The sequence below is a fragment of the Phacochoerus africanus genome, chromosome 2 (genome assembly GCF_016906955.1).
Source record: "Phacochoerus africanus isolate WHEZ1 chromosome 2, ROS_Pafr_v1, whole genome shotgun sequence".
In the NCBI taxonomy this organism is placed as follows: Eukaryota; Metazoa; Chordata; class Mammalia; order Artiodactyla; family Suidae; genus Phacochoerus; species Phacochoerus africanus.
The window spans coordinates 123,097,732-123,224,034 of NC_062545.1; the positions used below are offsets into that span (position 1 = coordinate 123,097,732).

The 126,303-nt window shown below is 36.7% G+C and overlaps 1 protein-coding gene and 2 pseudogenes across 4 annotated transcripts; 2 read left to right on the plus strand and 1 right to left on the minus strand.

Annotated features, from left to right (window-relative positions):
* Positions 1–637: 637 nt before the first annotated feature.
* On the plus strand, positions 638–104,491 carry TRPM7 (transient receptor potential cation channel subfamily M member 7). 4 transcript variants are annotated; one of them, XM_047766365.1, is made up of 40 exons: positions 638–913; positions 15,089–15,168; positions 18,745–18,783; positions 20,129–20,327; positions 22,348–22,561; positions 26,350–26,474; positions 27,331–27,502; positions 28,866–29,040; positions 30,095–30,218; positions 32,502–32,574; positions 33,697–33,797; positions 43,490–43,624; positions 46,853–46,906; positions 49,697–49,837; positions 50,118–50,252; positions 50,779–51,059; positions 52,347–52,575; positions 53,668–53,823; positions 53,899–54,042; positions 55,472–55,600; positions 57,365–57,643; positions 65,308–65,482; positions 67,816–67,942; positions 68,997–69,181; positions 70,309–70,441; positions 71,275–71,990; positions 74,340–74,407; positions 75,544–75,603; positions 81,808–81,904; positions 84,708–84,778; positions 86,895–86,929; positions 89,617–89,642; positions 92,042–92,092; positions 92,172–92,237; positions 93,310–93,593; positions 93,711–93,793; positions 93,959–94,164; positions 97,457–97,508; positions 97,604–97,710; positions 103,014–104,491. In XM_047766365.1, the coding sequence occupies exons 1-40, from the start codon at positions 911–913 to the stop codon at positions 103,142–103,144; spliced, it is 5,661 nt and encodes a 1,886-aa protein (XP_047622321.1). In that variant the 5' UTR covers positions 638–910; the 3' UTR covers positions 103,145–104,491. The 4 variants fall into 4 exon arrangements, 3 of the variants coding, with proteins under 3 accessions (XP_047622321.1, XP_047622319.1, XP_047622320.1); XM_047766363.1 differs by lacking the exon at positions 638–913 and adding an exon at positions 921–1,092; XM_047766364.1 differs by lacking the exons at positions 638–913; positions 103,014–104,491 and adding exons at positions 921–1,092; positions 99,970–100,211.
* LOC125119425 (60S ribosomal protein L7a-like) lies at positions 44,011–44,842 on the minus strand (annotated as a pseudogene).
* A 7,931-nt stretch (positions 104,492–112,422) lies between the features above and the next one.
* Positions 112,423–112,521, plus strand: LOC125121692 (uncharacterized; annotated as a pseudogene).
* The last annotated feature ends 13,782 nt before the right edge of the window (positions 112,522–126,303 follow it).

The following is a 126,303-nucleotide window of genomic DNA, read 5'->3' on the forward strand; positions in this document are numbered from 1 at the left end:
CTCGAAGTTTTTCTGGAGTGAAAAAGCAACATTTAGTAAACTACCACTAACAGTCAATTCTGTGCTGGTGTGATAGCAAAGGAAAAGGAAAGAAAAAAACCACCGTCTTTGGTTAAGGTACGTGAGGTGTGTGTGCCTGGGGGCGACATCTCCGGAGGAAGAGGATAGGTCCTATAGTTAAAGTCAGAAGAATTTTAGCTGGCACAGAGTGTAAACTAGAGGAAGAACAAGAATTGGGGTGAGAAAATTTTGCATTTCGGACTAGGAGAGAGTAATATTTAAGGCCTCTACCCCCGTGCACAGCCAACAGACTGGGGAACGCTGCGCCCGATCACAGGCAGAGGCCAAACCCGGTTAGCGGAAACCACTCGCGGCTCGCAACTAGATCCCAGAGGGCCTGGAACCTCAACCCTAAACTACTACTTCCCTAAGTTCCGCTCCCGGGAGGTGACACAGAGTTTTCCGTAAGTCCCGCCTAGGTAGCCAACGGAGATCAGGGGAAGACCCGGAGCGATGGCGGAGAGAGGCTCATGCCCGGCGCATGCGCGCGGCGCGCACGGAGGGGGTCTGGAAGCGCGGGAGCGCGCGCCCTTCACGTGACCAGGCCGCGGGGGGCGACGCACACGACGCGCCTCTCACGTGGTCTGTCTTCAGCCCCGTCGCCGGCGGAGGCGGGCGCGGGCGCGTCCCTGTGGCCAGTCACCCGGAGGAGTTGGTCGCACAATTATGAAAGACTCGGTTTCTGCTGCTAGCGCCGGAGCTGAGTTAGTACTGAGAAGGTTTCCCTGGGCTGTCCTTGTCCGGCGGCCTCTGCTGCCGCCTCCGGAAACGCTTCCCGATAGATGGCTACAGGCCGCGGAGGAGGAGGAGGTGGAGTTGCTGCCCTTCCGGAGTCCGCCCCGTGAGGAGAATGGTACTAGACCCACGAAGGCCCCGGCGGGGGAATGGTCCTGGGGGCTGCAGGCAGGGAAGGGGGAGGACTCGGCTGGCAAGTGTGTGCGCGGAGCCACTCTTCCTGGGGCGAAGAACCCTCCAATTTCCATGAAGCTTCCGGACTGGCCCTGGCGGGACGGGAGCGCAGGTCTTTCGCGGGTGAGGGGCAGGAAGCAAGTAGCAAATCTAGCCCGACTACTTGTCGCGGGATTCCCCTGAGCGGAGCCTGGGCTCCGGCCCCTCGGGGCGGCAGAGGCGCGAGCCCGGGAGGACCTGGCTGAGCCGAGCGGCCGCAGCGCGCCAGACGCAGCGCTCAGCTTCCAAGCTCCGCATCTCTCGGGAGCGCGTTCCTCCTGGCGCTTGTTACTGGCAGATAAGGGAACCAAACGCTCTGCTCAAGTTCTGCGTGGAAGGGGAGGGCTGGCAGGGAACAAAAAAAAGAGATAGAGAACACGAGGTTGGAACTGTGCCTTGTTTGCTGCGCAGTGTATACTCCACAGGTACATTTTCCTCTGGAGTCCGAGAGAAGGGATTTGACGATATTAACGCTAGATCTGGTTTGGAATTTTCTTTAGCAAGAGTTAAGGATTTTCTCGTGGCGCTACTGTGGGTACCGAGGCATTTTGTGGTCTGGATTTATGTCGAACCACCTCATTCGTTGCCCTAGAGAAGGGTTGGTCGTGTTTTAAACCGAAGATGCAGAGAGGGATGCGGCGCATTGCAGTTTTTGATAGGGATTTTTATTAAGGCTAGAAATAGAATTAGAAGATTTCTTCCAAAAAAGTCACTTAGATCAGAGACCTGAAGAGCGGATAGGTAGGTGTTCCTGGTCAGTACTTGAACTAGATCGGCTTCATGCAAACAATTCTCCCTCTGCTGGAGTCTGGCAGGTTTACTTTTCTCTGGAAACTAATTCAAGTGCCATACAAAACTGAAACCACGAATATACTTTAAATAAATAGTACACCTTCCATTGTTTTCCACCTTTTTTGTAATGTAAAGGCAGTAAAAACGTCTTTTTACTTTATTTCATAATTTTTAAAGGAATTTAAGTTTTTCTACCGATGCTAAATTTTAACTTTTGTTTCTTAAGTGAATTTCAAGGGAATCTTTTGCGGGGGGGGGAGGGGAGTTGAATCAGAGTGCCTTCTATTTAAAAAAAAAATCAATACTGACTCTTCAGTGATGTGTCTAGTTTTCCTTTTTTTAGGTGGTGTTTAGTGTATATTTGAACATATCATGTAAGTATTCTGAAAAAATTTAGACACGTTAGAAAATGGAAATGAAGATGATTCATCATCTTCAAAGCCATTGCTAGCAAACAAATGACTTTGTTCCTGGTGACTTTGAAGTAAAAGTCAATTTCTTAGTCTTACCTCAGGTGCTTTTCTTAAGTCTAACCTCTTAATGTCTTGCTATCTACGTACTTTGAAATCTAGCCTTCAGAAATTAAGATTTTGAGTTTCTCTAGTGTTTGCTGTCTTCCCAGTTATGTCCACTCTTTTATAGCAAATGCACTGTCTCAATATATTTGTAGACAACGTTGTTGTTTGTACAGGGGGAAATTCTCACTTTAAAACTTGAAGTTAAAAATCTGATTTCATTTTTTACATTGCTTTGGTCCTGACTGCTGTTGAGTTGTGTGATTTTTCCTTACAATTTCCAATTAAATTATAGTGAAACCTTTGGATACCCTAAGACTGAGGTTCTCCAATAATGATAATTTGCTGAGCCTCTTCAGCTTTTAGCTCAACACTGAGACCTGAAAGTTCCCCTAAGTATGTTGTAGCTACACTGCATAAATTTTAGTACAAAGTCCTGCTTAAGGCCTTTTCTTCTGGTAATCTTTTTTTCTTCTTTGACACTAGGAGAAAGTATACAAAAATGTTCTACAATGCTTTAAAACTATTCGGCCAACTGACCCCCCCCCCCAAAAAAAAGAACTATTCATTTGGCAAATACTTACTTAGTGTTTAATATATTCCAAGCACTGTGATAGGCACTGGGGAGACAAAGATGTGTTAGACAAGTTTTCCACTCTCAAACTACTTGTGTTCTAATTATTTATAAAAGATCTACCTGTCTTGTTAATGGAAGGTGCATATATTACTTCATAAAACAAACATTTAATGTCTACTATGTTGCAGCTCTATTATACTTTGTCTTGAAAGGCAGTATAGATATGCAAGAAGCAAAAGGCTAGTGTGATTTATTGCATAGATTACTGTGAAAGTACAGGGTAATCAGGGAGAAAATCAGGGAGAAAGGAAGGAAAGTCTGGGTAGGCTTGCAAAGGAGCTGATAGGTAGGGACCAGATATTTGAGGGCAGTGTATGTTATGCAAAGAAATTTGCCTTTTATTCTGTAGATGAAGGGATTCACTGAAGGAAACAATATGGAGGGTGAATTGGGGTGTTTTTAAACTCAGTAGAGAGACCCATAAGGAGGAGGCTGACCAAAATGTTGAGGGCTTTTTTGTTTTGTTTTGTGTTGTTTTTAAAATGAAGGTCTGTGGAAGCAAGCACTTGTAAAATGTAAGTTTGAGAGTTCTGCCAATTGGAGGTTTTTTGTTTGTTTTTTGTTTTTTCTTTTATGGCTGCCCCATGGCATGTTCAGTTCCCAGGCTAGGGATCAGATCTGAGCTGCAGTTGTGACCTACGCTACAGCTGTGACAACACCGGATCTTTTCAGCCCACTGTGCCAGGGATCATACCTGTGTCCTGACACTGCAGAGACACTGTCGAACCCATTGTGCTGCAGCAGGAACTCCCAATCATAGATATTTTTGATATAGTGCTCTGATATTCTCTCTTTCTCTTAACATTTTAATGTGGGAGATTTCAGACATAAAAAGATATAATAGTAAAAGGAGTCACCATATACCATGACCTGTTTCAGTAGTTTGAAACATGCAAATGTTGTTTCTTTGATTATCCCTCTCATTACTCCTCAGCTGGTTAATTTAAAAGCAAATCCAGACATGTTCCATCCATACTTTGTTTTACATATCTACAATTTTAACATATTAACATACTGTTTGTGTACCTAAAATTAATAATTCTTTAATATCACTAAATATTCAGCATATTTCCCTGATTGTCTCATATTTTTTCTCAGTTGGTTTGTTTGAATCAAGATCCAAAGAAGTCCATACAGTATTTGGTTGATAAATAAGTATTTTAGTCTCTAGTACCCCCTCCTTTTTTTTGTCTTGTCATTTACCACTTGTTTAAAAAAAAAAAAAATCCAGATCATTTGCCCTGTAGAATTTCCCGTGGTTTGAGTTTTGTTTAATGTGTCTATATAGCATTATGTAACATGTTCCTTTTTCCCTCTGTATTTCCTGTGAAGTAGTGATTAATCTGAAGACTATCAAATTGTTTGATACTTTGGCAAGACAATTTCACAGGTAGTGCTGTGTACTTTGTATTGCATTACGTTAAGAGGCACATACTGTCTGGTTGTTTTTTGTTTTTTAATGTTAAGATTGACCAGTGGGTTGCTGTTGTTGACTTCCTGATGTTTCAGTTGTGAAGTTCCCCATCAGACTTTCACATAAGGTAGCCATTGATGATTATTGCCATTGCTCAATTATTTCATTCTGGGTTTCTCTTTCCCCTTTCTTTTAGGAGGAACCTTTCAGCATACGATTAAATTTTATGGTTTTTATTTTATTTTAAAGTGCTCCTTAGATGCCTTTTTTGTTGTTGTTTTTAATGGCCACACATGTGGCATACAAATTTCCTGAGCCAGGGATTGAATCTGAGCCATAGCTGTAGCAATGCCAGATCCTTTAACCCACTGAGGAGGCCAGAAATCAAACCCTGACCTCTGCAGCCACCTGAGCCACTGCAATCGGATTCTTAACCCACTGCACCACAGCAGGAACTCCTTAAACGCCTGTTATAAATTTGGTGCCTGGAGGCAAAGTTCTGAGTGTTTAGATTAATTTATATTATGAGCAGCATTTGGCTATCTATGAGAATTGGAGCTGAGTCACTATGTGAATTGCTGTAAAAGAACTTAGATGTGTGTCACTTTTAGAAGGGGCTTTGCAATTACTAGATTAGTTTCAATATGAATGAAATGTGACTTGGAGAATTGGACCTCTTCTAGTTTATCTTTATAAAAAATGATTGATTTTGGTGGTTTAGGGTTAAAAATCTGGCATTGTCACTACTGCGGCTCTGCGAAACACTATTTATCCCTCCTTGCATCATGAAAACATGTTAATAACAACACCTTAACTATCCTAGCTGCCAGGCTTCTGGAAACTTAAACCTTTGGAAACCTAACTCCTCGTAGAAAGGAAGAAAGCTTTTGAGTCAAGCCATTATCAGACACATAGCAACTTTGAGTCCAGGGTTCACTGATTGAAAAATATCCAGGAGTTCCCCTTGTGGCTCAGTGGTTAACAGACCTGACTTGTATCCATGAGGATGCAGGTTAGATCCCTGACCTTGCTCAGTGGGTTAGGGATCCAGAGTTTCTGTGAGCTGTGGTGTAGGTTGCACATGTGGTTCTGACCTGGCGAGGCTGTGGCTGTGCTCTAGGCTGGCAGCTCCAGCTCCAGTTCAACCCCTAGCTTGGGAACCTCCATATGCCATGGGTGAGGCCCTAAAAAGACAAAGAAAAATATGTGCAAAGTGAAGTTTAATAGGCTTAGTTACCTACTTTCCTCTGACAATTTGGTAGTATATGTGGAATGATGGAAAGTAGACTCACTATAAAGAGAAAACTAGAGAAACATTAACTAGGATAGAAAGATAGGACTGTAAATTACCCTAAGTATGTGAACTAGTGGTCTTCCTTGTCTTACTATAAATTACCATACCCAATACCTGGAAGGTACTCTACCCAGAAGGTACTTCTGACCAAAAAAAGTGTGTATTAGGCTTTAAACAAATTTTGATAATATTAGATAATATGTATTAGCATTTAGCTGTTGCCCTTGTTCTAAATGCTTTACGTATATTACTGTCAAGACTCCATCATGAAGTTAAACACTTTTTTCCCCCTTCCATTATTTATGTAAAAAACAGAAGCTGAATCGCTCACCAAAGGGTCATAGGGCTAATAAGTGGGAGAGTAGGTGTTGACTTGCCAAATTATAGAAACCTGGAGAAATATCTTGACATTCAGAGGCATGTAAATTATCGAGATCTCAGATGACAAGTGTTAAGTAAAAAGGTTAAGGAATTCTCGTCGTAGTTCAGCAGAAGCAACTCAACTGGCATCCATGAGGATCGAATCCCTCACCTCTCTCAATGGGTTAAGGATCTGGCATTGCTATGAGCTGTGGTGTAGACTGCAGACGCGGGTTGGATCTGGTGATGCTGTGGCTGTGACGTGGGCCAGCAACTACAGCTCCAACTCAGCCCCTGTCCTGGGAACCTCCATATGTGGCAGGTGTGGCCCTAAAAAGACAACAACAAAAAAAAAGTTGAGGTCATTAAAAAAAAAATTGTTACCTTTTTAAAAATCTTGTTATACCATATTTTCTTCAAATGTTTTAAAAGTTAGACATTTCCTTTAGTACCAAATTTCTATGTAATAACTTTAGGATAGGTTATTTATAATACTATTATACCATTATAAACATTGTGTTTTGACAAAGTGCAGAAATTCTCTATTCTGAGGGTATTCTTAGTAGAGTGGAAAAGTCATTAAGCTAGCTAAATGGATTTCTGTTACGGGTAGAACTCATTAATAAAAACCGTAGAAGCCTATCATGAATGTATCAACAAAAGTATTATCAGGCTACTCAGGAATAGAGAATAGGTTATTACTGTTTACTCACATATGAAGGCTTGAGTTTTGTAATAAAGAATATCTTAATATTTTCTTTATATTTCTCTTTTTCAGATTAATTTTGGTGGCATCATTGGAAAATATATTGGTAGTTGTTAAATAAGATCTATGATTCATTTAATTAAGTAGATTCTGTTCCTTTTTGGAATATTTGATTAGATAACAAGGAGCCAGGAATAAAGAATTTAAATTGTACTGTTTGACTACAAGTACATAATATTTTTAAATAAATTATATACTTTGAGTTCTTTGGTAATTTTTTATGATGGAATTCAGATGTATGAAAGTGTGGATATCATAATACAGCAGGTATTCCTATGTTTATCACTCAGCTTGAAAAATACTGCAAGTAAAATTTGATGTACCCCATTAAAATCCCATTTCACTTTCACTTTTGCAGATGTAACTTTTATCCTAAATATACAAGTATCCAGTTGTTCCTTTGGATACTTTGGTAGTGTTTTTATATAAAGTATATATACTATATAGTGGTCTTTTGGTATTTCTAAGTGTTATATATATGGAATTTTGTACATTTTTATATATCTTTTTTTCTTTTATTGAAGTATAGTTGATTTACAATACTATATTAGTTTCAGGTGTACAACATAGTGATTCAATATATTTACAGACTAAACTCCATTTAAAGTTCTTAGGAAATATTCGCTATATTCCTTGTGATGTACAGTATATCTTTATAGCTTTTTTCTTTTCTTTTTGTCTTTTTAGGGCCACATGTGTGGCATATGGAAATTCCCAGGCTATGGGTCGAGTTGGAGCTGTAGCCACCCACCTATGCCACAGCCACAGCAAAACCAAATCCAAGTCGAGTTTGTGACCTACACCACAGCTCACAGCAATACCAGATCCTTAATCCACTGAGCGAGGCCCGGGGTCAAACCCATGTCCTCATGGATACTAGTTGGGTTCCTTACCACTGAGCCATGATGGGAACTCCCTTTTTTTCTTTTTAATGACCTTTATGTTTTGGAGATTAATTCATGTTGATAATATACAAGGTTTAGTGTGTCCTTTTCAGCTGCTAAATGTATTATTCCATTATAGGAATATGCTGTATGTTGTCTGTTTTACTGTTGTTGGGCATTTAGGTTGTTTCCAGCTTTTTTAAAATAATTATGTAATGTTCTTGTATGTATCACCTTATAAACATGTTTGTGAATTTTTCTAGGAAGTATAATATCTAGAAGTAGAAATGCTGGGTCATAGGGTAGGTACATCTTCAACACTATAGATATTGCCGAAGTGTTGACCAAAGTGATTGTGTTAATTTCCAATCCCTTTAGAACTATATGAGAGTTCCCCTTTTTTTCCTCCCAGCATCTTTACCAACACATAATTGATGAGATTCTTTTATTTCTCCAGACTTGTGAATGTAGTTCCTCATTGTTTTAATTTGCCTGTCACTGGCCACTATTAATTTTGAGTGTCATTTCTGGTTACAAATTTTTGGCTATGGTTATCTCCTCTTTGGTGAATTATTTTGCTCATTTTTCTAGTGGATTATCTTTTTTTAAATGTAGAAATTTTTTATGTATTCTGGATACTAATTTTTTGTGGGGGGGTTTTATGAGCTGCAAATATCTTTTCCAATCTCTAGCTTTTAAAAGTTTTACTTTGTTAATGGTGGGCTATTTACTTATTTTTTGGGTTGTTGATATACATTGGTTTTTAATTTTAGTATAATTATCAGTGTTTTCTTATAGCATGGTTTTTTCTTATATTGAGGTCATAAGGTATTTATTTTTGATAGAAGTTTAAAAATTTTGCTTTTCTCCTTTGGACTTTAACTCATCAAGTATTCATTTTTGGATTCTAGTGTGATAGTTCACGTACATATAGTATAGTTATTAATATTTTTTTATAATTTATATTGCACTTTCCATCACACACCAAGTTTCCTTAAGTGCAAGTTTCTGTTTCTAAGTGATTTATTTCATTGTTCTGTTTGTGTTCTGAGTATATTTGTTTTGATTTTTTAGCAATCTTAGGTATCTAGGTAAAATTTTTTAGTATATGAAATTAAAAAATTTTTTTTGCCAACATACTTATCTTTTTTCCTCCTAAAATGTTAAGTTTTTCTCCCTTTTCATTTTAATAATTCTTTTGGTAAAATGAATTATTCCGGGTAAGACTTCACCTAGAATACCAGAGGGAAAAATTACTGCTGTTTGAGCTATATTGAGGTTGGCCACTTTTTAGACTCAATGTTTAGTCTTCAGTTATTTAATATCTTACACTCCATGATATAGCACGATGGCAGCTGTTTGTATTTCTCTTTATCAAACATTTTCTTTCCCTTAATTTCAAGGCAGTATTGGGCTGTTAAGCAGTCCGGGTAGCCATCTTCGTAAGATCAGCAGGAAAGCAAAACCAACAGAAATAAGATTGGATGTAGTAGTTGGACTCTTGTTACTGTTTAGTTTTTTAATGTATAAGACTTTACTCGCTGTTCATCATTCCACAGAAGCTTTTCAGGTATCTTTAAAACTTGTTGAGAAGATTCACATCTGAATTATCAATAATATCTCATTATTAATTCGTTAGGTAGTTGACAGCCAATTAAGAGTGAGAGCAAAACTTCTAGAGTAAGGGCCTGTAAGAATGCCAGGAAGCAAATGAATTGGAATGAATTAGACTCTTGATAGAGAAAGTCAGAGATGTTTTCAGCATTTTGCTTTGTACTAGCCTTAATTTTTCTCCTCTTCTTCTTCTTTTTTTTTTTAACTTTTGTCTTTTTAGGGCCACACCTGCAGCATATGGAAGATCCCAGGCTAGGGGTCAAATCGGAGCTGCAGCCTGCACTACAGCCACAGCAACGGCAGATCTGAGATGCGTCTGTGACCTGCACCACAGCTCATTGCAACACTGGATCCTTAACCCACTGAGCGGGACCAGGGATCAAACCTATATCTTCATGGATACTAGTCAGGTTCGTTACTGCTGATCCACAATAGGAACTTCTAGCCTTAATTTTTCTTTGTCATTGTGCCATTTGCTGGCAGGCACTATGACAAAATTATTATGTATCTTGAAATTTCTGGATCTGTAGTGTCATTTAACTTTTTAAAGCAATTGCATTTTATTAGTAAGCAAACCCCTTTTTAATTTAATTGTCTTTTGAGTATGGCTCACATTTTCCTCTTACATCTAGCTAGTAGTTTTGGATTGTGTAGTAGACGTAATGTAATCTTGTAGAGGCTCTAAGTTCTGTTATAGTCCTTTTAGGACTATTAATTTTTTTGAAAAGTGGTTGTTATGGACTGAATGTATGTGTATTCTCAGAATTCATTGTTGATGATATTTAGAGATGGGCTTTGGGGAGGTAGAGTTAGATGAGGTCATGAAGGTCCTTACATAAAGGGTCCTTATATGAAGAGATACTAGAGAGCTTGCCACTCTCCCCACTGTGTGAGGACACAGTGAGAAGACAGCTGTCTGCAACCCAAGGAGAGGGCTCTAACCAGACACAAACGTTACTGGCAACTTGATCTTCAATACCAGTCTCTAGAACTGTGAGAAAATGAATTTTTTATTCTGTTTTATAGGTAAGGAAGCAGAAGTTCAAAAACTTGGCTTAAGGTTACATCAATAGTATAAACAACAAAGATAGAATTCTAACAGGTTAATCTGATTCCAGAATGTGTGCTCTTTAACCACTGAAGATCATTCGGTGATCTTTAAGTTTCCTTTTGCTTTCTGTGGCTATAGTTAGTTTTTACTTTACTTGAAACATTTGAGAATCTTCAGATTTGTGTTTTTAGTGTGCCACCTCTTGGTAAAATTAAGTAATGCAGTCTAGCTAAAGAAGTACAAAGTAAGGAATTTATATATTATTTATAATCCAGGGCAAATATAATTGGATAACTGATGGCAGAGCAGAAATTCAAAATTTGAAAAACAGCAGAAACCTATCATTGGGAAGGATTTGCAATTATCAGCCAAGATATATGACTATCAAGTGTAGGAAGCCAATCCCTAATATAACAAATGAAGGCGCTAAACAACAAAAATGCTGTATATGGGGAGAATAAGTTACATTTGGTGTTTATACAACAGAATGAGAGGCATTAAGCCATTTAAATAAATAAACTTGGTGAATAATTAAGATAGGGGAAGCTGTAGGAAACAGTCTTAAAACATACTGTATGTTGTTTTAAAATATACTGTATGTATATTGCCATTATTTCAGGAGGTTATTTGCATATGTAAGTGTCTAGTTCTAGAATCTGATTTTGGTAGACTTCATTACCATAGCATGGGTTGTTTTCTTTCTTTTTGTTTTAGAGCCACACCCACCGTATATATAAGTTCCCAGGCTAAGGGTTGAATTGGAGCTGTACTGCTGGCCTGTTCCACCTCTATGGCAGTGCTGAATCTGAGCTGCATCTGCAACCTGCAGCTACAGCTTGTGGCAATGCCAGATCCTTAACCCATTGAGCAAGGCCAGGGATCAAACCTGCATCCTCATGGATACTAGTCAGGTTCTTAACCCACTGAGCCATAACGGGAACTCCTGCCTGCCATTCGTTTTCAAATAAACTCACAAGGAGAAATTCCAAACAAATCTTTGTCTCCCTTTAACAAGCAGTAATTAAAAATAGAGCAGTAAGTATAATCACTAATCTTTTTTTTTAATAAACCAGTTCTAATTTTTCTAGAAGAGAGAAGCAACCCTTTAAATGATAAATCATAGTATTAATTTTACTTCCACCTCTAAATCCTGCGTTTTTATTTATTTTTAGTTTAATTTAGTCTAGTCTAGTCTTTTTAGGGCCACACCCATGGCACATGGAGGTTCCCAAGCTAGGGGGTCGAATCGGAGCTGTAGCCGCTGGCCTGTGCCACATCCACAGCCATAACCATGTAAGAGCCAAGCCACGTCTGTGACCTGCAACACAGCCCATGGCAATGCTGGATCCTTAACCGACTGAACAAGGCCAGGCATCGAACCTGTGACCTCATGGATGCTAGTCAGATTGATTTCTGCTGAGCCATGACAAGAACTCCAAAATCCTGCATTTTTAAATAGTAGCATAATGAAAATTTCATGAGTTTAAAGCAGTTTAAGTTAGTTTTGGTACAAATTCAACCTCACATCATTATGTGTCAGTGCCTGCCAAATGATTTTTTTTTTTCTGCCAAGTTGTAAGCAGCAGTCATGTGAATAAATGTCTTTGGTTCAGATGCTTTGCCTACCTTTAGTGTACTATGGTGGTGGCATGGGAGAAGAGTCCAGGAAAGCAATAATATACCAGCAGTCTAACTGACATGGCCAGATCTTTTGGTTCTTAGGACAGTGCTCTCAATGTGATCCTGGGGATGGTTCCATTGCTCTATAATTGTGTAAGGGGTGTGTGTGGAGATTGCATTATTAAATAGCGTAAGCCTCATTCAGGAGGTAACTTTGGCTCAAAGACCTGAAGGAGGTGATAGAATGAAAGTAGTGAAGCAGATGCAGAGATGCAGAGCACTAGAACCTTAAAAGTTACTGTAAGGACTTTGGCTTTTATAAAACTCTTTTGAGTAAATATAATGACACATTTTAAAAGAATTACTTTGTCTCTTGAGGAATAAACTGCAAGTTTGCAAGGGTGGCATGACCGATTTCTGGAGTAAACCAGGCAAGAGGTGATGATGGCTTGAATCAGGGTAGTAGCAGTGGAAGTGTGAGAAGCGAGTGGATTCTAGATGTGTTTTGGAAGCAAGCCGACAGGTTTTGTCATGGGATTATATATGAAGTATATTAAAAGAGGAAATCAAAGATAACACTAAGATTTTTTGCCTTAAAAAAATACAACTAGAAAATAGACTTAATATTTACTGAGCTGGGGAAGACTGAGAAAGATGAGCTCAGTTTTGGCCAGGTTAAGTTTGAGATGCCTATTAGACATCAAAATGAAGCTCTTGAGTAGGCAGTTGGATATATGTGAGCTTGGAGTTCAGGGAAAGGTTTGACATGGAAATATATAGAGTCATCCAGTGTATTGATGGTAAACTGGGTGTGAGCACTAAAAGAGTGAATTTAATTGGAGAAAAGAAGTCCAAAGATTAGGGAGAGGAGGAAAAACTAAAAGAGATCAAAGGAGTAGCCAGTGAAGTCCAAAGATTAGGGAGAGGAGGAAAAACTAAAAGAGATAAAAGGAGTAGCCAGTGAAGGGAAAAACTAAAAGAGATAAAAGGAGTAGCCAGAAAAGCTGATGAAAAAGTTTTAAGATGAGAATGATTGATTTTGTTAAATGCTGCTGATATATCAGTGAAGATGGTCCTCTGCTGTATATAGCACAGGGAACTATGTCTAGTCACTAATGATGGAACATGATGGAGGACAATGTGAGAAAAAGAATGTATAATATGTATGTATGTATGACTGGATCACTTGCTGTACAGCAGAAATTGACTGAACAATGTAAATCAACTATAATAGAAAAAAAATAAAAGCCTAAAAAAGAAGATGAGTCCTGAAAGTTTGACCTTTGGATTTAGAGAAAGTCATTGGTGATCTCTTCAGAGCTTATTTCAGGAGAGTGGTTTCCTTGAAAGCCAAACTGGAATGAATTTTAGAAAGTGTAGAAGAGGGAAACACTTTCCAGTGATCTTTACTGTAGATGGAGGCAGAAACATGGTGTGTTAGCTTGAGGGACAAGTTGAGTCAAGCAAAGATTTGTTGTGTTTAAAATGGGGAGTATAATATATAGCATGTTGCATGCAGATGGAAATGAGTTAATAAGGAAAAAAAGGGAGACTTGATAGAGAGTTAGTAAGGATATGAAGTCTAGGACACAGGAGGTATGGCTAGACTTAAATAGGAACACAGTCATAGGAAGGAAGGCAGAATGGGTGGGTATAGGTACTCATTGATGGGACAGATAAGGTAGAAGTTTATAGAAGTTTTCTTCTTGTTGCTTCAATTTTCTCATTGAAATGGAAAATAGGTGGGAGTTCCTGTTGTGACTCAACAGATTAAGAACCCAACGAATATTCACTAGGATGTGGGTTTGACTACTGGCCTCACTCAGTGGGTTAAGGATTTGGTGTCCTCATGGATAGTAGTCGGGTTCATTACTGCTGGGCCACAGTGGGAACTTCTGCCTTTTTTTTTTTTTAATTTTTACCAAAAACACTATATGAAACAAGGAACAGACTAGTGAAAACTTGGAGTAAATATTTTTTGTGACAATTATGACTTAGGTTAACATGCTCTGCCCACTTACTGTATAGAAAAAATTATGTAAAACATATTAAAAGTTATACAATCCAAATGGAAAAGCAATGAGATCCTGCTGTATAGCACTGGGAACTATATCTAGTCACTTATGATGGAGCATGATAATATGAGAAGAAAGAATGTATGCATTTGTGTGTAACTGGGTCATCTTGCTGTATGGTAGATAATTGACAACACTGTAAACCAGCTATAATGGAAAAAATAAAAATTATTATTAAAAAAAATTATGCATCCCAATATTTTCTTATTAATATAAGACAGTGAATTTAAATGGACTCTAACAGCTTGGAAAAGACAAGGCCAATGTCTCATGGAACTGTTTTAACATCTTTGCAAATGTCTCAGTGGAGGCTAATGCTTTTATCTCTTCCCCCAAATTGTAAGAATACTATGGATCTTGTTGAAAGGCTAATGAACACAAGGGTCTTGATGTTATTTTTAATCGTTTTCTTTAACTTGACCTTTGTTACAATTGTCTCTGCTTCATTTCCATGTATAAAGCCCTACTTATCCTAGAAATGTACCATGTTGTTCAGTAACTGGTCAAAAAAGATTCTGACAGCAAAAAGAAATTCTATGCATAGAAATGTTTTCTAAATTATAAAATCTTACAAAAATATAAGGTATTGTCATTATCTTGAGTAATAGGGATCAGTAAGAGCTTTTAAGATTTCCTAAAGGTAACACTTGTAATGAAAGATTATGCTGATACTCCTTCTCCCCTTTAATTGTTTGAAAATCATAGCTAACACACACCACTTTGACAATCACTTTTAATTGGCTTTTAAATGATCCACTTACCAGGATCATATCAGCCCCTCTTGAAGTTTTTGGCTCACAGTAGGAATCTCAAACTTGATTTCCCTTCTGTCTGGTTATGTGAAGCAAAAGTATCTGCATAGCACTGCTGATTTAGTAGTGTTAATCTCAACTACATTTAAATGGAATGAATTTAATATTTTAGGTATGCTGTCATCAGTAAAAATGTATATAGTAAATATTTAGTGAATTAAAATATTATTTTGATGTACTTATCATTAAATTATCTCCTTGTAATATTAGTTAATTTGTAAACTGTCTTTTTAAACTTTGTTTTAGTCCCAGAAATCCTGGATAGAAAGCACTTTGACCAAGAGGGAATGTGTGTATATTATACCGAGTTCCAAAGACCCTCACAGGTAAGGATACTTCTCTTTCATCTAGGTTCTTCTAGAAATTTAGATGAAAATTATATCGGTGTTTATTAAAAACTAAATTATTTTTGCAATTACTCTTTTTATACTTACTGTTATTCTTTTAGGATTAGAAGAAGGGGCTATCATTAGCAAGATATCAGCATTATGGAGTTTTTAATGACATTTCACAACATAAAATCTCTTCTTCAGTGTTGTACCATCCCTAATCTCTCCCACATTGTACTAGTGTATTATAAAGGTAGAACAGTTAAGGCTCTTTTTAAAAAATTGATGGACTGGAGTTTCCGTCATGGTGCAGAGGAAACACATCTGACTAGGAACCATGAGGTTGCGGGTTCGATCCCTGGCCTCTCTCACTGGGTTAAGGATCTGGCGTTGCTGTGAGCTGTGGTGTAGGTTGCAGACGCAGCTTGGATCTGGTGTTGCTGTGGCTCTGGCGTAGGCTGGCAGCACCAGCTCCAGTTAGACCCCTAGCCTGGAAACCTCCATATGCTGCGGGTGCGGCCCTTAAAAAAAAAAAAAAGATGGACTGATATTGAGACCTTAAGAAAGTTTACCTGTTTAATGGGTATCTATTGAGTACTTAACACTGTAGTTTATGCTGAGGAAACCAATAGGAACCTAATAGTTGCTATTTTTTGTTTACCAGAAATATAGGTCAGCATCTACTGGAAAACCTATCACCAGAGATACCGTAGGCACGAGCTGCCATTGTGGTTCAGCAGGTTAAGAACCTGACCAGTATCTGTGAGGATTTGGGTTCAGTCCCTGGCCTCGTTCAGTGGGTTAAGGATCCCATGAGCTCTGGTGTAGGTTGCAGATGCAACTCGAATCCCGAGTTGTGGCTATGGCATAGGCTGTCAGCCGCAGCTCCCATTCAACCTCTAGCCTGGGAACTTTCATATGCCACAGGTGCAGCCCTAAAAAGCAAAAGTGAAAAAATAAAAAAAGATTCTGTAGGCATCAGATAGTCTCTTGGTCTTTATGGCTTTGATAAGGAGTTCCCTTGTGGCACAGTGAGTTAAGGATCTGGTATTGTCACTGCAGCAGCTTGGGTCGCTGCTGTGTCATGGGTTTGATCCCTGGCCCAGGAACTTGTACCAAAAAAAAGTACATAAAATGGCTTTTATAATAGAAAAAATTTCAAATAAAGGACATTAGTTAAAATTCAAGAAAAAGACCTCTTAAGGTCTTGGTTGAAGAAACATTTTTCCTAAACTTTTTCTTTTTTCTGAGACTGCAGAATAGAAAAAAACTTAAAAGGGTTAATCACAGGTATTGCTAATTCTTTACCTACAGAGCACCTTTCTTCATAAGCACTTAGGAAAAATTAATTGAAAAAGGCGCTTACAAGATTTTTAGTCTCCTTATCTTTCCTGTCTCCTGTCAAACCTTGTTTTCTATCCAGTTACCTTCTCTATAGCTTTTACTTCCATTTGATACATGACCCTTATGAAAATACCTAGTGGGTAATCTTTTATTAATTGATGTATTTTATTTATTTGTTTGTTTTCTTTTTTATGTTTTTGACTGTCCCATAACATATGGAGTTCCCGGGGCAGGGAATCACATCTGAGATGCAGTTGCTACCTGTGCCACAGGTGCTGCAATGCTGGATCCTTAACCCACTGAGCAAGGCCAGGGATCAAACCCGCATCCTCACAGACACTATGTCAGGTCCTTAACTTACTGAGTCACAACAGGAACTCCCAACTGATGTATTTTAAATTATAGCACCTATCAGTGTTATGTTCATAGTGATTACTTGGTAAATATTTGTTGAATAGAATTTCTAAGCCTTTATTTTGTTCATTATATAAACCTGCTGTTTGAATTCAACATTTCTCTTTTTTATCAGTAAAAATAAAATCTCTATTGTGGATATATCTCTCACCAGTAGGAATGAGAATACCTGAATATTGACTAGAGTAATGTTACCCATTATTTAAGAAAAAGTGATGTGTGGAAAATGGTATATATATATAATTTGCATTGGGATTTCCCTGGTAGCCTAGTGGTTAAGGACTGGGTGTTTCACCTGCTATGGCTTAGGTTCTGTCCCTGGCCCAGGCACTTCTCTATGCTCTAGATATGGCCCAAAAAAATTTGGTTTTATTGATTATTGTTGAGAAAACATTTTTTATATTCTGTAATATTCCTCTAATTTTCGGTAATTTCTGTAAATGTCTTTTGAAATCATAACATTGATGTCTCTTCTGTGATTTATTTGAATAACTTACTAATTATTTAAGATACGTTTTGTTACAAGAATGCATCACATTTCTTAACTAGAGAGTCTAAGTGACATTTCCCAGGTTACATAGCTAATAATTCATAAAGACGGGATTAAAATTTAGATCTCCTTAGTTCAATTTAGATCAACTTGGTGCCAGTTCTAAAGTAAGACTCTATTATTCTTTTACTGAAAGAAAATTATGGTTTTACTTTATTGAAAAATAGACTGTTTTGGATTTTCCTTCATTCACATGACATGGGTGCAGCCAAAAAAAAAAAAAGTAGGATATTATCATTAAGGAACTTATTTCCTATAATTTTGTTGATTTTAATTTGCAATGTAAATAATACAAATTCTCGTTAGATGTTAAAGAAATCACAAGCTGTTTTTATATCCTTGGCTTAAGCCATTCATATGAGACCTAAAGTCTAAATATAGAACTACTGTATGACCCAGCAATCCCACTCTTGGGCATATATCCAGAAAAAACTTTCCTTAAAAAAGACGCATGCACCTGCATATTCATTGCAGCACTATTCACAATAGCCAAGACATGGAATCAACCCAAATGTCCACTGATAGATGATTGGATCAGGAAGATGTAGTATATATACACAATGGAATACTACTCAGCCATAAAAAAGAACAAAATAATGTTCTCCTCTTGATAGAGAGTTTACAAGATTACTTTCCTCTTTATTTTCACTAAGACAATGTCTTAAAAAATTAAATTTTCTTCTAATGAAATACCTTTTCATTTGTACATTTTTACAGTGAATTATCTGTTTATATATTTCCTATTATTATTATTTTGGCCACAGCATGTAGTGACTTGAAGCAGGATCACAGTTCCCTCATCAGGGATTAAACCCAAGCAACAGCTATGAAAGTGCCAAATCCTAACCACCAGACCACCAGGGAACTCCCTATATTGTCCTGTTTTATATTGATTTGATGAAGCTCCTTATATATTAGAGAAACTACCTTTTGTCTGCAAATGTTTTTTTCTCAGTTTATCTTTAAATTTTATAAGTGACATATTTTTACCACATAGAAATGTGTTTTTAGGTAGTTAAATCTATCAGTCTTTTCTCTTACAGTTTTTGGGTTTTATGTCATAACTAACAGTATTTAAAATAAGAAAACTGAGTTTAAAAGGTTTTTGAATATATAAATTAAAGTATAAATGACTTGTAATATCTACTGAAAATTAAATATATAATTTCCCTTTGTTTTATACTTTTATATGGTTTATATAGTTTATAGTTTTAAACGAAAGAATTTTTTTTCCATTTAAGTAATAGATTTACTTTGTTTTATAGATGCCTTCCAGGATGTCAAATTTGTCAGCAACTCGTCAGGTAAAGTTTCATAACATAACACAAGTTTTCAAAAATAGAACTAGTGTTTTAAAAAAACGTAAGACTACACTGGGATGAAATTCACAGGTTTTTTATATTTAAGGGTTACTTTACTCAGATTTGGTAGATGAAGATCAGGCAGAGCTGCTTGAAACTCAAGTGAAGTCACCTGAGCATGGTTCATAGTTGAATGTGACTTAGTTGGGTAAAGATTGAGAGAAAGGGATTTTAGGCAGAGAACAGGGTGTGGGAAGACCTGTCAGTGAAAGAAATTACGGTTCCATCAGGAAACTGTTCTGTAGAATATAAGATGGATGTGAGAGAGATTTGAGTCTGGAGAAGTAAGGAGGGCCAGATCATTTAAGCTCTTTGTGTACTATGCCACACAGTTTTGAGTTCATATTAAAAGGTTATTATATGGAGAAGTAACATGCTCAGATTTTCTTTCTCCCCCCCTTAAAAGCAGTTGACATATTGAGGAGAATGGATTGAGAGAAAAAAATAATTTGGAAGGTTTTTGAGTAATGAGAGTCCAAATTTAAGGTACTGGCTATGGTGATGAAGAGAAGTAGGCATATTTGAAGGGATTAATCAGATTAACTCAATAGAACTTGGTGGGTATATGGAAAAAGGGAAAGATTTGAGGGTTATATTTGAATTTGTTAGGCAACTAATTAAAGAGTAATATTCTTTTTGTGATGAAGAAATGAAAGAGGAAGATAAGAAGGTCTGTGGTTGGTAGACTAGGAGCAAAAATGCATAGAATGAGTTCATTTAGATATATTGGGGTGTTTTACAATCTCCAGTCATATTCATTCCTTCCTCTAGATGGGTAGTTCTATCTGGTGTCTTTCCACTCAGGCTGAAGAGCTTCCTTTAGCATTTGGTGTAATGCAGTTATACTAAAGATGAATTTTCTTAGCTTGGTTTATCTGAACATATGTTTATTTTATTCTCATTTTTGAAGGATATTTTCATTGGATATGGTTCTCTTTGTACTTCTTTGTACTTTTATTTTTATTTAATTAAAATAATTTTTCCTATTTATCAAATTAGATATTTGTATTGATCTGTCTTTAGGTTCACTAATGCTTATTTCTGCAATCTCCAATGCTGTTTTGCGCATCTAGTAGGAATATATGCCCCAAACTAAATTTAGAAGACTACATCATCAAATACTAATGTATTAATACTCTTTTAATGCTATGGTGAAAGTATTAGTTTACTGATATCCTAAAATCAAAAAGTCAGATTATTTTCATACTCTTCATGAGTTAGTTTAATACAATTTTTCATTGAGTAATCTTTTAAAAGGTCTTTTTAAATTTTTATTTTTTTCCTTTAGGTGTTTTTGTGGTCGCTTGGTCAAGCAACATGCTTGTTTTACCGCAAGTCTTGCCATGAAATACTCAGATGTGAAATTGGGTGACCATTTTAATCAGACATTAGAAGAGTGGTCTGTGGAAAAGCATACAGAACAGAGCCCAACAGATGCTTATGGAGTCATAAATTTTCAAGGGGGTTCTCATTCCTACAGAGCAAAGGTATCTCACATATATGAGTTTTTTACTTCATTTACCTTGTTATCTAAATAATATACATTTATTATCTGACAATTTATATAATACGTGTGTCAGAAAATTAGTTTCAGTAATTTATGTATTTTGAAGCTCTTTATATAGGTGCTTACAAATATAGAATTTTTATATCTTGGTGAATTGAACCTTTTTTTAAGTTTAGTCTTCTATTTCACTTTTTGTTCCTTTTTTTTCATGTGTCTTTTTGGATTATTTTTTTTTCTTTCCTTATTAGCATCTTAACTTATTTTTCTATTCTTTAGAGTAATCTTATGAAAATACTATAAAATGCATTGTTAACTTGTTACTATTATAAATTAGAACTTGTATTACTTCCTGGACAGTGTAAGAAACTTTAGAATACTTGTCACTGCATTTATTTCCCTCATGACTTAGGTACTTTTATTGGCATGAATTTTATTTATTTCCTTGTGTATTTTAAAGCCCCCAAATATAATTATTATTCATTAGACTTACCAACATTTTACCTTTTATGTTGTTCTTCCTGCTTCCCTTCCTGCCTTGATTTGGTAAGAAGTGCCAAATGGTGGGTCTGTCTCTCCAGGTTTTTCTGTTCTCTTGGATCCTGATGCCATAAGTTGTCACTGCTTTGGTAGCTCACCAGTGCCTTTACACAGGTGTTGTTTATCTGTTTTCTGGTTTCTCTAGTTCCCAGGCGTAGAGTTACTCCGCAACAACCTAGTCCATTATTGTTGGAGATAGAATTCCTCATTTATTATTCACAGTCTTTTAAACTTTTTTTTAAATTAATTTTAGACTATTTTCCAAACATTATTTAATGTACCCATGTATAATAATAAGTTAAACAAAACTAATGCAGAAAACTTAGTATGGAACAAATCTCATTGCAAATCTTTCTTGAGGGGTTCTGGAGTTGTCTGTTTTGTATAATTCTGATATTTTGGGGTATTTTCTCCTGGTGTTTGAACTCTATTTGTAAAAGAATAGGCACTATGTTACTGTGCAAAGAACCTTTATTAGAAAGAATTAAAAGTGTTTTTCTTCCAACATTTGAATATTTTAGATTTTTTCTGAGCTAAATTATAGGTGCTTCAGATAAAGAAAATGAATTAGAATAGTCAGAGCAAGTAAGTATCATGATGTCACTTAACAGATAATTTTTTTAAATCTTTCATACTAAAGGAAGTTGTTCCACAGATGTGATAGCTTATTTTCTATGGAATGATTTTTCAAAAAATTAAACTGGTGATTCCATCTGAATACCTTGAAATACTGAGCAAAATTTATTATTTTCAGTAATTTGTGAGTCAAATCCATAGTTACTTCCAGTAAAGGAAACAGTCATCTATATTAAAAATATCTTCGCTGTTTTACTGCATAGTCACAATTCTATTATAAATGATGTAGATTATTGATAAAAACTTTCAAGCAGATAATTCAGTATTTACCTCTCTTAGGAGCAAGAGTTATAAAAGCCTCCATGTCTTGACTATTCTTCTCTCATTTTCCCTTTTCTCATCATCGTATCTATTGTAAACACTTCTCATTCACTGCATATTCATAGTTAAGGCAGTAAATAGTATGGATAAATTTATGTATCATATGAATGGTAATTGAGTTTATATAAACAGAAAGTAACAATTTTATGTCTTAAAATTGAGGTTTAAAAGTTAGGAGTTCTCTGGTGGTGTAATGGTTAAGGATTCTGTGTTGTCACTGCTGTGGCTTAGGTTTGACTCCCTGGCCCTGGAACTTCTGCATACAGCAGGTGTGGACAAAACAAAGAAAAAATTGGAGTGCACTACTTCTGTAGCTCTTGGCAATATGATTTTCCATCCTTAAAATCATTTGCTATTGTTTATTCCTAGGAGTGTAAATATGTTAAAAGTAGCCTGTGAAATCTATAGTAATCTGATTCAAATAAAATTTTTCATGTTATATAATGTTACATTATGAACTCTATAAATATTCAATTATTGTAATTATTAAAAATCTTTTTTATTAGTATGTGCGGCTATCATATGACACCAAACCTGAAGTCATTCTACAACTTCTATTGAAAGAATGGCAAATGGAATTACCCAAACTTGTTATCTCTGTACACGGTGGCATGCAGAAATTTGAGCTTCACCCACGAATTAAACAGTTGCTTGGAAAGGGTCTTATCAAAGCTGCAGTTACAACTGGAGCTTGGATTTTAACTGGAGGAGTAAACACAGGTAATGTAATTATATCAATTTTATTTGGTGTATTTGTATATTTTTCGTGCTAGCAGTTAGATATTTGAAATAATAGTCAACACTGAATATAAATATATTCAGTTCTTCTGTTAGATAATCTACAGTTTCTAAATATAAATGCTAACTGAAAAAAGTGTTTGGTTTTCATTTATTCTTGTTAAATAATAATATGCTCTAGAATAAGGGTCTGAAAGCTATGGCTTCATGTGCCAAATCTAGCCTGCTCCTTGTTTTTGTAAATAAAAGTTTTATTGGAACATACCCACGGTCACTTCTTGTTGTATTATTGTTTTGTACCATAACTTTTGTGCTACAAAAGTAGAGGTGAGTAGTTCTGACAAAGATTGTATGCCTTGCAAAGCCTTAAGTTATTTACAATTTGGCCCTTTACACAAAAGGTTGCTTACCCCTTACTGTAGAGCAAAGTGTTGTCACTTTGTACTGGTAAATTGAGAGAAGAAAGGCAGTCCATTGCCTAGACAGTGGTAAGAAATAGCTCTTAAAATTAATTTTTAATATACTATAGTCTTTTATTCTAAGTCTTCTCTATCACATACACAGGTTGGATATAAGGAAGGCAAATTAATTTTAATATAAAGTAAAATATAGTTATTACTTAGCTTGCAAAACCCTAATTTATTGTCAGCAACTTTTTTTTTTTTTTTGATGGTTGCACCTGGGCATATGAAAGTTCCAGTGCTGGGGTCGAATCATAGCTGCAGCTGCCAGCCTATACCACAGCCATAGCAATGCCATATCTGAGCCACATCTGCTACCTAACGTCACAACTGGCAGCAATGCCAGATCCTTAACCCACTGAGTGAGGCCAGGGAGTGAACTTGCATCCTCACAGAGACTAGTTGGGTTCTTAACCCACTGAGCCACAACAGGAATTCCAGCGACTGTTTCTTTCTCTTTTTTTTTTCTTCTTTCTCTGCCTGATTTATTTCACTAAGCCTAAAACCCTCCAGGTCCATCCATGTTGTTGCAAATGGCAAAAGTTACATTCTTTTTACGACTGAGTAGTATTCCATTGTGTATATATACACCACCTCTTCTTTATCCATTCATCTGTCAATGGACACTTAGGTTGCTTTCATATTTTGACTCTTGTAAATAGCGCTGCTACAAACATTGGGCTGCATACATGTTTTTGAATTAATGTTTTCATTTTCTTCGGAGGTATACCCAGTAGTGGGGTTGCTGGATCATATGGTAGTTCTATTTTTAGTTTTTTGAGGAACCTCCATACTGTTTTCCACAATGGCTGTACCAACTTACATCCCCGACAGTGTACAAGGCCAGTGACTGTTTCTTGAACCTCTTTGTGTTGGGCATTCTTCTGGCTGCTGAAAATATATCATCCCACAAAATAAAATATTTTTCTTCATGGAGCGTATATACTGGTGGAGAAGTGTAGAAAACGAACAGATAACTAAATGATGTATAATAAATTAGATGATGAGTATTTTGGAGACACATGAAGTACAGAGGAGGGATAATGAGGGATGGTTAAGAGGGCTTCATTGATGAAGTGATATTTGCATGGAGATGGAAGGAAATGAAAGGAGCAAGATAAGAATGATACGGTGTAGGAGTTCCCGTCGTGGCGCAGTGGTTAACGAATCCGACTAGGAACCATGAGGTTTCGGGTTCGGTCCCTGCCCTTGCTCAGTGGGTTAACGATCCGACGTTGCCGTGAGCTGTGGTGTAGGTTGCAGACGCGGCTCAGATCCCACATTGCTGTGGCTCTGGCGTAGGCTGGTGGCTACAGCTCCATTTCAACCCCTAGCCTGGGAACCTCCATATGCCAGGGGAGCGGCCCAAGAAATAGCAACAACAACAACAACAACAACAACAAAAATGATACGGTGTAGAGCATGTGGGGAGAAGAAATAGCAGGTGTTGGAAGAATAGTAAGAAGGGTCCAGTGCAGCTTGAGTGGAACAGACAAAGCGTACTAGGTGATGAGGTCAGGAAGTTATGGGTGTGTGTTGGTGGCAGGGCTGTCATCAGGTGGGGTGGTGAATAGCAGGGGCAATAGGTCATCGTATAAGTGAATGAGAAGGGGAGGTTTTTTGTGTTTTTTTTTTTGTCTTTTGTCTTTTTGCCATTTCTTGGACCGCTCCCACGGCATATGGAGGTTCCCAGGCTAGGGGTTGAAATGGAGCTGTAGCCACCAGCCTACGCCAGAGCCACAGCAACGTGGGATCCGAGCCGCATCTGCAACCTACACCACAGCTCACGGCAACGTCGGATCGTTAACCCACTGAGCAAGGGCAGGGACTAGAACCCGGAACCTCATGGTTCCTAATCAGATTCGTTAACCACTGCGCCACGACGGGAACTCCCGAGAAGGGGAGGTTTAAAGTAGAGAGTTGACAAGAGCAAAGATCACTTGAGTGATGGTTTGAAAATAGACTGAATAGGCAAGGCAACAATTAGAAGGCTAGTGAAGATGCTATTTCCATGATCCATGTGAGGAATGAGATCTAATATAAAAACCAAAGTTGGGCGTTCCCTTCTGGTGCAGCAGGTTAAGGATCTGGCATTGTCACCAGCAGCTTGGGTTGCTACTGTGGCACAGGTTTGATCCCTGGCGTAGGAACTTCCACATGCCATGAGTGCAGAAAAAAAAAAGTAAGTTGAATCAAATTGAGTGATGCCTTGATTTGCTAGGGCTGCTGTAACAAAATAGCACAGACTAGGTAACCTATCTGAAACAAAAGAAATTTATTTTCTCACAAGTTCTAGAAACCCAAAGATGTTAGCAGGTTTGGTTCTTCCTGAAGCATCTGTCCTTGACTTCCATAGAGATGGCCATCTTCTCACGGTGTCCTCTCGTGGCCTTTCCTCTGTGCATATTTTGTGTCCAAATTCCCCTTTTTATGAGGACACTAGTCAGATGGATGAACAGCTTCATTTTCACATGATAACCTAAAGGACCTTTTCCTAAATAGAGTCACATTCTAAGGTACTGGGGTTAGGATTTCAACGTATGAATGGGGAGGATACAGTTCAGCACATAAAAAGTGATAATGAGATGTTAATGGGAAGTGTTCTTTTGATTTGTATTTTCTATTTTCCTTCCAGTTTTTGACTCGGAAAACTTTTGTATTTTTTTTCTTCCGTGTGAGTGTTTGTGTGTGTGTTTTGCTTATAGTCCTGAGCCATGCTCTTTTGTTTTTAGATGATGTATAGAGCAGTAACAAAAACTACACTTACATGAGGAATCTAAGAGAGGACTAGGCCTAATAACGTGGTAAAAGTTAGTTTTAAATGTGTTTCAGGAAGTTATAGTGATTTGACATTGTGGGGTTTTGTTTTTCTTTTTTGTCCTTGTGTTATCTTTTTTTTTTTGTCTTTTTGCTTTTTCTACCCTCCCCCACCCCCGCAAATGGAGTTCCCAGGCTAGGGGTCAAATCGGAGCTGTAGCTGCCAGCCTACGCCAGAGCCACAGCAACGCGGGATCCTAGCCACATCTGCAACCTACACCACAGCTCACAGCGACACCGGATCCTTAACCCACTGAGTGAGGGCAAGGATCCAACCCACAACCTTATGGTTCCTAGTCGGATTTGTTAACTACTGCACCATGATGGGAACTCCTGTTGTCTTTTATAAGGTTGTCTTTTGGACTTTGTTGCCTTTTATCTTATATGTGTAAAGAAAACTATCACAAATTTTAATGTTATAGATTGAGCATAGGATTGTTTCAGACATAAAAAAGACTTCCAAATAAAGTTAAATAAATTTTGTATGAACAGGCGTGGCAAAACATGTTGGTGATGCCCTTAAAGAACATGCTTCCAGATCATCTCGAAAGATTTGCACTATCGGAATAGCTCCGTGGGGAGTGATTGAAAACAGAAATGATCTTGTTGGGAGAGATGTAAGCATGCTTTTTAAAATTTCTTACATTGAAACTTATGTATAAGCAAAAATAGGGTAAGAGTAGCATGAAGTCGGCCTAAAATATTCATGCCATGATCCTTTGAAAAATGTGTTCAAAGATATAAACAATTGTCATTTACAGTATTAGTACATTTTGGTTTCTACCTTTTTTTATATAACTATTTCACATCTTTTCCATAGTATGCCAGTCTTTAATTACATTTTTAATGACATTAAGGATTAATTATATTGTCAGTAAGAGTAGTAATCAGATGCTGGTGTTTTGGTCAAGTAGGTTAAAGAAATGTGAATTGGTTATAGGTATTTTTCAAGAGGTTATTAAATAGAAATTACTGAATTATGATCACTTTCAAGTGCAGTTACATTTCTAGCATCACTTTTAAAGATTCTACTTATGGCTGGAAAAAATAGCAATATGACATTTGATTGCTTTTATTCAGTGTTCTTTATATATTACACTGTATTCACTAATAACCTAATAGTTTCTTTACATTATTTTATTTATTTGCTTATTTGCTGCTGCTTCCTTTGAATGGGATGATGAAATGTGGTATTTTCTTCAGTAAGAGCCAAAATATGATTGTATGATTCACCCTATTCTCGAATAATATTCAGCAGCTTAAAAATGTATGCTTTTTTTTTACACTACAATGGCAGAGTTGAATTTTTTTTTTTTTGACTTTTGCTTTTCAATATATTCTTTTACATTTTCTATTTGTTGCTGGGCATAAATAGAATTTATTTGCCTTTACAGATTATTCAAAATTTGTTTTTACTTTACATTTTATTATATTTAATCCTTCCCACTAACTCTCCTGTTTGGTGGTGTTTAGGTGGTTGCTCCTTACCAAACGTTATTGAACCCTCTGAGCAAATTGAATGTTCTGAATAATCTACATTCCCATTTCATACTGGTGGATGATGGCACTGTTGGAAAGTATGGGGCAGAAGTCAGACTAAGAAGAGAACTTGAAAAAACTATTAATCAGCAAAGAATTCATGCTAGTAAGGGAATTTATACATTTGTTATTATTGAAATGATTCTTGGCTGTGTTAATTTTGAAAAAGAGTGTTCTAAAAAAAGAGTGTTTTCAAAGTGCTCATTTCCTTATATAACGGAGTAACATACCAAACAACCAGGAATGACTGACTTTACACAAAATAAGAAGACCCAGGAAAGGAAGTCTGATATTAATTACTCAGATGTTAAGGCCAAAGCCACAAAAGTTGTAAGCTTTGTTTCTTTTTAACCCCATTGCACCTCAAGGAATACAGATATTTTTAATTCATGATGTATTCCAATACTTGTCTTTGAAATTCAAGGTTGAGGAGGAAAAACATACTTTATGGTAAAGTAAGACTTACCTTGCTGAAAGTTAATAGCATTAGTAGTTATCACTCTTTGGTACACATGTCTTAAAAAGTTGGTATTCTTGACTCTGGTCTTCCTTTCCACCCATGGTCAGATTTGCTGTTTCAACATCTAGTTTTTTTTTTTTTTTAATGGCCACAGGTATGGTATATGGAAGTGCCCAGCTAGGTGTCAGATCAGGGCTATGGCTGCTGGCCTATGCCACAGCCACAAGCGTGCCAGATCCGAACCAAGTCTGTGACCCACACCACAGCTCATAGCACCTCCAGATCCGTAATACACTGACCAAGGACAGGGATCAAACCTGCATTCTGATGGATACCAGTTGGGTTTGTTTCCATTGAGCCACAATGGGAACTCCAACATCTAGATTTTTATTTCAAAAAGAAGAAATTTTGTAATTTTAGAACACGAAGAAGGTGAGCTCTATGACAAAATGAAGTAGAAATACAAAGTTATAGAACACTATTTTCAGATTATGATGAAATCATACATCCATCTCCTAAAAATTAGTAATGTTCTGGAATCTTCTAGTTACCTATATTTTCGATTCTTTCACTGCATTGCAAATTATCACAATAACAAAAATTGGTATTCATTAAATTTTTCTTTTATTCCTATAGATGTTTTGGACTTTATTGCTATGTTTATGCAGTCCTGACATTACTCAGTGCATTTGGAATCAGAAACACATTAAAAGTGATTGAAACAGATATATATGAGTAGTTTAACTCATGCAATATTAAAAAGCAAATTAAAAACCAAATTGGTGTTTTAATCTCTTGTCAAGAATTCAGTTAGTGAAATGTATAAAATAATTATTGCTTTTCAGTGACCATATCAACTATCATGTTGAGTACTTAAAATTAAGTCAATATGGTCTTAATAAGAAATTTTACTTTTTATTTTTATTTTTAATTTTGTTTTTGAGTAAATATAAGATTAAATTACAGCATTTTTCCCTAATATGATAATTAATCTTTTACCTTTTTTAAGGAATTGGTCAAGGTGTCCCTGTGGTGGCACTTATATTTGAAGGCGGGCCAAATGTTATCCTCACAGTTTTAGAATACCTTCAGGAAAGTCCTCCTGTTCCAGTTGTCGTATGTGAAGGAACAGGGAGAGCTGCAGATCTACTAGCATATCTTCATAAACAAACAGAAGAAGGGGGGTAAGTATATGATTACAACATTTTTAATAATTTTTTGTGAAGCGGCCTTGATTTTTAGACTGTTAGATTCATTTCATGTTAGATGAACATGAAAGTACCTTAAGTCTTGAAGAAATAGCCTGACACATTATTGAAATGAATTAAAATATCACAGTCTTTGTAGCAGACAATTTAGCAAGATTTATTAAACATATAGAGGCACATATCTTTTGACCTAATAGTTCCATTTCTGGTAATTGTTCATACAGGTATACTTGTATACATGTGAAGTAACATATATCAATTTCCTTTTTCGCAGTTGGTTTGTAAAAGATTTAGAACAATATAGAGCATCTCTTAAGGGGATTAGATGAATAATTTATGGTACATCTATACAGTGAGGTAGTTTGTAGTCAAGTAAGATTTTAATCTGTATACTAGATTTGGGAAGAATACCAAAATATATGTGTGAAAAAAGGCAAATGAATAATAGCATGTATATTGTGGTTCCTTTTGTGTAGAAAAAAAGAAGGGATAACTGTAATTATAGAAAGGGATCTTGGAAAGTTACACGCAGTAATAGTGTTTCTTGAAAGCAGTTGAGATGGAACGGACCAATGAAAGACCGTGGGAAGACTGATTCAGTTTTCACTATGAATTTTCATATTTTTATATTTTATATTATATCATTATATTTTTGAGCTATATTAAATATATTCTCTATTGAGAAAAAATGCAAATGTGTTGGTATTTAACACATTTTGGTGAATTGCTTTATATACCATAAAATCTTAAAATTATCTTTTTACAATATTTTATAAAATGTGAGCACTGATGAGGTTAACAGCACTGCTGGAAAGAATTCAGATTAATTCAAAGAGGAAAATAACTCCATTCCATTTTCCACCCTATCACTTATAGTGGAAGTCTCTTGAAGGAGAAAATTTCACTCAGGGTCAAGTATGTAATACTAATACAGTATCTTTAAGTGTTTTGCCTGGATCCACTGGTACTTGATATTAGATCTTGCAACTAATGAAATTTGAAATCAGTGGTTGTTTCCTTTTTACTCCAGGAATCTTCCTGATGCAGCAGAGCCTGATATTATTTCAACCATCAAAAAAACTTTTAACTTTGGCCAAAGTGAAGCAGTTCATTTATTTCAGACACTGATGGAGTGTATGAAAAGAAAGGAGCTTGTAAGTAGATTTCATTTCAGCAGAATAAGCCTTTTATTTCATTCAAAGCAAATTCTAAATTGAAGAAATACTTTTTTAAAAATTTGGATTTAAAATCTCTTTTTAACCATGTAAAGATGTCATATATTACTTTTGTTCAGGCTAAGAGATAGCACAGAAGGATTACAGTTTTTATACATTCTTGAGACATGTTTTGCATATCTGTTTTAGGAAAAGCATTGTAAGTAAGCCTGAGTAGATTATATCCTGGATCAAGGAAGACATTTTTTAATTTTACTTAATTTTTAATTTTTAGAACCACAGCTACGAGATAAGGAAGTTCCCAAACAAGGGGTTGAGTTGTAGCTGCAGCTGCCAGTGTATGCTACAGTCATAGCAACACCAGATCTGAGCCGCCTCTGTGACCTATGCCACAGCTTGTGGCAATGCTAGATCCTTAACCTGCTGAGTGAAGCCAGGGATCAAACCCGAATCCTCATGGACACTTAGGCTCTTAACCTGCTTAACCAAAACAGGAACTTCAAGAAAGAATTCTTTTTTTATTGTTTTTGTTTGTTTGTTTTTTGTTTTTTGCCTTTTCTTGGTCTGCTTCCACAGCATATGGAGGTTCCCAGGCTAGGGGTCGAATCCAAGCCATGTCTGCAACCTACATCACAGCTCACGGCAACACCAGATCCTTAACCCACTGAGCAAGGCCAGGGATCAGACCTGCAACCTCATGGTTCCTAGTCGGATTCGTTAACCACTGAGCTATGACGGGATCTCCAAAAATTCTTTTTTTTTTTTTGTCTTTTAGGGCCGCATCTGCGGCATATGGAGGTTCCCAGGCTAGGGGTTGAATCGGAGCTGTAGCCGCCGGCCTAGGCCAGAGCCACAACAATGCTGGATTTGAGCCACGTCTGTGACCTACACCACAGCTCATGGCAACGCCAGATCCCTAACCCACCGAGCAAGGCCAGGAATCAAACCTACATCCTCATGGATGCCAGGCAGGTTTGTCAACCACTGAGTCACGATGGGAACTCCAAGAATTCTTATTTATTTATTTATTTATTTATTTTGTCTTTTTTGCCTTTTCCAGGGCCGCTCCCTGCGGCGTATGGAGGTTCCCAGGCTAGGGGTCTAATCGGAGCTGTAGCTGCCAGCCCATACCACAGCCACAGCAACGCGGGATCTGAGCCATGTCTGCAGCCTACACCACAGCTCATGGCAACACCAGATCCTTAACCCACTGAGCAAGGCCAGGGATTGAATCAGCAACCTCATGGTTCCTAGTCAGATTCGTTAACCACTGAGCCATGACGGGAATTCCTCCAAGAACTCTTAAGTAAGAGTTGGTAATGGCTTCCCTAAAATATATTTGGGAAAAACTATTAAATTAAACATCAGTTCTTAATTTCAGTCATCTAGACATGGGTTTAGGTTTATAAAAAAAATTTTTAACAACTCTGTAAGTTGGTAGATGAAAACATAGTATGGTTTGCTGTTTTCTTTCATGCATTTAATTTTTATACACTGCAAAATGAAGTTAGTTGAAAAATTTGTATTTGGATTATAACTACTTTTTTTCTTTATGAAATGTTATTAAATAAAAACCTTTCACCTGGTATTATATTTCAATTAATTTTAAATAACTTTCCAGTAAGAGAACTCAACAAAACACTTCTCATTCAAGAACACATGTATTGGGGAGTTACCGTCGTGGCGCAGTGGTTAACGAATCTGACTAGGAACCATGAGGTTGCGGGTTCGGTCCCTGCCCTTGCTCAGTGGGTTAACAATCTGGCGTTGCCGTGAGCTGTGGTGTAGGGTGCAGATGCGGCTTGGATCCTGCGTTGCTGTGGCTCTGGCGTAGACTGGTAGCTAGCTCCGATTTGACCCCTAGCCTGGGAACCTCCATATGCCGCAGGAGCGGCCCAAAGAAATAGCAAAAAGACAAAAAAAAAAGAAAAAAAGAACACATGTATTATTTGAATTAAATTCACCCTGTAGCAGGAACAATGGAATTTAGTCAGATTAGTAATCTCTAGCCTCAGATCATAAATTGCTTATTCTAGTAATGGAAATAAATAGGTCAAAAAAAGAATGTAATAAACATTTTGAATATATTTGAATTTTATTTGGTAAATAATACAAATTCTTTAATTTTGGGGGTTTTGGTTGTAGTGAAATTATTTCTGACCCAAAAAAACTATGTATTGGCTGTGTAGTTTGAAATTACTTTGTGATCTATGTGACTTAAAAAATGTAAAGGCATAATATTATGAATTAATCTTTAAATAGATTACTGTTTTCCACATTGGATCAGATGAACATCAAGATATAGATGTAGCAATACTAACTGCACTGCTTAAAGGTAAGGCTTAGCATATTTTATTTGTAAAAGCTTTCATTTACAGCCTTTTTATATGTTAGGATTTTTTAAATTTGGCTAAATGGGAATTGATTTTTTTCAATAATTTTTCTTTGTAAAATATACAAGTGTTCATTTTCTTCAACAATAAATTTGCTTTCATTTTTATCTTATATAATTTTAAGGTTCATAGCAGGATTTATGCAGTCTAACTTAATTATTCTGCTAAGTATGTGTTGAATGTATCGTATTTTTAATTGGCTGAAAAACAGCTGTTTAATAGTAATAAAGTATTAGTTGATAGAAATTAAGGGTAGGATTCTTGGAGTTCCCGTCGTGGCTCAGTGGTTGACAAATCTGACTAGGAGCCATGAAGTTGCGGGTTCGGTCCCTGCCCTTGCTCAGTGGGTTAACCATCCGGCATTGCTGTGAGCTGTGGTGTAGGTTGCAGACGTGGCTCAGATCCCATGTTGCTGTGTCTCTGGCGTAGGCTGGTGGCTACAGCTCCGATTTGACCCCTAGCCTGGGAATCTCCATATGCCACAGGAGTGGCCCTAGAAAAAGGCAAAAAGACAAAAAAAAAAGATTGGTAATAAAAAGATGAGTATTTCATGGAAAAATGAGTTACAATTGTAAATTTTTTTTTTTGGTCTTTTTGTCTTTACTACTACTTTTTACTTTTTGTATCTACTACTACTGAAAACTAAGTACACTGCATAAAGCAGGCTTTTGAATACTTTGTATACTATGACTCACTTTTGCATAAAGTATTAAAAATATAAGTATGAACTAATATATGTATAGAAAAGTGCCTGTAAGGAAATTTTTCAAAATATTAACATTCAGTACTATTTGCTATGATAGCAACAGGTCATGTTTCTTTTCTATTCATTGTTTTGCATTCTGAATTGTTTGCAATGAATGAGGCTGTGTCTTTTCTATAGTTGGAAAATAAAAGTCCTCAACCCCAGGGTTACTTTATCTTTCTGAGGCAGGTTACCTCTGAACAGTGACTGATACCAGCTGTGTAAGTTAATTGAAGGGGAAGGGGAGATTTTATAAGTGTTCACATTTTAATGGAGATAAGTTAATTGAACTTTTCAATTGTTTTCTGTATTTATTTAGGCACTAATGCATCTGCATTTGACCAGCTCATCCTTACATTGGCATGGGATAGAGTTGACATTGCCAAAAATCATGTATTTGTTTATGGACAGCAGTGGCTGGTATGTAAATAGTCTATAAAAGCAATGTAGTTAAATTAAACTAAGTTAATAACAAAGTATCTGTTGGAACTGTGACCTAACTTGACATTTTACCTGTCAGTCAAAAGTGCAAAATGAAGGTAGCCTAACATTTCTGCAACATCTAGATCCATTTAGAATTGAATAAGTTCTCTTTGCCTGTTGATAAACACCATGTTTTTTATAGGGCATAGGTCTCTAAAAATCCTATAACCGAAAGAAGTTTTAGAAGTTGTGCTCTTTGCATCTATATTTGTGAGGAATTTTGGCCTATAATTTCCTTTTCTTGTGGTGTCTTTGTCAGATTTTGGTGTCAGAGTAATGCTGGATTTATAAAATGAGTGTGGAAGAGATTGAGAAAGATTGGTTCTTTCTTCTTTTAATGTTTTATAAAATGAGTTTGGAAGAGATTGAGAAAGATTAGTTCTTTCTTCTTTTAATGTTTGGTAGAATTCACCAGCAAAGCTGTCGGATCCTTAATCAGTCTGTTCAGAATTTCTTTTTCATCATAATTCGGTCTTGATAGGTTGTATGTTCCTACGAATTTGTCTGTTTTTTTTCTAGGCTGTCCAATTCGTTGGCATATAATTGTTCGTATTAGCCTCTTAAGATCCTTTGTATTTCTGTGGAATCACTTGTAACATCTCTGTCATTTTTTATTTTGAGTCCTTTTTTTCTTCCTGAATCCAGCTAAGAACTTGTCAATTTTTTTTTTTTTTTGTCCTTTTGCTATTTCTTGGGCCGCTCCGTGGCATATGGAGGTTCCCAGGCTGGGGGTCCAATCAGAGCTGTAGCCACCGGCCTACGCCAGAGCCACAGCAACTCGGGATCCGAGCCGTATCTGCAACCTACACCACAGCTCACGGCAACACCGGATCGTCAACCCACTGAGCAAGGGCAGGGACCGAACCCACAATCTCATGGGTCCTAGTTGGATTCGTTAACCACTGCGCCACGACGGGAACCCCAGAGTTTGTCAATTTTATCTGTTCAGAGAGCTAGCTCTAGTTTTCATTCTAGCTGTCTTTTCTGTTTCTGTTTCCTTTATATTTTTTCTGATCTTTGTTCCTTCCTTCTACTCTCTTTGAGCATTGTTTGATCTTCTTTTTGTGGTTTCTTGAGGTGTAAAGTTGGATTATTTGAGACTTTTCTTGTTTTATGAGGTAAGTATTTATTGCTATGAACTTCCCTCTTAGAACTGGTTTTTTGGTTTTGTTTTTTGTTTTTAAAGGGCTGAACTCCTGGCATACGGAGGTTCCCAGGCTAGGGGTATAATTAGAGCTGTAGCTGCCAGGCTATGCCACAGCCAGAGCAATGCAGGATCCAATCATGTCTGTGACCTACACCACCGCCCATGGCAAATGCCAGATCCCTGACCCACTGAGCAAGGCCAGGAATCAAATCCAAGTGTATACTGTTGGATTTGTTTCCACTGCACCATGATGGGAACTCTTCTTAGAACTACTTTTGCTGCATCCCACAAATTTTGGTGTATTTCCATTTTGTTTGTCCTAAGGTATTATTTTAAATTTCTCTTTTGATTGCTTCTTTGATTTATTGATTGATCAGTAGTATGGTGTTCAGTGTCTACATAGTTATGAATTTCTAGTTTCATATCATTGTGTTTGGAAAGATACCTGATGTAATTTCAATCTTCTTAAATTTTTTTTTGCTTTTTTAGGGCTGTGCCTGTGGCATTGTGGAAATTCCCAGTCTAAGGGTCAAATCGGAGCTGCAGCTGCTGGCCTGCACCACAGCCACAGCAGTGTAGGATCTGAGTCACGTCTTGTGACCTACATCACAGCTCATGACAGTGCTGGATCTTTAACCCACTGAGGCGAGGCCAGGGATCAGACCCGCACCCTCATGGATACTAGTTGGGTTCATTACCACTGAGCCACAGTGGGAACTCTCCAGTCTTCTTAAATTTATTAAGACTTGTTTTGTGGCCTCATATGGTCTATCCTGGAAAATATTCCCTGTACACTTGAGAAGAATGTGTATTCTGTTGCTTTTGAATGAAATGTTCTCTATATATCTGTTAAATTCAAATGGTTTAATATGTTATTTAAGGTCGATGTTTTCTCACTGATTTTCTTACTGGATGATCTATCAATCTATCCATTGATGTACTTTATATTTTAGGATATGCCATTACCTATCATTTTCCCTACACCCTACTGTGGCACAGAAATATTTCACCACCTAGATTCAGACTGAAGCCAGACCTCAGGCAGCAGCTTTGGAAAATCTTCAGCAAAATATTAGCAAACTGAATCCAACAATACTTTAAAAAGGGTGATGTATTATAATCAAGTGGGATTTATTCTGGGGATCTGCAAATCAGTCATTGTGATTTATCATATTAAGAAAATGAATGATAAAAATTGTATAATCAGGAGTTCCCGTCGTGGCGCAGTGGTTAACGAATCTGACTAGGAACCATGAGGTTTCGGGTTCAGTCCCTGCCCTTGCTCAGTGGGTTAAGGATCGGCGTTGCCATGAGCTGTGGTGTAAGTTGCAGACGCGGCTCGGATCTCGTGTTGCTGTGTTGCTGTGGCTCTGGCGTAGGCCGGTGGCTACAGCTCTGATTCTACCCCTAGCCTGGGAACCTCCATATGCTGCGGGAGCGGCTCAAGAAAACACAAAAAGACAAAAAAAATTGTATAATCAACTCAATAGATGCAGGAAAAACATTTCGCATAATTCTGTATCCATTTTTTGAGAAAGACTCAACAAAGTAGGTAGAAGGAATGCACCTCAGTATAACACAGCCATATATGACATGCCTACAGCTAACACCATTATTTAGTGGTGAAAGTTGAAGGCTTTTCTTCTAAGATCAGGAACAAGACAAGGATGCCCACTTTGCCATTTTTATTCACATTGTATTGGAAGCCCTAGCCACAGCAGTTGGGCGAGACAAAGTAATAAAAGGCATCTAAGGAGTTCCTGTTGTGGCTCAGTGGTAACGAACTCAGCTAATACCCATGAAGACGCAGGTTTAATCCCTGGCCTCACTCTGGATTAAGGATCCAGTGTTGCGTGAGCTCTGGTGTAGGTTGTAGACACATCTTGGATCTGGCATTGCTGTGGCTCTGGCATAGGCCAGCAGCTGCAGCTCCAATTTAACCCTTAGCCTGGGAAATTAAAAAAAAGAAAAAAATAAAATAAAAAAGGCATCTAAATTGGAAAGGAAGAAGTAAAACTATTACTCTTTGCTGATGACATGATGCTGTATATAGAAAGCCCTAAAGACTTGGCCAAAAATCTGTCAGTTCTAACAGTAAATGAGTTCAGCAAAGTTGCAAGATACAAAATCAGTATGTAGGAGTTACCTGGTGGCCTAGCTGTTAATGATTTGGTGGTGTTACTGCTGTGGCTCAGGTTTGATCCCTGTTCTGGGATCTTCTGCATGCTATGGGCATGACCAAAAAAAAAAAAAAAACAAAATCAATATGAAAAATCTGTTCTCTTTCTATACACTAGTAACAAAATACCTGAAAGAGAAATTAAGACAACAACCCCATTTGCAGTTGCATCAAAAAGAATAAATTACCTTGGAATAAATCCCACGAAGGAGTGAAAGATCTATGTACTGAAAACCATAATATGTTGATGAAAGAAATTGAAGAAGATACAGAGAAGTGGAAAGTTATTTCATGCTCTTTGATTGAAAGAAACAGTATTGCTGAAATATTGCTACTACTCAAAGCAGTCTATAGATTCAGTGTAGTCCCTGTCAAAATGTCAATGTCAGTTTTCACAGAAATAGAATAAGCAATTCTAAAATTTGTATGAAGCTGCAAAAGATCCTGAATAGTTAAAACAATCTTGAGAAAGAAAAACAAACCAGAGGCATTATGCTCCCTGATTCAAACTGTGTCACAAAGTTGTAGTAATTTAAGCAATGTAATATTGGCATAAAAATAGATAAAATAGATCCGAGGAACAGAATAGAGAGCCCAGAAATAAACTCATGCACATACAGTCAATTAATTTACAACGAAGTAGCCAAGAATATACAATGGGGAAAGGACAGTCTTTTCAATTATCTGTGTTAGGAAAATTGCAGAGCCATATGTGAAAGAATAAAACTTGACCACTGTCTTACACTTCTCACAAATTAATTCCAAATGAGTTAAAGACTTGAACATAAAACCTGAAACCATAAAACTTTTAGAAGAGAACATATGTGGTAATAAGCTCCTTGATATAGGTCTTGGTGATTTTTTGAATGGGACAGCAAAAGCAAAAACTAGAAAAGAAAAAAAAAGTGAAACTGCTTTAAACTAAAAAGCTTCTGCACATCAAAGGGAACCATCAACAAAATGAAAAGGCAAGGTACTCAATGGAAGAAAATATTTACAAATCATATATATCTGATAAATGGTTAATATTCAAGATATATAAAGGAAGCATGCAACTCAAAAGCAAAAAAACAAACAACTTAAAAATGGTCAGAGGGAGTTCCTATTGTGGTGCTGCGGAAACGAATCCAGCTAGTATCCATGAGGATGCGGGTTCAATCCCTGCCCTCACTCAGTGGGTCGGGGATCTGGCATTGCTGTGAGCTGTGGTGTGGGTTGCAGATGCAGCTCGATTCCTGCATTGCTGTGGCTGTGGTGCGGGCCCACAGCTGTAGCTCCACTTTGACCCCTAGCCTGGGAACCTCCACATGCCATGGGTGCAGCCCTAAAAAGCAAAAAATAAAAGACAGGAAATCTAAACAGACATTTCTCCAAAGAAGACATACAGATGGTCAACAGGTATGTGAAAAGATGCTCAATATCACTAATAATTGAAGAAATTCGGATCCAAACCCCAATGAGATATCACTTCACACCTATTAGAATGGCTGTTATAGAAAAGGTATGAAATAGGTGTTGGTACAGATGTGGAAATATGAATCCTTGTGCACTATTGGTGGGAATGTAAAATGCTGCAGCTGCTATGAGGAACTTTATGGAGGTTCCTCCGAAAATTAAAAAATAGACTAACATGTGTTCCAACAATTCCGCTTCTGGGTGTTCATCTGAGGAAAATGAATGAGAAGATACAGGCACCCATTATTGCTACATTATTTAAACAGTCAAGATAAGAAAACAACCTAAATGTCCATTGATGAATGAACAGATAAAGAAATTGTGTGTGTGTGTGTGTGTAATGGTATATTACTCAGACATAGAAAAGGATGAAGTCTTGTCATTTGAGATATGGGATGGATCTTGAGCACATTATGCCAAGTGAAACAAGTCTGATAGAAATAGATGTACTGTTTCATCTCTCATATGAATTATATGTGGAAATTTTTTAAAAATCAAGCTTATAGATACAGAGAACAGATTGGTGGTTGCCAGAAGCCGGTGTGGGTCGTGAGCAAAATGGGTAAATAAAGTTGGTTAAAAGTTTAAAAATAAAATGCAAAAAGGAAAAAGAAACAATATTCTGTGTACAGGAATACTTACTATAGTGTTCTCTTGGATGTTTAGACCACTTTTGACTGTAGTCTTCCCCATCTTACTTAGTAAATGCCCACAACAGCTTCCCACTTTGAGACCCAAAAAAGTGTCATTTTAAACTTTTCTGTTTCAATCCAATCAATTCCTTTGTGAATCTTTCATGACTACTTTCAAAATATCCAGTTTATCATTCTGGTCCAGTCTACTGTCACCCTTCTTCTTTGTTGTTTAATAGCATTCTTTTTGCTTTCCTTGTTCTCATTCTTCCTTTCCTTTTGTAAATATAAGCTGTATCATACTCTATTTTCCTAGAGCACAGTCCAGAGTCCTTATGATGTCTGTCCCACAGGCTTAACATCATCTGCACCATTATCTTAGATCATCTATCCTCTTACATGTTACCACTATTCCCTTTGCTCTTATATAGCCATGTTGGCCTTAACTGTTCTTAGGACATGTCAAGAATGTTCCTGTCTTTAGGCTTTGTACTTACTGTTTTTTTCTGTCTAGAACATTATTCCCCTCGATGCCTACCTGGGCTGGCATCTTCTTATCTTTCTGGCTTCAAACCAAATATCTTCTCAGTTAGGCTTTTACTGCTCACCTTATTTTAATAGCAATTCCCGTTACATCATTTTCTCTGTTCTTCTCTGCCATTTTTTTCTATAGCTTTTATTATCTGATTACATGGTACATTTTAACCATTTATTTGTTTATTACTCTAAGGAGATTTTATGAAAGCAAGAATATTTTTCACTTTTGTTCACTTATATTCACAGCCTCTTGTAAGTTCTTGACAAATTTTTGCTATGTGTATGAATCAGTAGGATGCTGGGGAAATTAAATATTAATCCATTCCTTGGAGTATTATCTACCCTTTACAGAGGATGAACTAGATCCTTTTTATCTATGTAATGTAAACAGCAAAGTGCAGAAAAGTATACATAGCACTATCTTAATTGTGGCAAATTCTTTTTATCAATGTGCACACATTCATGCATATCTACATGTCCTGTGTAGTCATGGAGTCTTCCTGGAAACTGTTAATATGGGAATACCTGCAAAGATGAGGAACAGAGGAGAGAAAGTTTTATTTTATACCATTTTGTAGTATTTGATTTTTCTAAACCATGGAAATACATTTCCTATATAATACTTGAGAATTATCAGTTCCTGTTGTGGCTTAGTAGCAAGGAACCCGATTAGTATCCATGAGAATGCAGATTCAATTCCTGGCCTTGCTAAGCGGGTTAAGTACCTTTCATCTCCGTGAGCTGTGGTATAGGTTGCAGTCACAGCTTGGATCCTGTGTTGTGGCTGTGGGATAGGCCGGCAGCTGCATTTGTGATTCAGCCTCTAGCCTGGGAACTTCCATGTGCCATATGTGTGGCCCTAAAAAAAGCCAACAAAAAAATTTAGTTGTTTCCCTCTTACAAAATTATAGGAGAAAGGATGTTAATCACCTGTAGTAGTAAAATGCCCAGTAGTAAACCAGTCTTTTATTGCCTTGAATAATCTCATTGGATTTTTGGTCTCCTTAAATAAAGCCTTCATCTCTTTTTGTATTTGTTTTATCTCATGCATATGTTCTATTTGATTTTGTACTTCTTTCACTCTAAATGTAGAGTATACAGGACAATTGTTCTACTTTTTTTCTTTTGATGTTAGTTCAGTATGCATTGAGGGTATAAAGAAATGCTTTTTATTTTAAACTAGATCTTCTCAGGTATGAACATTTTGTCAAGCTCTGTTGTTTCTAGAGCAATGATTATAAACTCAGAACATTTCTTTTTTAAGGTGAAAATTATGTTACATCTTTTTTATTGTATGAAAAAGAAGTTCTGTAAATACATACTGCACAATTTTTTTTTGGAAAAATGGTATAAGGCCCTAATTGTATTGAAAATAGAGAAGTAAGAGTGACTTATAGTACAAATAGATACTTCAGTATGTAAGTGCTGAACAACATATAAAAGACAAAGGTAATCAGATGCATTCATTTGTACATAGAATCGGTTTAAATGCTACAGCTTTAACCTAACTAATACAGGAATGTTGTTGTTGGTAACTTAAAATCCATGGGGAACAGAAGAGCACCTCTTATAAGTACAGAATAAGAAAAATGGAGAGAGGACCAAGGACCAATAGAGCAAGAGTTGTTAATGTTAGAATAAGTTAATAACAGATCAGGTTTGTGTATGATAAGAGAAAGTAGTGAATAATCTTTAAAATAGTAATAACATGCTGTGATAAATTACAGACTGTAAATATATGAGAACATGAGTAAGTATTACATTCTTATGTTGTGCTACATTTTTAAGTGCAGTGTTGGTTATGAAGTAGAACTGAGTGAAGAAAAAAATCACAGAAAATATGTCTTTCATCTGGTCATCCATTATCTATAAGGCATGCATTTGGTTTGCATACTCAAAAAAGATTTTGGAAGTCATATCCTTTGCAAAATAATAGAGATTGAGAGTAGATTGGATAAAGAGATGGTAGTGAAAGCAGCTGTTAAGTATTTGTGTAATTATATTGTAAACTTCCGGAGACAGATTCAGAGTAAGATTAAAAAACAGGAGTTCCCGTCATGGCTCAGTGGTTAACAACTCCGATTAGGAACCATGAGGTTGCGGGTTCGATCCCTGGCCTTGCTCAGTGGGTTAAGGATCCGGCGTTGCTGTGAGCGGTGGTGTAGGTCGCAGACACGGCTCGGATCCTGAGTTGCTATGGCTCTGGCTTAGGCTAGAAGCAACAGCTTCGATTTGACCCCTAACCTGGGAACCTCCATATGTCGCAGGAGAGGCCCAAGAAATGGCAAAAAGACAAAAAAAAAAAGTTGCTGTTTCATAGCACAGGGAACTATATCTAGTCGCTTGTGATGGCACATAATGGAGGATAATGTGAGAAAAAATATACATGTGTGTGTATATATATATATGTGTGACTCAATCACTTTGTTGTACAGTAGAAATTGATAGAACATTGTTAAGTCAGCTATAATAGAAAAAATAAAAATCTTTTTTTAAAAAGGTGAAAAAAACCTAGTGATTTTGGTATGATTTTCACCACAGTTTTTTATTATATGATACCAAAATAATATTAAAATATCAATGTTAAATATCAATGTCAAAATATTAATAAGATGATTTTATAATGATTCTCAGTGAAATTTTTGTATTTGTGTCTCCTCTAATTTAAGAATATATGATTCAAGGTCTGTTGAAGTCTGTAAAAGAGTGTCTAAACACTTGCAAGGGACCACAATAAATGTTGACTGATTCACGTTACATTAAACTCCAATGGCACGTGTTATATTGCTGTTAAGAGATGTGATTTTTCTCTAATGGTGAATGGTTTCTGTTAAATAAGTACAATCTTGTTTGACTTTATATAGTAGTTGTATTTTTGCAAAGTTTATGACAATACTTTGTGTTTGTATATAAAGCAAAATTACTGGATTTTCATTTTTGAGAATCTAACGGAATCATAGCAAGTTGTCTGAGATACAAGGCAGTTTCTTTTTGAGTGAGACTGTCTGACATATTGCATTATTTCTGGTATCCTTTGATCTCACCCATTATGTTAGTAATGGCCCCAGTTATTGAAATGATCCTTCTAAAAAGCCTTTCCTAAATATTTGAGAACCTAGAGTTCCCATTGTGGCTCAGCAGGTAATGTATGAATCCTACAAGTATCTATGAGGATGCGGGTTTGATCTCTAACCCTGTTCAGTGGGTGAAGGGTCTGGCATTGCCATGAGCTGTGATATAGGTCACACATGTTGCTCAGATCCCACGTGGCTGTGACTGTGACTTAGGCTGGCAGCTGTAGCTCTAATTCGACCCCTAGCCTGGGCACTTCCATATATGTATATGCCACATGTGAGGCCAGAAAAAAAAATTGAGAGCCATTGTTCTGAGGTATTTTTCTTCACATTTACTTGGTAATGGATTCTTTCTTATTTTGTTTTCCCCCATGTTACCCTTGCTGTCCTACAGAATGTTCTCTAGGGGATGCTGCTCTACAGAGGACTTTCTATCTATTCTCTGTATACCTCAAGTCCTAAGTCTTTTACTGTTTTGCATTTTAAAAATTTTGTTCTAAAACTGTTCAGTAATAAATGTATATAAATCCTAAGGACTTGCATTTAGAATTGTTTGTATAATTTGAATGTGTGAAACATGTTTATTTATTTTGATACTCTTTTAGGTTGGATCCTTGGAACAAGCTATGCTCGATGCTCTTGTAATGGATAGAGTTGCATTTGTAAAACTTCTTATTGAAAATGGAGTAAGCATGCATAAATTCCTTACCATTCCTAGACTGGAAGAACTTTACAACACTGTAAGTGTATACTAGAATTCTTTGTTGACTAAGTTTTATCATCTTTGGAAAGTGTCATGTTACCTGAACATATTCATTCCTATTGGTAACACCTTTATGTCTTGCTAGATTGGATGAAAAAATTACAGCCAGGCTTAGTATAGATTGTTTATGACAGTCTGAAACCCTTCTCCTGTTTCTGGAGACCTCATCTGTCACCATGGCCACATACGAAAGAGATGTGGTGTTAACAGTGCTTTCCTTCCCCTCACCCCTTTTTAAGGCTGTAAGATTAACTGCTTAATTATAGAGCCATTATGTTTCTTATTTTCCTTGGTGGTCGTTTTGGTTTTTTTTTTTTTGTAATTGGCTGAAGAGTTTTATTAATAACTTTTATGTACAGAAACCTCCACAGTGTACACTTAGCCCAGTTTGGTGGCCAGTTCTTTGGCCTTTGCCTTTCTAGCTTGGCAATGCGAGCCACTGACTTCGGGCCCAGGACGTTGCCTCCCTAGTGATGCCAGATCTCGTCGTATCTGTCATTGTAATTGGTCCTGATGGCTTCCACCAGCTTAGCCAGAGCGCCCTTGGCTTCCGAGTTGACTTGGGTGAAGGCCACGGTGGTACAGGTCTTCCTGTGGACCAGCCACCCCAGCCTGGCCTTGCCCTTGATGATGCAGTAGGAGACCCCCATCTTCCCACACAGGGCCGGCAGGAAGACCACCAGCTCAATGGGATCCACATTGTGTGTGATCACCACCAACTGAGCCTTCTTGTTCTCCACCAAGGTGGTGACAGTATTTACCCCTGCTTGAAGAAAGGTGGCCTCTTGTTGGGTTCATCGCCTTTGCCCTCAGCCTTCTTCTCAGCTCGGGCCAGCAACCTCTGCTTCTTCTCTTGCTTTGTCTCCGGTCTGTACTTGTGGGCCAGCTCTGTACTTGTGGGCCAGCGTAAGCAGCTGAGTAGCTGTTTGGCAGTCCAAGGCCTGGGTAAACTGGTTAATTGCAGGAGGTACCTTCAGTCGCTTATAGAGAATGGACGTTTGCTGCTGCATCTTGATATAGCAGGGCCATTTGACAAAACGGGTGAGGTCCCTCTTGGGCTGGATGTCCTGTCCAATTCCAGAATTCTTGGGCCTTTTCTTAAACAGGGGTTTACCACCTTCTTGGCCTCCTGCTGCTTCACGACGGCAGGGGCTGGGGTCACCTTCTTGCCCTTGGCCTTCTTTCCCTTGGGCATCTTGGATGACAGGCAGAGAGAGAAAAAAAAAAGGTCCTTGGTGGTCATTTATTCAACCAAATTTATTTGACCAGTGGAGAAATTACACATTGATTTTTTTTTTCTCTTTTCTGTTTTTTACAGTCATGATTTTGACCTTGTGGTATCCCACTTTCAGCTTACATACTGTTTTTCATTTTTTCTTTTTAAAGAGCTCCTGAAAACTAATTATTCCCTTTTATAAAGCCTTTCTCATTTGGCTTTGAAGTTCATGTTACTAACATTGGAGAGGGTAGATAATACCCTTCTTAATGATTTTCTATAAGTGGAACTATCTCTTGAGGAATAGCTTTCTAACTTTGACTTCTCTGCACATCTGTTTCCTTCCATTCATCAGTTTCTATTTATCTCTTCCTATTCATTCCTAATGTCTATGTACTACTCAGTCATTTCCAGCCTATACTACTTCAGTAATCTAATTCCCTTGTCTAGTCTTTCTTCAGATCTTTAGCCTAAGTCTGTCTGTCTGTCTTTCTTTCTCTTTCTCACCACAGCTCATGGTCTGTCTTTCTTTCTCTTTCTCACCACAGCTCATGGCAACGCCAGATCCTTAGCCCACTGAGCGAGGCCAGGGATCAAACCCACAACCTCATAGTTCCGAGTTGGATTTGTTTCTGCTGCGCCACAACAGGAACTCTAAGGAAGACACATTAAAAAAAAAAAAAATTAACATATAAAAGAGAATGAGCTGAGAGAACTCAGGTCCTAAGTCTATAGTCTAAATATTATAAAAAAAAAACAGGGAAAAGTAAGGTTAAAGTAACTTATATATGTAATAACAGCTATAGTCATCTCTAGATTGTATATAGAATTTGAAAGCCAGTAATATCAAGGAAAATAATATTGTTTCTGAAGAAGTAATAGGCTTACCCACTTAGCTTTTTGTTATTTTGCCTGTGCCCATGGCATGTAGAAGTTCCCAGACCAGGAATCAAACCCCTGCCCCAGCAGTGATCCAGGCCATGGCATTGACTACACTGGGTCCTTAAACCTCTGAGCCACCAGAGATTTATTATTTATGATAATAAATCTCTTTTGATTTGTGCTGCAGAACATTAATTGCAGTAAAGTTCATATGTAAGTCAAAGCACTGTCTAAAATAGGTTTAGAAGAATACACTTTGAGCTCATTTATCTCAGTCTTGATGGGGGGACATATATTCCTGGGTATTTTTTCAAAATATAGAATACTATCAAAATAAGATTACTTTACAAATGAAACTTGTGTTTAGTCTACTCTAATACTATACTTAAATGGAAATAATAAGGAAAAGATAGCATATATAAATGTTAAAAGTTTGTTATTCAAAATGTTTAAAATGGCAGAAACCAAAGTATAGACATTTTAACAAGAGGAAAGAGAATTTAAACCTCCATTATTAGTGAAAGAAATAGAAATTAAATCTAACATATAATTGTGAAGATTGCAATATTTGCATGACTTTTAGAAAAGCTTTTGTTTTTTTGTTTTTGTCTTTTTTTTTTTTGCTATTTCTTGGGCAGCTCCCGTGGCACATGGAGGTTCCCAGGCTAGGGGTCTAATCAGAGCTGTAGCCGCTGGCCTACGCCAGAACCACAGCAACGCAGGATCCAAGCCGCGTCTGTGACCTACACCACAGCTCAAGGCAACGCCAGATCCTTAACCCACTGAGCAAGGCCAGGGATCGAACCCGCAACCTCATGGGTCCCAGTCGGATTCGTGAGCCACTGCGACATGATGGGAACTCCCAGAAAAGCTTTTGTGTTTCTGCATAAGTAAAAATATGAGAATATAAGAAACTATAGCTTCTTAAAGGTAAACATAATAATATGAAATGGTTATATCTATTTCTTTGTTCCATTTTATGAATAGAACTTATCTAACTCAAAAACAATATAATTTGTGCAAGAACAAAAGTTCTGTAAGTAACAAAATGTAAGTTTATTTTAGAAGAAAAATAATAGTTTGCTCGAATTTTTTTCTTCCTTAAAGAAACAAGGCCCAACTAATCCAATGCTGTTTCATCTTGTTCGAGATGTCAAACAGGTAAGAGATTATTTTTGTTTTTGAAAATGTTATTAAAAAAAAATTTAGGTCAAGATAAAATGAGGGATAAATTTGTGGTAATATAGGAGTAAAGAGCATAATATATCAAATAAAGAAAAAGGAAAGTTTATGAAATTAAGATCTGAGCTTCTTGTCATTCAGAATAGAGTATAGTGAATTTCATAATACTCATTGGTCAATAAAGGTTAATCATTAGTGGAATGTATATTCTTTTCCTGTGTTTCCAGGGTGTGAAAAGAACATTAAATAAGAACATTGAGAGAAATAGGAAATGGTGATCTTCAGTGGCAGATTTTGCCAGTAAAAAGGCTGAAATGCTTTCTCTGTATGTTCCCCCCTTTCTTTCCCTCTTCCCCCTTCTTTATAGCCAGTTTCTAATTTATAATAATTTAATATATATAACACTGTCGTATGGTCTGAAACCATGCTGTGGGGACTAAATTTGATACAATAATATTCTTCTATTGGGATTCTCTGAATTAATAGTTTTAAATTTTTTAAAAAAATTAGTAGAGATAATCTAGTGGTATCCATTAGTTTTATTTTCCTTGATGAAAAGTTGCTCATATTTAGTTATTTCTGAACTAAAATGCTTTCTTTCCAGAACTCTTCATTCAGACTTTTTATTTGTCATTAAGTGTGAGCTTACTATTAAAAAATTGAAGTATATATAGAAGTGTCGTTTTCTGTGTTTTGTAACATGTTTAATACTAAAGTAACATTTCATAGAAAAAAATTAGACTTAAAATTTTTTTCTTTGATTCATTTTTTCCATGTGCTTTTCCTCACAGCCCTGTTGAAATGTACTTCACATACTATAAAAGTTATCCATTTAAAATGTATAGTTCAGTGACTTCTATATTCAGGGTAGTACCACCATCACCATGATTTCAGAGTATTTTTGAGGCCATTAGCAGACTCCTCCGATTCCTGCTGCTCTTCCGTTCCTTGCCTCTGACCTTGCCCTAGGCAACTGTTAAACTCCTTTCTGTTTTTATAGGTTTTCCTATTCTGGACATTTGAATTTTTTTTAATTTGTTTTTTTAAAATAATTAAACCTTTTTTTTTTCTTTCCAGAAAGCTTGAGTAATAAAGCTTTACTTCGGGGATTTCTTAAACACGTTTACATTATGGTTTACTTACATGGTTTAGCAGAACTATAGGTGTTAATTCTGGAAATCTCACATATATATGATATTATATAGTGACTATTTTTACATTGACGGCTATTATAATGAACCTAAATTTTCTACTTCCATAAGTGGAAAAACCTAAAATAAAAGCAATAATTGACTATTTTCTGATTCAAATTAATAAGTTCTTTTGTAAGAGTTATTTGTATAGTTGGAGAAATTGCTTATTCTGTTTTTTTAGATTACTCACTTTATCTTAATTTAAATATTTCCCATTCACTTGAATTCATAACAAAGGATATATTTGTCAGATTATAAAATTAAATAGGAGTTCCCATTGTGACTCACTAGGTTCAGAACCCAACCAGTATCCTTGAGGATGGGGTTTCAATCCCTGGCCTTGCTCGGTGGGTTAAGGATCCAGTGCTGCCGGATCTGGGAGCTATGATGTAGGTCACACACGTGACTTGGATCCTGCTGTTGCTGTAGCTGTGGTGTAGGCCAGCAGCTGCAGCTCTGATTCATCGCCTAGCTTGGGAACTTCCGTGTGCCATATGTATGGCCCTAAAAAGAAGAGGAAAAAAATAAAATATTAAACTAGATTTCCCTGGTGGTTCAGTGGGTTAAGGATTGGCTTTGTCACTGCTGCAGTACGGGTTTGTTTGATCCCTGGCCTGGGATCTTCATGCCTGTAGGCATGGACAAAAGAATAAAATAAAATACCATACATGACATCTTCAGTCATAAAGTATATTTTTAGGTTGCTTAAGATAAAATAGAAACAGAAGTCTTGTATTTAAGATGAAAATATATTTTTGATTAGTTTTTAAATTGGAGGTCTAAAGAAAACATCTAAAAAGTAAAAGTTTCACAGATGAGGCCAAAATGTAAAAAGTATAAGCATTTTTAAAAGTACTAAGTTTGTGAAATTTTAATTAGGAAAATGAAAAGAATGGTGGTAGTAGGAGGGCAAAATTGGTTAATATATATAACCATCTGATGATTAAACTCTTTTTAAGATTATACAATGAAATTAACAAAATATTTCATTCTGAAACAGGCAGTCTTTCCAAACTCACAAATGGCTTATGTTCTAAAAGTTCATTTGTAAATTGATGCCCTGGGAAAATGAAATCCCAGCTCTGAATAGTACTATAAGTGGTAGTTGAATTCTAGTCAAAGCTCTTAACACTTGTGTAACCTATTAAATAGCCAACATAATTGTTTTAAAAATATTTATAAATATTTAATGGGCACATCTAGAAACACAGTTAACATTTATAGCATTATTTTTGTTGGAAAATGCAACTTAAGTGCCACAGTGAAATACTTGGCAAACTTTACAGGTTTCTTTGCCTCTATGTGTGAAGTATTAGTACAGTGGAGAGATCAAATTCCTTCTCTAAGCCATACTCCTATCCTTTACCACACCTTTAGGACTTCAGAATCCTTCGTCTTAGGAAAGGAAATAGAAACAAGTCACTCCCTTCTTCTGTAAAGATAGCTGCCAGCAACTTCACCTTCTTATAACAAGTAAACTTTTGCTTATTTTGGAGAGTAGGCACATTTCTAGGTATGACATGGAAATATTAAGAAATACTATTTTGTCTTTTTAAAACTAATGTTTTGTTTCTAGGGAAATCTTCCTCCAGGATATAAGATCACTCTAATCGATATAGGACTTGTTATTGAATATCTCATGGGAGGAACCTATAGATGCACCTATACTCGGAAACGTTTTCGATTAATATATAACAGCCTTGGTGGAAATAGTCGGGTATGTAATGATTTAAGGGGGAAGTCTATAGATCTGCTCTAAAATGAATTTACATACTTTAAAAGTTAAAAATTACTTATATTAGAATGGTGAAAGTAGCATTGTCTTAAAAAAGTGAGATTTTCAACTAAGTACTTGGAAGTATTTTGTAATTGAAGTCCTAAATAAATCATGTTTTTTTGATGTGTGTTCATATTAATAATACATAAATTGATTTTTAACTTTTTGTGGCATATCAACATATTTAGATCAATAAAAACTAACAAGCTTTTATTTCCAGAGGTCTGGCCGAAATACCTCCAGCAGCACTCCTCAGTTGAGAAAGAGTCAAGAATCTTTTGGCAATAGAGCAGATAAAAAGGAAAAAATGAGACATAATCATTTCATTAAAACAGCACAGCCCTACCGACCAAAGGTATATTTATTTAAATATTACCCTTTCTGGATTTTGGATTTTCTTCTTTCTAAATTGAGTCTTCATTTTCCTGTATACCAAAAGATATTCATTGTGAGTCAGTGATTCCTTTATTTAGTATTCAGCTGTAATAATATCCAGAATTTTTAGATGTTTTGGTCAATGCCTAGCTACCTCCTTTTATTCTATATTTACTTGATTAACAATACACAAGACAAAAGCTTTATCCAGACTTTTCTTTCGTTAAAGAAAGAAAAACTATGTTTTATCAGATACTAGTTTAAATATTTAGGTACTTTCTTTAGTCTTGGAAAACTTTGCTACAGAGACTTTTTTTGGAAGTGCCATATCTATAAAAAGTGATTTTGAGCTATAGTAAATATCAATTATATAAAATTAATATTATTTTGATTTGTGTGGCTATATGAAATTGAAGGATAAAGGGTATTTTCTTAAAATTCTCACATGAATGTCATAGTGGACTTATTTTAATGAGCCTTATTATAACATTTATCTTCTCTTGAAGATTGATACAACAGTGGAAGAAGGAAAGAAGAAAAGAACCAAAGATGAAATTGTAGATATTGATGATCCAGAAACCAAGCGCTTTCCTTATCCACTTAATGAACTGTTAATTTGGGCTTGCCTTATGAAGAGGCAGGTCATGGCCCGTTTTCTATGGCAGCATGGTGAAGAATCAATGGCTAAAGCGTTAGTTGCCTGTAAGATCTATCGTTCAATGGCATATGAAGCAAAGCAGAGTGACCTTGTAGATGATACTTCAGAGGAATTGAAACAATATTCCAAGTAAGTAATGTTTTATCATTTGAAGCAATTTAAACATATGCATAGATGAGGGTTAAGTGGAGGTTATAGTGTCATGCACTAGTTGGGGGTATGTATTTATAATTGTATTGGTAAAATTAAGAGAAACCCACTTTTGAAATGTTTAGGTTTTTTGTTTTTATGGGTTTTTTTTTAACTCAGAAAGTTTGCTGCCTAAGCAAAAATGAGATTATTATATTGTTTGCAATTCAAGAGTTAAATATTTCGGCAAAAAAGAAGTGCCATGGGAGTTCCTGTTTTGGTTCAGTGGTTATCGAATCCGACTAGGAACCATGAGGGTGCAGATTTGATCCCTAGCCTTGCTCTCAGGTTAAGGATCTGGCGTTGTTGTGAGCTGTGGTGTGGGTTGCAGACGCGGCTTGGATCCCGTGTTGCTGGGGCTATGGTGTAGGCCGGCAGCTACAGCTCCGATTCGACCCCTAGCCTGGGAACCTCCATGTGCCACTGGAGCGGCCCAAGAAAATGGCAAAAAGACCCCCCCCCCCAAAAAAAAGTGCCAGAAGTCATTTCAATAAATAATTTTGCGTAATGATTAGATTAGGAAAAAGTCCATTTGAAGTGGTAGGGAAGGAAAGAAAGTGAGGTTTGAGCTGTGTTCTAAGGAAATTTAATTCAACTGGAAAGGCATTTCAGATGGTGGAACTACAAGTATAGAAGAATAAAACAGTTTACAGAAATTTTACAATTAACTTAGTGGAATAATGAAATATTAAGCTAAAAAGGTAGTTTGTAGGAAGCTGTATCATGGAGAATAAGACCTCTTTCCCCACAAATGGGCTATTTTGGAAGAGATGTTACTGAAAATAACTCAAGCAGAGATCCTATGATTACTTACTAGGGATTTAAGATTAAAATATTTTTCATATTAGGTTAGTCCTATTCATATTATTCTTCTTCTCTACTTGGAACCATCTCTTTTCTGTGTTTGCAATATTGTATAGACACTTTTTGAACAGAGAATTTGCACATTGTCAGTTTTGGTATCTTGTGAGTCTATAAGTTTACTTCTAGGACCAGGGGAAAGTACTCTTGATCACATATTCAGTCTTGTTCCTAATATTTCGTAATTTCCATGTAGTAGTGTGTATTGAAAATATAGAGCTACTATGATTCTGATGCCTCACAATTCCCTTAGTGTGAGTGTGAAAATATTGAAAACTGAAACATGTTATGAATGACTTTAAGAATTAATGGTTTAAAACCGAAGTTTGGTAATCTGCATATGTTTTGGCTTTTATCTTTTGATAGTGATTTTGGTCAACTGGCAGTCGAATTATTAGAACAGTCCTTCAGACAAGATGAAACTATGGCTATGAAACTGCTTACATATGAACTGAAAAACTGGAGTAATTCCACCTGTCTTAAGTTAGCAGTTTCTTCAAGACTTAGACCTTTTGTAGCCCACACCTGTACACAAATGTTGTTATCTGATATGTGGATGGGAAGGCTGAATATGAGGAAGAATTCCTGGTATAAGGTATACCTTGAAAACAATTTAATATAAAGTATGTTACTAGATAAAAAGAGGAATTAGCCTACCTGTATAGTAAAATGCCTTGATTTGTGAGGTGCTACGGGTGGTGGTGTTGGCAATTTATCCCACATGGCATGAAATGGCCTCTCTTTCCCTTTCACACTGAATCCTTGATAGGTGTGATGTGTAATGATTGTTGTCCCAGTCTGACCCAGAAGCGTTAGAGCAACAAAAGGGAGTGCTGGCGTTTATAGCCCAGAGCAGCCATGAAAAAAGTTGCTGCTTTATGTAAAGATGATTCCTAAATTCTAAAATTCTGGACCTATCTACTAACTTAATAATCTGTTTTAATTTATTTGACGTATGTTGGATCTGCTTGGTTTTTACGGTTAAGAATTTGGGTAAAATGTTGGCTGGTACTTTTGGTTTCATCACAGTGAGAGATTTTACTTTAAACTTTCCTTTTTGTTATCTTATGTCTTAAATAAGGTACAGAAATATAGAAGGCAGAAATCAGGCAAGTAGTTTAACCACTGACCGTTTTAAGTGGATAACAAATACTAATCATCTACTAAAAATAGTGGTGAAAGATTAACCAGTAGAAACCCTGATGGACGATTATAATTTCTTTGTGCTTTAGGATTTTGGCAGGTAATACATAAAGTGAAATAAACCTTTTTGTTTATAGAGGCACAAGCTGAGTAATCATGTTATGACATGGAACACTTGCAAAGAGATTTGGGATAAAATTAAGCACATAGCAATTTCATAAGGCTTGAATTTTATTTGAAGAAAAATTATTTTCTGAAAATTGTAATCTGATTTTTAAAAGGACAAGTCTATAATAATTATTAAATATTTTTTATACCCTTATATCATAATACTCAAATGTTTTGCTACCCCTTAAAACCATTCAACCTGGGCCTCTTTATATATAATATGTAAGTAAAAAATAGTTTTTGTTTTTTCCCTGTACTACCAGGGGCAAAGTAGCTAACTAATAATCAGGATATTTATACCTTTTTATTGCTTTTATTATTTTCTTGAATTTCATTAATCTTAAAATGTGAACTTGCTTGTTTCTAAAATTTCTAGGTCATACTAAGCATTTTAGTTCCACCTGCCATATTAATGTTAGAATATAAAACAAAGGCTGAAATGTCTCATATTCCACAATCTCAAGATGCTCATCAAATGACAATGGAAGATAGTGAAAACAACTTTCAGAACATAACAGAAGAGATTCCCATGGTAAGGAGGGAAAAAATTAAAGTAAATAGAAATTTGTTGTGAATAAATAGACAATAAATGTTATTTTTATTTTAGGAAGTATTTAAAGAAGTAAGAATATTGGACAGGAATGAAGGAAAAAATGAAATGGAGATACAAATAAAATCAAAAAAGCTTCCCATCACACGAAAGTTTTATGCCTTTTATCATGCGCCAATTGTAAAGTTCTGGTTTAACACGGTATTTTTTTTTTTTTTAATTGAATTCTAGTTGAAGTACAGTAATATTATATGTTATAGGTGTACAGTATAGTGATTCACAATTTGTAAAGGTTATACTCCATTTATAGTTGTTATAAAATATTAGCTACATCCCCTGTGTTGTACAGTGTATCCTTGTAGCTTATTTTATACCTAATAGTTTATACCTCTTTACCCCCTACTCTTATTTGTCAGTCAGCTATTGCTTTCTCACCCACACACATGCCCCTTAGCCTGAAACTAATTCATTACATTTCCTTCTCAATATGAACTTTCTTGCTCCATCTCGTTCAGATACTAAAATTGCAAATCTGAATTACTTAATATAATCCCCAAATTCTCTATCCACTAATGGAAACAACGTAAGTTTCATATGTTTGCATTCATGTGAATGACTATTTTAAAATGTACAGTAATTCAGATGGCTATAGGAATTTCTTTTTTTCTTTCTCATTGAAATTTACTTTCTTACCCCGCCATAACTTAAATCAAGGATATGGCTTATTTTAAGACTGGTAGAGGCAAGGAAAGCAATGAGCAGATTTTTAGCGACAATTTTTCAAGGGTCAAAGAGTCTGAATTTTCCTATGAAATGAAATGACTCTTCAGATGTTATTATACATAATACCTTATTATCTCCTTATATTCTTGTTAAGAGTCTCAGAGGTGGGATGTGCTCTTGCCTAAGGAGAATGCTTTTCATATTTGTTTTCATTTCTTGGGATGCAACCTCACTGACTGGGAGCCTGGAAAATACTGGTTGTCTTTCTTAGGAATACTACTTGGTTGAGGGAAGGAGCCAGGTGGTATGTTTTTCTTGATGATGGTAATGAAATTCTATAGTAAATTTAAAATGTTATGATTACTTTAGGAGTTCCCACCGTGGCTTAATGGGATCAGCGACATTTTGGAAACACTGGGACACAGCTTCAGTCCCTAGCCCAGCACAGTAGTTAAGGGTCCAGTGTTGCCGCAGATGTGGCTTAGGTTGTGATTGTGGCTCAGATCTGATCCCTGGCCGGGGAACTCTATATGCCATGGGGTGGCCAAAACAGAAAAAAAAAAAGTTATGGTACTTTAGGTATAATGCAAGTTAAGTGGAATTATTTGGACTATACTGAGAACATAAACTTGGTATTATAAAATTCTTCATATGGGAAGTACTGAAAAGTCAACAAAAGTCTAGAACAACAGATTTATACCTTGGGGATCATTTATATTCTAATTGATAAATGCAGTGTCTATATGGAAAAAGATTTACTTCTGAAACTGTTCTAATGATTAAAGCTGGGAGATTATTTACAGGGACATACTTATTAGTCTCTTGTGTGTGCTTGGAAATTTTCTTAGTAGAAAATTGTATTTTGTAATCAATTTCATTTATATCTTGTGTTTTCTTTTTTTATTAGTTGGCATACTTAGGATTTCTGATGCTTTATACATTTGTGGTTCTTGTACGAATGGAACAGTTTCCTTCAGTTCAAGAATGGATTGTTATTGCTTATATTTTTACCTATGCTATTGAGAAAATCCGTGAGGTATGTCTTTAATTTTTACCAGTTACTTAGTGTAAATATGGAGTAAGTTTTGGTTATGTGTTTGTATGTGTGTAAATGTTACTCCTAATTTCAGTATGTGATGATATTATTGAAGTGTAGAATATATTTGGTTTTGCTGTTCTAAAAGTAGTGGCCAAAGAATGGAGATTCATGTCTTAACATTGTCATGATTACAAAAGATACTGATTTGTTTCAAAAACTAGATCTGTTTTGTTTTATTTCAACATTCATATTTATTTTCTTTGATACTCTGAAAAAGTATTAAATTGATATATACCTGATCAGGTAGGTAAATTGTAAGTAGGTTCTTAATTTACTCTTACATTATACTGCCTCTAAAGTATCTGTATTGCCAGTTGAATTGTCATTTAGAATTAGATCCTTTTGTCTATCTTGAGTTTTCGGTTCAAATTATAAATTTTCTAATGTCCTGATTTGGGGAAAATGTTTTTTAAAAAATTTTTATACTTTCTGTTTAAACTAGTACCTACATAAATATTGTTTTATGTACACACTAATTTAAATATATCTGAGTTATTTCATGTCTCTACATTTAGAGAATATACGAAATTGCAAAAATCCATAGAAGGTGGTGTACTTCCCTCCCACTTAGGTATCATAGGAATTTGTCTTATTAAATAACATATCATGCATTTTAAAGTCCTTTGAGTGCCATGGCCCCTGTTATAAGGCAATCTCTTGTCTTACTAACATGTTTAAAGAAGTTAAGTTGTTAAATGGTGAAAGCAAGTTGCAAAATTTTTTTTTTTCTTTTTACAGTCGCAGCTGTGACACATGGAAATTCCCAGGCTAGGGGCTGAATCAGAGCTGCAGCTGCCAACCTGTGCCACAGCCACAGCAACACTGGATCCAAGCCACATCTGTGACCTACACCACAGCTTGCAGCAGTACTGGATCCTTACACTCACTGAGCAAGGCCAGGGATTAAACCTGTATCCTCACGGACACTGTGTCAGGCTTTTAATCTGCTGAGCCACAGCAGGAACTCTGCAAATAATTCTTTTAGTGTGTATTCATAAAATAGTTCTGGAGTTCCTGTTGTGGCTCAGTGGTTTAAGTACTTAATGTTACCTCTGTGAGGATGTGGGTTTGATCCCTGGCCTTACTCAGTGGGTTAAGGATCCAGCTCCCATTTGACTCTTAGCCCATGAACTGCCATATGCCACAGGTGTGGCCATGAAAAGAAAACAAAAAACAGTGCTGCAAGGATTCATTAGGTGGTAATAAAAGTGGTTGCCTCTAGTGGGAAGAGGAATAAATTGACTGGCAAGAAGAATGGAACACACTTGTACTTTATGATACACTGTGATTTTTGAAGCTGTAAATATATTACCATTCCCCACAGAAGAAATTTTTTGAAGTTTTATCAAAGAGTTAAGTATAGCTACTTAAACCATTGAGTTATTTACTTTCTGCAAGTACAGCAGCTTTCGAAGATCCTACATGGATATCCTAGTGTTGTTTCCATGAAAAATAACTTTTCAAAAGCATCTCACATTCCAAGTCTAGAGAACTTTTTCTGTTCTGTATAGACAGAAAGAGGCTAAGAAGTATCTGTCTTGGATATCTTATTGAATTATTCTCGGGGTCAAATGCCAAGATAATAAAAAATATTTTGAAATATTAAAAGATATATAAAGTGCTACTGTGATATTATAATTGAATTCTGGATTATGTTTTAATAGGAAGAATTTGATTAAATCTTTTTTTTAAAACCCTTAGATCTTTATGTCTGAAGCTGGAAAAATAAGCCAGAAGATTAAAGTGTGGTTTAGTGATTACTTCAATATCAGTGATACAATTGCCATAATTTCTTTCTTCATTGGATTTGGACTAAGATTTGGAGCAAAATGGAACTTTGAGAATGCATATGATAATCATGTTTTTGTGGCTGGAAGATTAATTTACTGTCTTAACATAATATTTTGGTATGTGCGTTTGCTAGATTTTCTAGCTGTAAATCAACAGGCAGGACCTTATGTAATGATGATTGGAAAAATGGTAAGTTGAGAGGCGTCTGATAAATACTTATGAGTTTATTGATATTGTTTCTTAAAATCATAAAAATGTTATTAATATAGTTTTACTTGAACTAGAAAATGATCATGTTTATTTGGCTCATACTCCAAATAGACCATTCTTAAGACTATTGACTTTTGAAGGAAATATTTGATGGGATAGGGTTAGGAAACCATATCTTTTTTGTTTTATTGTGAAATACTTTAGTTTTAAAATACCACTTGCTAGGACAATCAGAGATCAGAATGAAAAATATGAACTTACCAGCTCCAATCTGTGAATTTCTTTTCATCTTTATGCAACTACCCTAAACCAGTGTGTCATCATCTAGCATCTGCCGTAGTATGTTAATCTGTTTACTCACAAGCACTCTAGCCTTATCTCCAGTCTGTGCTATAGCTAGAGTAATATTTCAAAATGCAAATCTGAATATGTCACTCCTCTTTAAAAAAAATCTTTTAGTGGTTTTGCTTTACTCCTGAGGTCAGTATACTTACTGAAACCCGTAAGCCTGTCCAGTTTGGCTGTTGCTTTCCTTTCCTTCCCTCCCTCCCTTTTCCTCCCTCTTTCCCTCCTCTTTAAATTTTGAGATACTTACAGATTCACATGCAGTTGTAGAAAATAATACAGAGAGATTCTGTGTGTTCTTTACCTAGTTTCCTCCGGTAATAACATCTTCCTTGCTTTTTTGGTCTCTTCTCTTACCATTTTTGACTTCCACTCTGTGCTCTAAGTCACACAAGCCTTTGTCTTTTTTCTTTAACACAGCCCCTAAAGAAAACTTTTTTAACACAGCCCCTACCATAACTCATGTCTTCTTTCTGTGTAAAATGATCACCCTCATCCACACTCATATCCTTAGCTTTTTTGCCTAATTAACTTAGTTTTATCCTTCAGATTTGGGTTCAGTGTGTTTTTGTTTGTTTCAGGGAAGCTTTTTTGATCTTTTCCAGTTAGATCAAGTTTGCTATATAATTTTATAGTACTCATGTTCTTCCCTTCAGAATATTTACCTCTGTGTCTAACTGTATTTTAAGCTATATTCTTACTGGATTATTTATATTCTTCTCTGGATTATAAACTTCTGGGAGTAGGAACTTTGGTTTTGGTTGCTTTTATATCTCCATTACTTATCACAGTCCTTGTCACATAGTAGAATCTCCTTAGTATATATTTGTTGGATGGATAAAGCCATTTCAAGTAGGAAAAAAAAAATACTGAAAATTAATTGTATTTTAATAGGTTGATTCTTAAGACTTTTTTCCCCTTATTTTTATATCCTTAGCTGATTATAAATTATTTATTTATTTATTTATTTATTTATTTGTCTTCTTGCCTTTTCTAGGGCCGCTCCTGCGGCATATGGAGGTTCCCAGGCTCCTGGTCGAATCGGAGCTGCACCTGCTGGCCTACACCAGAGCAGAGTAACGCAGGATCTGAGCCGCGTCTGCCACCTACACCACAAATCACGGCAATGCTGGATCCTTAACCTGCTGAGCAAGGCCGGGGTCGAACCTGCAACCTCATGGTTCCCAGTCAGATTCGTTAGCCACTGCACCACGACGGGAACTCCAGCTGATTATAAATTTTAAAAAGTGTTTAAAAAAAAAAAAAAGAGTTCCCACCATGACTCAGCGGAAACAAATCTGACTAGCATCCATGAGGATGCACGTTTGATCCCCAGCCTCGCTCAATGGATTAAGGATCCCGTGTTGCTGTGAGCTGTGGTGTACATCAAAGACCAGCTTGGATCTGGCGTGGCTATGGCATAGGCTGGCAGCTACAGCTCTGATTCAACCCCTAGCCTGGGAACCTCCATATGCCATGGACCTCCATGTGCAGCCCTAAAAAGACCAAAAAAAAAAAAAAATTTTTTTTGAAAAACTGCAATTGTTCACCAAGTAAGTTTTTTCATTTTAAATTCTATTTAAGTATAGTTGTTTTACAGTGTTGTGTTAATTTCTGTTCTGCAGTGGAGTGATTCAGCTAGTCTTTTTTATATTCTTTTCTGTTATTGTCTGTCACAGGATATTGATTATAGTTCCCTGTGCTATACAGTGGAACCTTACTGTTTATCCATCCTGTATATAATAGTTCACATCTGCTAATTCCAACCTCCCAGTCTTTCTCTTCTCTGCTCCACCCTCCCCTTGACAACCATAAGTTTGTTCAGTGTATCTGTGAGTCTGTTTCTGTTTAGTAGTTATGTTCATTTGTGTCACATTTTAGATTCCACAAGTAAGTGATATATAATGTTTTATCTTTCTCTTTCTGACTTTGCTCAGTGTGATAATCTCTAGGTCTGTCCATATTGTTGCAAATGGCATTATTTTGTTCTTTTTATGGCTGAGTAGTATTCCATTCTTTACATGTACCACATCTTTATCCATTCAACTATTGATGGGCATTTAGGTTGTTTCCATGTCTTGACTATTGTGAATAGTGGTGCTGTGAACATAGGGATACCTGTATCTTCTTGATATACAATTTTGTCTTGATGTATGCCTAGGAGCAGGATTGTGAAATCATAGGGCAACTGTATTTTTAGTTTTTTGAGGGACCTCCATTCTGTTTTCCGTAATGGCTACACCAATTTACATTCCCACCAATGGTATAGATAAGTTGGATTTTCTCTGTGCTCTCTCAAGTATGTGTTACTTGTAGACTTTTTAGTGCTGGGTTTTTTTTTTTTTTTTTTGCCTTTTCTAGGGCTGCACCACGGCATATGGAGGTTCTCAGGCCAGGGGACTAATGGTAACTGTTGCTGCCAGCCTATGCCAGAGCTACAGCAACACGGGATTAGAGCCGTGTCTGCAACCTACACCACAGCTCATGACAACACTGGATCCTTGACCCACTGAGCGAGGCCTGGGATCAAACCCGCAACCTCATCGTTCCTAGTCAGATTCTTTAACCACTGGGCCACGACAGGAACTCCAATGATAGCCATTTTGACCAGTGTGAGGTGGTACCTTATTTGTAGTTTTGATTTACATTTCTCTGATAATTAGTGCTGATAAGCATCTTTTCATGTGCCTTTTGGCCATCTATATGTCTTTGGAGAAATGTCTCTGTAGGTCTTTTGCCCATTTTTTGTTTGGTTTTTTTCTTGTATTGAGTTGTATGAGCTGTTGATAAATTTTGGTAATGAAGCCCTTATTTGCAAAACATCATTTGCAGAATTTTCACCAAGTTGTTTTTAATGTTTATTATATTATCACTGCTATACAAGACAACGCAATAGGTATTAGGACTGCCCCTGAACTTTGTGAAAGCACGTTTCTCTTTTTTAACTTAATGAGTACTATATATATTTTTAACAGTTGTATAATCCAGCTTGAGGAGCCTCTCCTACAGAAAGTATTTTAAGAAATTACATGAGATATTAGTAAACTATCAAAGTGGTGTATTGATTAACTTAATAAGTAGGGGATATAGGGATTCATGGGAAAAGAGAAATCTGGAGGTTTTTGTTAAAGCAGTGGGATGTGAGCTGTTCTTTGATAGCTTGAGATAGATGGAAGTAAAAGGCTGACTGGAACTTCTTTTCTGATAAGGTATAGTTGTAAGCAAATTGGATTGACAGGGCATTCCTTGGAGTATATAGAATATTGAAAACACACTTTAGAGAAGAAAAATGTAAAGGAAACCATGCAAGAGTTTTTGCCTCAAAGTTTGATTTTTCTTCAATAAAAAAGGAATAAGTTGACATTTCTCTCTTTTCTTATCATTTTGGAGTGACTTCACAGTGTGTGGATGTTGAAAGCAGTCACATTGTTCATTATGATGATTTTCAATCAATGGAGTTGGCTGAAAAAGTCTTACAGGAGGTTCTCATGCTTAACCCCAACCCTCTACACTAATCGTGTCCCATATAATGTGCTTTGCAAGATAATGCTAAACAAATACTGTCAATGGTTTATGTCTGTAGGTACCTCTTTCTCCTATTTTTACCAATCCACACTATTTTTAAAAGTTATATCTAGAACGTCTAATCTCTTCCTGATATAATATTCCCAGTATTTCGCTCTTTCCCATAGGCTTAACCAACTGGCAGGTTTTGTTTTTAAATATAAATATCAAGTTTAATATGCAATTGTTTTATGCATTGAAGTGAAAAAAATAATGTATTGGGCCTGCCTACTCCTGCCGTAAATTGTTTTTGGTTTTAAGTGGTGAAAAAGACAAACTATTATGCTTCTGTTGCTTTTGTGGAAGTAACTCTTCATTCCTTATTCTAAAATTACTAAAATTTTAGCAAGTACAGACAAACTACCTTCTAGAGACATCCATTATTAACTGTTGCATATATACCTTTCCATCCTTCAGGACATGTATATGAATGTATATGTTTACTTCTCCCAAACTTCACATGGATAAGTGTATAAAATTGTTTTATCGAAATGGGCCTATTGTATATGTGCTCTTTCTCAGTTCTTTTTAAATATCTACCCCCTTTATAAAAATGTGTTCCTAAAATTTTTGAAACTCTTAATCTCAGAAAAGTGGTCTTTTGGATTAAATTTCTCTTCTAAGTAACCCCACTGCTTCACAAGATTATCAGCATTGCTTTGCATCACAAGAAAACAAAGTTTTTACGGTTTTTAAATACAGAGTTTTATTATTATATTTGATGTTTCACGCTACAAATTTTCCCTCTAGGAGAATATATTCTACTCCCCTAGTTAAGAATTACTGATGTATTATTTGTCACTTCAAAGAAGTACTTAGTCATTTTGTACTCTTTCATGAAGTACTGGTATTATCAGGAAAAGTCGGGGAGTTAAGGCTTTGGGGAAAGACCTGGTTTTAGCCTAACTTTTAAGTGTGCAAAAGACTGCTTCAGCTTTTATCATTGTCTACCAGATTATTTAATGTTATTGGGTTAATTTAATGGTGATGTACAGTAAATGGGAGATGCAGGAAATATAGATGTGAGTAGTCAATAAAAGATGGAGATGGGAAAAGTGAGGAAGCCAAGAGAAAGTGGAGCTGTCTGGATTTCCATCTGAATTGTACTTAAAATGTACTCTGAACACTCTTGCCAATTCTTCCATCCCAGTTAAAGGGAGCTTGATTATATTTCATTTTCTTCTTTATCACTGATCTTCTTTAGAACCACTCTTCACCAGGATTATGTCTTTTCCTTCTTCAACCATTCATTTATTACATCATTATCTTTTTTCTCCTAGTGCCATCTTCGCTTTCCACTGCCCTCAAAACTCAGAATGGTTAATGTTTTAATTACCTGCTTCAAGTAGGTTCTGCAGGGTATAAGAAGTCCTTCATTAAAAATGTATCTTTAAATAATGAATAAAGGAAGTGAATTTTATAACATGAAGTAGATTCCTTAGAGTAACTTCACTTATTTTATCATTATGCATCTGTTACATGCTAACCTGAGATAACAAAGATGAATAAGATATGGTCCAGATACTCATGGAACTCACAATCTAGTGTAAGACAAGCATGTGAACAGATAGTTACAGAAAGATATGGTAAAATATTGTGTGAAGACTGAAGAGCTAATTCTGTCATGAAGGCTTTCACAAAGACTATTTGAAAAGAGTTTAGAAAATAGAATTTTTTTGGAGTTCCCGTCGTGGCGCAGTGGTTAATGAATCTGACTAGGAACCATGAGGTTGCGGGTTCGGCCCCTGGCCTTGCTCAGTGGGTTAAGGATCTGGCGTTGCTGTGAGCTGTGGTGTAGGTCGCAGACGCGGTTCAGATCCCGCGTTGCTGTGGCTCTGGTGTAGGCCGGCGGCTACAGCTCTGATTCAACCCCTGGCATTAAAATAAGATTTTCTCAGGCTAATGAAAATTGCATGTGCCAACTATTCGCTCTCACTCCATATAGCTATACACTTAAGCTCATTTTAGATATAAGAAATTGAATATTCAGGTCTTTTAATTAAATTTAGATCAAGTGTAAGGAAGATTGTCAGATAGACATTATGTGAAGAGGTATGAAATCCAGAGACCTCTATGAATCATCAGCTAAGAGACGTTGAATAATTTTAGAATACTTGAGGTTTGGGTTTTTATTTGAATTTTTGACCTAGACTCTTTCTTCAGTTACAGATAACTATTTCGGTTCTAAATTATCACAAATGCCATAAATAATATTTTAATGAATTATTTGCCTTTTAAAATCTTATATCCTAAGATTTTGTTTACTGAAAAACATGCTGTCGTAGTAATTCTCTTACATGGTCAAATAAAGCATTATTTGACTATTTTACAAATAAACTGAATGTTGAAAGGGGTATTAAGATTCCTTAATTGAAAGTCACAGGGACTCAACCTTTAATTTAAAAAGGAAGTTTTTTGGGAGATCTAACAATTTTAAAGGTAAAGAATCGAGACTAAATGATTTCATATAAATAAATAGATGATAGTTTTTCCGTCTCATGTAGACCTACTGTTCTCTTGTCATAGTCCTACCTTCCATTTCTAATCTCACTATATACTTGTTCAAAACATTTATGTGTCATAATAATTTCTTTTAGATTGATTTATCATCACACTTGTTGGTTAACAGATTAAAGTACAGATTTATTGTAAATGTGGTCTCTTGATCTGTGTGGGATTTCTCTGGTAGATTGTTATTTGTAAATGAGTATTATTACATATTGCTGGAATGAGACTTACTTTTTTAGATGCAAATGCTGAACACTTGTACACATAAATAAGTCAATAGAAATTAAGGTTTTATTATAGCATTTCACTTCTTTGAATTCCTGAGTAATGATGTTAAAATTCATGTCGTGATTTAGCAATAAAAATTGTTTTTTTAATGACTTACTAGGTGATAGTACAGTTAGGCTGTTTTCAGTTTTTTCAAACAACCTGGCTTGCGGATTATGGGTATCACTTGTTTTTTCAAAACCTATACTGATTATTCAGTTCGTTGTTTTATTTACCTCATAGGAGGTTTTCACAGCCCAGGAGACAAGGCATCATGGCAGGGTTTAGGATGAGTGAGAGAATGCCTTTCTTTTGTGAAGTGGGCAAAAAGACAGTATCAAAGGAATGTAGAAATGATAGTCTGCACCTCCAGTATAAGAACAAGCAGGAGTTCCCGTTGTGGCTTAGTGGTAACAAACCTGACTGTTACCCATGAGGATGTGGCCTTGCTCAGTGGGTTAAGGAGCTGGCATTGCCATGAGCTGTGGTGTAGGTCCCAGATACAGCTCGGATCTGGAGTTGCTATGGCTGTGGTGTAGGCCAGCAACTACAGCTCTGATTTGACCCTTAGCCTTGAAACTTCCATATGTCATGAGTGCAGTCCTAAGAAGACAAAGAGCAAAGTAGTTTTGGAAAAGAATACTTAGGGAAATTGATTCTCTGAATCTGTCATGTCTGTACCTCTTTAAAATCTTCATGTACTTGAGATAGGAAGACTGTGGTTTGAGCCTGTTCATTATGTAGAAGGTGCCTATGACTTGCATGATGTCATAGATCAAATTTTACATAATTTCCTTGATGTTAAGGTTTATGTAGTGATGAGATTTCCTGAATGCTCATACTAGGAATAAAAAGAAACCCCAAAATTCAGCTTATCTATTAGAACACTAGAAACTTTTTTAAGATGAAAAATTGTGTTTAAATTTCCATGTATTTTAACAGTGTTTATTTTTTAACAGGTGGCCAATATGTTCTACATTGTAGTGATTATGGCTCTTGTATTACTTAGTTTTGGTGTTCCTAGAAAGGCAATACTTTATCCTCACGAAGCACCATCTTGGACTCTTGCTAAAGATATAGTTTTTCATCCATACTGGATGATTTTCGGTGAAGTTTATGCATATGAAATTGATGGTAAGGATTTATGTGTACACACTTCTTTTTTTATGTTTTAAAGTTAGAATTGCATTATAGTTACATTACATATTTTCACCAATTGTCAACCTAACACCACATTTGTTAATACCAGAAGAAGCAGAACAAAAATTAATTGAAAAGAGTATATTAGAGATTATTTAGCAGAAAATAATGAAATAATGAAACTGGCTTACACAATTAAGTGGAAAGTTCAAAGGCAGAGTGGTTTTGAGATAGGTTAATTCATAGCTAAGGACACCTATTCTTTTTCATCCCTCTGGTCTGTAATTAGTGTCTGACTCATAAAGGTTTTCCTTTACATTTGTAAGACTCTGCCACTAGCAACCAGAGAAAACACTGTTTTCCATAGTTCTCTTCAGCGGAAAAAGTCCCTTTTCCAGATGGCCCCTGTTGAACCTCTTTTTTCATCTCATTAGCTTAAATTGGCTTCAGTCTGCCTCTCTCTGAAACAGGGCAAGGGTGCTGGAATTACATTGATTAGTTGCATTGTATATACCCTTGAATTGTAAAATTCAGCTCTGAATACGTTCTCTGCATAAGGTGATAAAGATGTTTCTATTTTGCTTAAAGAGGCTGGATAACTTGGGAGCATAGGTGATACTGCCACCTTTCAGGGAAGTTCTTCTCTTGACCTCCATATTTGAGTTATAGAATATTTGTTAGTTCTCTCTTGCTCTTTCTCTCCCATCTTACTTTACTCCTTCCTTACTCCATTCCTGTGTTGCTCCTTACCTACCTATTTATGAGTGATTAGGTCAAGGTATGGTCACGTAGTAGTCATCAGTTATCAGATGTTGGTTAAAATAGGTTTTATCAGACTGGGAAAATTTCATGTTTAATGGCTTCCTGTTCAGTGTCATTTCCAGGTTTTTATTTTCTGCTCTAAAATCATGTGGCTCTACTTATATTGCATTGGGTACAGTTTTTTGGTCTCCTACATTGTCTTTCTTGGGTATTTGCTTCATCAAACTAATCTGAATAGAATGGAAATAGAGTCATAAAGCTTTTTAAGAGTGAAAGAGGAGTTCCCGTCGTGGCGCAGTGGTTAACGAATCCGACTAGGAACCATGAGGTTGCGGGTTCGGTCCCTGCCCTTGCTCAGTGGGTTAACGATCCGGCGTTGCTGTGAGCTGTGGTGTAGGTTGCAGACGTGGCTCGGATCCCGCGTTGCTGTGGCCCTGGCGTAGGCTGGCAGCTACAGCTCCGATTCAACCCCTAGCCTGGGAACCTCCATATGCCGCGGGAGCGGCCCAAGAAATAGCAACAGCAACAACAACAAAAAAGACAAAAGACAAAAAAAAAAGAGTGAAAGAACCTTATGCATTAATTTGCCCATAAAGTCATTTATTTGAAAGGAATGATGTAGCCATGATGAGAATTTCAGTGGTGTATATATTTTTAAATACTTAGAAGAACACTAAATGCTAAGTGTATTAAATATTTTTATGAAACTTGTTGCTAATTCTAATCCTTGCCCTACTTGAATTGATTTTACTTTTTCATAACTTGGGAGGGTATTAAATCTCTCGCTTGATTCAGCCATGGTCTGGCTTCAGAAACATTCCAGGTGGAAGTTATGAAAAGCAAGGAATTCAAATCTTATATTTGAGAGACACTTCTTTGTGTGTGTGTGTTTTTAGGGCCGCACCCGTGGCATATGGAGGTTCCCAGGCTAGGGGTCAAATCAGAGCTGTAACCGCTGGCCTACGCTACAGCCACAGCAGCAGGGTCCGAGCCGCATCTGCAACCTACACCTCAGCTCATGGCAATGCCAGATCCTTAACCCACTGAGTGAGGCCAGGGATCGAACCTGCGTCCTCATGGATGCTAGTCAGATTCATTTCTGCTGAGTCATGATGAGAACTCCGAGAGACACTAACCACTCCTTCAGCCCTCTTTTATGACATAATAAGCTAAACTCAGTAATCTTCATGTTTGTGAATTCACTGTGAGTTTATCATACTCTTTTATGGTTCAGTTATTTTTCTTATAGAAATGTGTGGCTGAATCTGGGAATTTTATTCTTGATACTCTTCTGGCTAAACCACCCTTGAAGGGTAGACATAATACAGAAATATACTTCCTTGTATGGAGTAGAGTAGTGGGATAGTAACCTTCCCTCACAATATTCTTCTTTGTTGGAATACTTTTAAGTTGGTGTTTATATGGCTGCCTGCCCAGAAGCTTTTGCTAGAATCTGTGGAAGAGATTTGTACATGATGAAAACTTAAGCAAACATACACATATCCTGATTAGAAGCAGTAACTGGTAAATTAATGTATTTTAATTTTTTTTTTTTCTTTCTAAAGTTTGTGCAAATGATTCATCTATTCGTGAAATCTGTGGTCCTGGGACATGGTTGACTCCATTTCTTCAAGCAGTCTACCTCTTTGTACAGTATATCATTATGGTCAATCTTCTCATTGCATTTTTCAAGTAAGCATTATTCATTTGCATATTGTAACGAGATCATTTAATATATAGTATCTTTTTGAAGGAATTTTACAAAGTTTAAAATACATTTTATTGAGGCTGAAACTACTAAAAATTATTTTTGAAAATTACAAGTAAGGCATGCTTTTTCAAAATCAGATTGGTTCTAAATTTGAGACTTCATTTTACAAAATGCAGTTGTTTCATAAATTTAGTCTTTACTTGAGGTTTATTACTTGGTTGGAATACAAAACACTAAAATGTATATACTGTTCAGTATGCAAAACAGAAGAGCAAACAAATTTCTTCAGTGATCCCATTCTTAGTATTTTGGTGTACGTCTTTTTACCTTTTATGAAAATGTATGAACTGTTTTTTCTTTTCAGAAATATTTTTATATTTTGTGTACTCTTTAACTAAGCAAAACATAAAAATTATCGTACATTAATAAATGGCTACCTAGTATTCCATGATATAGACCATAATTTTTAAACCAATATATTACATTTCTCAGTTCAGTTGTTTATAATTTTCTGTTCCCCAAAGCCACAGTGTGGTTAAATTTTGATCAATGCTTACATGTCTCCTTAGAGTGTTTTCCTAAAGGTAGAAGGATTCAGTGTATGTATTTTTCAGACTTCTTGCATTTAAGTCAAAATAGACTCTTGTCCTCAAATCTCTGCTAATAGTAGGTGTTATCTTTTTTAATGTTGCTAATTTGATAGTACATAAAAGGGTCTTGTTTTTATATGCACTTTTGTTACTACACAGATTGAATATTTTCTTGTTTTTGTCGTTGCATATAATTTTAAAAACCTAAAATCATATTTTCTACCTTTTTTTCCAGGAGTTTGTAATTAAGACCCTTAACAATATCAAACTTTGCCTTATATTTGTTGGATGTGTTTTTTTCAGGTTCTCATTTGCCTTTTAGTGTTGATTATAGTGGAGTACTCGTTTTGAACTCTTGTTTAGAACAGAATTACAATCTTCAGAATTTAAAATTTTAAAATATTGTAAGCTAAGTTTGTTTTATTTTTATTCTTTGTTATTCAAGCAATGTATATTTACAAGTGAAGGCAATTTCTAATATTGTATGGAAATACCAACGTTATCATTTTATTATGGCTTATCATGAGAAACCAGTTTTGCCTCCACCACTTATCATTCTCAGCCATATAGTTTCTCTGTTTTGCTGCATATGTAAAAGAAGGAAAAAAGATAAGACTTCAGATGGGCCAAGTAAGTAAAATATATTAAGGCAAATGTTTTTAATCACTTGTCAGTATGTCAGTATTACACTAAAAGCTAAGTATTAATTTTATTCAGAAGACTTAATTGGTTAATGTTACTGTAAAGGCTTTTGTTCAGTTTGCCTAAACATAAAAGAATTTTAAGTGCAATGTGGTATCTATAAAAGTAAATTTAGTATTTTACTTCTTTTTTGGCGTGGCATCTCAATTTGGTTTTATTAAAATGAGTAGTTCCTGCTATGACGCAGTGGGATCCATGGTGTCTCTGTACTGGCAGGAACACGGGTTCAATCACTGGCCCATTGCACTGGGTTAAGAATCTGGTGTTGCCACAGCTGTGGCATAAGTTGTAACTCTAGTTCAGATTTGATTCCTGACCCGGCAACTCCATATGCACCAAATTGGCCAAAGAAGAAAAAAAAAATGCTAATTTAAACCATAATACTTGCTATTCTACAAACCATTTTGACTGCTGTATAAACAGTAACACTTTTATTTAGCATATTCTGTACACTACATGAGACTAATCAAGCTCTGCTTAAAATTTTATAGTGGGGAGTTCCTGTGGTGGCTCAGTGGTTTAAGAACAACAGGAGAGTGCAGGTTTGATCCTTGGCATGGCTCAGGGGGTTAAGGATCTGATTGCCGTAAGCTGTGGCATAGGTCGCAGATGAGGCTTGAATCCCCTGTTGCTCTGCCTGTGGCTTAGACCGGCAGCTGTAGCTCCGATTTGACCCCAGCCTAGGAATTTCCATATGCCACATCCTCAGCCCTAAAATTTTTTTTTTACAGTGGCTTTCTGCTCTCCCAAATCAGTTCTTAAATCCCTCTATCTGGATATGTGAGGGAGAGGTGTGAGAGACAGATGATGGTAAAGGGTATTTTATAGGAAAAGGAAATTAGAAAAGGAGGAAGTATCTGAAACCATTCTCCTGACATACACTGTGAGTAAAGCAAAAAGTAGAAATACCTGTCTAGAGTTTTAGAAACACACACATACAAAAAGAGAACAAAAAATTGTAGTTGATGTACTCTAAATAATTCATAAGATTCATGAGCTAATGAGCTTATCTTTATGTATTCAGTGTTTTTTTTTCTTTTCTTTTCCCACCTTAGAACTTTTTTTAACAGAAGAAGATCAAAAGAAACTTCATGATTTTGAAGAGCAGTGTGTTGAGATGTATTTTAATGAAAAAGATGACAAATTCCATTCTGGTAGCGAAGAGAGAATTCGTGTCACTTTTGAAAGGTTCAGGAGCTCTTTAATTATAATTGATTTTGTGTCAGAGTGGGTTTGATTAGTTATGTTTCCTGTATGTTGTCATTATTTAGTTTATGTTTGTCACACATGTAAGTTTAATCATGGTTTACATAATAGTTCAGTTGTTCTAATACTTCATGTTAAGTCAGTACGTCAGTCTCTTGTTATCTTTTGACCTTTATTACAGAGGGCAGAAAAGGGTTAATGTTTTTTACTAGTTGGTGGAGAAAAAGTTATATTAATTATTTAAAAATATTTGTTTCTTGGGGAGTTCCCGTTGTGGCGCAGCGGAAACGAATCTGACTAGGAACCATGAGGTTGCGTGTTCAATCCCTGGCCTTGCTCAGTGGGTTAAGGATCTGGCGTTGCCATGAGCTGTGGTGTAGGTCGCAGATGTGGCTCGGATCCTGAGTTGCTGTCGCTGTGGCATAGGCCGATGGCTACAGCTCCGGTTAGACCTCTAGCCTGGGAGCCTCCACATGCTGCCAGTGCAGTGCTAGAAAAGACAAAAATAAATAAATAAAAATAAAAATATTTGTTTCTTTCCATCAGCTTTGCTACGTTCTAAAAGTATATGGTGTTTGTATAGTTACAATAATAGTAATAGTAATTCTATGTATATGTAGCTGAATATACATTTTCGTGTTAGTCTGGTGTAGGAAAAAGTCGCCTATGGCACAAAAATGTGTTTTGAAATCTTGTATTTTTACATCTTTGAATGCATGAAAAATTTCTTTTTACCATTATTGTTTATTGAGATTACAAAAGGAATTTCTAAACCATTAATTTTAACATTTGTAAAAAGTCTGTTTCCCTTACAGAGTGGAGCAGATGTGCATTCAGATTAAAGAAGTTGGAGATCGTGTCAACTATATCAAAAGATCGTTACAGTCATTAGATTCTCAAATTGGCCATTTGCAAGATCTTTCAGCCCTGACCGTAGATACCTTAAAAACACTTACTGCCCAGAAAGCTTCAGAAGCTAGCAAAGTTCACAATGAAATTACACGAGAATTGAGCGTTTCTAAACATTTAGCTCAAAACCTTATTGATGATGGTCCCATAAGACCTTCTGTATGGAAAAAGCACAGTGTTGTAAATACACTTAGCTCCTCTCTTCCGCAAAGTGGTCTTGAAAGTAATAATCCATTTCTTTGTAATATTTTTATGAAAGATGAAAAAGATCCCCAATGTAATATATTTGGTCAGGATTTACCTGTAATACCCCAGAGAAAAGAATTCAGTTTTCCAGAGGCTGGTTCCTCTTGCAGTGCCTTATTCCCAAGTACTGTCTCTCCTCCAGAACTACGACAGAGACTACATGGAGTAGAAACCATAAAAATGTTTAGTAAAAATCAAAAATTAGGCAGTTCATCTAATAGCATACCACATCTATCATCCCCACCGACCAAATTTTTTGTTAGTACACCATCTCAGCCAAGTTGCAAAAGCCACTTAGAAACTGTAACCAAAGATCGAGAAGCTGTTTGTTTTAAAGCTGCAGAAGGAGATAATATAGAATTTGGAGCATTTGTAGGTAAGTTTGGCAAACTGATATTTGTATATCAATATTATTTTCTTTTTAATTATAGTTAGCACCTTAGAAATAAAAACAAATAGCTAATTAATAAAACCTTGTACTTGTGTGACAAGTGGACTACCTTTTCATAGAGTATAGTTCTAAAATTTTTTTAAGGAATTAGAAGTGGAGGAAATGAGTTGAATTGGGCTGTTACAGATATATTAGCATATACGTCTTCAGTGCTGTAAGTACAATTGTATAGAAAACTTGGAGTTCCTGTCGTGTCTCAGTGGTTAACGAATCCGACTGTGAACCATGAGGTTGCGGGTTCGATCCCTGGCCTTGCTGAGTGGGTTGGGGATCCAGCATTGCCGTGAGCTGTGGTGTGGGTTGCACATGCGGCTCAGATCCCACGTTGCTGTGGCTCTGGCGTAGGCCGGTGGCTACAGCTCTGATTGGACCCTAGCCTGGGAACCTCCATATGCCACGGGAATTGCCGCAGAAATGACAAAAAGACAAAAGAAAGAAAGAAAGAAAACTTATATGAACTCTGACTTTTGAATTTGAGGATAGTCTCTTGAATTTGATCAACTTTTTGTTGAAAGAACTTGAGCAATCTGTAAGTTTTACAATACAAAGGTAAAGGGGAGACTAGAAGTAACTGGAAAAGAGCAGTGTTTTATAAATAGGCTTACCACATAGCTTTTCATCTATACCAGTACACTTTTGAGAGTGAAAGGGTACACTGCCAGTGTTTACATTAAGACTGTAGAGAAAGCCGCGACTATTTGGAAAATGAGTACTTATGGTTGTCCCAGTTATATACCCAGAGGGGAGAGCATTTCAGAAAGAAATGATTCATTCTTATACCTCAGCTCAAGTGAAATAAGGACTGAAGATATATTTATTTTGGCAATGATAATAGTAACGTTGGTGAAAATTGTTTCAGTAAAGAAAGTGGGAGTGAGGAGTTCCCATCATGGCTCAGTGGAAACAAATCCGACTAGGAACCATGACATTGCGGGTTCAATCCCTGACCTTGCTCAGTGGGTTAAGGATCTGGCATTGGAATAACTGTGGTGTAGATCACTGACACAGCTCGAATCTGGTGTTGCTGTAGCGTAGACCGGCCACTGTAGCTCTGATTAGACCCCTAGCCTGGGAACCTCCATATGCCATGGTACGGCCCTAAAAAAAAAGTGGGAGAGAGAGAAGCCAGATTATAGTGAAATAAAGTATAAATGGAAGGAGAGGATGTAAAGAGGGTGCCTGGGGGAGGCGAATCTTAAAAGCTTGTCAGTGAAGGCAAGAGAAAACAATGACATGATGTCACATGGAAGGAAAAGCTGAAGAAGTAATGCTTCACAGAGCTAGCTGAATCTCAAATTTCTGGGAGAATAGAGTGTTCTAATAGCCTTCTTCTTAGATTATTAAAGATTAAAGATTTTAACAACAAATTTTTAGAAAACATCATGGGTTGTTTGTGGACATAACCAGAATACTCCAAGGTTTGAAGAAGGCCTTTTGTCTCTTGAATTTTTCCATCAGGTGGCTTCCTAATCTTATCTTTAACACTGTATGAGCCTTCCCAGCTTAGGAATTTACCTATCACATATGCAGAGATGGTTCAAAGATTATGTTATGTCTGTGTAAAATCTCCACATTAGGGCCAGCCCCATAAATCACAAAGATACTGAGCATGCCAATCTCTACTGATAGACTGTGTGAGTTCACTGTGGGTTTTTAGAGACATTTTCCTACATAAAATTTACCCTAGCTTGTTTTTTAAAGAACACATTTTAGGAAGTTCCCTTCTGGTGCAGCAGATTAGGGATCTGGGATTGCCGCAGCTGTGGTGCAAGCTGCATCTCTGGGGACAAGTTCGATCCCTGGCCTGGGAACTTCCACATGCTGAGGGTGTGGCAGAAAACACATTTTTAGTCTGTTTTTATATTGACATGGGGATGGATATATATAGATATCTATATATATGACACACATATATTATGTGAATATATTATGTTATCATAAGTATATATTACATATGTAAAATGCTCTTATGTTGTTTTATTTAGAGTAAAAGTCATTGCTCCCCTTTTTCCTTTTAAATTTCAAGCAATTCATTTCATATCACATATTGGATTCTTTTAGGATCCTGTTACTGTAAATTGAACTATTCATCTTTTCCAGCTTTTTGACTGATATTTTCTATATTTATTAAAAGAGCTACAGGAAACTGAAAAGCTGTCAAAGCTATTTATAAAACAACATAAAGCAATTGTTTGAATAGACTAGGCAATGACATTATTTTGATTAAAAAAAAACAATATTTTTTTCTTGTAATCTTTTTTTTCCTTTTTAAAGGACACAGAGATAGCATGGATTTACAGAGGTTTAAAGAAACACCAAACAAGATAAAAGAAATATTATCTGTAAGTAAATCTTTATAGCTGTTCGATTTATCTCGCTACTTTGGGGTTTAGTTCAAAATAGAATTAAACATATTTTTCTGTAAAAATATAGTTTTAGCAGAGACCATTGTCAACATGATGATCCTAAATAAAAGAAGTAGTTGAGGAATATTAAAAAAAACTGTACAAATAGCTTACATTCTTTATTAACTAAAATGAAAACATCACCTATTTAACATTTCTCTTTTTGAAAAAATGCTTCTTCCTGTATGGTTTCCACTGATTAAATACTCATTGAGCTCAAATCTTACCTAGGCCCCAGAGTTCTCTGGAATGTTACACTGGTTCTCAAGGACCCTGTGGTCTATCTATAAAAAGCTAAATATGCCAGTAACTACAGTATGGCATGCAAACGTAAGATGTTTAATAAATGTTAGTTAAATGACTTTTAAAGTGTATAGAACAACTACCAAAAAGTTATGTTCCTGGCTGAAAATTAATTTTTATTTCTTAACTATTGCTTTTATAAATCACCCATGACTATTTTGAGCCTAAAGGGTAATAACATAATACATCAAGATAATTAAGAGGATCTTGAAAAGTGCTGAGCTTCTCGTACCCTAAGAACTTAAGTTGGGGAAGTGATCAAGTAACATACAATGGAAATAGAGTTTGTCCTAAAACTAAAGCCAAGGAAATGATAATGACATAAGTTTTTATCTTTTTTTTTTCTTCCTTTTTTCGTTTTTGGCCACCCCATGATATAGGAGTTCCTGGGCCAGGGATCAGATCCAAGCTGCAGTGGCAGAGATGCCCCTGATCACATTGCACCACAGTGGGAATTCCATAAGATTCTGTCAATGACTGTTTCTCATATAACCCATAGTTAATTGTGTAATTGTTGTCAGGACATATTACTATCACTCTACATCAGAAAGGTAGATTTAAGTGCATTTTTATTTTATAAATAGTAACATTTTATTTTTAATGGCATATTTTGATTGAAGTATTGTAGTAAAGTGAATAACTTAACGTCTAACTAGATTTTGTTAATTAAGGATTTAGTTGTTGACTTTGTGAAAATTGAGATGTGATAATTCTATGAGGTCACTTTTTTTCCATATTTACCTGAAGTTTGTATTTCTGAACTCCAATAGGATCAGCGGAATGATGTGAGAAATACGATTATGGAGTATTCTAAGATGCCTAAATATCAGGTAAAGTCTGTTTAGTACTTGTGGGAATCAGAAAGTTAACTTAAAATATACATATACCTGTAGATGGAGGAAGTAGGTAAATGAACTTAGCATTAGACTGCGATTTGCATGATATTTTCTAACCATTGTAATTCTGTGGCATACTTTTAAAGATCTGAATTTTTCCATTTTATATAACGCCTTACAGAGAAGGAGAGAACTAAATAAATAGGTTGAATGCATTTAGGTAGCCTTAGCTGACACATGATGATGAAAAAGAAGGAAAGAAGAAATGAATGAGAAAAAGTAATACGTAGAAAAAAGAATCTGACAAAGCTCTGCCAGAGTTGGTCTTATAATTCTTAAAATGTAGACATGATATACCTACATCCCGTATGGGATTTTTCTGCAACAGATTTTAACTGCAGTGGGTTTTACATGTAAATGAAGTGTTTTATGGACTTTCATAACTTTTAATAAATACAACTTTTTATAATTTGGAATTAAGCTTAATAAAATCTCTTATAACACTTTTTCCTATATGCTAATATCCTTTTATTAAAATCTAGACCCAGTGTGTTATGTTGCTCAATTATACAGTCATTTGTGTCGGTGTAAGAGAGCCCAATGCCTCTTATTTTAGTCCTTATAATTATTCAGGTGGGATGTACATTCTAATTGGGGTAGTATATTCACTTTTTATTAATGAAGGCAATTTTTTAAATGTTTTAATTTTATAGTTGGGTACCTAGAATCCTAGAATTTTAGAGATATTTATTGATACCTTTTATGATTTAGTAATAAAACTAATATAGGCATTAGTGCCTAAGAAACATTTGAGCCCAAGTTTGACTCTAAACCTGTGCACTCAAATAACTATCACAAGACTCTTGGTCTTGTTTTTCTATATGTTTATTTAGAGGAGGGAGAACATTTGCAGCTGAAGATGTCAGAGAAGAATTCATAAAGGAGTCAGGATCTTTTAAAAAAGATAAATTAGGCATTTCAATAGACAAAAGGATATTTTAGGTAGCAGTATGAACAGTAGTGAGGCAGAGACAGGATATATAGAATATGGTAAAGTAGTGTTAGTTTGACTAGTAAAAAAAGGTTCGTCATTTGAGGAAGTTGTAGGAGATAAGGCTATAAAATCGTCCTGAATTAGGGGGGATTAGAAGTATATTTCTTGCTAGTGGGATGGCTCTTCTCCATACGTTAAGGGATGCAGGGTAATATTGGCTCTTCGATCCTATGGCTCTCTCACCGACCAAAGTCATGCAGTCATTTATATCCAACTAGCAGATGGGGAAGAGCACAGAGAGGCACAGAAGAGGGTTTTATGAGCCAGGCACAAAAGTACTACACCTCAGGAATTCCCAGTGTTGACACAGTGGGTTAAGAACATTGACTGCAGCAGCTTGGGTTGCTGCAGAGGCACATATTCAGTCCCGGTCCGATGCAGTGGGTTAAAAGGTCTGGTATTACCACAGCTGCAGGATAGGTTACAGCCGCAGTTCAGATTCAGTCCCTGGCACAGAAACTTCCATATACTGCGGGTACAGCCTTTAAAAAGAATTTAGAAAGTAGCATACATTATTTGCTCTGAAATTCAGAGGAAGAGGTTTTAATTATGTGATCACATCTAACTGCACATGACACTTGGGAATGTAATTTAGCTGTTTGAATAAAGTAGGGGAGATTGAATTTTGTAATATGTGCCACAGGGCCAGATATATAGGTGTTTCAGTAACTGGTGAAATAATTTGAAATTTTTCTTTGAGTCAGGGAAAGAAGCCATTGATGATTTTTTGTTAACCTTTGTAGGACCACTTATCCAGAAGCAATGCACAGCATGAATGATAGTAACCATAGATATGGGAGACTTATTTGAAAGGAGTTTCAATCACAATTCAGGAGAGAGGTGTCATGATATTGCTGTAGACACACAGAACTATAAAGAAAGAAGCTTCCAGGCCCAGATCATAGTACCCTGTGTGGTAATAGGCATGATTGAAAAGAATGGGAATTAATATAGGGGGGATTAAGTTCTGTTAATTAAATGAGTGACAAGTAAACCAGTAAAGTAGGAATATAAATGGTATTTAGGAATGCAAGACTATAGCATGAGAGGGAGAGAACATGATCAATGATATATATCGACAGTAGAGAGGTCAAAGTGATGAGTTAACCTGAGCTTCAGATGTTCCCACTTTTTAGAAATTGAGGAGGAAAAAAGTACAATAAAGTAACACTCATAGAGTGGCAGTTATCAACATACTGAAGCAGCCATCACAGATCAGTGCAGGAAATTTTCAAAAAGGGAGACTATGGTAGTTGCTGATGCTTTGGAAAAGTACAGGAGAATGCGATCTTAGACTACTGCAATAGGTGGCCTACATGAATCAATTTCAGTATACCCATGGATGCAAAATAAAAATTGTGGAGGGGAATAGAGGAATCACTATCACTATATTCAATAATAACAAGATGGTTTGAGAGCTTAAATGAGTAGCAGAATTATTAAATTATTATTTTCTTTATTTAGTAAATAAGAAGGATGTATGAATGTTTTAATTTGAATGAAAAGAATCAGTAGGGAAATCAAAGGGCTTTTTTTAGTTGTATCTCTTGTTTTGAGTTTCTTACAGGGAGGGAGAGCTAACTTAGAATTATAATTTAAAAAGCAGAGGTTCCCATCATGGCCCAGTGGTTAACGAATCTGACTAGCATCCATGAGGACGCAGGCTCAATCTCTGGCCTTGCTCAGTGGGTTAAGAATCCAGCAGTGGTGTAGGTTGCGACATGGCTCGGATCATGCGTGGCTGTGGCTGTGGTGTAGGCCAGCAGCTGCAGCTCCAATTTGACCCCTAGCCTGGGAACCTCCATAGGGCGCAGGTGCTGCCCTTAAAAAAAAAAAAAAAAAAGGCAAAAAATAAATAAATAAAAAACAGGACAACATATATGGAATCAAGTCAGACGCTCAAAGATGATAATCTTAGGAGGAAAAATTATTGCTTCTTTGGGACAGGAGGGCTGACAGAAAGGATAGTCATACAGGTACTTAGATTTGGGGAAAAATAATGCTCAAACTCTTCTTTAACTTATCACATAAGATCTATGTGACTGATCGTATATAAATTATACATTTTTTTTAATTAAAGGGATAAAAAATAATCTGGGCAGTTCATTGATACTTTTGTTTTTGTTTTTTGTTTTTTTTGGCCCTGCCCACAGCAAATAGAAGTTCCCGGGCCAGGTTATGAACCCAAGCCACAGCAGTGACAACACCAAGTCCTTAACTACTAGGCCACCAGGGTACTCCCATTGACACTTTTAAGGCATTTGTTTTTTCCTCTAGGACTGATAGGAACTGGGGTAGAGTAGTACATGAGATAGATAATGCTTAATCATTTTGTGAAGTTATTAAGGAGTCAGGAGAAAAGAATATGATTTCTCAGCTACAAAGCCAAAAATAGCATAAATTTTTGCTAGCTGTATCAGCACTTGATTTTTTAGCCAGAAGAACTCTGAGGGCTGGGAATGGATATGGAGAAAGTAAATCTTTGGAGTGATTCTGACCTAGGGATTGGCATGGCACCAAAATAAAAGGTTAGTGCTACTAACTAGCTGGGCCTCATATGATTGTCAAACTCACCCTGTCAGAACCTCAAATTCAACATTATCTCTCTGACCAGCAGACATATTTTTTTCCTCCTGTATTTCCTCCTTCTGTAAATAATGTCAGTGTTCTAGTTTACCAGGGCAAAGTGGCAGTCTTACTTCTCCTTTCTAGTCAACAGCCACATTAAGTGGTTTTGCTTCCTAAATACTGTTTTTATATCTTTGCTTCTCTCAATCCTTAGAAGCAGTTACCTTGACTTAGGTCTCTAACTTTTATTTCATTGAACTTTTGTCTTTAACAAGGTGTTACAATAGCAATTGAAAGAATTTATCATCACACTCTGATGGCATCATTTTGCTATTGTGAAGCACTTGATATATGTAGGAAATGATTTAGGGTAAATAGACATTTCCTAGTGGGAAAGGGTGAATGTTAGGGTTTCCCCACAGAGTGTACCTTTTAATAATGAACCTACTAAATGAACTTAAAGCAGGAGTATGCTGAAAATTTTTAAGGCAGCAGACAACTTCCTGGTAAAAACAAGAAGTAACAAGTTTCTGTGAGTAGGAAGAAAAGTGGTGGCTATGCTTTGAATTTAACACTTGTGAATAATTCAACTTAATTTAGAGAAAAAGAACTATAATAATAGAATAATAAGCTCTAGCTCATAATGGTTAGAAACTTTGAATTCTTGAATGTTTGTGGTTTATATACCCCTTTAAAAATGTAATAAAAACTACACATTTACCAGGAAAATGCACATGTACATTTTTTTTTTTCTTTTAAGGTATAGAGTTTTACAAATACCTTGAAGGCCACCAGTCAGTCTCATGCTAGAATTTCTATCAAAGATGGTTCTATGAAATTGATGTGTCATTGCATCAGTCAAGGACAGGACTTAAGTAAAGCAAACAAGAAATAGCTAGAACTGGTCCTAAAAGAAACAGCTAAAATCAAAGGAAATTAGAGTTGCATTTTGACTACAAGAAAAAGGTTAGCACTTTTTGCTTGGCTAGATAAATCAGCTGTAATGTGAAGAATGTGAAGCATCAGAGGTAGAAAAACAATTTTCTTGAGATGTCTAAGTTAAATTTAATGAAAGTAATAGTTTAGGAGTTCCCATTGTGGCACAGCGGAAACGAATCTGACTAGGAACCATGAGGTTTTGGGTTTGATCCCTGGCCTTGCTCAGTGGAGCTGTGGTGTAGGTCGCAGACGTGGCTTGGACCCCCGCATTGCTGTGGCTCTGGCGTAGGCTAGCAACAACAGCTGTGATTAGACTCCTAGCCTGGGAACGTCCATGTGCCACAGGTGCGGCCCTAAAAAGACAAAAACCAAAAAAAAAAAGTATAGCAGTAGCATTTTAAACTCATTATTTCTGAGAGTTGGTAGAGGTTTAGAAAATTTTAAAGTTGCGTAGTAGTGTTACCTGTTTATAGTTGGAAAGAAACAAGATGAAGGTATTGAATCTTCCTCCTTAATTTTATGAAATTCCTTTATTCATCTGGAAAAATGAATAGGTAAAAATAAAATGAGAGAGAATTAGCTGTTAGATATTAAATATACAGGAAGTATAGTTGAAATGTGAATATTTAGTGAAACATTTTGGTGACTCCGAAATATAACCCTTCTACAAATAAGGATTTAATAAGGGTTGGATTAGAAATTGTTAAGGACAGAAATGCTTTGTTAGTAAATTCAAATTAAGCAACTAGGTCAGTATTTGGAAACATCTGTTGATGTGCTGTTATCACTTCATAAGAATTCTGGTTTTAAATACAAAAATTCAAATCATGGAGTTCCCATCATGGCTCAGCAGAAATGAATCTGACTAGTATCCATGAGGACTCAAGTTTGATCCCTGGCCTCGCTCAGTGGATTAAGAATCTGGCATTGCCATGAGCTGTGGTGTAGGCCACAGATGTGGCTTGAATCTGGTGTAACTGTGGCATAGGCCGGCAGCTATAGCTGCAGCTCGACCCCTAGCCTGGGAACTTCCATATGCCAAATGTGCGTCTCTTAAAAAAAAAAAGTCAAATCGAATCAAATTGTAAAAAACTTAAGACATGTATTAGGTTAGTAAAGCCAGGAGGACATTTTAAACAAATATTAAAGGAGGGATGTAAAGAGATGAGTATCTAAAAATATAAGGCATAGATAAAACAAATCTGAAAAATATTGAAATTTGACAGATAGTGATTGAATCTTTGTTATACGAAAACTTATACACATCAGTAAGAAGCTACCAAACCCTCCACTGTTATTACTGCTGTGTCAACTTTAGTGTAAAATAGTATTTTTTCTTTTATAGGTGAATTGATAAATGTTTTATTACTATCCCAGCAGTTTCCTGTTTTCCCCCCCAATTTTTATTGAACTTTACTATGAAAAAGAATTCATTCAGATGGATTTATGAACAATAAAGTAGAGTATTTTGATGTAGTTTTTGATATTGACATTGAAGAAAATATTTGTAATATACCCTTTGGAGTTCAGGTAGATTAAAGCACATTAAGCTAAATCAATCCAGATACTCTTATACTACTTAGAACAATGATTTGAAATTTATTTGTTTTTAAACTGTGTGTATGTACTATATGCAGAATGATATTCCTTCTAAAAACACTTTGAAACATGTGAGTCCTCATGCTGGATTTACTGAGTGTCACAAAACTTCTGTTCCTCTTCACTCAGAACAAGGTGAGTGTTTTGACTGCATGAATTATGTTAGCAAACAAACTCATTTAAATTTTAAATGTATTTTAAGTACATTAGCAAGCTTTGAATGTGTTTTATGTTCATCACACATCTAAGCAGTGAATGTTCTGGGAGTCAGAAAATGAAGATTCGGGTCCATCACTGTTGCTGTTAACCTTGAGTAAAACATAATCCTAATTTTTTTTTTTTTTTACAAATTATTTCGTCCTACCTAAAAGGCGAAATGCAAAGACTTAACTTTTACAGATCTCCTGGTTTTATTTTATTATTATTTTTTGTTTGTTTTGTTTTGTTTTTTTAGGGCTGCACCTGCGGCATATGGAGGTCTAATTGTAGCTAGAGCCGCAAGCCTACACCACAACAACATCAGATCTGAGCTGCATCTGCAACCTACACCACAGCTCACAGCAACGCTAGATTCTTAACCCACTGAGTGAGGCCAGGGATCGAACCCGCAACCTCATGGTTCCTAGTTGGATTCTTTTCCCCTGTACCATGAACGGGAACTCCAGATCTGCTGATTTTAATTTTACAAATGAACCTTGTGTTTTAATCCCTACAGTCATTTAGTCAGCTTATGTTTTTTATTTAACTTTTAAAAATAACGAATACGTTTATTTGGTTCAAAATTAAAACACATACACACAAGCTCTTTGAAAATCAGTCTTGGTCTCAGTCTCACTCCAAACCCATGTATAACCTCTGTTGTTTTTGTTTTTCCTCTAGAATTTTATGCTTATGTAATCATATATGACAAAATAGTCTTTTCTACCTCTCATCTTTTACACAGAAAGTTGTTCTGAACCTTTGATTTTTTTTTTGTCTTTTTTGTTGTTGTTGTTGTTGTTGTTGTTGTTATTGCTATTTCTTGGGCTGCTCCCGCGGCATATGGAGGTTCCCAGGCTAGGGGTCTAATCAGAGATGTAGCCGCCGGCCTACGCCAGAGCCACAGCAATGCAGGATCCGAGCCTCGTCTGCAACCTACACCACAGCTCACGGCAACGCCGGATCGTTAACCCACTGGGCAAGGGCAGGGACCGAACCCGCAACCTCATGGTTCCTAGTCGGATTCGTTAACCACTGTGCCACGACGGGAACTCCTGAACCTTTGGTTTTTCATTTAAAAATTAAAGGGCCTGGAGATTTTTTCATGTTATGCTTTTTAAAAGTCATTATCTGGCTTTTCAGTTTTATACATATAATCTTTATAAGGTTAAGAAAAGCAGTACTGTTTTATACTCTTCACCGTTATTTCCCCTTTCATTCTCTTCAAGTTGGGTTTATTCCAGGAGTACAAATTGGCTTAATACTCAAAAATACAGTAAGGCATGATAGCAGTAGATTAAAGGAAAAAAACCATATGATCTAATTAATAGCTGCAGAAAAGGCTGAATTTGATGAAATCCAACATCTGTTGATGATTAAAACTCTTAAAGTAAGAATAGAGTAAAATTTCCTTAATCTGAATAAAGGGTATGTAAAAACTTACCACAGATACCATAGTTCATAGTGAAATACTGAAAGCCCCAGATGGAGAACAAAGTGAGGATTTTGGCTGTTACCACTTTTATTTAATATTTTAGCCAGAGGAGGAAAAAGAAAGATGAATGGCAGAAGGATTTGGAAGGAAGAAATAAAACTTAGTATTTTCAGGTAACATGGATATATTATTTCTACAGTTAGGATGCCTATAATTTTAAATCCTTGTTATTTCAGTTTTAGTCAGTATCTATTGACCTTCCACTAAAGACAAGGATTAAACTCCCCTCCACCCACCTCCCCTTGCCCCCACAACCCCCATTCCCAAACACATACATGTAGATGTCTTTACCCATTCTCACCAATTTAATTACATCATAATTTTGGTTAGAGGAACACAAGGTTCTCTGCTCTTTGACTTAATTTCTTCAGTATATTCAGATAAACAATGTCATTAGTTTCATCATCCTAAGTTTTGCCCAGAATCTCCTAATATATTTCACTCTGCTCTTTTTTGCCCTTTATAGTTAGAATGTTCTGAGATTTCCCTTCACTATTTATTCTGAGATTTTCCTTTATTGTATCATGAAGTTATAAATTCTAAGTTAATTTAAAATTTAACATCCTCACTTTTGGGTGGAAAATAGGCTTAATTCCAACCAAGGCTTTAGCATAAATAAAGTGTGACAGTAGCAGTGGTCTTAAATTGGGGGGAACGATGATCTATTCTAATTCCTGCTGTAAAATGATGTACGCATAAGATTATTCATTGTAACATTGTTTGTTATAGCAAGAGATTGAAATCAAACCAAATGTCCATCAGTATAAGTGTTAAGGAAATTATTGTATATCCATTTTGTGCACTTCAGTGTAACATCAGAGTAGAATGGAAAAATTCCGTGTACTGACATGGTAAGATCTCCAAGTTTAAAGTTTAAAAAACAAAAAACTTGAAGATATATATTTTGTTTCATATTGCCTTTAAAGATATATTTTATTTTGCCACAGCATGCGGCAGTTCTGGAGCTAGGGATCAGACCTATCCCACAGCAGTGACAACACCGGATCCTTAATCTTTTGAGCCACTGGGGAACTCCTCATACTGCCTTTTCACAGAAGTAAATTGAATAATTTTGATACCCTGTTAAGAGACCCACAGGCCTTATATAACTCATGTTCGGCAGTGTTAGGGAAAGGATAAGTTATCTTAGGAAAGTTACATTATGCCTTGAAACACTTTGTGTTAGGCTAGTTTGTATTAGAAAAATTTTTATTTTATAACTTTTTTTTTATAATTTTCTTTTAGTGGAAAGTAGCAGTAGAAGGCTATCTACAGAAGAAACTCATGAAGTAGATTCCAAAGCAGCTTTACTACCGGTTTGTACATTTCAGTGAAACATACACATACTTTAAAATACGTATTTATTAGAGAAGAGCTAGGAGATGGTGATATTTGAGATATCTATCTTTCAAAAAATGTTTAACCATAAAAAAACTATCTCTGTACATGATAGCAGTTATAGGAAAGAGTTTCTTCCTATAGTGAAGAGTCAGACATTTTTGAAGAAAAATGTGTACAAAAGAAAGAAAGGCAAGAATGTTTTGAGTTGAAACTAAAATCATTTCCAGCCAATTGAGGGAATATTTGATTTTACAAACACTTTTTTTGGCCATACCCACAGCTTTTGGAAGTTCCCAAGCCAGGGATCAAACCTGCACCTCAGTAATCACCCAAGCCACTGCAGTGACAACACTGGACCCTTAATCTACTGCGCCATAAGGGAACTCCTACAAACACTCTTTAAAAGCACTCTGTCAACCAAGCCAAATAGCAAAAAAAAAAAAAAAAAAATGGCGCTTTTATAGTGTTGTAGATATTGTTGCTCATAATTATGATCCTAGATAATCAAGAACATATTAACTTGGCCCTGTCCCCCTTGACTGAACACTACACATGTATTCACACCCTCTCCCTTGCAAGGTGCGTGACCTTGAGGCTCTGGGGGTTCTTTAGAGGACAGAGTCATTCAAGCAGGTTTCATCAGCCCAGATAGGGCAAGCAAAGGTGGTGGAGAAGATCCCAGGAAGCAGCCAGAACAAACAGGCAGGGGAGGAATCCCAGGTTTTACATGGAGCTGAGCACTCCAAGGGTTTCAATGTGCAGGTGGGATTTGGATTTATCTCCATGATAAACTGAGAGGAGAGCCCCTTGGATATTCTAGTCAGTGTGTTTGTATGTATACCAGTCTTTTTAATCTTATCTTGTTAGAAGGCTTTGACCTAACTGCTGCTGTTGCTTCACTCATTGCCACCATCTGATGCAGAGAGGAAGCAAGATCTTTTAAGTAGATCCCATGCCCAGTCTTACTAAAACATTTTAGAAACCTGAAGAGAAAAACAGAAAAATGTATTAATTTACGTTGTGATGTAAGGAAATAGATTGTATTAATAAAAATCATGTTATTAAAAGATTTTCAGTGGAGATGAGGGGTTAGTGAACACAGAGTAACAATTTCTCCTTTCTGGAAGGACTCGTCCTAAACCTAAGCTTACACAGCTTTGCCACAAATAAAGTTCCATTGAAGATGACCTCACAATGCCAAATTATAAAACTAGCAGGAGCCAACTTACACAAACAGTATTAGATCCCCAGGAACTTGAAATAGTAGAATTATTTGTTATAGATTGTAAAATATCTTATTAAAACCATAAAAGTATTACAAATATTAAAGAAAAGAGAGTACACAAAAATACTGGAAAATTAAAGAAAAAACTCAGTGGGGGTTAAAAATAACAGATTGGGCACAGTTGAATGGAAAGTTTTACTAAATTGGACCAGGACAAAGCATAAAATTATAATTAGATTGAAAATGTGTTAAATGTAAAGAGATAGGGAAAATGTCTCTAAATTGGCTCTGAGAGAGTAGACAGAATTTGAAGAGATTAAAATGACTTAGAATTTTCCAAATTGATGAAATATATGAAATTCAAATTCAGGAAGTATAAGCCCCAAACTGGAGAGGTAAAAATAAATCCACACCTGGAGATATATTTATAAAACTTTGGAATAAAAACCACCGCATACATACACATCAAAAGGCTTCAGTGAAATATGCCTGTTATTAGTGATTTCTGTGTTCACAGTTTACATGGTTTTAATTTTTCTCTTTATACTTTAGTGTGTTTTTCTTTTGAGAACAGGCGCATTTTTTTTTAGAGTCATATAAACAAATGTGTATCTTAGGAAAAGAAGATTGACAAGAGACAATTATAATTATGTCATAGTAAATAACACTCATGAAATTTATCACTCTACCTTGTGGATTAACCTTATGGTAACTTTAATACCCATTTTTTATTTTATTCATTTGTATAAAAATTCATATTTTTAGCTCTTCATAAAGCATGGGTAGGCTATAAAACAATAAACAATTATGCTTTATCCAGAGACTTGTTTCTTTAACTTTCTGTTTGTGTTTGTTTCTGATGAAAGGATTGGTTACAAGATAGACCATCAAACAGAGAAATGTAAGTAAGCCCTTTCTCATTACTTTGAAAAGTATCATAGTTATTGAATGTGGTCTTTTTTCTGCTCTTTGCATCTTCACTTTAACACTCCTTGAAAGTGTTGATAATTATTTACTTTGGCATCTCCTCTCTTTCCATAGAAGAGATTGGGGAATCATTTATTATGAGTTACTGTATATATTTAAATTAATGATACTATATAATAATACTATAATTATAATTCCTACTAAAATTTTCCGTATAATGATACGATTGTGATTTTATTATTTAGTCCTATTTCCACCTTGCTTTTGAAAAATTTGTTCAAAGACCTGATTTCATACTTTCTCTCTGTCCAGCAATCTTTTTTTTTTTTTTTCTTTTTCTTTTTTGGGCTGCACCCACGGCATATGGAAGTTCCCAGGCTAGGGGTTAAATCAGAGCTGTAGCTGCTAGCCACAGCCACAGCCACAGCAACGCCAGATCCAGTCCACATCTGCAACCTACACCACGGCTCATGGCAGCGCTGGTTCCTTAACCCACTGAGCGAGGCCAGGGATCAAACCTGCATCCTCATTGATACTAGTCAGATGTGTTTCTGCTGAGCCACGACAGGAACTCCTCTCTCCCTGTCGTTCTTATCAACAACTCTTGTTTCTGCTTTTGGAAGACACTTTGGTAATTAGAGCAGTAATATACAGTGTACATAAGAAAACCTACATGGAGGGAGATCCCACGAGAAAGCCATTGTAATCCAGAACCAAAAGTAGAAATAAAAGACAGTCTGACAAGTAGTCACCCTAAGAAAGTAAGAATTTTCAGTATTGATTAACGTAAGTATAAAGAAAAATCAAAGATAATCTCTGTTTCTGGCCTGGAAATTAGTATTTTAGGACTCCAAAGGACATTGGAAAAAAATAATCTCGTTTTGACACCCATTTGATATTGGAAGTATGGTGGAGTTACTCCCCAATATGGACTACTTGGAAAAGGAAGCCAGTTTAAAGGAAATTTATTGTATATTACACAGTATTTTCCCTATTTCCCCTCTCTGTATCAGAAATATATGTGAATATGTAGAGAAGAAAAGAAACCAGGTGCTATAAGGGTATGCAGTTGTTAACATTTTGGGGATATTCTGGCCCTGAATGGCACTTGAAGACCTGTTTATAATCAGACCTCTTCATAGAATAATGTCTTTTATAACCAGAACCATAGGATATAAATACAAGGTAGGTACTTCAAGTTGATGTTAATTCAGCCAACAAGAGAATATTGAGTTACAGAATGCTGACCCATAGATGTACCCAGAAAGGTGGAGTTGGTCAGTGGTCTTTGGGTGCTAAGGAAAGAGTGGTTAACCAACAGTAGACAAGAGGCTAGGTTCAAATATTGCTAGGTTCAAAATATTTCCTGTAAGAAAATACTTATGTTATTAAGGTGAAAAGCAAGAAGAAACATCAGAGTCAGAATATAAGAGCTAGAAATAGATTACCAGGAGTTCCCATCATGGCGCAGTGGTTAACGAATCTGACTAGGAACCATGCGGTTGCGGGTTCGGTCCCTGCCCTTGCTCAGTGGGTTAAGGATCCGGCGTTGCCGTGAGCTGTGGTGTAGGTTGCAGACGCGGCTCGGATCCCGCGTTGCTGTGGCTCTGGCGTAGGCCAGCGGCTACGTCTCCGATTAGACTCCTAGCCTGAGAACCTCCATATGCCGTGGAAGCGGCCCAAAGAAATAGCAAAAAGACCAAAAAAAAAAAATTAAAATTAAAAAAAAAATAGATTACTAAGATCTTATATTCCAGAGGTCCTTTCTGGATCTAGTCCTTTTATCCTGAGCAAGAAGAGCTAAGCTTCGAATCCATTTTTCTTGTGTTTTTTTTTTTAAACAGCCACACAGGTGACATACGGAGTTTCCCAAGCTAGGGGTCAAATCAGAGCTGTAGCTGCCGGCCTACACCACAGCTTCAGCAACACCAGATCTGAGCCGTCTGTGACCCACACCACAGCTCACAGCAACGCCGGATCCTTAACCCACTGAGTGAGGCCAGGGATTGAACCTGCGTCCTCATGGATGCTAGTCAAATTTGTTTCTGCTGAGCTATGATGGGAACTCCCCATTTTTATTGATTCTCATCCCGTTTTCCTTCCCACTTCACTTGTCTCTCTAACTTGTACTGGAATCTATGGGAGTTATAGAACCTCCACTGAGTACCAATATATGTTGTTATAAATACATGTATTCAACATTAGAAAACTTTTTTTTTGACATTAGCACTTGAGCTTTGCAAAATGATATCTATTTGCTATTCTCTTAGTTCTTTGCCCATCAGTTACGTTGAAGTATTTTTAGAATCCTGCAGAGCTATTTCAAGGCATTGTTACAGTACTGGAATGAATCTCCACAAATAAAAGAATATTTCACTCTCAGTTTGAGTGAAACTGCATCTTCAGTTTGAGACCAAACTATTAATAATGTTTATGTAAGCATAAGTAGGAGGTACAAATTTTTGATAAAGTGTACGCCAATGAGTATATACATATATGTGTAGGAATTTGACATTGACTTAAGGAAATGGCATATACTCAAACCAATAGTTAATTTGTTATAATGTTATTTTAAATAATAATTACTTCATAAAATAAAAAATCTTGTGGTAGCCAAAACTAAAATCATAACACAGCTTATATGTTTTGATGTTTCTTTAGGCCATCTGAAGAAGGAACATTAAATGGTGAGTTTATGTGATGGAGTTAATGTGAAAAATTGAGGATCGTAAATGTATATTTTAGCAAATACCACATTGTCTGGTAAGAAATTGTAGAGTTTATATTTGAAAAAGCTAAAGCAGTAGAAAATTATTCCCTCAGCTCGTTTCTCTTCGTTCTTATATCGTTTCACAGATATAAGAACTCACCATGTGAATGATGATTCTTTTACAGTCTCCCCACTCCCCTTCATCCTTGCTATCCAGGCTGCTCCTTCCCTTATATTCCCTGTTATAGTGAATGATAACTCTTTCAGTCAGCCAGGTGAAACCTGAGAGGGAAGTATTCTTGATCCCCTTGACCTCAGACACACACAGTCCTATTATATTTATCTCTTAAATGTCACTACAGTCCATCCTCCATTATATGTAGTGCTGCTGCTTTCATTTTAGACTGTCATTATTCTTAAAACCTTTTGTTGATGCATATAATATGCATAGAGAAAACTATAGATATGCCTTCACTCCAATGAATTCTCACTGTGCATTCCCATGTAATCAGCACCCAGATCACAACACAAGTTGCCAGTATCTTATCTCCTGTGTCCTCCTTATAATCTCTGTCCCTTAAGTAACATATATTAGTTTTGCCTGTGTGTATATGTGTCCATATCTATATTTTATGTATGTATTATTGTGTGTATTGTATATATATATATATATATATATACTTATATATGGAATATATTAATAGGGTCATAAATATGTACCATTTTGTGCTTCTTTCCTTTCTCCTAACATATATTTATGAGATTCATAAATATTGCTGTGTGTCGTGTTGGTCCGTTCATTCTTATTACTTGCAGTATTTTCCTGTATGAATATATTAAATGAATTTATCTATTCTACTATTTAATGGGTATTTCAGTAGCTTCCAGTATATGACTAGTATCAGTAGTGCTGCTATGAGCATTCATGTTAATGTTGTTTGGTAAACATTTGCCTTTATTTCCTGTTGGGTGTGTGCCTAGGAGTGGAATTGCTGGTGGTAGGGTATGCATATGTTCACATTTAGTAGTTTAGGATTTTGAGGTTGGTTATGCTAATCTGGGCTCCCTTCCAGTCTATTTTCTGTTCTGCCACCAAAATGATTCTTTTCAAAGATCTGGTCTTGTCACTGCTGTTTTTCCACTGTCATTAGATAAAATCCAGTGTCCTTTCTTAACATGGCATATTTGACTCAACAATTTGGTACTCCCTGTTTCTATAGCTTTATCTCCTCATGTCTATACTCATTCTCATTAATTTATAGTCTTCACTGCATATCCGAATATAGTTCTAAGAATCTCTTGTGTGATGACACATACCTACAGAGTTAGAATATTTTGGAGTGAGATCAGGTAGGTAACGTTGAAAAAGCCCCTTGGGTGATTCTGATAGCTAGTGTTGAAAAACCACTGTTCTCTTCATATCAAACAACTTTCAGTTTCTCAAATATAGCAGGCACTTACTTTAACAGTTCCATGCCTTTGGAAATGTTACCTGACCACAGTACTACTTGTCTTTTCTACCTTCTCTTCCTCTGAGACAGCCTTCAGTCTCCCTTCAACCAGGAGATATTTATACTCCTCTTCTCCAGTCCTGTACTATGCGTTTGTGATATACATATGCATTTTATATTTACCACACAGTGTTAACTATTAACTACTTGTGCAAGAAGATAGGCTCTTTTTTTTGTTTTGTTTTTTGTTTTTTGTTTTTTGTCGCATCTGCGGCATATGGAAGCCCCTGGCTAGGGATCAAACCCACACCAGCAGCAGTGACCCACACCACTGCAGTGACAATACCGAATCCTAACCAACTGCACCACAAGAGAACTCTGATAGATTTTTTATTTATATTCTAGAAACTTAACACATAGCAAGTTCAATTTATTATCCGTGTTTCTCACTACAGTTAAAAAATGAAGTCCTCACAGAAAGTAACACATTATAAATCAACTGTACTTCAATTAAAAAATAAAATTAAAAAAATTAAGTCCTCAAATATATTTAGAAATAGAGGAGAGGTTTTTTGTTATGTTTCACATCTTCTTATGGTCAGCCTACTAAAACATGGCTACAGCCTCAGATCCCAAAGGTCCAACCCTTTTCTTTTTGAGTAGAGGATAAGGGAAGAATGCAGTTTATGCTGGAGAGTGTGAGCCATCATGTGCTTTTGCCTTTCCAGGTGTCTGCACAGTTAACACTAATTGGGCATAATGAAATAGGGTAGTAAAGCACATGATGAGCTAATTTATTACTTGTTCTGTTTTTGTGAAGAGAACATAAATGAAGAAAACTTAGGATGATTAAATGAGAATGCCTGACAAAAAATTTATATTGCATTGGTATTTTTAATAGGGTCTCATTTGTTTGCTGTTTTAGGTCTTGCTTCTCCATTTAAGCCTGTTATGGATACAAATTACTATTACTCAGGTTTGTAATATTAAAATCAGAATTTAGTAATATGTTGGGTTTTTAGGGATTTCATTTTTTCTCTCTCATTTTTATGCAGCTGTGGAAAGAAATAACTTGATGAGGTTATCCCAGAGCATTCCATTTACACCTGTGCCTCCAAGAGGTAAATCCAAAAAAGTAAAGAAATAAAAGGGAATTCATATGTAGGTTTTAACTGTAATGTAGAACATGGGTGGTGACAGAGGAAGGATCACATTAAGAAATGTTAGTTTCAGGAGTTCCCGTCGTGGCGCAGTGGTTAACGAATCCGACTAGGAACCATGAGGTTGCAGGTTCGGTCCCTGCCCTTGCTCAGTGGGTTAAGGATCCGGCGTTGCTGTGAGCTCTGGTATAGGTTGCAGACACAGCTCGGATCCTGCGTTGCTGTGGCTCTGGCGTAGGCTGGTGGCTACAGCTCCGATTCGACCCTTGGCCTGGGAACCTCCATATGCGGCGGAAGCGGCCCAAAGAAATAGCAAAAAGACAAAAAAAAAAGAAAAAAAAGAAATGTTAGTTTCATATAAATTTTAATCAACTCAATTACTTATAAGAATCAGATATGTTTAAATAGAAGGAAGCATCAGAAGCAGTGGTGTGTTTTAATTCAGAAAAGATCTTGATCCATAGTTTACTAAAAGAGGTGTTGATAAATTGATAGCACAGGATTTGTGGAACAGATCTGACCTGTGTCTTAAAAGTTTAACAAAAATGTTTAGAAGCCCAGTTGCTTTCAAAAATTTTTCTTGAAAATATTTATGATTTCAAAAATGCTTATCATTACTAAATATATGTGAAATTAGAGATATTACTAGACTGTTGATTTCTGTGTATTTCTTGCCCTAAAACTTTACCTGTGGCCTGTAGAAGTTCTCAGGCTAGGAGTCGAATTGGAGCTGCAGCTGCCAGCCTGCACCACAGCTACAGCAATGCCAGCTCCAAGCTACATCTGTGACCTACGCCACAGATCATGGCAACGCTAGATCCTTAACCCACTGAACAAGGCCAGGGATTGAACCCACATCGTCGTGGATACTAGTTGGATGCCTTACTGCTGAGCCACATCAGGAACTCCACACTTCCTTTTATAAAACATCTTTTATTCCTTACTTAATCTTAACCAAAGATACCTCCCAATTTCTACCTTCTGATTTTTAGAGTCATACTTTGACCTTAAAATGTATCCATTCATATTGCAGGTGAGCCTGTCACAGTGTATCGCTTGGAGGAGAGTTCTCCCAACATACTGAATAACAGCATGTCTTCTTGGTCACAGCTAGGCCTTTGTGCCAAAATAGAGTTTTTAAGTAAAGAGGAGATGGGAGGAGGTTTACGAAGAGCTGTCAAAGTACAGTGTACTTGGTCAGAGCATGATATCCTCAAATCAGGACATCTTTATATCATCAAATCTTTTCTTCCTGAGGTGGTTAACACATGGTCAAGTATTTATAAAGAAGATACAGTTCTGCATCTCTGTCTCAGAGTAAGTGCTAGTGAATGCATACAGTGACCTATATGCATTTGAGTTTCATGTTTTCACTTCTAAAGATAAAATTTTAACTATATGTTGAACAGGGGTTTCTTTTTTTCTATTCTGTAGGAAATTCAACAACAGAGAGCAGCACAAAAGCTTACATTTGCCTTCAACCAAATGAAACCCAAATCCATACCATATTCTCCAAGGTAAATCTTTAAAAATTTCTGAGATCTTTTACTATAATGTGGATTGCATTCTCTTTTGACCTCCATTATTGATGCTGAATATATCATTAGTTATACATTTTAAAGATCAATTAAAATTGTATTAACAAAACTACTAGTAATATATCTATCACTGTTTTTCATAAGGTTCCTTGAAGTTTTCCTGCTATATTGCCACTCAGCAGGACAGTGGTTTGCTGTGGAAGAATGTATGACTGGAGAATTTAGGAAATACAACAACAATAATGGTGATGAGATTATTCCAACTAATACACTGGAAGAGATCATGCTAGCCTTTAGCCACTGGACTTATGAATATACAAGAGGAGAGTTACTGGTACTTGATTTACAAGGTAAATTTATCAAAATATTGGTAAAAGGAAATTATGCAGTAGATTCTCACCTATTCTTGTGTTCTGAACAATACACAGAAATCTGCTGTTTTATAGATTGGTAAAATCTTCAGTCAGTAGAAGCCGTTATAAAAAGCAAGTTGATAATGGCCATAGTATATAGCTGTTAGGTCCCTGAAGAGTGGTATCTGGCTATCCTTAATTGTTATTTAGGTAATACATATGTTTTAAAGAGCAAAAACATGTGAAATGTGAAATCCCCTATTCTCTTTGTAGATGAATAGCCTGAGTTTTTTAAAGGTATAAAGGCCATTTCTTTAAAATAATAATAGGTATCTCTATCTCTGTCTCCTGATGTTTGTGTAATCTATTACTGTGAACTAAACTGCCTAAATATTTAGGAATTAAAACAACCGTTTTATTTGCTTACACTTCTTTGGTTCGAGAATTTGGGGATGGCTCATCTTTGCTGTCCACTTAGAGGGTTTAAATGGCTGGAAACTAATTTGGGCAGCTTGACTGGAGCCAAATGTCTTAGAACTCTGTTCACGGACAGCTGAATGCATCAGTTTTCCACCAAGTGATTTCTCCACATGGCTGGCGAGCTTGGACTTGCTTGTAGCATGGTAGTTTCAGGTAATTATACTTCTTACATGACAACTGGCTTCCTCCAAAGAGAAAGCAGAAACTCTTAGGTCAGGCCCAGAATGAGCCCACATCGCTTCTGCCACATTTTACTGGTTAAGGATAGTAGTAAGGACAGCTCAGATTCGAGAGGTAGGGAATAGATTTTTTTTAGCACTTGGGAGGTAGAGCAGCATGTGTACAGGGAGGTAAAAAACTGATCATAGCCATTTTTGTAGACTCTTTAATACATGTAAAAAAGAAAAAATTGTGGCTAGAAGAGAGCACATTTGCCTAGAGTAATATCTATGTAGCTTCACAGCTGGGTCAAAGGAAAAGAGAGCAAGTTGCCAGCTCTGCCTGGATGGTACTTTCACTTATAGGTTCCATATTATTTTTTTTAAAGATCAGCTTTAATTTCAAATGTCAACATGGACAAGATTTCAAATCACATAAGAACAATTATTTAGAATGTGTATCACTTGATGTCTTTCATTATATAGATGCTCACAAATATAAATGATTTACTGAAAAGCAAACAGTTGGTATTGATTCTCAACATGTATTGTTAGGTGGGCCAATCCATCTTAAAGCATGCATTGGCAGTGAAGCCAAATGGATTTTGTCTGAACTGTTAATTAAAAGATGGCAGTTATTTTTAATAAGCAGGGTAATTGTGATGTTCTCTACAAAATTAGTATGTTCATGGAACCATTTTTTCATAGAGATATTTTAGGAAATTACTGCAAACAAGTTAAATAATATAGAAATACATAAAGAACAAATGTTCCCATCTTGACTATTTCTCTACCTTTGTGAAGACAATACACAATTTTCCCCCCTTATTTCTGATCATTTTGTGTTGTGATTTTCTCGCAACTGTAATCACGCTATGTGTGTGTATGTTTCACTTTTTTTTTTTTCCCTACCCTACATTACATCATGGGCATCTTTTCAGTCATTATTGGTAAATCTGAATCATTCCTTTTAATAGCTATAGTATGGAGGTATGGCATCATTCTCATACTCTGTTGTAAAACAGTCACCCCATTTTTAGTTTTTAGAGATGAGTGCAATTTTAGCAGTGAATGCCAGGTTGTTTTTTTTTTTCATTTTCTTTTTGTCTTTCTTTTTTAGGGCCGAACTGGTGGCATGTAGAGATTCCCAGGCTAGCGTTCTAATTGGAGCTATAGCCAATGGCCTATGCCAGAGCCACAGCAACGCCAGATCTAAGCCTCATCTGCAACCTATACCACAGCTTACGGCAACGCCGGATCCTTAACCCACTGAGCACAGCCAGGGGGCCAGGGATCGAACCCACAACCTCATGGTGCCTAGTCAGGTTCATTAACCACTGAGCCATGACAGGAACTCCACTAGGTTATTTTTCTAAAAGACGGTAGGAATTCCTACTCAGCACTGTGGTGAATGCTCATTTCTTCACCATCTCTCCAATACTGAGTAACTGAATATTCTTTTTCTTTGCTTTCCTAGGGCTGAACATGAAGCATATGCAGGTTTCCAGGCCAGAGGTTGAATTGGAGCTACAGCTGCCAGCCACAGCATTGCCAGATCCGAGCCACATCTGCAACCTACACTACAACTCATGGCAATGCCAGATCCTTAACCCACTGAGTGAGGCCAGGGTTCAAACCTGCAACCTCATGGTTCCTAGTCGGAGTTGTTTCCATTGCACTGCAGTGGGAACTTCTGATTATTCTTAATCTTTGCTAATCTGAATAGAGACTTAGTTCTAGTTTTAATTCTAGTTTTTTCTATTGTGGAATTCTAACCATTTTGTTAGATTTAATTCTAATGGGTTGAATATTTTATAATTATTCAAGTATCAGTAGTTTATTCTTTATATGAGAGAATAAATGAGAGAAACTAAAAGATTGAACCACACTTTAAGAGTTGCCGTCATGGCTCAGTCAGTTAAGGACCCACATTGTCTCTCTGGGGATGTGGGTTTGATCCCTGGCCTTGTTCAGTGGGTTACAGATCCAGTATTACTGCAGGTTGTGTAGATAGCAGATACGGCTCAGATCTGGTGTTGCCGTAGCTATTACATAGGGCTGCAGCTATAGCTCTGATTTAACCCCTAGTCCAAGAAATTCCACATGCTGTAGGTGTGGCAGTAAAAAGATTTTTTTAAAAAAACCATACTTTAAATACCTCTGGAGAGGACTGGAGGTGAAGGAAGAGGTTCACAATCTTATTCTATATATGTAATCTGAATCTTTTGCAAGAAGATGTATTCATATGTTACTCTGTAATTTTAAAAAATTCGAAACACTTTTTAAATGGTCTCTAGGTTATGCCGCATGTACCTAATTGTTCTTTGCCAACTAAGGTGAAATAAGGGCAGATTGTGAATAAGGGGATAATTTGCTTGCAGCCTTGACTGTGTTGTTCAGAAATTGTTGTCATCAGGAGGTTACATGCCTACCTACTTTGACATTCAACTGTTGTTCATGTCTTAGGAACTGTTCCTGGTGCAGTTGTGAGCAAAAGTCAAGCTATAAAATATCAAGAGAAAAACTATACTCTTGAGTAATTTAACATTTTGTAATGGTTGGTGATTCTATAGACTCTCATGACTTTATTTTATGTCAATATTTCTGACATTATATAATATAAATTATCTTTTTTATATATGCATATAAAGGCGTGGGTGAAAATTTGACTGATCCTTCTGTGATAAAGGCAGAAGAAAAGAGGTAAGTTTTAGTAATTTCATTAAGACATGCTTTTATAATTTTTACTTCTACATTTCTGTTTGCCTTAACTTTTTTTGGAACTACCCATTCCACAGATCCTGTGATATGGTTTTTGGCCCAGCAAATCTAGGAGAAGATGCAATAAAAAACTTCAGAGCAAAACATCATTGTAATTCTTGCTGTAGAAAGCTTAAACTTCCAGGTAAGCATTTTCTTAATCGGTATAATATATAAATTGATGGCAAAATTGATTACTACAGAACTTCATAAAGCCAGAGGCACAAATACATATTTTTGGTTATAAATGGATCTATGCTTTCTTTCATTACTTATAAAAACACAAAATTCATTCATTTAATATATATCTGTTGGATGCCAGGAATTAGCAGATTTACCTAAAACGGAAAGATAAATAGATTTTCAAGTTAGCCTGAAAAGTTGGGGAAAGTATTCCATGGAATAGGAACAGGAACTGTAGATACAGTCTCTCATGATAGTAATTTTATATTTGAAGAATTACATGTTATTATTGAATTATAGATTATATTATAAATCAGTGATTCTTATTACTCTTTGGTATGCATCAGAATCCCCTGTTGAACTTTTTCAAAATTACAGGTTCCTGGCATTTACCCCTGAGCTATATTTTTAAAATCCATTTCATTATGATCAATAATGTAGTAGTTAAGAGCTTGGACCTGGGAGCTAGATTGTAAGGCCTCAGTGAGTACCTGCATTTTAGAGGTTTGTTGTTTTTTGAATGGAGGATTGAAAGAGTTGATATTTGTGAAGTACTTAAAACAGTACCAGACACATGGTAAGCATGCTAATGATACTGTTTTCGCAATTTTTTAAATTGTTCATTGTTAACAGAAATTTGGGTTTTGTTTTTGTATATTGACCTTGTATCCAGTGTCCTTGCTAAACTCACTTGGTTCTAAAAGGTTTTGTTTGTTTTTTGTTTGTAAATTGCTTAGAATTTTCTGTGTACACAATAGAGACAGTTTTATTAATTCCTTTCCAGCCTATATCCCATTTATTTCTTTTTCTTGACTTTGCACTGGCAAAGAATTCCAATACAAGACTGAATAGGAATAATGAGAGTAGACATCTTTCACTCCTCATTTCTTGAAGATGCTTATCCTAAATGGACATTGAGTTTGTCAGATGTTTTTTCTGCATCTGTTTATATCATCATTTGGTTTTTCTTCCTTAATCTATTAGTATTGTATTACATTGATAGATTTTTTTAAATGTTGAATCAGGAGTTGTAGTGGCTCAGCACATTAAGAACCTACTATAGTGTCCATGAGGATCCTGGTTCGATCCCTGGCCTTGCGCATTGGGTTAAGGATCCAGCATTGCCATAAGCTGCAGCATAGGTCACAGATGTGGCTTGGGTCTGATGTTGCTGTGGCTATGGCATAGACCTTGCAGCCCCTAGCCTGGGAACTTATATATGCCCCAAGTGTGGCCGTAAAAAGAAAAAAAAAAGTTGGACCAGTCTTGCATTCCTAAGACAAACTCTACTTTGTCATGATATATAATCTTTTTATGTATTGTTGGATCAATTTTTTGATATTTTGTTGATTTTTACATCTATGTTCATAAAGGATATATTGGTCTATGGGTTTGTTTTTTGTTTTCTTGTACTATCTTTGTCTTGGTTGGCGGGATAATACTGACCTTAAAAATAGTTGGGGAGTTCCTGTCGTGGCGCAGTGGTTAACGAATCCAACTAGGAACCATCAGGTTGCAGGTTCCATCCCTGGCCTTGCTCAGTGGGTTAAGGATCCAGTGTTGCCATGAGCTGTGGTGTAGGTTGCAGATGTGGCTCGGATCCTGCGTTGCCATGGCTCTTGCGTAGACTGGTGTCTACAGCTCCGATTTGATCCATGGGAGCGGCCTTAGAAAAGACAAAAGACAAAAAAAAAATTGGAAGTCTTTATACCTCTTCTGTTTTGGGGAATTGATTGTATGGAATTGATATTAGCCCCACTTTATATATGTATATAATGTGTATGTGTGTGTGTGTATATATATATATTTTTTTTCTTTTGTCTTTTTAGGGCCACAACCACAGCATGTGGAAGTTCCCAGGATAGGGGTCATATCGGAGCTATAGCTGCCACCCTACAACACAGACATAGCAACACCACACCTGAGCCGCATCTGTGACCTATACCACAGCTCACCAAATCCTTAACCCACTGAGCAAGGCCAGGGATCAAACCCGCAACCTCATGGTTCCTAGTCGGATTTGTTAACCCCTGAGCCATCATGGGAACTCCTTGAGGTCTTTTTCCTAATAAAACAGTGCTATAAATTTTCCTCTTCTAATCGTGTTACTGCACCCCATACATTTTGGTATGTTTTATTTTGGGGGTTTTTTAAAAATATTTCTTACTTCCCTTGAAATTTCCTCTTTGACCTATGGATTACTTACAGGTGTCTTTTTTAGTTGTCAGGTATTTGAAGTTTTCCTGCTACTTTTCTGTTACTGATTTCTTGTTTAATTCCATTATGGTAAGAGAACATACTTTTGTATAATTTAAATTTTTTTTTTTTAATTAACTTTAAAAAGATAGTCTCTGGAGTTCCTGTTGTGGCTCAGCAGGTTACGGACCCTTGTAGTATTCATGACGACATGGGTTCGATTCCTGGCCTCACTAAATGGGTTAAAGATCCAGCATTGCCGTAGCTGTGGTGTAGATCGCAGACAGGGCTCAGATCTGGTGTTGCTGTACCTGTGGCATAGGGCAGCAGCTGCAGCTCCGATGCAACCCCTAGCCTGAGAACTTCCGTATGCTGCAGTATGACCCAGCAAAGCAAAAAAGAAAGAAAAGATAGTTTCTAGTGAATGTTGAACACATGCTTGAAGAGAATATTCTTTTGTTGGATGGAGTAATCTACCAATGTTAATGAAGGGAAGTTTTTTGGTAGTGTTCAGGTTTTTTATATTCTTGATGATTTTGTGTGTACTTATTACTTACAAAAGAGATCTCAGTATTTTTGAGGATTTGTCTATTTTTCTTTCAATTTTGTCATTTTTTTCTTGCCTGTATTTTGGAGGGTTTTTTTTTTTTAGGTACATGCAGATTTACAGTTGCTCTAACTTCTTAGTGATTTGATTTTTATCATTATAGAATGCCATGGCAATTATCCTTGTTCTGAAGTTTGCTTTGTCTGATAGTAACATAGCTTTTGATTGGTGATTTCATCATTCTTTTTACCTATATATGTTAATTATATTTAAAGTAGTTTTCTTATAGATAGCATATAGGTAGTTCCTAGGTTTAATTTGTTTCTTTTTTGAAATCTAAATAAAAATTTCCATCTTTTAATTGTTGTCTTAGACCCTTTTTACTTAATTTAATTATTGATAAGGTTAGATTTTAATCTACTGTTTTATTGGTTTCTGATTGATGTTTCTGGGTTTTTTTTCCCCCCCCCTCTCTGTTTTGGTATTCTGTTTTATATTTATGTTTAGATTTTTAGTGGTTGTTCTTAATTTCCCTGACTTAAGAATGTGTGTGTGTGTTGCTTTTCTTCCTAAAGGGTATTTTCACTGCATCTAGAGTTTTAGGTTGACCCTTCTTTTAGCACTTAAAAAATATTTTGCTCTCTTCTGGCCTGGTATTTCAGATAACAACTCCACAGTCATTTGATTGTTCTTCCCTTATATGCGATGTGTCATTATAATTTAACTCCTTTCAAGATTTATTCTTTATTTTTGGTTTTGAGCAGTTTGATTCTGTTATGTCTAGTAGTAGCTTTCTTTAAGTTTATCCTATTTCAGCTTTACTAAGCTTCTTGAATTTGCAAGTTTGACTTTTTTCAAATTAGGGGAATTTTTAGCTGTTTGTCAGATATTTGTTCTGCATCTGTCTCTTTATCTCTTTTTGGGCTCTCATTAAAAGAATATTCAACTTTTTGATATTGTCACCTGGGAATTTGTGGCTCTGATTACTTCCTTAGAAATTAATTTTTCTCTTGTTCGTGTATTGGGTTATTTCTGTTGATTTACACATTCACTGACTCTTCATTCTTTATTTCTACAATCTGTTATTAAGCCCATGCACTGAATTTTTTTTTTTTTTTTCGTCTTTTTGTTCTTTCTTGGGCCACTCCTGTGGCATATGAAGGTTCCCAGGCTAGGGGTCGAATCAGAGCTGTAGCTGCAGGCCTACACCAGAGCCACAGCAACGCGGGATCCAAGCCACGTCTGCAATCTACACCACAGCTCACAGCAACGCCAGATCCTTAACCCACTGAGCAAGGCCAGGGATCGAATCCGCAACCTCATGGTTCCTAGTTGGATTCATTAACCACCAGGCCACAACGGGAACTCCCTGAATTTTTTATTTCAATTATATTTTTCAGCACTATAATTTGCTTTGGGTTCTTTTTATACTGATTATTTCTTTGCTAAAAACTTGTTTTTTCATTCAAGTTTCTATGCCCTATGTCATGGAGTATGGTTATAGTAGCTAGTTTAAAGTATTTGATTATTCTATGTCTAGGTAATCTTGGAATTGACATCTCTTGGTTGTCTTTTTCTTTGAGAATCTTTTTTTTTTATCTTTTTCTTTCTGGCCACTCTGCAGCATATGGAGTTCCTGGGCGAGGGTCCAAGATCCAGGCTGCAGTTGCAATTTATGCCACAGCTGCGGAAATACCAGATCCTTAACTCACTGTGCCAGGCTGGGGATTGAACCTGTGTGTTGGCACTGCAGAGATGCCACTGATCCATTGTACAACAGCAGGAACTCCTCACTGAGAACCTTTGAGATGATCTTTGGTATCTCTGCTAATTTTAGAATATGTCCTGGATATTTTGAATATCATGTTATGAGATTTGGGAGTCTTAGGAAAAAGAGCCTTAGAAGAATCACCTTATACCATCTCCCACATGACCCTCATCACACTGGTTTTTTTCTTCAAAGCATTTTTTTTTTTTCAGGGCCGCAGGTGCAGCATATGGAAGTTTCCAGGCCATTTGTCAAATTGATGGTCTCTGCCACAGTCACAGAAACACCAGACCTGAGCCGAATCTGTGACCTGCACCACAGTTCACAGCAACTCCAGATCCTTAACCCACTGAGCGGGGCCAGGGATTGAACCTGCATCCTCATGGCTACTAGTTGGGTTCATTTCCACCAAGCCACAGTAGGAACTCCTCTTTCAAAGCATTTGTTCCTATTTAAAATTTGTCATTTTTCTATTTTTTTTTTTCACCAAGATTATAAGCTCCATGAGAACAGGGACTTCATGAACAGAACAACTACATGAGTTGACTCAGAGTGTAATAATTACTTGTTGAATGATTTCATTTTTATCAGTATAAATTTTGTGCTTTTGAATATATAACAACTTTGTAGAATATAGATCTGGCGTATTTAGAGGAAAACTGAGTTAGAAAGTGTTCTTGATTTTTTTTTAAAAAAATTTCAATGCAGTACTGACTATTTTTTTTTCTTTTTTTGTTGGGGGTGGTGAATATAGATCTGAAGAGGAATGACTATACACCTGATAAAGTTATATTTCCTCAGGATGAGCCTTCTGATTTGACTCTTCAGCCTGGAAATTCCACCAAAGAATCAGAATCAACTAATTCTGTTCGTCTGATGTTATAATATTACTGAATCATTGGTTTTGCCTACACCTCACAAAAATGTTACTGTGTCACTTTTCCTTTAAGAGGGAATTGTTTGGTAATATAAGTGTGTGCTAATTGAATATGCTGAATCTGGCACAGTTGAAAGGTCAGTATTCTTTTGACCTGATTAAACTAGTCAGAAACTCTCTATAGGATACAGCTGGCAGCTGTTAAATTTTAAAGGTAAAGAAAAATTCATATTTATAACTTTTTAAAGGGCTCTTTTTAACAGAGGATTTCATTTGACTTTGTTCTGATGAGGGTAACACCCTCACTTCATGTGGTGCAATACCATTAACCAAAGTTAGGTGTCCATGCATATTTTATTGGCAGCTGGTTTACTGCCATTCAGCTAGTGAGATAAAGAAATCACCCAGTCTTTTGGTTAAATGGCAGTCAGACGTCTTCCTCAGTGTGTTTTAGTGTGTTCAGTGATGTCCCTGGTCCCCAGCTAGATGCTTCTTGGCCGTGGGAAAGGAGATGGCTTGTTACAATTCTAGATCTACAGGGATATAGGAAGCCCAAGGTGAAAAGCATTTTCCAAGGGGGACTTTATGAATCAGGGTTAGGCTCCTATTTAAAAGATAGAGCCAGGTTTTTGTTAAATAGAGCCCAAATTGTGCAAAAGTATTAGTTGTTTTTGTTTTTTTTTTTTAAACTTTGTTTTATCAAGTCACTGTTATGTAGAAGAAAGCCATGGTAGACTGGTATAAATGTAAATATATCAAAGGAGAAACTCAGTGTTCAAGAGAAGTTACCTTGTGAGAAAAGTTAAAGTGCTTTTTTCCCTATCTAATGACAACTTGGAAGTTACATACTTCTCAAAAGATTTTACTGACCAGTATATCAAATCAGAATGTAAACATGAATTCTTCCATATATTAAAAATTGTGTAGGAACATCCGAACATGAATACTATTTGTGGTACTTAAGAAATGGATTATCATTATGTGATGTCGGGAGATTGCAATGCAACTTTATGCCAATAAAATGTAATTTAACTGCCCCAGATATTGTTGAATACTCAACAAAAAGAAAAGCTTTCATCTCTCTGAAGTTTTATGCTTTGATTTTTTTTCTTTCTTTATCTTTTTGTTTTTCCCTAGGTACTAATTTTCATTTTAATTTGAGAGGGAGCAGTGTAAATCTTACTTGTATTCAGTAGTGTATCTCATAGATACAGACAAGACAAGAGATAAGCTCTTCAAATAGTGTTTAATATTGATGGGGGGAGAGAAAAAGTGTATTAAAGATATTATACTATATACATTTTGTATATCATTAAATCTTTAAAAGAAATTAAATAAATTTATTCTTGTTTACAGATGTTTTAGTGACTTTATTCTGAAAAATTATTATTTTCAGTGTTAACTTTTTTTCAGAATACCAGTTTTTTCAAATGAACCATTCATACACGTAGGCATTTTGATCTCCAGTCCTATATAATTTTTAAAGTGTTCTTGATTTCTTGTTGTGTCTTTATTTTTGGATCTGTTTCTTATTATATTAGAAAACAAGGTTATGCATTGTCTATTGGTATTTAATTTTTTGTTGATTATTTTCACATGATAATATTAATAGTTGAACATTTACTTAGTACTTTCCATATATCTTTAATCCTTCTAACAATACTTTTAATCCATTCTAATAATCCTTTAATCCTTCTAACAATCTTGTGAAGTAGGTGTTAGTATTATCCTGTTATGCTGATTTGAAGATCAAGGCATTAGGTAAAGTAACTTCCCTGGGATTTTTATACTCAGTAACAGCACTGGAATTTGAACCTAGGCAAACATACTTTTTATCTATGCTTTTAAACCCCAGGCTATACTGACTTGCAAGCATAGTGATCATTAATGGTTTCCATACCAGTTCCTGGTCACTTTTCTAAAACAAATCTACTCCATTAACTTTTTGGTTAATTCTAGAAAGAAACAGTTTAACCTGAGTATGACTTTTCTCATTCCAAAGAAATGTTGTCTTTCTTTAGATTACATAAATTCATCATTATTACTCTGCACTCTGAAACCAGGTTTGCTTTAATCTCTTTGACTTCTTTTTAGTCTCATCCTACTGAGGACAGAACTCTGCCTCTTTAGCAAATTACTTTATAAAACATCTTCTGCAGGTGTTCTCTAATATGCCTCCCTTGGTCTGGCATATGTGAACCACTACTACTTTAAAAGTAATGTTTTTTTTTTAATCTTTCTTTTTTTTTTTTTGTCTTTCTACCTTTTCTAGGGCTGCTCCCATGGCATATGGAGATACCTAGGCGAGGGGTCTAAGCAGAGCCTTAGCCACCGACCTATGCCAGAGCCACAGCAACACCAGATCCAAGCCGCGTCTGCAACCTACACCACAGCTCATGGGAACACCGGATCCTCAACCCACTGAGCAAAGCTAGGGATCGAACCCTCAACCTCATGTTTCTTAGTCGGATTCATTAACCACTGCGCCACGACAGGAACTCCAAAAGTAATGCATTTTGATTGTTTTAGAACATATGAAAACAATTTTAAATGTAAAGAAAAGTATAATTACCCTATTTTTCCACCTTTAAGGTGAACTGTTTTGCTTTCATAGTTACCGTCTGTCTTTTTACTACACTAAACAATTCACAGAGCAAAGTACCTTTGGGATTTTTCACTCCCATAGCACCCACTACCTTATATATGTGTGCTTTGTGATAGGTATTCCCTAAAGCTAATTGAATTTTTAAATGTTTTTCTACAGTATTAAACTTTCTTTCTCTTGAGGAAGATTAAAATGACACCATCTTATGTATTTAAGTAGACAGGGCAGGAGCACCCACTAAGTAGCTGTATATCACTTATAAGACAAATCAAACACTTATTTGCAGGAAGGAGTGTATCTGTGGGCAGGTATTTTTGTGATTCTCTTCATTTACCATGTCTGTTTTGATTGTTTCCAAGCTAAGTTTCACATAAAGCATATGTATTTGAGGAACTTAAATCCTCAGGTCCATGACACTTAGCACCTAGTTAAATACTCCGTAATTATTTATTACAATAAAACTGATCACTATGTGTATCTCTCAAAACTAGATTGTATGTATTACCAACTAAGAGCTGTCTTATTTTTGTATTTCCCTTAGTGCCTTGCTGGAGCTTGTAGCATTGAATTAGGTACTTGATAAGTAATGTGTTGAAGGAAGTATGACAGACTGTTTCCATTGTTCGGTCATCTGTGAACTTTTTCTTAGGAAAAACCCTACGGTAAGGTTCTGATCCTCTTTGGAATATGTTTTCCTTCTTCTGGGCTCCCTGGAAATTCATTAAAGTAGAGGTTGTTCCTGGGGTCCTTAGTGGGCATCACAATTGGGCGGAAGAGGATGTGGTTACTGAGAAAAACTACATGTGCCAGCTCATTGTAAACAGCACCTTTCAGTAGCATACTTTCAAGCACATTTAGCTCTCTCCTTATTTGTTTTTCCCTTGGAATTTCTATACAGTCTTGCATCATGGAACTTGACTTTATATTTAATTCTAAATGTTTTAGTATGTTTCTAAACACAAAAACTGTGGTGTCTTCACACCTAAAAAATTAAGTTACTTAATATCATCAGATAATGTGATTCTTGAAAATAATTTTTTTATAATTTGCTTAGATCAGGACTCAGATACATGTATCTTATAAGATATATCTTTTCCATATATAGTAGTTGCTTGATTTGTCTTTAAAGTCTCTTTCAACATATAGGTTTTTTAATATATAAAAGCCAGCTTGTTTGTTCTAAAAGGTTTTACTGATTATTTCCTTAGGTGTCACTGTTTCTCTTTCCTATATATGTCGTAAACTGTTGTTAGGTATAGAGGCTGAGATTCGAGGTTGATTTTTTTTTTTTCTTTTGGACAAGAATGCTTCACTGGTGGTGGTATATACATCCCCTAGGAAACACAGGTCTGGTTGTCTTTTTGATGGTCATTGCCAAGATGTATTAATTAGGTCATTGGTTCTGAGTGGACCATAGACCCTGAGGTTCCCAGGACTCTTTCGTGGGGCCTACAAAGTTAAAACTTCTCATAATTATAAGTTATTGTTTGCCTTTTTCAGTGTGTTGAAAAGTTTTATTGGTGGGCAAAACTGCTGGTACCTTAGCAAGAGTCAAGGCAGTAGAACCAAACTGTACTAGTCTTTATTATAGTTTTCATCTTTATACCACAGTTTTTTTTAAAAAAAAAAAAAGTCTATTTCATTTAAAATATCTTTAATGAAGTAGTAAGTTAATTCTTAATCTTGACCTTTGAAAACATGTCTTTAATATTATGTGGAACAAAATAAGAAATATGCATAAAGCACTTTTGCTGCATAATAAAGTGGTCATTATTTTAAGGAAAGACAGTTAAGTAGTTGTGTGAGTTATAAACTGAACTAGTCACTTTTTTCATTGAACGTTTCTGTTTGAAAGTGACTAGCAGGCAAACCAGGATTATTCAGACTCGAGTGTTTGGCAGAAGACTAAGAGTACTTGTTAAGGCTAAAATTTGAGCTTTCAAGAGCAAGTTGGAAGTTTGGAAAATTTGCATCTTAGCACAATAGCATCATAACTTCCTAGTACTTTTCTAATAAAATCATTGTTGATAATTTATAGTGAAATGTGTCAACCTTTGGATGATCTACAAAACCAATATTCTTCAAATACTCTACGCATGGATTACAGAATGGTGTGTGAGTGAAAGGTCTAGCAGAGTAGAAGATTAATAGGGTTTCAGATGCTACACTGCAGCTGACCTTTAGGAAACCACCATTGTCCAGTTTTGGTATTTTCTCAAATAAGCCTATCCACAGCTTTCTAAAAAGACTGTTAAAATATTCCTTCCCATACTAAGCCAGACAAATCAAGACAGTGTGTTATGGCATATAGATCAATAAAATAGAACTAAGTCCAGGAGTGTATGATTAATTGAGGTTCAACAAGAGTGCTTGAACAGCTCAGTGAGGGAAGAAGAGTCTTTTCATTAAAATGTGTTGGGATAACTAGATACCCACATTTAAAATAATGACGTTGAACCTGTACCTCACATCATATACCAATGTCAAGTCAAAATGGATTGAAAACCTAAATGCCAGAGCCTAAATCGGAAAACTCTTAAAAAGAAAATATAAAGGTAAATCTTTGTGACCTTTGATTAGGTATTAGTTTCTCATATATGGCACCAACAGCAAAGTCAATGAAATAAAAAGTATATATATTGAACTTAATAAAAATTTTTAAATTTTAATTAAATTTTAATTAATTTTTAATTCCAAGTACACCATCAGCAGAGAAAAGACAACTGTCAGGGTGGGAGGAAAATTTTGCAATATATCTGATAAAGCATTTGTATCAAGAACTTACAACTCAACCATAAGAAGACAGATTATATGACAGCAGTTTTAATCCTCTGTATGTTTATACATAAGAGAAATGAAAATATCTATACAAAACCTTGTTATAATAGCCAAAAAGCAGAAGCAAGGCATGTTCAGTGGCTCTATAGGTTAATAAAATATGATGTATCCCAAAATAGAATACGGTCTAGCTATACGAAGGAAGTACTGATATATCCTACAACATTCTATGAATCTTTTCGATTCTGTAGCTACTGTATATACATCACAATAGAAAATGATGTTGGATAGACTGGGATTCTTACTCTCGCTCAGCCACTTATACCTTGGCTGACTACCTTATTGAGCAAGCCTCTTCAACAGTATTTGTCTCATATTATTGTGAATGTGCAGTGAGTTATACTCAGCTAATGAAAGTACTCAAATAGGCCTCTTCATGCTGCAGGGTTTTTTTGTTTTTTGGGTTTTTTGTTGTTGTTTTGTTTTGTCTTTTTTTAGGGCCACAGTCTGGGCATATGGAACTTCCAAGGCCAGGGGTCAAATCAGAGCTGTAGCTGCCAGCCTACACCACAGCCACAGCAATGCAGGATCCAAGCCGCATCTGCAGCTACATTACAGCTCATGGAAACATTGGATCCCTTAACCCACCAATGGAGCTCAGGAATCAAACCTGCATCCTCATGGATACTAGTTAGATTCCTTTGTGCTGAGCCACGACATGAACTCCCAATGCTACTTTTTCTCTGTTGAAAGTTCCAGCAAAGAGAGAGGAGGGTATGAACATTATGAGAGTGATTTTTCTCATTTATTTATTTACTTATTTAATGGCTGCACACATGGCATATGAAAGTTCCCAGACCAGGGATTGAATCCAAGCCACAGCAGTGACCTATGGCACAGCTGCAGCAATGCCAGGTTCTTTAACCCACTAAACAGGGCCAGGTATCAAACCTGTGTCTCCACAGTGACGTGAGTCATTGCATTCAGATTCTTAACCCACTGTGCCACAGCAGGAACTCCTTATTGTTCTTTTTATAAAGGAATTAATCACCTGGTAGCTTTTTCTGTTAGTATAGTTAAAATATCAGCTCATGCTTAAGAGGTATGTATATGTCTGTAATGTGCTCTAAGTGTATAAATTTTTTCCATATTCATCTCTTAACATTTGAAGTCACTTTTAAGTTATCCTTTTAAGACTTTAATAGGTTAGGGAAAAGGGTGTAAAAAGTTGCCTTGGGTGTGCCTGGGTCACCTTGTTGTATAGTAGAAATTGACAGAACACAAGTTCTTGTCGTGGCTCAGCAGTTAACGAACTCAACTAGTATCCGCGAGGACATGGGTTCGATCCCTGGACTCACTCAGTGGGTTAAGGATCTGGTGTTGCTGTGAGCTGTGGTGTAGGTTGCAGATGAACCTCGTATCCTGAATTTCTGTGGCTGTGGTGCAGGCCAGCAGCTACAACTCCGATTGGACTCTTAGCCTGGGAACCTCCATATGCCGTAGGTGTGGCCCTGAAAAAAAAGGCAAAAAAATTTTTTTCCACACACAAAAAAAGAAATTGATAGAACACTGTAAAACAAGCCTAATGGAAAAAATAAAAATAATTAAAAAAAATTTTTAAATTTGCTGTGGGCACAAATGTGAAACTAAAACATCAAGAGAATTCAAGAAGAGAAACCATATAAGTGCATAGTCATATATAAGTACAGGTAAAAGAAAGTCAAAATGATGGCAAATCTGTGGGATGAGTTAAGTTGGAAGCACAGAGAATAAATCTGAGTGGTCAGTAACTTGTAAGCTATCTGAAGTTAAGTACTTGTATTTTATTCACTGTTAAACAGCCATCCAAATGACTGGCATAAAGATCTGAGTAGCTTCTGGATTAATGAATGAAATAATAACTATTTAATGAAACAGAATGGAGAACCCAGAAATAAACCCAGACACCTACAGTCAATTAATCTTCGACAAAGGAGGCAAGAATATAAAATGAGAAAACAGTCTTTTCAGCAAGTGGTGCTGGGAAAACTGGACAGCACAAGTAAATCAATGAAACTGGAACACACCTTCACACCATGCACAAAAATAAATTCAAAATGGCTTAAAGACTTTTTAAATAAGATACCATCAAAATCCTAGAAGAGAACATAGGCAAGACATTCTCTGACATCAACTTTAACAAATGTTTCTCAGGTCAGTCTCCCAAGGCAGCAACCACAACAACAACAAAAAGGCAATGGAACCTAATCAAACTGAGAAGCTTTTGCACAGCAAAGGGAACCATAAAAAAATTTTAAAAAGACAACTTACAGAATGGGAGAAAATAGTTTTAAATGATGCAATTGACAAGGGCTTAATCTCTAAAATATACAAACAACTTATACAACTCAACAGCAAGAGAGCCAACAGCCCAATTGAAACATGGGCAAAAAACCTGAATAAACATTTCTCCAAAGAAGATACACAGATGGCCATCATACAGATGAAAAAATGCTCAACATCTCTGATTATTAGAGAAATGCAAATTAAAACTATGGGGTACCACCTCACAACAGTCAGAATAGCCATCATTAATAAGTCCACAAATAACAAGTGCTAGAGGGATTGTGGAGAAAAGGGAACCCTCCTGCACCGTTGGTGGGAATGTAAATTGGTACAGCCACTATGGAAAACTGTATGGAGGTACCTCAGAAAACTAAATATAGAACTACCGTATGACCCAGCAATCCCACTCTTGGGCATATATCTGGAAAAATCTTTGCTTGAAAAAGACGCATGCACCCACATGTTCATTGCAGCACTAGTCACAATAGCAAAGATACGGAAACAGCCTAAATGTCCATTGACAGATGAATGGATTAAAAAGATGTTGGGAGTTCCCATCGTGGTCCAGTGGTTAGTGAGCCTGACTAGGAACCATGAGGTTGTGGGTTCAATCCCTGGCCTCGTTCAGTGGGTTAAGGATCTGGTGTTGCCGTGAGCTGTGGCATAGGTCAGACTCAGCTTGGATCCCCCATTGTTGTGGCTTTGGCGTAGGCCGGCAGCTACAGCTCCGATTAGACCCCTAGCCCAGAAACCTCCATATGCCACGGGTGTGGCCCTAGAAAAGACAAAAAAAAAAGTGGTATATATACACAATGGAATACTACTCCGCCGCAAAAAGAACCAAATAATGCCATTTGCAGTAACATGGATGCAACTAGAGACTCTCATACTGAGTGTGAAGTAAGTCAGAAAGAGAAAGACAACCTATGATATTACATCTGGAATCTAATATTTGGGACAAGTGAACGTTTCCACAGAAGAGAAACTCATGGACTTGGAGAACAGACTTGTGGTTGCCAAGGGGGAAGGGGAGGGAGTGGGATGGACTGGGAATTTGGGGTTAATAGATGTAAACTATTGCCTCTGGAATGGATAAGCAATGAGATCCTGCTGTATAGCACTGGGAACTGTATCTAGTCACTTATGATGGAGCATGATAATGTGAGAAAAAGGAATGTATATGTGTATGTGTGACCGGGTCACCTTGCTACGGTAGAAAATTGACAGTACACTGTAAACCAGCTATGATGGAAAAAAAATCATTAAATAAAAATATAAAAAAATAACTAATGGGAAATCCAGATTGATCTAGAAAAGAGGGAATAAGTGAAAAGATCTACCTAATGCCACATTGGTCACTCCAAATAAGAAGCAAAAAAGTAAGTATACAAAGGAAGAAGAAAAATCAGATGGACATAAGAATTTTCACCTGTCCTGTAGTAACCAGTAAACAAAGAAAGCAAAATTATTTAAGAGAACAGGAAGAGTTTGAACCCAGCTATTTAATGCAATTTTCAGCAAGTTTATAATTTTCATGGAAAATATTAACGATAAACTCAAAAAGAGAAGGAAGATCTAGTTCTTTCTTTGGCAGCATATATACTAGAATTGGAATGATACATAGATTAGCATGTTCTCTGTGCAAGGATGACACAAATATGTGTGTTCCATGTTTTCCCCCTCAGGCCCTGGCCGCACCCCCAACCAAGACAGAGACTGCCATTGCTCCTAGGAGGAGCCTACTTTCCCCAGGGCTCCTGTTCCAGCCCCTTGGGCCCTGGACTTCCCCCCCTTGACAGGGCAACAACCACCACTGAGCTGGGGAGAAGCCCTAGCTTGCAACTGACTCTCATTCTATTTCCTCCAACCACAGCCCTACCTCTCACCAAGGTGGCAGTTCCTAATGCAGTCCAGAAGATGTGGCCCCTGATCACTTCATGTCCAGCTCTCCTGCTAAAGCCACTGGGCATACACAAACTGCATAGGGATGCTCGCATGCAAGGACACTGAAAACCAGGATAGGTTGATTTCACAGAGACAGAGAAAGTGAGAAGACAGGAATATATTCCAAACAAAATAGCAAAATAAAACTGCAAAAGAAAAAAAACCCTAATGAAGATAATTTACCTCATAAAGAGTAAAGTAATGATCATAAAGTATAAAGGAATGCCCATTGAGTGAGTTACCTGGTGGTCTAGTGGTAAGGACTTGGTGCTTTCACCACTGCAGCCTGGGTTCAGTCCCTAATCTGGGGACCAAGATACTACATCAAGCTGCTGCACGGTGTGGCAAGAAAAGAATGGAGGAACTCAGAATTTCAGCAAAGAGTTAGAATATAGAAGAAAGAACCAATTAGAGCTGAAGAATTCAGTAACTAAAGTGAAAAGTACACACTAGAAGAAATTAGTAGCAGATTAGGTGATACCAAAAAGTGCACAAGCCACCTGGAAATTAGAATAATGGAAATCATCCAGTCAGGGCAGAAAAAAAAAAAATTAATGATAGTTAAAGGACTTGTGAGACAACATCAAGTTTACTAATATTCATGTTATAGGGTTCCAGAAAGAGAAATGAGAGAAAGGGGCATAAAATGTATTTGATGAAATACAAATGTATTTGATAGCTGATAACTTCCCCAATCTGAAGAGAGAAATAGGTATCCAGGTCCAGTAAGCACAGAGTCCTAAAAAAGATGAAACTAAAAAGACACAAAGATATGCCATAAATAAAATGCCAAAAGTTAAACAGAATTTTAAAGGTAAGAAAAACGAAGAGCCATATCCAAAGGATCCTCCCAGCAGAAACTTTGCAGGCCAGAGGGAGTGGCATTATATATTTAAAGTGTTGAAAAAAAACCCTACAACCTAGAATATTCTATCCAGCAGGATTATCATTCAGAATTGAAGGAGAGATAGTATCCCTTAAAAAAACAAAAAGAGCTCATCATCACTAAATTGACCTTACAAGAAATGTTAAAGGATCTTTAAGTGAAAAGGAAAAGGCTGTAACAAGAAATAAGTGAAAGGGAAAAATCTTCGTGGTACATGTGAATAATAGTACCACTGAAATAAGCTAGTACGAAGGTTAAAAGACAACTATTGTAAAATCAGCTGTAACTACAATAAACAGTAAAGGGATAGACATAAAGATATAAGATATGACATCAAAATGGGGGTGGGAGTTCTTGTGGCTCAGCAGGTTAAGGGCATGATGTTGTCTATGAGGATGTGGGTTCAATCTCTGGTCTCTCTCAATGGGTTAAGGATCCAGCATTGCCATAGCTGTGGTGTGGGTCACAAATGTGGCTTGGATCCAGTGTTGCCATGGTTGTGCCAAGCCCAGCCACATATCTGATCCAACTCCTGGCTGAGGAGCTTCCATATGCTGAAGGTGCTGCTGTAAAAAGAAAAAAAAAAAACAACATTCCCAAGGTGGGCAGGGAGTGGGGGAGGAATGAAAAACGGAAATTTTAAAAAATGTATTTGAACTGAAATGACTATCAATTTAAAATATGTAGATATTGTTAGATATATATGAACTTCAAGGTAACCACAAATCAAAAACCTAAAGTATTTATGCAAAAATTAGAGAGAGGAACCCAACATAACACTAAAGAAAAATCATCAAACCACAGAGTCTAAAAGAAGTAGAGAACAGAAAAGAACTACAAAGACAACCAGAAAACGAGTAGCAAAATGGCAATTCATACCTACCTAATAATAATCAATTAAACTATATATAAATGGATGAAATGCTCCAAGGAAGGAAATTATAAGCTAATGTCTCTGATAAAGGAAGGAAGAAAATTATAAGCCAATATCCCTGATAAACATAGATGTAAAAATCCTCAACAAAATAATAGCAAAAAGAATTCAACAATACATAAATAGATGATCAAATGAGATTTATTCCAGAGATGCAAGGATGGTTCTATATCCACAGATTGGTGTGATATATCACAGTAACAAAACTAAAGATAAAAATCACATGATCACTTCAATAGATGCAAAAAAAGAACTTGACAAAATTCAACATCCATTCATGATAAAAAATCTTAACAAAGTTGACACAGGAAACATACCTCATCATAATAAAAGCCATTTAAGACAAACTCACAGCTAACAACATATTCAGTGGTGAAAAGCTAATAGCATTTCCTCTAAGATCAGGGACAAGACAAGGATGCCCATTCTAACCACTGTTACCCATTCAACGTAGTATTGGAAGTCTTAGCCACAGCAATTTGGCCAGAAAAATTAACAAGTCATCCAAATAGGAAAGTAAAACTGTCGCTATTTGCAGATGACATGATACTATATATATATAGAAAACACTAAAGATTCCACCAAAAAACTATGAGAACTAATAAACTAAGGACAGCTGCAGGGTACAAGAAATGTCTTGCATTTCTATATGTTAATAATGGACTATCAGAAAAATCTATGAGTTCCCATCGTGGCTCAGCAGAAATGAATGTGACTAATATCCATGAAGTTGCAGGTTCAATCCCTGGCTTCACTCAGTGGGTTAAGGATCTGGCATGGCCGTGAACTGTGGTGTAGGTCACAGATGCTGTTCAGATCCTGCATTGCTGTGGCTCTGGCATAGGCCAGGGCCACAGCTCTGATTCAACTCCTACTCTAGGAACCTCCATAGGCCATGGGTGTGGCCTGAAAAAGACAAAAGAAAAAAAAAAAGAAATCCCATTTACAGTTGTATCAAAAAGAATAAAATTCCTAGGAATAAATTTAACCAAGGAGGTAAAAGACCAGTACTCTGAAAAGCATAAGACTTTGATGAAGGAAATGGAAGATGATAAATAATCCCGTGTTCATGGACTGGAAGAATATCGTTAAAATGTTCATTCTGTCCAGAGCAATCTATACATTTAATGCAATCCCAATCAAAATACCAATGGAATTTTTGGTACAAGACAAGGACAAATGATTCTGAAATGCTCATGGAACCACAAAAGACCTTGAATAGCAATCTTGAGAAAGAATGAAACTGGAAGTATCATCTCCCTAACTTCAGACTATACTAGAAAGTTCCAGTTATTGAAACAGTGTCCATAAAAGCAGGCACATACGATCAATGAAACAGAATTGAGAGCCCAGGACAAACCCATACACATAGTCAATTAATCTGTGACAAAGGATACAAGAACATACAGTGGGGAAAAGACAGTCACTTCTATAAGTGGTGGTGTGAAACTGGTCAGCTACATATAAAAGAGCGAAATTTGAACATTTTCTCACACTGTAGACAAAAATAAACTCAAAATACATTAAAGACCTAAATGTAAGACTTGAAACCATAAAAGTCCTAGAGGAAAATCCATTATGTTCTTTGACATTGGTTTTAGCAATGTTTTTTTGGATCTGTTTCTAAAGGCCAAGGGAAACAAAAACAGAAATAAACAGAGGATTTCCCACTGTAGCCCAGTGAGTTAAGACACTGATGGCATCATCTCAGTTTACTGTGGAGGCTTGGGTTCGATTCCCAGCCTGGTGCAGTGGATAAAAGATCTGGCATTGCCATAACTCTGGTGTAGGTCATAGCTGCAACTCAGATTCAATCCCTGGCCCAGGAACTTCCATGTGGCATGGGTGTGGCCATAAAACAAACAAATGAGGCCTAATCAAATTTAAAACCTTTCGTACAGTTTAGGAAGTCATCAACAAAATGGCACCCTATTAAATGGGAGACAAAATTTGCAAACTACATTTGATAGTAGGTTAATATTCAGAATATATAAAGAACTCATACAACTCAATATCACAAAAACAAACAACCCAATTAAAAATGGGTAGAGATTCTTAAAAAGTATTTTTCCAAAGACAGACAGATGGCTAGCAGGCAAATGAAAAGATGCTCAACATCACTAATCATCAGGGAAATATAAATCAAAACTACAATGAGATATCACCTCATACCAGTCAGAACGCCTATCATCAAAATACAAGACAGAGGAATTCCCTGATGGCTCAGCAGGTTAAGAACCTGACTAGTATCCATGAGGGTATGTGTTTGATCCCTGGCCTCGCTCCATGGGTTAAGGATCTGGCATTGCTGCAAGCTGTGACATAGGTTGCAGATCTGGCTTGGATCTGGCATTGCTGTAGCTGTGACGTAGGCCAGCAGCTGCAGCTCCAGTTTTACCCCTAGCCTGGGAACTTCCCTATGTCACAAGTACAGTTCTAAAAAGCAAGAAATAACTTCCTCTCTTTTTCTCTCAGTGTCTGTCTCTCTAACCCTTTCCACCTCCCTCACCTCCACTATCTGTGCCTGTATTTTTTCCACACATATCCTCTCTTCTTTCTTCAAACACTTATTTGCCTCCCTAAAAATAAATAAATAATAAAAAGCAAGAAATAAATTTTTAAAAATTAAATAAATAACTGTTGGCGAGGAGGTGAAGAAAAGGGAGGCCTAGTACACCACTGAAGGGAATGTAACAGGCCAGTGGGAAACAGTATGGAGATTCCTCAAAAAATTAAAAATAAACTACCATAAAATCCAGCAACTTCACGCATGAGTATTTATATGAAAAACAACAACAACAAAAACCACCAAAAAGATATATGCAACTCAGTGTTCATAGCAGCTTTTACAATAACCAAGATATGGAAGGAAATATATGTTAACAGATGAATAGATAATGGTATACTACTCGGCCATAAAAAAAATGAAATTTTGCCATTTGCAACAACATGGATGGACCTGAAGTTATGTTTGGTGATATAATTCAGACAGAAAAATACAGTGTGTTTTCAATTATATGTGGAATCTAAAAAGTAAAGCAAATAAAAAAATTATAAAGAAACAGAAACAGACTCACAGATACAGAGAACAAACTAGTGGTTATCAGAGGAGTGAGTGACTGGGGAAGAGGTGAAGGGAGTTAAGAGGTACAAACTCCCAGGTATTAAATAACATACAAAAAAGTAAATATATAGCACAGGGAATATAGCCAATATTTTATCATAACTTTTTACAGAGTATAGTCTATAAATACCAAATCACTGTAAAATACCTGAATATAATATTCTGAGTCAACTATACTTCAATTTTTATTTTATTTTTTAACTCAATGAATTTTATTATATTTTCTGTTGTGCAAAGATCATCACAACCCAATTTTATATCATTTCCATTCCCAACCCCCAGCCTATTCTTCCGCCATCCCCATCCTGACTCCTTTGGAAACTAAGTTTTTCAAAGTCTGTGAGTTAGTATCTGTTCTGCAAGAAGTTTATTGTATCCTTTTTTTAAAATTCCACATATAAGTGATAACATATGATATTGGTGTCTCCCTGTCTGATTAACTTTACTTAGCGTGATAATTTCTGGGCCCATCCATGTTGCTGCAAATGCCATTATTTCTTTCCTTTTTATGGGTGAGTAATATTCCATCATGTACCATATCTTCTTATCTACTCCTCTGTCAATGAACATTTAGGTTCCTTCCTTGTCTTGGCTATTGCATATAGAGCAGCAATGAACATTGGAGTATGCTTATGTTTTCGAGTCATGGTTTTCTCTGGATAAATGCCAGGAGTGGGATGGCTAGATCAAATGGTAATTCTATTTTTGGTTTTCTGAGGAATCACCATACTGTTTTCCATAGTGGTTGCACCAATTAACATTTCCACAGACTCTAAAAGGTTCTGATTTTCTCCACACCCTCTCCAGCATTGTTTGTAGACTTTTTGATGATGGCCATCCTGGCCAGTGTAAGGTGGTTATCTCATAGTAGTTTTGATTTGCATTTCTCTAATAATGAGTGATGTGAACATCTTTTCATGTGTTTTTTGGCCATTTGTATGTCTTCTTTGGAGAATTGTCTCTTTAGATCTTCTGCCCATTTTTTGATAGGGTTGTTTGTTTGTTTTTTTGGCATTGAGATGCAAGAGGTGTTTATAAATTTTGGAGATTAATCCCTTGTCAGTTGCTTCATTTGCAAATATTTTCTCCTGTTCTGTGAGTTGTCTTTTCGTTTTGTTTAGGGTTTCCTTTGCTATGCAAAACTTTTCAGTTTAATTAGGTCCCACTTGTTTGATTTTGTTTTGTCATTACGAGGTGGATCTGAGAAGATACTGCTGTGTTTTATGTCAGAGTGTTTGGCCTGTGTTTTCTTCTAAGAGTTTTATATTATCTGGTCTTAGGTCTTTAATCCATGGTGTTAGGAAGTGTTCTAATTTCAGTCTTTTACATGCAGCCTTCCCAGCACCACTTATTGAAGGGACTGTCTTTTCTCCATTGTATTATTATTTTTTTTTTTGTCTTTTGTCTTTTTAGGGCCTCACCTGCGGCATATGGAGGTTCCCAGGCTAGGAGTCTAATTGGAGCTGTTGCTTCTGGCCTACACCAGAGCCACAGCAACACAGGATCCAAGCCGAGTCTCACAGCAATGCTGGATCCTTAACACCACAGCTCACGGCAATGCTGGATCCTTAACCCACTGAGCGAGGCCAGGGATCGAACCCGCAACCTCATGGTCCCTAGTCAGATTCATTTCCTTTGCACCACGACGGGAACTCCTCCATTGTATATTCTTGGCTCCTGGTAGGTGGAGCTGATTCTTCTCCTTCTGGTGGGTGGGCCTTTGTCTCTAGGTGAGATTAGAGGCATCTGTGTGACTGGGCGTTCTTTAGGCAGCCTGTTTGCTGATGGATTATTGTTTGGCCTAAGGTTTCTCAGCCCTGATGGGTAGGACCAGATTTTTCCAAAATGGCCACCTCTAGAGGAATACACACTGATGATTATTCCAGAGACTTTTGCCTCCAATGTCCTTCCCCCACAGTGAGCCACGGTCATCCCCTGTTTTCCCAGGAGCTGCTCCAGGAACTGTAGTCAGGTCTGACCCAGATTCCTATGGAGTCTCTGCTCTGCCCTGGAACCCAGTGCACAAGAAGCCCTGTGTGTGCCTTTCAAGAATGGGTTCTCTGTTTCCTGCAGTCCTGTGGAGCTCCTGCACACAAGCCCCTGGCCCTCAATGCCAAATACTCTGGGGGCCCCTCCTCCCAATGCAAGATCCCCAGGTGTGGGGACCTAATGTGGGGCTCAGAATTCTCACTCCCGAAGGTGAGTGTGATTGTTACTTTCCAGTCTGTGGGCTTGCCCACCTGTGGGTGTAGGGTTGCTTATATCATGTAATCGCCTCTCCTACCATCTCAATGTGTCCTGTGTCTTGTGGGATAGGATATCTTATTTGATAGTTGGCAGTCTGTTTGGTTGAAGGTTGTTCAGCAGTTGGTTGTAATCTTGTTGCTTTTATGAGAGAAGGTGAACTCCAGTCCTTCTGCTCTATCATCTTAATACCGTCTGCTCTCAATTTTTTTTTTTTTTTGTCTTTTTAGGGCTGCACCCATGGTATACGGAGGTTTCCAGACTTGGGGTTGATTCAGAGCTGTAGCTGCTGGCCTACACCACAGCTACAGTAATGTGGGATCCAAGCTGCATCTGCAACCTGTAACACATGGCAATGCTGGATCCTTGACCCACTGAGCAAGGCCAGGGATTGAACCTGGGTCCTTATGGATGCTAGTCAGATTTGTTTCTGCTGAGAACTCCTCCTCTCAATTTTTTTAAAAAAATGAAAGACAGCATTGAAATACAAAGGCCGAAAAAAAGAAAAAGAAAAAAAAAAGAAAAAAGTAATCCATCAAGGAGTTCTTACTGTGGCACGGTTAAGGATCCAGTGTTGTAACTTGCTGCAGCTGTGGCTCAGATTCTATCCATGCCCTAGTAATGTCCATATACCTCAATTTTAGCTAAAAAAGAAAAAAAAATCTTGAACAGAAGATTAGCAAATAAAATCCAGCAGTTCTTGAAAATAATACATCACAAATAAAACAGATTTATCCAAGAAATTGGGAGTTCCCATTGTGGCTCAGCAGAAATGAATCTCACCAGCATCCATGAGGACGTAGTTTTGATCCCTATTCTTGCTCAGCGGGTTAAGGATCTGGCATTGCTGTGAGCTGGGGTGTAAGTTGCAAACGCAGCTCAGATCTAGCACTGCTGTGGCTGTGGCGTAGGCCAGCAGCTGCAGCTTTGATTCAATCCCTAGCCTGGAAACCTCCTTAAGCCGAGGGTGAGGTCCTAAAAAGACAAAAAAAAAAAAAAAAAGATAGGTTTATCCAAGAAATAGAAGATGGCTTTAATATATGATCATCATCAATAATTAACTATGATAATAGAATATAAGTAAGAAGAATCATACGGTTACCACAAAATATACAGAAAATCCTGATCACACTTATGATCCATTCATGACTTTAACTCAAAAAAAAAAAAAAAAAAACTATGCCTTTAGTAAACATAATACATAATGGTAAGTTATTCAAAGCTTTCCCTCAGTTTAAGAGTGAGCTATAATACCAACTAGCCCACTTCTATTCAACATTTTACTTGAGATGCTAGTTAGTTCAAAAGACTTAAAAAAAAAAAAGGCGTAAGAATTGGGAAGGAGAAATTCCAAAGAACATATGTAAAAATTGAGATTTAAGCAAGTTTAGAACAATTCCTGGATACAAGATCAACATATTAATATGGATTGTATTTTCACCTTCCAGAATCAAATATAAAATGAAATCTTAACAAAATCAATTGGTTAGGAGAAACTGAAGAACTGGGGAGAATTTCACCAACAAAAGGAGCAGAAAGATAGGATTCAAGTCCTGAAAGAACCATCACCGTGGTAACTTCAAGAAACTCCTCTGAGGAGTTCCTATTGTGGCTCAGTGGTTTAAAAATCCAACTAGTATCCATGAGGAAGCAGTTTCAATCCCTGGCCTCACTCAGTGGGTTAAGGATCTGGTATTGCCTGGAGCTACATTGTGGGTCGCAGATGCAGCTCAGATCTGGTATGACTGTGGCTGTGGTGTAGGCTGGCAGCTGCAGCTCCGATTTGACCCCTAGCCTTGGAACTTCCATATGCTTCAGGTAGGGCATAAAAACAAAACAAAACAAAACAAAAAACTCCTCTGTAAATAGACTGCAAAGATCAAGCAGCTGAAAGAGGTAGTAGCTCTGGTAGTACCTCCAGGTGTCAAAAAATGGTTATTCTTAGTTTTTTGTGTAGCCTGAGCATAAATATAAAATATATAAATATATGTATATGAAATGTATATTCATTTGGACATAATATATATATGTATGTATGTACTATAGGCGTACTCTTCACCATTTTTTTTTTTCTTTTTAGGGCTCTACCTGAGGAATATGGATATTCCCAGGCTAGGAGTCGAATCAGAGCTGCAATTGCCGGCCCTACAATTACAGCCACAGCAATGGGATCTGAATCACATCTGTGACCTATGCCACTGCTCACAGCAATGCTGGATCCTTAACCCACTAAGTGAGGCCAGAGATTGAACCTGCATCCTCATGGGTACTAGCCGGGTTCGTTACCGCTGAACCACAATGGGAATACCCAGCACCTTGCTTTTTTTGACTAAGCAGTAATATATACATATATATATAATTATTATTTATAATATATACATATATATATAATTATTATTTATCTTGAAGATAAATCCAAATTATATCTACTACATTCTTTTTTTTTTATTTTTAGTTTGAGATAATTTCAGACTTCTAGAAGAATTTCAAGAAGAGTACCAAGAACTCCAGTACACCTTCATGAAGATTCACCACTTGCAGGCATTTCGCTGCATTTGCTTTATCACTCCCCCTTCCCTCCCTTCCTCATGTGTGTCTGTGTGTATTTACCTGAACCATTTGGAAGCAGATGGCATAAATCATGCCCATTTACCTCTAAATCCTTCAGTGTGTATTTCCTTAAAACAAAGACATTCTCTTTCCTTAAACAAAATACAGTTTCATAAAACTGAAAAGATTTGGAGTTCCCGTCGTGGTGCAGTGGAAACGAATCTGACTAGGAACCATGAGGTTGCGGGTTCCATCCCTGGCCTTGCTGAGTGGGTTAAGGATCTGGCCTTGACATGAGCTGTGGTATAGGTTGCAGACACGGCTCAGATCCAGCGTCACTGTGGCTGTGGCATAAGTTGTGGCATAGGTTGTAGCATAGGCTGTCAGCTGGCAGCAACTTCCATATGCCGTGGATGTGGCCCTAAAAAAAAAAAAGATAAAATTGAGAAGATTCAACATCGTTATAAAATTATTCATATATAATCCATATTCATTTTCATAAATTGTCCCAATGACTTTTGATATTAATTTTTTTTAACTGATCCAAGATCTCACCCAGGATTACGTATTTAAGTATTTCATTTCTCTAGTTTCTTTCTGGCCTGCACCAGAGGCATATAGGGGTTTCCAGGCTAAGGGTCTAATTGGAGCTATAGCCACTGGCCTACACCACAGCCACAGCAATGCCAGATCCAAGCCATGTCTATAACCTACACCACAGCTCACCACAACACCAGATCTTTAACCCACTGAGCAAAGCCAGGGATCAAACCCACAACCTCATGGTTACTAGTCAGATTTATTTGCACTGGGCCACAATGGGAACTCCTCTCTAGTTTCTTTGGTTTTATTTTATTTTTTTTTCCCACTGTACAGCATGTGGACCAAGTTACACCTACAAGTATACATACTTTTTCCTCCCATTGTTGTGTTGCGATATAACTATCTACTCATAGTTCTCAACACTACACAGAAGTATCTCATTGTAAATCCATTCCAAGAGCAACAGTTTGCATCTGTTAACCCCAAGCTCCCAATCCCTCCCACTCCCTCCCACTCCCTCCCTCTCCCCCCGGGCAGCCACAAGTCTATTCTCCAAGTCCATGATTTTCTTTTCTGTGGAAAGGTTCATTTGTGCCCTATATTAGATTCCAGATATAAGTGATATCATACGGTATTTGTCTTTCCCTTTTTGACTTATTTCACTCAGTATGAGAGTCTCTAGTTCCATCCATGTTGCTGCGAATGACATTATGTCATTCTTTTTTATGGCTGAGTAGTATTCCATTGTGTATATATTCCACATCTTCCTGATCCAATTGTCTTTCGATGGACATTTGTGTTGTTTCCATGTCTTGTCAATTGCGAATAGTGCTGCAATAAACATGTGGGTGCATGTGTCTTTTTTAAGGAAAGTTTTGTCTGGATATAGGCCCAAGAGTGGGACTGCTGGGTCATATGGTAGTTCTATGTATAGATTTCTAAGGTACCTCCATACAGTTTTCCATAATGGCTATACCAGCTTACATTCCCACCAATAGTGCAGGAGGGTTCCCTTTTCTCCACACCCTCTCCAACACTTGTTATTTGTGGCCTTATTAATGATGGCCATTCTGACTGATGTGAGTGGTATCTCATGGTAGTTTTGATTTGCACTTCTCTAATAATTAGAGACGTTGAGCATTTTTCATGTGCTTGTTGGCCACCTGTATATCTTCCTTGGAGAATGGTCTATTCAGGTCTTTTGCCCATTTTTCCATTGGGTGGTTGGCTTTTTTGCTGTTGAGTTGTAGAAATTGCTTGCATATTCTAGAGATTAAGCCCTTGTCTGTTGCATCATTTCTAACTATTTTCTCCCATTCTGTAAGCTGTCTTGTTGTTTTCTTTTGGGTTTCCTTTGCTGTGCAAAAGCTTTTCGGTTTGATTAGGTCCCATTGGTTTATTTTTGCTCTTATTTCTGTTGCTTTGGGAGAATGACCTGAGAAAATATTCATGAGGTTGATGTCAGAGAATGTTTTGCCTATGTTCTCTTCCAGGAGATTGATGGTGTCTTGTCTTATATTTAAGTCTTTCAGCCATTTTGAGTTTATTTTTGTGCATGGTGTGAGGGTGTGTTCTAGTTTCAGTGATTTGCATGCAGCTTTCCCAGAAATTCTTGCTGAATTTTTAATCTGAAATGGTTCTCAGCCTACTTTATCTTTCTTGATGTTGCTTTTTAGGGCCGCACTTGCGGCATATGGAGGTTCCCAGGCTAGGGGTCTAATTGGAGCTACAGCTGCCGGCCACAGCCACAGCCACACTACATCCGAGCCACATCTGTAACCTACACCACAGCTCAGGGCAACACTTAGCCCACTGAGCAAGGCCAGGGATTGAACCTGCAACTTCATGGTTCCTAGTCGAATTCATTTCCACTGCACCATGATGGGAACTCCACATTGACATATTTGAAGTATTTTTCTTTTTGCTACTTCATTCATTTTACTTGATGTAGAGTTGATAAAAGGTCAAATTGTGTTGACCTTGATGGCTCTTTCTTTACCTACTCCCTACAGATTCTAAGTTAGCTCAGAGGTAGAACAGACTGGTACCAGCTCTGGAGCTCCAGAGGTTTCCATTCCAACAAGGCCACTTCCTCAACCAGGTTGCTTTCACTGCTAAATGGTCGTATGTATTTCCTGACCCCTTTTCATCTAAACAGAGCAATGTGTGGTGAGTTCTCTGTTGAGGGGAGTGGGATTCCCTCTACTGAAGTGCCTTCTTTAGCACAGTTCTCTATGAAGACAGTGAGAGCTCAGAACATCATGTGTGGTTTGCTCTTTCTCAGCTTATAAATTCTTCTTCTTCTTTTTTTTGTCTCTTTGCCATCTCTTGGGCCGCTGCTGCAGCATATGGAGGTTCCCAGGCTAGAGGCCTAATCGGAGCTGTAGCCACCAGCCTATGTCAGAGCCACAGCTATGTGGGATCTGAGCCGCGTCTGTGACCTACACCACAAATCACAGCAACACTGGATCCTTAACTCCCTGAGCAAGGCCAGGGATTGAACCTGCAACCTCATGCTTCCTAGTCAGATTCGTTAACCATTGAGCCATGACGGGAACTCCAAATTCTTCTGAAATGAACACTTTAATTTTATTTGCCTTTTGTGGCACTGGTGGGACATGTGCGTTTGTGTGTGTGTGTGTGTGTGTGTACCTATTTTGCCCTGTAGTTGATGACCGTGAACGGAAATTCTCCAGTCTATCTTAATGCATTTTGGGAAGCTGCAAAATCCAACTGACACCAAATCCAAGTTTGCTCTGCTGGCAGCACAACAGACCAATAAATTTGGAGATGAATTGTTGGGTTGAGGAATAGCAACTTTAATCAGAAAGCTAACAGACTGAGAAGATGGCAGACTAGTGTCTCGAAAAACCATCTGCCTCAGTCTGAATTCAGGCTCCTTTTATACAGAGGAAGGGGAGGGGTCAATGGTCAGTCACTAACTGTCACTTGCTTGGGGGAAGGGCCCACTGCAATGCTGACCAGTGGCTGAGCAGGACCACAAATGGTTGCTCACTTACACAACTGCCTCCTTCCCCAGGGTGAGAAATGGTCCCTCAAAGTCCCAGGAGTAATGCGGTCACTGGGAGTGTGGGTGAATGCCCTAAGGGAACAGGGTTGCCATAGTGTCCACATAGGTGTGACCTGGAGGCAGATCTGTTTGGTGTATGTTTTGTGTATGTGTGTAATAGATTAGATAGATAGATAGATAGATAGATAGATAGATAGATAGAT

Excerpts from the sequence above, each read along its gene's own strand:
- TRPM7 (XM_047766363.1), top strand. The coding sequence starts at position 1,042 with ATGAAGCTTCCGGACTGGCCCTGGCGGGACGGGAGCGCAGGTCTTTCG. Across the intron at positions 54,043-55,471 it reads TAAAGTTCTGGTTTAACACG|TTGGCATACTTAGGATTTCT; the intron begins GTATTTTTTTTT and ends TTTTTTTATTAG. Across the intron at positions 93,594-93,710 it reads TTCTGCATCTCTGTCTCAGA|GAAATTCAACAACAGAGAGC; the intron begins GTAAGTGCTAGT and ends TCTATTCTGTAG.